The sequence below is a fragment of the Coregonus clupeaformis genome, chromosome 38 (genome assembly GCF_020615455.1).
Source record: "Coregonus clupeaformis isolate EN_2021a chromosome 38, ASM2061545v1, whole genome shotgun sequence".
Classification (NCBI taxonomy): domain Eukaryota; kingdom Metazoa; phylum Chordata; class Actinopteri; order Salmoniformes; family Salmonidae; genus Coregonus; species Coregonus clupeaformis.
In genome coordinates this window covers 3,960,166-4,082,328 of record NC_059229.1, presented here as the reverse complement: position 1 = coordinate 4,082,328, position 122,163 = coordinate 3,960,166, and the positions used below count along the sequence as shown (strand labels likewise).

The 122,163-nt window shown below is 43.3% G+C and overlaps 5 protein-coding genes across 8 annotated transcripts; all 5 read left to right on the top strand.

Annotated features, from left to right (window-relative positions):
* Nucleotides 1-9,740: 9,740 nt before the first annotated feature.
* Nucleotides 9,741-18,001, top strand: LOC121532884 (uromodulin). Its single transcript, XM_045211671.1, has 9 exons — nt 9,741-9,828; nt 13,859-14,668; nt 14,794-14,880; nt 15,024-15,211; nt 15,315-15,472; nt 15,664-15,906; nt 17,394-17,553; nt 17,721-17,796; nt 17,912-18,001. Exons 1-9 carry the CDS (start codon nt 9,741-9,743, stop codon nt 17,929-17,931), a joined length of 1,830 nt encoding a protein of 609 aa, XP_045067606.1. The 3' UTR covers nt 17,932-18,001.
* A 5,238-nt stretch (nt 18,002-23,239) lies between these two features.
* On the top strand, nt 23,240-53,701 carry LOC121533069 (pancreatic secretory granule membrane major glycoprotein GP2-like). The gene is made up of 9 exons (XM_045211670.1): nt 23,240-23,247; nt 23,372-23,805; nt 24,110-24,292; nt 24,437-24,642; nt 35,168-35,319; nt 51,806-52,051; nt 52,277-52,436; nt 53,102-53,177; nt 53,311-53,701. Exons 1-9 carry the CDS (start codon nt 23,240-23,242, stop codon nt 53,328-53,330), a joined length of 1,485 nt encoding a protein of 494 aa, XP_045067605.1. The 3' UTR covers nt 53,331-53,701.
* A 4,247-nt stretch (nt 53,702-57,948) lies between these two features.
* LOC121533068 (pancreatic secretory granule membrane major glycoprotein GP2-like) lies at nt 57,949-80,712 on the top strand. The gene is made up of 11 exons (XM_045211669.1): nt 57,949-57,972; nt 58,219-58,300; nt 69,819-69,960; nt 76,255-76,364; nt 76,747-77,403; nt 77,703-77,806; nt 78,454-78,469; nt 78,912-79,117; nt 79,318-79,469; nt 79,991-80,236; nt 80,466-80,712. The coding sequence occupies exons 1-11, from the start codon at nt 57,949-57,951 to the stop codon at nt 80,710-80,712; spliced, it is 1,986 nt and encodes a 661-aa protein (XP_045067604.1).
* Nucleotides 80,713-91,343: 10,631 nt separating this feature from the next.
* On the top strand, nt 91,344-104,671 carry LOC121534352. The gene is given in 9 exon segments (XM_045211668.1): nt 91,344-91,401; nt 91,580-91,676; nt 96,250-96,624; nt 97,162-97,248; nt 102,321-102,657; nt 102,659-102,735; nt 102,902-102,988; nt 103,205-103,320; nt 104,423-104,671. Coding segments are annotated over 8 exon segments (1,404 nt in total). The 5' UTR covers nt 91,344-91,401; nt 91,580-91,600.
* Nucleotides 104,672-115,231: 10,560 nt separating this feature from the next.
* Nucleotides 115,232-121,618, top strand: si:ch211-286b5.5 (uncharacterized protein LOC100003596 homolog). 4 transcript variants are annotated; one of them, XM_041841018.2, is made up of 3 exons: nt 115,232-115,602; nt 118,795-118,921; nt 120,174-121,618. In XM_041841018.2, the coding sequence occupies exons 1-2, from the start codon at nt 115,513-115,515 to the stop codon at nt 118,918-118,920; spliced, it is 216 nt and encodes a 71-aa protein (XP_041696952.1). In that variant the 5' UTR covers nt 115,232-115,512; the 3' UTR covers nt 118,921; nt 120,174-121,618. The 4 variants fall into 4 exon arrangements, with proteins under 4 accessions (XP_041696952.1, XP_041696951.1, XP_041696950.1 ...); XM_041841017.2 differs by having other exon boundaries at nt 115,234-115,602; nt 120,171-121,618; XM_041841016.2 differs by having other exon boundaries at nt 115,234-115,602; nt 120,144-121,618.
* Nucleotides 121,619-122,163: the final 545 nt, after the last annotated feature.

Sequence of the window (122,163 nt, the reverse complement as noted above, 5' to 3'; positions counted from 1 at the left end):
ACACCCCCAAAGCATAATGTTTCCACCTCCATGTTTGACGGTGGGGATGGTGTTCTTGGGGTCATAGGCAGCATTCCTCCTCCTCCAAACATGGCGAGTTGAGTTGATGCCAAAGATCTCCATTTTGGTCTCATCTGACCACAACACTTTCACCCAGTTCTCCTTTTAATCATTCAGATGTTCATTGGCAAACTTCAGACGGGCCTGTATATGTGCTTTCTTGAGCAGGGGACCTTGCAGGCACTGCAGGATTTCAGTCCTTCACGGCGTAGTGTATTACCAATTGTTTTCTTGGCGACTATGGTCCCAGCTGCCTTGAGATCATTGACAAGATCCTCCCATGTAGTTCTGAGCTGATTCCTCACCGTTCTCATGATCATTGCAACTCCACAAGGTGAGATCTTGCATGGAGCCCCAGGCCGAGGGAGATTGACAGTTATTTTGTGTTTCTTCCATTTGCGAATAATCGCACCAACTGTTGTCACCTTCTCACCAAGCTGCTTTGCGATGGTCTTGTAGCCCATTCCAGCCTTGTGTAGGTCTACAATCTTGTCCCTGACATCCTTGGAGAGCTCTTTGGTCTTGGCCATGGTGGAGAGTTTGGAATCTGATTGATTGATTGCTTCTGTGGACAGGTGTCTTTTCTACAGGTAACAAGCTGAGATTAGGAGCGCTCCCTTTAAGAGTGTGCTCCTAATCTCAGCTCGTTACCTGTATTAAAGACACCTGGGAGCCAGAAATCTTTCGGATTAAGAGGGGGTCAAATACTTATTTCCCTCATTAAAATGCAAATCAATTTATAATATTTTTTACATGCGTTTTTCTGGATTTTTTTGTTGTTATTCTGTCTCTCACTGTTCAAATAAACCTACCATTAAAATTACAGACTGATCATTTCTTTGTCAGTGGGCAAACGTACAAAATCAGCAGAGGATCAAATACTTTTTTCCCTCACTGTAGCAGACGCTCTTATCTCACAGTTAGTGAGTGCATACATTTTTATTTTTTTCATACTGGCCCCCCGTGGGAATCGAACCCACAACCCTGGCGTTGCAAACGCCATGCTCTACCAACTGAGCTACATCCCTGCCGGCCATTCCCTGCCCTACCCTGGACGATGCTGGGCCAATTGTGCGCCGCCCCATGGTCTCCCGGTCGCGGCCGGCTACGACAGAGCCTGGATTCGAACCAGGATCTCTAGTGACACAGCCTTAGACCACTGCGCGACTCGGGAGACTGGCAAAGATTAAAAAGACTACTGTGGCAGTATACAATGCATTCGGAATGTATTCAGACCCCTTTACTTTTTCCACATTTTGTTACGTTACAGCCTTTTTCTAAAATGGATTGCGTTTTTTTTTCTTTACTCATCAATCTACACACAATACCCCATAATGACAAAGCAAAAACAGGTTTTTACAAATGTATAAAAATAAAACAACTGAAATATCATATTTACATAAGTATTCGGACCCTTTACTCAGTACTTTGTTGAAGCACATTTGGCAACGATTACAGCCTCAAGTCTTCTTGGGTATGGCGGTACAAGCTTGGCACGCCTGTATTTGAGGAGTTTCTCCCATTCTTCTCTGCAGATCCTCTCAAGCTCTGTCAGGTTGGATGGGGAACGTCGCTTCACAGCTATTTTCAGGTCTCTCCAGAGATGTTCGATCGGGTTCAAGTCCGGGCTCTGGCTAGGCCACTAAAGGACATTCAGAGACTTGTCCCGAAGCCACTCCTGCGTTGTCTTGGCTGTGTGCTTAGGGTCGTTGTCGTGTTGGAAGGTGAACCTACGCCCCAGTCTGAGGTCCTGAGTGCTCTGGAGCAGGTTTTCATCAAGGATATCTCTGTACTTTGCTCCGTTCATCTTCCCTCGATCCTGACTAGTCTCCCAGTTCCTGCCGCTGAAAAACATCCCCACAGCATGATGCTGCCACCACCATGCTTCACCGTAGGGATGGTGCCAGGTTCCCTCCAGACGTGACGCTTGGCATTCAGGCCAAAGAGTTCAATCTTGGTTTCATCAGACCAGAGAATCTTGTTTCTCTGGTCTGAGTCCTTTAGGTACCTTTTGGCAAACTCCAAGTGGGCTGTCATGTGCCTTTTACTGAGAAGTGGCTTCCGTCTGGCAACTCTACCATAAAGGCCTGATTGGTGGAGTGCTGCAGAGATGGTTGTCCTTCTGGAAGGTTCTCCCATCTCCACAGAGGAACTCTGGAGCTCTGTCAGTGACCATCGGGTTCTTGGTCACCTCCCTGACCAAGGCCCTTCTCCCCTGATTGCTCAGTTTGGCCGGGCGGCCAGCTCTAGGAAGAGTCTTGGTTGATCCAAATTTCTTCCATTTAAGAATGATGATTGCCACTGTGTTCTTGGGAACCTTCAATGCTGCAGACATTTTTTGGTACCTTTCCCCAAATCTGTGCCTCACACAATCCTGGCTCGGAACTCTACGGACAATTCCTTCGATCTCATGGCTTGGTTTTTGCTCTGACATGCACTGTCAACTGTGGGACCTTATGTAGACAGGTGTGTGCCTTTCCAAATCATGTCCAATCAATTTAATTTATCACAGGTGGACTCCAATCAAATTGTAGAAACATCTCAAGGATGATCAATGGAAACAGGATGCATCAGAGCTCAATTTCGAGTCTCATAGCAAAGGGTCTGAATACTTATGTAAATAAGGTATTTATGTTTTTTATTTTTAATACATTTGCATCAAGGCAAAGGGTGGCTATTTGAAGAATCTCAAATAGAAAATATATTTTGATTTTTTTAACACTTTTTTGGTTACTACATGATTCCATATGTGTTATTTCATCGTTTTGATGTCTTCACTATTATTCTACAATGCATAACATTGTTTTTAAAAAAATTAAGAAAAACGCTTGAATGAGTAGATGTGTCCAAACTTCTGACGGGTAGTGTATATAAACTCAGCAAAAATGACAAACGTTTAAGGTGCATGCCATGACCTAGTGATGCTCCTCTGTCCTCCACTCGTTACCTGTATTAATGGCACCTGTTTGAACTTGTTATCAGTATAAAATACACCTGTCCACAACCTCAAACAGTCACACTCCAAACTCCACTATGGCCAAGACCAAATAGCTGTTAAAGGACACCAGAAACAAAATTGTAGACCTGCACCAGGCTGGGAAGACTGAATCTGCAATTGGTAAGCAGCTTGGTTTGAAGAAATCAACTGTGGGAGCAATTATTAGGAAATGGAAGACATACAAGACCACTGATACTCTCCCTCGATCTGGGGCTCCACGCAAGATCTCACCCCGTGTACCTATGATGAAAATTACAGGCCTCTCTCATCTTTTTAAGTGGGAGAACTTGCACAATTGGTGGCTGACTAAATACTTTTTTTCCCCACATGTATTGCCCTCAGAGCAGTTAAGAAGAAGACAAGGGCCGTGTCCGAATACCCATACTAGCGTGCACCATACTTAAACTGCATACTATGTACTCATCTTCGCATGCTATTTAGCATGTATGCAGTATAGAGCCCCACAGTGGAGGTGTCATAATATCCATAAAACCTTGTGGTCAAACAGGGAAATGGTTCTAATTGTTTTTACACTATTTATTTTTCCAATAGGGGATTTTAGAAACAATTCAAAAAGGGCTGTGTTTCGTGTAGGCTTACCCTGGCGTGACATTTTGATAACCATGTACAGTTGAAGTCGGAAGTTTACATACACCTTAGCCAAATACATTTAAACTAAGTTTTTCACAATTCCTGATATTTAAATTTGTAAAAATTCCCTGTCTTAGGTCAGTTAGGATCACCACTTTATTTTAAGAATGTGAAATGTCAGAATAATAGTAGAGAGAATTATATATTTCAGCTTTTATTTGTTTCATTACATTCCCAGTGGGTCAGAAGTTTACATACACTCAATTAATATTTGGTAGCATTGCCTTTAAATTGTTTAATTTAGGTCAAACGTTTCGGGTAGCCTTCCACAAGCTTCCCACAATAAGTTGGATGAATTTTGGCCCATTCCTCCTGACAGAGCTGGTGTAACTGAGTCAGGTTTGTAGGCCTCCTAGCTCGCACACGCTTTTTCAGTTCTGCCCACAAAGTTTCTATAGGATTGAGGTCAGGGCTTTGTGATGGCCACTCCAATACCTTGACTTTGTTGTCCTTAAGCCATTTTGCCACAACTTTGGAAGTATGCTTGGGGTCATTGTCCATTTGGAAGACCCATTTGCGACCAAGCTTTAACTTCCTGACTGATGTCTTGAGATGTTGCTTCAATATATCCACATAATTTCCGTTCCTCATGATGCCATCAATTTTGTGAAGTGCACCAGTCCCTCCTGCAGCAAAGCACCCCCACAGCATGATGCTGCCACCCCCGTGCTTCACGGTTGGGATGGTGTTCTTCAGCTTGCAAGCAACCCCCTTTTTCCTCCAAATATAACGATGGTCATTACGGCCAAACAGTTCTATTTTTGTTTCATCAGACCAGAGGACATTTCTCCAAAAAGTACGATCTTTGTCCCCATGTGCAGTTGCAAACCGTAGTCTGGCTTTTTTATGGCGGTTTTGGAGCAGTGGCTTCTTCCTTGCCGAGCGGCCTTTCAGGTTATGTCGATATAGGACTCGTTTTACTGTGGATATAGATAATTTTGTACCTGTTTCCTCCAGCATCTTCACAAGGTCCTTTGCTGTTGTTCTGGGATTGACTTGCACTTTTCACACCAAAGTACGTTCATCTCTAGGAGACAGAACGCGTCTCCTTCCTGAGCGGTATGATGGCTGTGTGGTCCCATGGTGTTTATACTTGCGTACTATTGTTTGTACAGATGAACGTGGTACCTTCAGGCGTTTGGAAATTGCTCCCAAGGATGAACCAGACTTGTGGAGGTCTACAATAATGTTTCTGAGGTCTTGGCTGATTTCTTTTGATTTCCCCATTATGTCAAGCAAAGAGGCACTGAGTTTGAAGGTAGGCCTTGAAATACAGTGACAGGTACATCTCCAATTGACTCAAATTATGTCTATCAGAAGCTTCTAAAGCCATGACATCATTTTCTGGAATTTTCCAAGCTGTTTAAAGGCACAGTCAACTTAGTGTATGTAAACCTCTGACCCACTGGAATTGTGATACAGTTAATTATAAGTGAAATAATCTGTCTGTTAACAATTGTTGGAAAAATTACTTGTGTAATGCACAAAGTAGATGTCCTAACCGACTTGCCAAAACTATAGTTTGTTAACAAGAAATTTGTGGAGTGGTTGAAAAACAAGTTTTATTGACTCCAACCTAAGTGTATGTAAACTTCCGACTTCAACTGTAAATCTCTCTCGAACAAGGTGACTTTTATCAATATACACTACCAGTCAAAAGTTTGGACACACCTACTCATTCAAGGGTTTTTATTTGTACTATTTTCTACATTGTAAAATAATAGTGAAGACATCAAAACTATGAAATAACACATATGGAATCAAAAAAGTGTTAAACAAATCAAAATATATTTTAGATTTTAGATTCTTCAAAGTAGCCTCCCTTTGCCTTGATGACAGCTTTGCACACTCTTGGCAGTATAAGGTTAAAGCTTAGCAAAGTTCCACCTCAATTTCTTCGAGCTATTATATAAAATCGATCAGAACCAATCAGAATTCTGAAGTCTGACTGAATTTTTTTTTAACAGAGCCTGCCTGTTGAAGCTGAACGTGCAGAATGCCCCACATATGGGGAATGCATGCTGATTGGTAATACGATAGCTAGTTTACATCACACTTCCTCGTGATTGGTGGATTGTAGGTCACCACTGCCAACCCTCTGTCTGGAATGCATGCCTAGTGGGTAACGTTAGCCAGCTCGAGCTAGCTAGTGAGCTAGCATACAAACTCGGTAGCAGAGTAGGTTCTCTTAATGACGGTGGCAATAGTGGATTGTGGGTAGTTCCGAAGTTATCAGAAAATAATATTTAAAAACTCCAAAACATACAGTGAGCTCCATAATTCACTGGACAGTGACCATTCTTTTGTTATTTTGGTTCTGTACTCTAGCACTTTGAGTTTGAAAGGATACAATGACAATGAGGGTGAAGTGCAGACTGTCAGCTTTAATTTGAGGGTATTTTCATACATATCGGATGAACCGTTTACGAATTATAGAAGCTTTTGTACATGGTCCCCCCATTTTCGGGCATCAAAAATCATTGGACAGTTTAACATAATGTAGAATAAAGTAATCATTGTTAATATTTGGTCGCATATCCTTTGCATGCAATGACTGCTTGAAGTCTGCGATGCATCGCCATCACCAGACGCTGGGTATCTTCCCTGGTGATGCTCTGCCAGGCCTGTACTGCAGCCATCTTCAGTTCCTGCTTGTTTCGGGGACTTATTGCCTTAAGTCTCCTCTTCAGCATGTAAAATGCATGTTCAATTGGATTCAGATCTGGTGATTGACTCGGCCAGTCAAGGTTTTTCCACTTTTTGGCCATCAAAAACCCCTTTGTTGCTCTAGCAGTATGTTTAGGGTCATTGTCTTGTTGCATGATGAAGTGCCGTCCAATGAGTTTGGAGGCATTTGGTTTTATCTGAGCAGATAAAATATTTCTGTAGACTTCAGAATTCATTGTTCAACTTCTGTCTGCAGTCACATCATCGATGAAGACAAGTGAGCCTGTTCCACTGGCAGCCATACAGGCCCAAGCCATAACACCCCCTCCACCATGTTTCACGGAGGAGGTGGTATGCTTTGGATCATGGGCATTTCTTTTTTTCTCCACACTTTCCTCTTTCCATCACTCTGGTACATGTTAATCTTTGTCTCATCTGTCCACAATACTTTTTCCAGAACTCTTGGGGCTCTTTTAGGTGCTTTTTAGCTAACTGTAATCTCGCCTTTCTGTTCTTCAGCCTTATCAGTGGTTTGCATCTTGTAGTGTACCCTCTGTAGTGCTGCTGGTGTAGTCTTCTACGTATGATAGACTTTGACACATCTACACCTGCATCCAGGAGAGTGTTTTTGATCTGTTGGGCTGTTGTCAGGGGGGTTTTCTTCTCCATAGAGAATATTCTCCGGTCATCCACTACAGTGGTCTTCCTCGGTCTACTGGGTCTTTTGACATAATTGAGTTCACCGGTTGTTTTTTTCTTGTTAATGATGAACCAAATTATTGACTTGGGCATGGCCAGGGTTTTTGCAATGTTCCTGATTGATTGATTTTTATTTCTGAGCCTTATGACGGCCAGCTTCATTTCCATCGACACTGCTGTCTTCCTCATGTTGTCACACCCCAACAACAATCTCCAAAGGCAATAGCAAAGTCTAGAATCAATACTATTCATCAACAGCTCTCCTGCATTCACTAACGACACAAATTAATACACCTGCCTAACGACACACATCTGTGAAGCCAATTTAACAAATACTTGTAGTACCTTAAAATGGGGGGACCATGTACAAAAGGTGCTGTAATCTCTAAACTGTTCATCCGATATTTATGAAAATACCCTCAAATTAAAGCTGACAGTCTGCACTTCACCCTCATTGTCATTGTATCCTTTCAAACTCAAAGTGCTAGAGTACAGAACCAAAATAACAAAAAAATGGTCACTGTCCAATGAATTATGGAGCTCACTGTATATATTTTTTGAGTTATAGGTAACCAGATTGTGACTACAACTAATTACTAAGTCTTTGACCACACTGTTACTTTGGTGAGTAACAATTCCTGCTTCTTACCCTCTGACCATCTAGGTCAGACAGTAGTTCAGAGTATATGACAGTTAGGGTCTGGGCTGGGGAAGCAGGGCTCCATCCGTTAGCGATCATGGGTGGAATTAGGGGAAGGGGGGACCAGGGCCGACAGGACAGGAAAGCCTGTGCAGATCCAGTGGAGGGCGGGTCACAGGAAGAGAGGTCACAGGTTGGGAGGACACAGGTAGAATGGGATCAGAGACAGGATGGTGCTTAAACCATAGAAGAAGTCAAGCACGTGGAGTAGGGTGGTCTAAGTGTCTGCCTCTGGAATACATTCATGCCGTTGCAGCATGGGTTCGAATCCGACCCACTGCTTTTTCAGCAATAAATCCTCCCATATTTCCTCTCTATCCTGTCCAAAGCATATCATGTCAGGGAAACAGAGAGATTGACAGTTCACATCATCAAACCACACACGCTTTGTGACATATCCCTCAGGCCAGGGTCGATCTTGGTTTATGGGAGGCAAGAGAAGGTGTGTTATGTGAATTATTTAACAAACTATTTCAGTGTCTCTGTGCGTCTCCCAAAAGGTTGTAAGTCTTTTGGATTTAAGAAACGGACAGAGTCCCGGTCTGCATAGTCAGAGATTTATTCATTGAGAATTCTGCCATCACAATTTCAGAGTCCATCTTTTATACTCATCCGTCATACAAAAATCCCTCCCCTCTTTAGGCAGGCTGTAGTTTTCCACTTTAAAACTGCTCTCCTGACCATCAGTTCACACACACACACACACACATACACACACACATGCATTCCTTAGTTATCGCCGTCCTCATACTCCTTAAAAAGCCTAACCGTTTCTCTCCTCCCTAAATTGGGAGGCCTCTTTATCTTGGTTTCTCAGTTGTCTGTAGCCAGCTCTCCTTGTCCTTTGTTGTCTGGTCTAACTCTTACTCACATTGCTAAATAGTAGCTCAATGTCATAGTCTTTACTGGTCCTACACTCACACATTTCTAACACATTTCGCACAGTTTCAGGGTGTAATAATTAGTCATTAATAATTATTCTGTCAAGGTGCTTTATCAATTCCAAGACACGTAAACAACTTTAGAGCTGTAATATCAAACACCAATACCACCTTACCCTGGCACACTGACTTTTATTGAAGAGAGATAACACAGAGATAACACAATGAAAGGCACAGTCAGTCTAACTTCCTAGTTTGAGGTCAGGTTAAATATTGCTTTGCTGTAATCTGATGACCCCAATTTATCGTTTCCCAGAAACGATATACAATAGTGATGATATCATACTCCACATCACTGTCTGGAACACCCCCATAGTGCTGGCAGGGTATATCATGTCAGAAAAACAGAGAGATTGACAGTTCACATCATCAAACCACACAAGGTAAGTTTACAAGTTTCTTACGCAATTGAGAGAAATCATGAAAGGTTTAGCGGTCTCGGTCACTTTAAAAGTAGCCATGCAACCAAATCTGGAGCTGCGTTAAATGCATCAGTTAGAAGTGAAGTGTGCATTCAAGTTATACACTATTGTTTAACCTTTTACTGCAGTGGGCTAAATCAGGGTCACACAGAGTGTTTCTTGGTAGTCTTAAACAAATCTACTTTGAAACCAAAGTATACACCTCACACACATGGTTATGGGCTTAAAACAAGAAGACACCTGTACCAGGTCAGGTATAGAGTTGAAATGTATTACATTTTGAGTTTGCATCCCAATATTACACTTTATATACATCACAGAAGACTGAAATATAACAAAACTGTTTGACATAGAAACACTGGATTTTCTTCGGGGTTTTTGAAATAATGTTTATTAATTATTAAATTATTTAAAAAAATATGAATAACATTCCACCCATGAGGCCACTAGGTCATTTGACAGCGGGAAAGGCTATTGTTACATAATAGGGAATGTTGTGCTTCAAGAAATCTGAGGGATGTATAGATTATTAGAGGAGTCATAAGATTATTTCCATGTTTTTCTTTTTTGTTATGAAATCTAGTTCTTTACAACCTCAAGGCATGACGAGCAGTAACATGGGTCATCCTCTGATAACGCCAGGCTTACTACTTCTAATGCTGATACCCTCCATCACAGCTGATAGCTCCGGTAAGGTTGAACAACGTGTAGTTGAGTAAAGTGCATCTAGACAAGATTATCTCTGTTTACATCTGCAAACCTTTTTTTATCACAGAATTAACATTTTATTTTATTATATTCGATTTGATAATTCATTCAAAATACATTAAATGTTACTCCAGGCAACAGATTGTCATGAGCCTCTCACTCCACCGGGTTACCACCTTAATTTTCTTCCACTCTGCTCACCACTCTCTCTACTCAGCCTAACTAGCTCCACCTGTCCCTGCTCTGCTCGGCTCTAATTACTCTGCCAGCTGCGCTGCATTACCCACTAACCTCTCCCAGTATTTATAGCCCTGTCTTTCAGCTCTCCTTTGTCAGATCGTCTGCAAAGCTCACACCCGGAACCTGTGTGCTCGCGCTTCTGGCTCACCCCTGTTTTGTGACCCCGGACCTGCCTGATTCCTGGATACTCTTCTGCCCCAGGAAAACCAGACCTGCTTTCTGCCATTACGACTCCTGACTACTCTTCGACCCCGGTAACTCTGACCAGCCTTCTGCCTTGCTACAACGTATTTGGATTTCCCTTGAACTGTACTTCTGCCTGTTTTCATCCGCCCCGTTGTGTCTGTGTTTCCTCCCCCCCCCAGGACTTCTGGACCACCAACCACCGGCGTCATCGGACGCATCGCTGCCACTGGGGGAGGCACAGACCCAGCACATCGGACGGGATAACCCCTGGAGCCTTCACTCACTCCCTACATCCCTTTCCCCTTAAGTTTAAATAAACTTTCTGGTGTGACGCAATTGTGGTCCTCTTGTCGTCTGTCTGAAACGTGACAGTACGATCTGACCATCATGGACTCAGCGCACACTTCCCCCGACATGGAAACCGAAGAACCTGAGCAACCCACCGCCATGCTACGCCTGGAACACACTGAGAGAGAGCTAGGCCGCATGAGCGGCGACATCACCTCTCTGCTTCAGGTCGGCCACCAACAGCATCAGCAGTTCCAGCAGCACCAGCAGCAGTCCCAGCAGCAGCAACAACAACTCGCCATGATCATTCAACTCCTCACCAACCTGACCCCAGCCAGTCTGCCCACCAGCCCTGCCCCCGAGTTACCTGCCCCGGTCATTGCAGCCGCTGCTCCGGAACCCAAGATTGGAAACCCCGAGCGGTTCAACGGCGATTCAACCCAGGTCCGGCCATTCCTGACTAGCTGCCGACTTCAGTTCTCCTTGCAGCCAAGGACCTTCGCCACGGAGGGGGCTAAAGTTGGGTATGCCATCACTCACCTGACGGGCCGAGCTCGACTCTGGGGAACAGCAGAGTTCGAACGTCAAACCCCCGCATGTGCAACCTTCGACCGGTTTGCCGAGGAGATGCTGAAGGTGTTTGACCTGGATTCACCCACCGCAGAGGCGTCTCGTGAACTGTTCAGTATTCGACAAGGCAGACGTACAGTCGCAGACCATTCCATCGACTTCCGAACCCTGGCTAGACGAAGTTCTTGGAACACACCATCGTTGGTGGACGCGTTCTTCCATAGTTTGGCTGACTATATCAAGGACGAGTTGGTCTCCCATGAACTGCCTTCCACTCTTGATGAAGCCATCGCACTGACTGTCAGGATCGACAGAAGGATACAGACCCGTCGTCGTGAGAGGGGGCGCCAAGGTCCACCTACTACCGGCATTCGGAGAGATCCGACTGGGCTCCTGTCATCTACTGCCACTCACCCAGGTCAGCTTGATCAGTCTGAGCCTATGGAGATTGGGCGAGCCTCTCTCACTCCTGCAGAGCGCCAGCGACGCTTCACCTCAAACCTCTGCCTCTATTGTGGAGGTGATGGACATCGTGTGGTAACCTGCCCTTTAAAGGGCCGAAGCTCACCGGGCATAGGGGGAGTCCGGTTGAGTTCAATGACCATCCAGTCCTCCGACCGCAAACCCCTGCTGCAAGTTCACCTCCGCCTCCCTGACTCAACTCACACCCTGGCTGCTCTGGTGGATTCTGGCGCCGAAGCCAACATAATGGACATCAAGCTGGCACGCCAACTGGGACTGGAGAACCTCCGTTTGACACCTCCTATTCCTGCCCGGGCACTGGACGGACACTTACTCGGATCGGTCACTCATGTCACGGCCCCGGTCTCGATGGGTCTGTCCGGAAACCATCAAGAAACTATCCAGTTTCACCTGCTCCCCTCTCCAGGCCAACCCCTCATCCTGGGTTACCCATGGCTCCGCCGGCACAACCCTCAGCTCGACTGGGTGACCGGGGTGATCAGGGAGTGGGGAGAGGACTGCCACCGAACCTGCCTGCTTGCCGCCGCACTACCCCCTCGGCCAGTACCTACTAACTCCGCTCCTGACCCCTCCAAGGACCCTGTGTCGATTCTGCCAAGTCCCTGCATCGTTGCAGCTCTGACCTGGGCTGTTGAGGAACAGGTGCTGGAGGCTCTCCGTAACCAGCCAGGTCCCAGCACTTGCCCAGCTGACCGCCTTTTTGTCCCCGAAGACCTGAGGTCCCAGGTCGTTCAGTGGGGACATGACTCCCGCCTAGCTTGTCACCCTGGCTCCACCCGCACTTACAACCTGCTCGCCCAGAGGTTCTGGTGGCCCTCTCTGAGGAAGGATGTACGGGAATTCGTCCAAGCCTGCCCCATCTGCAACCAACACAAGTCGTCCTGCCAGCCCCCAGCCGGATTGCTGCAGCCCCTGCCTGTGCCCAGGAGTCCGCTGGTCCCTGCTGCGCCTTGTCCTCCTCCTCCACGGCTCGTCGATGGTGGTCTGGTTTACACCGTCCGCCGCCTGCTTCGGTCCAGACGGAGGGGTAGGGGTCTCCAGTACCTCATTGACTGGGAGGGCTATGGACCTGAGGAAAGGACCTGGGTGCCAGCTAGTCGGATTGTGGATAGGACTCTCATCACCGCTTTCACCAACGGCATCCTGATCAACCTGCAATCCGTAGGGGCCGCCCCAGAGGGGTCTCTAACCGTCCTGCCCGCTCGGCTTCCTGTCCTGTGCCTGATCCGGTCTCGGGACCTGTCCCATCTCCCGACCACGGCCCTCCGGCTTCCTCCGAGGATGAGGACGTTCACTCGGACCGTTCGGAGGAGTTCTAGCCCTCCTCCGGCTCCCCTCCTCCCGCCCGGCGTGGTGTTGCTCTTGGGACTTCTGGGGCCGTCCCTTGGGGGGGGGGTTCTGTCATGAGCCTCTCACTCCACCGGGTTACCACCTTAATTTTCTTCCACTCTGCTCACCACTCTCTCTACTCAGCCTAACTAGCTCCACCTGTCCCTGCTCTGCTCGGCTCTAATTACTCTGCCAGCTGCGCTGCATTACCCACTAACCTCTCCCAGTATTTATAGCCCTGTCTTTCAGCTCTCCTTTGTCAGATCGTCTGCAAAGCTCACACCCGGAACCTGTGTGCTCGCGCTTCTGGCTCACCCCTGTTTTGTGACCCCCGGACCTGCCTGATTCCTGGATACTCTTCTGCCCCAGGAAAACCAGACCTGCTTTCTGCCATTACGACTCCTGACTACTCTTCGACCCCGGTAACTCTGACCAGCCTTCTGCCTTGCTACAACGTATTTGGATTTCCCTTGAACTGTACTTCTGCCTGTTTTCATCCGCCCCGTTGTGTCTGTGTTTCCTCCCCCCCCCAGGACTTCTGGACCACCAACCACCGGCGTCATCGGACGCATCGCTGCCACTGGGGGGAGGCACAGACCCAGCACATCGGACGGGATAACCCCTGGAGCCTTCACTCACTCCCTACATCCCTTTCCCCTTAAGTTTAAATAAACTTTCTGGTGTGACGCAATTGTGGTCCTCTTGTCGTCTGTCTGAAACGTGACACAGATACCCAAAATAGTTTAGGATACATACCCAAAAAAGTCAAGAGACTTGTTTCCATTGTGGTCTCTATATTATTATTATTATATTAATGTTTTCCTGTTGCTGTACTGTCCTGTAGTGGTCTCTAACTCCTTGATATTAGCCATGGCCATAACTCAAGGAAAATCAATAGTAGTTGTTTCCTTCACAGGTTCTGTTGTCACCGGCTGTGAGGCCTGCCACCTGCATGCCACCTGTCATGCCTCTCTGCTCACCAATGAGGTCGAGGTCGAGTCTTCCTCATCCAAGTTAGTCACCTGCAACTGTAAATCAGGCTTTGTCGGCGACGGCATCACCTGCTACGACCTCCAGCTCTGCGCTGCCGGCTCCTGCTGTCGTCAAGGTTACCGCTGGTCCTCGGAGCTGGGTTGTGTGGACGTTGATGAGTGTTCCCTCCCCGACCGACCCTGCACCCCTCCTCAGGTCTGTGAGAACACCCCCGGATCCTTCGACTGCCTCGTGCCTCCTGAAGACGACCTCCGCTCCAGTCCTCGTTCTGACTCCCGTTCAGTGCAGTTTCAGTGCGGGGGGAGACAGTGTCCAGTGGGAGAGGACTGTATCAGTGTTGGTGGAACATCCTTCTGTGCAGACCCCTGCCAGTTCTACACTGTACTGAATGATGCCTGGCGGTCCACCACCAACAACGGTGCAGTTAATGGCTACCACTGTGACAGGTCTGTCAACTGGCAGGGCTGGTATCGCCTGTTCCTGGGGAACACCAGTGTTCAGATGCCAGAGCGGTGTGTGGAGATGGACATGTGTGGAACCGTCGCCCCCATGTGGCTCACAGATCCCCATCCCCAGCTGTCAGACAGTGTGGTTCAGAGGGGTGTCTGTGGGAACTGGGCAAGTGACTGCTGCTCATTTAAACGAAATCCTATCCATGTCAAAGCCTGCTATGGAAACTACTATGTCTACAAGTTTATCGATCCAACAGTCTGCAACTTGGCCTACTGTGCAGGTATGTAGTACCATAATGTGCTCGTCTCTGATTCTTAAGGACATGAAGAATATTCAAGCTGTCTGGAATGCACTCCAATTAGTCACACACCAAATATATTACCCCTATCCCTCCTGTCCTCCCAGATGTCAACACCAAGGTGTGTTCTACCTGTATAAACGATGAGACCTGCATGAGTGAGGATAAGATCAAATGGAGGTGTGAGAGGAAAGGTGAATGTTAAAGAAAAACTAAAATAAAGAGGCGCAAACATTGTTCCAACAGAGACACTACCAACAGCAAAGATTAGGAGTTAATCAATATATCTTTAATTTGTGTGGGTTTTGTTATGTAAACTGCTGCGTTTATTTCATAGCTCTGGAGCTGGTCTGTGGGCGGAACTTCATACAGGTGGGCCTTCAAATGGTTAACCTGGAGGCCGGACGTCTGGATCCTTCCTCTGCTCACCTGGCCGACCCCAGGTGCTCCGCCCACCAGAAGGCCAACGGCACGGTGTGGTACCAGGTGGAGCGCAGGGAGGGACGCTGTGGAAACACTCTGGAGGTGAGAACACATTACCTCAATGTGTCCCAAGAGATGACGCAACACTGGAGGAGTAACTGACAATGTAATGGATCTATCTTATGCCCTTTTGTCTTTTCTCCAGACCAACGCCACCCATGCTGTCTACTCCAACAGCTTATTTGTTTACCCATTTAATGCAAGAAACGACTCTCTCTCCCGACCCGTGAGCCTTCCATTCTCCTGTGCCTATCCCCTGGAGACAGAGAGCAGCCTGGATGTAGCCATCAAACCCTACCTGCTGTGAGAAATAGGATTTTGTCTTTTTGTAGGCCTACTTCTCCCAAACTGTTTGTTTTTCATTTAATCTAACTTCATCATCAACACAAGCTGTCATTATAAACTACATTTAGTCTTAGCATTATATACTAAATCTGACTTCCAAAGGATGAGGCTGTCTAATCTCTGGTTGCTTCATGTTCACCTCTCAACAGAACGGAGGGTGGAGTTTCAGGTTTAGGTGCCAAGGCCAAATCATTCATGTCTCTGTATCGAAACTCCAACTTCACAAAGCCTTACCCACCTGGAGAAGTCCTCCTGCCAGTGGGCTCGGCCTTGCACGTGGGCGTGTCCGTAGACGAAACAGACGACCAGTTGGTGGTTATTCTGGAGAATTGCTACGCCACTCACACCCCCAACTTTGATGATCTTATGCGATACGTCCTTATTCAGAACAGGTCTGTCCATGCCTTCTTGAGTTGTGTGTGACCATTTACTAAAACAGTTTTTCTGCATGAATATTTACATTTAGTATTCAGAAAGTATTCATGCTTTGACTTATTCCACATTTTGTGTTACAGCCTGAATTCAAAATGGATTGAATGTAATTTTTTTCTTAACCATCTACACACAATAACCCATAATGATGAAGTGAAAACATGTTGTTGTTATTTTATGCACATTTATTGAAAATGTGCATAAAATGCATAATTTACATAAGTATCACACCCCTGAGTCAATACATGTTAGAATCACCTTTGGCAGTGATTACAGCTGTGAGTTTTTTGGGGTAAGTCTGTAAGAGCTTTGCACACCTGGATTGTACAATATTTGCACATTATTAGCTCTGTCAAGCTCTGTCAAGTTTGTTGCTGCCCATTGCTGGACAGCCGTTTTCAAGACTTGCCATAGATTTTCAAGCTGATTTAAGTCAAAACTGTAACTAGGACACTCAGGAACGTTCAATGTCATCTTGGTAAGCAACTCCTGTGCATATTTGGCTCTGTGTTTTATGTTATTGTCCTGCTGAAAGGTGAACTTGTCTCCCAGAGTTTGTTGGACAGCAGACTGAACCAGGTTTTCCTGTAGGATTTTGCCTGTGCTTAGCTCTATTCCGTTTCTTTTTATCCTAAAAAACTCCCTAGTCCTTGCCGATGACAAGCATACCCATAACATGATGCAGCCACCACCATGCTTGAAAATATGAAAAGTGGGTCTCAGTGATGTGTTGTGTTGGATTTGCCCCAAACACAACGCTTTTTATTCAGGACATAAAGTTAATTTCTTTGCCAAATGTTTTGCAGTTTTACTTTAGTGCCTTATTGCAAACAGAATGCATGTTTTGGAATATTTGTATTCTGTACAGGCTTCCTTCTTTTCACTCGGTCATTTAGGTTAGTATTGTGGAGTAACTACAATGTTGTTGATCCGTCCTTAGTTTTCTCCTATCACAGCCATTAAACTCTGTAACTGTTTTAAAGTCACCGTTGGCCTCATGGTGAAATCCCTGAGCAGTTTCCTTCCTCTCCGGCAACTGAATTAGGAAGGATGCCTGTATCTTTGTAGTGACTGTGTGTATTGATACATCATCCAAAGTGTAATTAATAACTTCACCATGCTCAAAGGGATATAACTTATTAAGCAAATTTTTACTCCTGAACTTATTTAGGCTTGCCATAACAAAGTGGCTGAATACTTATTGACTCAAGACATTTTAGCGTTTAATTTTTAATGAATTTGTATAAATTTCAAAAAACATAATTCCACTTTGACATTATGGGGTATGGTATGTAGGCCAGTGACACAACATCTCAGTTTAATCAATTTTACATTCAGGCTGTAACACAACAACATGTGGAAAAAGTCAAGGGGTGTGAATACTTTCTGAAGGCACTGTATTTAATAGAGTTTTTCTATGCACTGCGTGAAAATGATTCGGTCACAGGTGCCCTAGTAACCAACGTCAGGTGAGGGTGGAGGAGAGCGGCTTGTCCCTCAGGGCTCGCTTCTCTGCTCTGCTGTTCCTGTACCAGGGGGACTACCGGGACGTCTTCCTGCACTGCAGACTCAGCCTGTGTGACCAGAGGCGCTCCTCCTGCACTCCAGTGAGTCCTCAACTCCTCCACAGTCTCTCTCTCTCTCTAGTCCTGCTGAGTCTCTCCCTGGTGTTCCTGCTTCAGTGTCTGGTGTCTCTGCTGCAGTGTCTGGTGTCTCCCTGGTGTTTCTGCCTTAGGGTCTGTTCTCTCTGACTGTCTTTGGTCTCTCTCCTCAGAACTGTGGTAGAAGAATATCCCGCTCTGTCTCCACCTCGGCCTCCCAAGAGTCCCTTACCGTCGGACCAATCACCTGTGAGTATTTTTGATATCATCGCACTCACCTCAAAGTAACTTGTGCGCAGTCAGACACACACATACACACACACACCTCACTGGTAACCTTGTCTTTGCAATGTTTGTCTTCTAGGGACCAAAGGGCCCGAGTGAACCAAACAGCCCTGCAATGGGACAACAGAGAGTTTCTGTATCTTAACGATTATGAGATAATAAAGTGAACCTTTTTACTATTATATCAGTCTGTTGTGTCATTATATCAATGGCTGTTCTCTGTTGTCTCTTGGTCTGGTCTGTTGGCGAATCAGAGTTAGGGTTACAGATGTTAAATCTTAATTTGATCACCTTGTTGTTGCAGGAAATTCAAACTTGTAATGTATTCAAGGTATAAAAAGGCATGTAAAGTTTGTAATTACCAAATTTCAGATTTGATTTGCCCTAACAAAATGTATCAACCCCTACAAAAATGTCAATTAATTATAATCCACACAATAATTCACATTTCCTGTTGCTGCAGGATTATTTTCCTGCTGTTAGAAACCGGTCAAATTAAGATCCAACACCTGTGAATGGAGGTTCTGATAGAATTTAATCTCGTTCCTGGCTTTTATGTTCTTTATTTTTGTCTTCTACTTAATGTTTCACACCTAAACTTGACTAAACAGCAGGACCTGAATCATTTACAGAGAAGGTTGTTTCCTTCTTCAACTATTAGGCTACATGACCATATTTGGTCGTAGGCCCGTTGCTATGGTGTTGAGTATGTTATTTACTAAGGTTTTCTAATTGATTGATCAGGCTTAATATTATTTGTACTCCCTTATAAGGGTGCAGCCATTAAAAAAAATAACAAGTATGCGCTAACTTCATACATGAGTTTCATGGATTCACAGGGGCTCTAAACATTGAATACCTAGCTCTCAAATTGTTCAAGCATGTAGAAGTGACTTAACAAAACACTTCCTGTATCGTCTATAAGCCATAGAGAGGGACAATGCCTGTGGAACACTATGGCTCTGTCTCAAATGGCACCCTATTCCCTATATAGTGCACTACTTTTGACCATCTTAGTAAACAAAAGTAGTGCACCATATAGGGAATAGGGTGCCATTTGAGGCTGTTGTTAGATGAGTGAGAACAGTTCACCTTTCCCTCAGCGTGAGTAGTTTACATAATGTCATCATGATGACAACTGACTATTGTTGTTCATCTAAAGCAAAGAGAAAAGGGTTGGGAATATTAGGTATTAAGTCCGATCTTTTCTTGTTATTAATCTGCTGATTCAGCGTGACTAATTGGAGACGTATTACATGAGTGCGGCACAGTTGAAACAGGCATATCTATAGTACAAACAGAAGACAAAACACTGAAAGATAAAGGGAACAATCGCGAGAACACTTAGCGGTAGCCTGCCTGTCAGCACGGCACAGTTGAAACAGGCATATCTATAGCACAAACAAAGGACAAAAAACGGATTGAAAAACTGATTGAAGAAGGGTGGAAATAACAATAAAATAAGGGTGTAGCCCTATCCAAGAGCACCGACAACCCATTGCACATTGTCTTTATAGCAGAGCATGAGAGGTAAGAAGTCAGCCAAATGTTAAGTGGTTCTCTGGGTTATTGTGAGGCATTATTTACCTCATAAATCATATGGTGTTGACCTAATGCCACCAATCAGCCACCACACACACGCCCTGTCGCTTCATTAGTTTGAAAACCTCCAAATTATCCAACGCCACCCAACAGAGTATATAGACTTTACCTTAATCATAGCCCAGGTTTTTATGGTTATCAGGCGATTGTTGGATTCCATACATATGAACATTGATACAGATGTAGGATCGTAATTTGAGCCAGTTTGCTACAGCAGGAAAATAATCCTGCATCAACAGAAAATGTGAATTATTATGTGGATTATAATTAATGCACATTTTTGTAGGGGTTGACATTTCTAAGTGGAAATGACAAACTTTAGAAGCCTTTTTAAAACTCAAATACACTAAAAGTTTGAATTTCCTGCTGTGCAGGGAAATTCACAGCAACAAAAGAGTGATCAAATTAAGATCCTCCTGTAGTTGTGATCTGTAGTTGTGATTCAACCTCTTCCAGACCTATTGTTAGCCTGAAATCCAGTCAGTTTCTGCTGACATTTCACTCCTTGTACTCTGTGTCATTGCCAAACTGTTTGTCATGACAAGGAGTGGCAAGGAGTGGAATGACAGCTAAACAGACTGGTACCCAGGCTAGGGTATTGTCCCTGGGAATATTGCACAATGTGTCACGTTTCCCCACTCCCCTGTAACCAGTGTATAAATGCCCAGCTAACAGGTGGGTTCTAGCAGGCAGCATCCAGATTTGGTAAGTCAGAACTCCTCTCAGATCACTAGTCATACTGTATGGTTCAACAAAGTTAGATCTTTTTGGTTTGGTGAAATGAGTATATCTGAACTGACTGTATTTGAAATGTTATAATACCATGGAGAACATGTGTGTGTCCATGCTTAATATGATACTATTATTGTATTTTATGTTTTGTAACATGTGGTTTATTGCAGTCTTGTGACAGATCTCCTTAAGATATATATATATATATATATTATATATATATTTATCACAATATGAGGACCTGTATAGATACAGTCAAATTACATAAATTCAAACTTGCATTTAAAAGTGACTGCCTTTCCAGTATAGGTAAATTGTGGCTAAAGTGTGGATGAATAAAAGCAGTGTTTTTTCCTTCAGGTTGTGTTCCCCGTTTCTGCCCCTGTATAAGTAACTACTGTTGATGAGGATGATCTTGGTAGCTCTGCTGGGGCCTCTACTGGTTCTGTCCAGCACTGGACATACCTCAGGTACAGACAATTATACTATACAGTGCATTCGGAAAGTATTCAGACCCCTTGACTTTTACCACATTTTGTTACGTTACAGCCTCGTTCTAAAATTGATTAAATTCATTTTTTTCCTCATCAATCTACACACAATACCCCATAATGACGAAGCAAAAACAGGTTTTTAGACATTTTTGCAAATGTATTAAAAATAGAAAACAGAAATACCTTATTTACATAAGTATTCAGACCCTTTGCTATGAGACTCGAAATTGAGCTCAGGTGCATCCTGTTTCCATTGATCATCCTTGAGATATTTCTAAAACTTGATTGGAGTCCACCTGTGGTAAATTCAATTGATTGGACATGATTTGGAAAGGCACACATCTGTCTATATAAGGTCCCACAGTTGACAGTGCATGTCAGAGCAAAAACCAAGCCATGAGGTCGAAGGATTTGTCCATAGAGCTCCGAGACAGGATTGTGTCGAGGCACAGATCTGGGGTAGGGTACCAACATATTTCTGCAGCATTGAAGGTCCCCAAGAACACAGTGGCCTCCATCATTCTTTATTTTTTATTTATTTTTAGCCAGTTGAGAACAAGTTCTCATTTACAACTGCGACCTGGCCAAGATAAAGCAAAGCAGTGCGATAAAAACAACAACAACACAGAGTTACATATGGGATAAACAAATGTACAGTCAAAAACACAATAGAAAATCTATATTCTTAAATGGAAGAAGTTTGGAACCACCAAGACTCTTCCTAGAGTTGGCCGCCCAGCCAAACTGAGCAATCGGGGGAGAAGGGCCTTGGTCAGGGAGATGACCAAGAACCTAATGGTCTCTCTGACATAGTTCCAGAAGAACAACCATCTCTGCAGCACTCCACCAATCAGGCCTTTATGGTAGAGTGGCCAGACGGAAGCCACTCCTCAGTAAAAGGCATATGACAGCCCGCTTGGAGTTTGCCAAAAGGCACCTAAAGGACTCTCAGACCATGAGAAACAAGATTCTCTGGTCTGATGAAACCAAGATTGAACTCTTTGTCCTGAATGTCAAGCGTCACGTCTGGAGGAAACCTGGCACCATATCTACGGTGAAGCATGGTGGTGGCAGCATCATGCTGTGGGGATTATTTTCAGCGGCAGGGACTGAGAGACTAGTTATGATCGAGGGAAAGATGAATAGAGCAAAGTACAGAGATATCCTTGATGAAAACCTGCTCCAGAGCGCTCAGGACCTCAGACTGGGGCGAAGGTTCACCTTCCAACAGGACAATGACCCTAAGCACACAGCCAAGACAACGCAGGAGTGGCTTCGGGACAAGTCTCTGAATGTCCTTGAGTGGCCCAGCCAGAGCCCGGACTTGAACACGATCGAACATCTCTGGAGAGACCTGAAAATAGCTGTGCAGTGACGCTCCCCAACCAACCTGACAGAGCTTGAGAGGATCTGCAGAGAAGAATGGGATAAACTCTCCAAACACAGGTGTGCCAAGCTTGTAGTGTCATACCCAAGAAGATTCGAGGCTGTAATTGCTGCCAAAGGTGATTCAACATAGTACTGAGTAAAGGGCCTGAATACTTATGTCAATGTAATATTTCAGTATTTTTTATATACAGTACCAGTCAAAAGTGTGGACACACCTACTCATTCAAGGGTTTTTCTTTATTTTTACTATTTTCTACATTGTAGAATAATAGTGAAGACATCAAAACAATGAAATAACACATATGGAATCATGTAGTAACCAAAAAAGTGTTAAACAAATCAAAATATATGGTATTTTTTAGATTCTTCAAATAGCCACCCTTTGCCTTGATGACAGCTTTGCACACTCTTGGCTTTCTCTCAACCAGCTTCACCTTGAATGCTTTTCCAACAGTCTTGAAGGAGTTCACATATGCTGAGCACTTGTTGGCTGCTTTTCCTTCACTCTGCGGTCCGACTCATCACAAACCATCTCAATTTGGTTGAGGTCGGGGGATTGTGGAGGCCAGGTCATCTGATGCAGCACTCCATCACTCTGTCATCAAGGCAAAGGGTGGCTACTTTGAAGAATTTTGATTTGTTTAACACTTTTTTGCTTACCACATGATTCCACGTGTTATTTCATAGTTTTGATGTCTTCACTATTATTCTATATTGCAGAAAATGGTAAAAATAAAGAAAAACCCTTGAATGAGTAGGTGTTCTAAAACTATATATATATATTATATAATGAATACTATATATGATATAAACTATATATAATTTGTATATTTGATTTTCTTATTGAGTGTATTATTTTAGTTCTGCCATATTAAGAGATAAAATAGATTTGATTAGAGTTGACAGTATAGGGATGTATTGTGTATTAAGTATTGTATGTATTAAGTATTTTGATACAGTATAATATTATATAACCCACCACACAATTGACATCTGTATTTTCTCTGCTCTTTAGTCTCAGAACCTAAAAAGGGATGCATCAAAACAATTCAGGTGTATCATGATACCTTAACTTAAAAAGACAATAAACCCATATATACCCAAATTCCCACAGGTGTGATTGTCACCAGCTGTGAGGCGTGTCACGAACAGGCCGTCTGCCGCACCTCGCCCATGGCAGGTGACATTACATGCACCTGTAAGAAGGGCTTCTCCGGCGACGGCCTCGTCTGCTTACCTGGCCACAACACCGCCGCCGACGACCACCACGCCCCTCGCCGCGTCCGCCGCTCCAACACCAACCTTAATCATGTCCGGTTCAGCTGCGGCTTCAACGAGTGCGCCGACGGGGAGGACTGCATCACTGTCAACGGCATCCAGCAGTGCGCCAACCCCTGCAAGATCTACACGGTCCTGAACGACGCCTGGCGCTCCACCAACAACAATGCGGGCGACAAGCACTGCGACCGCAACGTCAACTGGGATGGCTATTACCGCATGTTCATCGGTAACCAGAGCGTGTCCATGCCGGACAAGTGCGTGGATTCGTTCAAGTGCGGCACCCAGGCTCCCTTGTGGCTGGCGTTCCCTCCCCCCCAGCAGGTGGATGCGATTGTCCAGAGTGCAGTCTGCGCCAGCTTCAATGGGGACTGCTGCTGGGTGCAGTCTCAGCCCATCCACGTCAAGGCCTGCCCCGGGAACTACTTTGTGTACAAGTTCGTCATGCCGCCCGGGTGCTACTTCGCCTATTGTGCATGTAAGGTTTCGCTGCCTGCTTTTCCAAGTTCTGGGGGGGGGCTTGGCTTGTTGTTGTTCTGCCTTTTGAATTTAAGTTATTGTAGCTTCTTTTTTTTTTACTGTTTACTGTTTAGTAAAGCTGGTTATATACACCATGATGTTCTTCTTATGGCCCTAGATATCAACAGTACTCAGCATATTCATCCAGTACATTCATATAGGCCTATTGTATGATTCTAGTAATATCAGCATACTAGTTCTTTCAAAACATGAGCGATGAATGTTCCCTCATAACTGTGTCTCCTGTTTAACTCTTGTTCCAGATGTGTCAGCTCTCACAACACCAAAACCAGTCACAACTACAGAAACACCAGTAGAGAACAATCGCACCACAACAACACAGTCACAGGTTGCCACGACGACGCCAAAAGCAATGTGTGGTACCTGCAGAGCGGGGGAGACCTGCATGAGCAATGATGGAGTCACTTGGCAGTGTGAGAGGCCAGGTGAGTCCTCAGAAAACACCTGATTGAGGGACCTATGCATATGAAAATGTGTCATTCCTTCTTTTCATTTGGGGTTCTTGAATAACATTATTTCCTGTTTTCTTTCTTTTCTTATCCCTCTCTCCCTCTCTTTTTCTCTTACAGATCAGCCTGTTTTGCTCCGCCCAGAGGTGGTGTGTGGGCGGAGCCTGATACAGGTGGGTCTCAACAGGACGAACCTGGAGGCCGCTGGTCTAGACGCCACCACTGCTAACCTGGCCGACCCCCGGTGCAACGTTCACGAAGAGCGTGACGGCATGGTATGGTACCAGGTGGAGCGCATGGAGGGCACCTGTGGAAACACTCTCGAGGTGAGAACCCCCCCCCCCCCGACCAGTTCACCCCGTTCCTCACTAAAACTTTAAAAAGAGAACACTTGCTGTGAGACATTAGCCTGGGTACCAGTCTCTTTAGCTAACATTTCACTCCTTGCCAATCCTTGTCATTGCCAAAGACACTGGCCTTTTGTCAATCTTCAAATATTAACATTCCATTTATTGTATTTTGATCATCAGTCAATGTGATCACATCACACCAGAGAAGCTCTCGCCATTCAAATTTCCCCGCCAGTTAATTGTGAATGCTGTAGCTAGCCTATTTTATATCCAGTAAGCAAGAGCAAGGTACTTCTTTCCTCCTGACAGAGCTGGTGTAACTGAGTCAGGTTTGTAGGCCTCCTTGCTCGCACACGCTTTTTTAGTTCTGCCCACAAATTGTCTATAGGATTGAGGTCAGGGCTTTGTCATGGTCACTCCAATACCTTGACTTTGTTGTCCTTAAGCCATTTTGCCACAACTTTGGAAGTATGCTTGGGGTCATTATCCATTTGGAAGACCCATTTGCGACCAAGCTTTAACTTCCTGACTGATCTCTTGAGATGTTGCTTCAATATATCCACATAATTTTCCTTCCTCATGATGCCATCTATTTTGTGATGTGCACCAGTCCCTCCTGCAGCAAAGCACCCCACAGCATGATGCTGCCACCCCCGTGCTTCACGGTTGGGATGGTGTTCTTTGGCTTGCAAGCATCCCCCTTTTTCCTCCAAACATAACGATGGTCATTATGGCCAAACAGTTATATTTTTGTTTCATCAGACCAGAGGACATTTCTCCAAAAAGTACGATCTTTGTCCTCATGTGCAGTTGCAAACTGTAGTCTGGCTTTTTTCTGGCGGTTTTGGAGCAGTGGCTTCTTCTTTGCTGAGTGGCCTTTCAGGTTATGTCGATATAGGACTCGTTTTACTGTGGATATAGATACTTTTGTACCTGTTTCCTCCAGCATCTTCACAAGGTCCTTTGCTGTGGTTCTGGGATTGATTTGCACTTTTCGCACCAAAGTACGTTCATCTCTAGGAGACAGAACGCTTCTCCTTCCTGAGCGGTAGTCCCATGGTGTTTATACTTGCATACTATTGTCTATACAGATGAACGTGGTACATTCAGGCGTTTGGAAATTGCTCCCAAGGATGAACCGGACTTGTGGAGGTAAAAAAAATCAATTCTGAGGTCTTGGCTGATTTCTTTGGATTTTCCAATTACAGTGGGGAGAACAAGTATTTGATACACTGCCGATTTTGCAGGTTTTCCTACTTACAAAGCATGTAGAGGTCTGTAATTTTTATCATAGGTACACTTCAACAATGAGAGACGGAATCTAAAACAAAAATCCAGAAAATCACATTGTATGATTTTTAAGTAATTAATTTGCATTTTATTGCATGACATAAGTATTTGATACATTAGAAAAGCAGAACTTAATATTTGGTACAGAAACCTTTGTTTGCAATTACAGAGATCATACGTTTCCTGTAGGTCTTGACCAGGTTTGCAGACACTGCAGCAGGGATTTTGGCCCACTCCTCCATACAGACCTTCTCCAGATCCTTCAGGTTTAGGGGCTGTCGCTTAGCAATACGGACTTTCAACTCCCTCCAAAGATTTTCTATTGGGTTCAGGTCTGGAGACTGGCTAGGCCACTCCAGGACCTTGAGATGCTTCTTACGGAGCCACTCCTTAGTTGCCCTGGCTGTGTGTTTCGGGTCGTTGTCATGCTGGAAGACCCAGCCACGACCCCATCTTCAATGCTCTTACTGAGGGAAGGAGGTTGTTGGCCAAGATCTCGCGATACATGGCCCATTCCATCCTCCCCTCAATACGGTGCAGTCGTCCTGTCCCCGCTGCAGAAAAGCATCCCCAAATAATGATGTTTCCACCTCCATGCTTCATGGTTGGGATGGTGTTCTTGGGTTTGTACTCATCCTTCTTCTTCCTCCAAACACGGCGAGTGGAGTTTAGACCAAAATGCTCTATTTTTGTCTCATCAGACCACATGACCTTCTCCCATTCCTCCTCTGGATCATCCAGATGGTCATTGGCAAACTTCAGACGGGCCTGGACATGCGCTGGCTTGAGCAGGGGGGACCTTGCGTGCGCTGCAGGATTTTAATCCATGACGGCGTAGTGTGTTACTAATGGTTTTCTTTGAGACTGTGGTCCCAGCTCTCTTCAGGTCATTGACCAGGTCCTGCCGTGTAGTTCTGGGCTGATCCCTCACCTTCCTCATGATCATTGATGCCCCACGAGGTGAGATCTTGCATGGAGCCCCAGACCAAGGGTGATTGACCGTCATCTTGAACTTCTTCCATTTTCTAATAATTGCATCAACAGTTGTTGCCTTCTCACCAAGCTGCTTGCCTATTGTCCTGTAGCCCATCCCAGCCTTGTGCAGGTCTACAATTGTATCCCCTGATGTCCTTACACAGCTCTCTGGTCTTGGCCATTGTGGAGAGGTTGGAGTCTGTTTGATTGAATGTGTGGACAGGTGTGTTTTATACAGGTAACGAGTTCAAACAGGTGCAGTTAATACAGGTAATGAGTGGAGAACAGGAGGGCTTCTTAAAGAAAAACTAACAGGTCTGTGAGAGCCGGAATTCTTACTGGTTGGTAGGTGATCAAATACTTATGTCATGCAATAAAATGTAAATGAATTACTTAAAAATCATACAATGTGATTTTTTGGATTTTTGTTTTAGATTCCGTCTCTCACAGTTGAAGTGTACCTATGATAAAGATTACAGACCTCTACATTTTTTGTAAGTAGGAAAACCTGCAAAATCGGCAGTGTATCAAATACTTGTTCTCCCCACTGTATGTCAAGCAAAGAGGCACTGAGTTTGAAGGTAGGGCTTGAAATACATCCACAGGTACACCTCCAACTGACTCAAATGATGTAAATTAGCCTATCAGAAGCTTCTAAAGCCATGACATCATTTTCTGGAATTTTCCAAGCTGTTTAGAAGCACAGTCAACTTAGTGTACAGTGGGGAAAAAAAGTATTTAGTCAGCCACCAATTGTGCAAGTTCTCCCACTTAAAAAGATGAGAGAGGCCTGTAATTTTCATCATAGGTACATGTCAACTATGACAGACAAATGGAGGAAAAAAAATCCAGAAAATCACATTGTAGGATTTTTAATGAATTTATTTGCAAATTATGGTGGAAAATAAGTATTTGGTCACCTACAAACAAGCAAGATTTCTGGCTCTCACAGACCTGTAACTTCTTCTTTAAGAGGCTCCTCTGTCCTCCACTCGTTACCTGTATTAATGGCACCTGTTTGAACTTGTTATCAGTATAAAAGACACCTGTCCACAACATCAAACAGTCACACTCCAAACTCCACTATGGCCAAGACCAAAGAGCTGTCAAAGGACACCAGAAACAAAATTGAAGACCTGCACCAGGCTGGGAAGACTGAATCTGCAATAGGTAAGCAGCTTGGTTTGAAGAAATCAACTGTGGGAGCAATTATTAGGAAATGGAAGACATACAAGAACACTGATAATCTCCCTCGATCTGGGGCTCCACACAAGATCTCACCCCGTGGGGTCAAAATGATCACAAGAACGGTGAGCAAAAATCCCAGAACCACACTGGGGGACCTAGTAAATGACCTGCAGAGAGCTGGGACCAAAGTAACAAAGCCTACCATCAGTAACACACTACGCCGCCAGGGACTCAAATCCTGCAGTGAAAGACGTGTCCCCCTGCTTAAGCCAGTACATGTCCAGGCCCGTCTGAAGTTTGCTAGAGTGCATTTGGATGCAGGATTGGGAGAATGTCATATGGTCAGATGAAACCAAAATATAACTTTTTGCTAAAAACTCAACTCGTCGTGTTTGGAGGACAAAGAATAATGAGTTGCATCCAAAGAACACCATACCTACTGTGAAGCATGGGGGTGGAAACATCATGCTTTGGGGCTGTTTTTCTGCAAAGGGACCAGGACGACTGATCCGTGTAAAGGAAAGAATGAATGGGGCCATGTATCGTGAGATTTTGAGTGAAAACCTCCTTCCATCAGCAAGGGCATTGAAGATGAAACGTGGCTGGGTCTTTCAGCATGACAATGATCTCAAACACACCGCCCGGGCAACGAAGGAGTGGCTTCGTAAGAAGCATTTCAAGGTCCTGGAGTGGCCTAGCCAGTCTCCAGATCTCAACCCCATAGAAAAGTTGAAAGTCCGTGTTGCCCAGCGACAGCCCCAAAACATCACTGCTCTAGAGGAGATCTGCATGGAGGAATGGGCCAAAATACCAGCAACAGTGTGTGAAAACCTTGTGAAGACTTACAGAAAACGTTTGACCTGTGTCATTGCCAACAAAGGGTATATAACAAAGTATTGAGAAACTTTTGTTATTGACCAAATACTTATTTTCCACCATAATTTGCAAATAAATTCAGAAAAAATCGTACAATGTGATTTTCTGGAAAAAAAATTCTCATTTTGTCTGTCATAGTTGACGTGTACCTATGATGAAAATTACAGGCCTCTCTCATCTTTTTAAGTGGGAGAACTTGTACAATTGGTGGCTGACTAAATACTTTTTTTCCCCACTGTATGTAAACTTCTGACCCACTGGAATTGTGATACAGTGAATTATAAGTGAAATAATCTGTCTATAAACAATTGTTGGAAAAATTACTTGTGCCATGCACAAAATAGATAGATAAAACTATAGATTGTTAAGAAGAAATCTGTGGAGTGGTTGAAAAATGAGTTGAAAAAGTGTATGTAAACTTTCGACTTCAACTGTATATACAGTCATTAAAACTCGTTTTTCAACCACTCCACAATATATAGTACGAGTCAAAAGTGTGGACACACCTACTCATTCAAGGGTTTTTCTGTCACGGTATACTACGCCAGAACCCAGAAGCAGACCAGGACAAGGTACTTAGAGGAAAAGGTGAGTGTTTATTAATTGACTCCCGAGTGAGGCTGAATAATCCAGGGACAGAGCGGGTGGCGTGGATGGGTTGTTGAGGGTGCAGTGGTAGGTCCAGACATGGCTCGGCAGCCGCCGACCATCAGGCAGAGGTTGGGTGAAGGTTCCGGGTGAGAGACTGCAGACAGAACAAAACGGAGGTGAGTACACAGCAATTCAACAAGGTGCAAAACAACAAAAACTAACGCTAGAACTCAAGGCTGATACGCTGACAAACATACTGTTCATGGCTAACGATCCGGCAGGAACTGGATGTTTGGCCAGAGCCTAAGAAGGGTGATGATCAGGACCAGGTGTGCAGATTGCTGATGGGATGCAGGTGCGGAAAACAAGAGAGCTCCCCGGAGCGTTCCCGAACCCTCGGGAAACTGGAGATCACGAACAGGAAAAACTAGTCACCAGACAGGACCCGACTCAGACTGCCGGGATCGTTACATTTTCTTTATTTTTACTATTTTCTACATTGTGGAATAATAGTGAAGACATCAAAACTATGAAATAACACATGGAATCATGTAGTAATTAAGAAATCAAAATATGTTTTATATTTGAGATTCTTCGAAGTAGCCACCCTTTGCCTTGATGACAGCTTTGCACACTCTTGGCATTCTCTCAACCAGCTTCACCTGGAATGCATTTCCAACAGTCTTGAAGGAGTTCCCACATATGCTGAGCACTTGTTGCATGCTTTTCCTTCACTCTGCCATCCGACTCATCCCAAACCATCTCAATTGGGTTGAGGTTGGGGGATTGTGGAGGCCAGGTCATCTGATGCAGCACTCCATCACCCTCCTTCTTGGTCAAATAGCCCTTACACAGCCTGGTGGTGCGTTGGATCATTGTCCTGTTGAAAAACAAATGATAGTCCCACTAAGCCCAAACCAGATGGGATGGCGTATCGCTGCAGAATGCTGTGATAGCCATGCTGGTTAAGTGTGCCTTGAAGTCTAAATAAATCACAGACAGTGTCACCAGCAAAGCACCCCCACACCATAACTACTCCTCCTCCATGCTTTACGGTGGGAACTACACATGCTGAGATCATCCGTTCACCCACACCGCATCTCACAGCGGTTTTAACCAAAAATCTCAAATTTGGACTCCAGACCAAAGGACAAATTTCCACCGGTCTAATGTCCATTGCTCGTGTTTCTTGGCCCAGGCAGTTCTCTTCTTCCTATTGGTGTCCTTTAGTAGTGGTTTCTTTGCAGCAATTCGACCATGAAGGCCTGATTCACACAGTCCCCTCTGAACAGTTGATGTTGAGATGTGTCTGTGACTTGAACTCTGTGAAGCATTTATTTGGGCTGCAATTTCTGAGGCTGGTAACTCTAATGAACTTATCCACTGCAGCAGAGGTAACTCTGGGTCTTCCTTTCCTGTGGCGGTCCTCATGAGAGCCAGTTTCATCATAGCGTTTGATGGTTTTTGCGACTGCACTTGAAGAAACTAAAAAAGTTATTGAAATGTTCCGTATTGACTGACCCTCATGTCTTAAAGTAATGATGGACTGTCATTTCTCTTTGCTTATTTGAGCTGTTCTTGCCATTATATGGACTTGGTCTTTTACCAAATAGGGCTATATTCTGTGTACCCCCCTACCTTGTCACAAAACAACTGATTGGCTCAAACGCATTAAGAAGGAAAGAAATTACACAAATTAACTTTTAAGAAGGCACACCTGTTAATTGAAATGCATTCCAGGTGACTACCTCTTGAAGCTGGTTGAGAGAATGCCAAGAGTGTGCAAAGCTGTCATCAAGGCAAAGAATATAAAATATAAAATATATTTTGATTTGTTTAACACACTTTTTGTTACTACATGATTCCATATGTGTTATTTCATAGTTTTGATGTCTTCACTATTATTCTACAATGTAAATAATAATAAGAATAAAGAAAAACACTTGAATGAGTAGGTGTGTCCAAACTTTTGACTGGTTTTGTATATATACACACAAAAACACAGTCATGAGAAGCACAAATAAAACATCACAAATCACCCAGAAAAACCTGTTACAAATAAGTCCCCAATCAATACTTTAAATTGCCAGAACAGATGTGTAAGTTAGAAGATAATTCATAGGCTGGGCTACTAATCCACCATTCGTATGCTAGCCTATATATTAGTCTACTTTAGGCGACCACCACCTGCCATGCTGACGCACGTGTTGTGCCAATGAATTGAAGTTGAACATCGCCAAATGCGTCAGTTTAATTAAATGTGCAATAAAATAAATACAAATATATCGTGTAGCTCAGTTGGTAGAGCCTGGCTTTTGCAACGCCAGGGTTGTGGGTTCGTTTCCCACGGGGGACCAGTATGAAAAAAAAAAAAAAAAATGAAATAAAATGTATGCACTCACTAACTGTAAGTCGCTCTGGATAAGAGCGTCTGCTAAATGACTAAAACGTAATGTAAATAAAAAAGTATAGTGCCTAGGCCTATTTAATGAAACATTTGCTGTTGATGTAGCCATCAGATTGCAAGCAGGGAATCCCCATTTCCCACTGAGCTCATTTTTGGAAATGGAAAGTTCACGTTCTCTTCCGTAAACGCATATCAAGTGCGTTGTCCAGCAGCTCACATCAGCAGGACGGGGGGGCTTCTAACATTTCCTACATTTAAATATTAGTCCTATGGGGACACTTACACATTAGAAGCACAAGTGATCATGGTAGCCTTTTTAAAAGGCCCTTCTATTGTCTAGACATGATGTTGAAATATCTTTACGCCTAAAATAAAAACCACCAGGCTTCCGTCATAGACTCAACTGAATGATTTTTTTTCCTTCGAATTACAAGGGGCAGTTTTTGTAAAAACGAATCCCGTGACAATCTTCCTCTGAAATAAAGCACATGCTGGGATAATAATTACATAACCGTCTCTAGCAATACTATAGCTGTACCTCTCTCCCCCCTTCAAACTTTCCTTGTCAATTAATTTGATAGGCAACATTATTTTAGCATTATGCTACAATGTAGCCTAGGCTACTTTCTGGTGGACTACAGCCAAGATTTGAAGGTGAGCCTAGGTTTTGAATACCTTTTTCGGAAAGGAGAAATGTAATTTGAGGGTGTCTGAGGTGCGCTGGTGGCTTTGATTGATGGTTCCTTTTAGGGTGTACACTGCCTTCAGAAAGTATTCATACCCCTCGACTTATTCCACATTTTGTTGTGTTACAGCCTGAATTCAAAATAGATTAAATATATTTTTTTCTCACCCCATCTACACAGAATACTCCATAATGACAAAGTGAAAATATGTTTTTAGAAATGTTTGAAAATGTTTTGAAAATGAAATACAGAAATAACTAATTTACATAAGTATTCACACTCCTGGGTCAATACTTTGTAGATGCACCTTTGGCAGCGATTACAGCTGTGAGTCTTTTTCGGTAAGTCTCTAAGAGCTTTCCACACCTGGATTGTGCAACATTTTCCCATTATTCTTTTCAACATTCTTCAAGTTCTGTCAAATTGGTTGTGGATCATTGCTAGAAAACCATTTTTAAGTCTTACCATAGATTTTCAAGCAGATTTAGGTCAAAACTGTAACTAGGCCACTCAGGAACATTCACGTTCTTCTTGGTAAGCAACTCTAGTGTAGATTTGGCCTTGTGTTTTAGGTTATTGTCCTGCTGAAAGGTGAATTAATCTCCCAGTGTCTGGTGGAAAGCAGACTTAACCAGGTTTTCCTCTAGGATTTTGCCTGTGCTTAGCTCCATTCCTTTTTGTCCTGAAAAACGCCCCAGTCCTTAACGATTACAAGCATGCCCATAACATGATGCAGCCACCACTATTCTTGAAAATATGGAGAGTGGTTCTCATTAATGTGTTGTATTGGATTTGCCCCAAACATAACATTTTCTATTCAGGACTAAAGTTAATTGCTTTGGCACATTGTTTTATAGTTTTACTTTAGTGCCTTGTTGTAAACAGGATGCATGTTTTGGAATATTTTTATTCTGTACAGGCTTCCTTCTTTTCACTCAACTAGGTTAGTATTGTGGAGTAACTATAGTATGTAGAATGTTGTGGAGTCATCCTCAGTTTTCTCCTATCACTTATTTAAAGTCACCATTGGCCTCATAGTGAAATCCCTGAGCGGTTTCCTTCCTCTCCGGCAACTGAGTTAGGAAGGACGCCTGTATCTTTGTAGTGACTGGGTGTATTGATACACCATCCAAAGTGTAATTAATAACTTCACCATGCTCAAAGGGCTATTCAATGTCTGCTTTTTTAAATGTTTACCCATCTACCAATAAGTGCCCTTCTTTGCGAGGCATTGGAAAACCTCCCTGGTCTTTGTGGTTGAATCTGTTTGAAATTCACTGCGCGACTGATGGACCTTACAGATAATTGTATGTGTGGGTTACAGAGATGAGTAAGTCATTCAAAAATCATGTTAAACACTATTATTGCACACACTGAGTCCATGTAACTTATTATGTGAATTTTTAAGCACATTTTTACTCCTGAACTTTATTTAGGCTTGCCATAACAAAGGGATTGAATACTTAAAGTATTGACTGAAGACATTTCAGCTTTTCATTTTTAATTAATTTGTTACAATTTCAAAAAACATAATTCCACTTTCACATTATGGGGTATTGTGTGTAGTCCAGTGACAAAACATCTCAATTTAATCCATTTTAAATTCAGGCTGCAACACCAAAAATGTTTTCAAAAGTCAGGGGTTGTGAATACTTTCTGAAGGCACTGTATAATAATAATAATATAATATGCCATTTAGCAGACGCTTTTATCCAATGCGACTTACAGTAATGTGCGAGTCCGCTAATTATCTCTATGTCCATTCAGAAAGTTTCCTAAAGTAGAATTTATGTAGTAATAAAAAAACACATAAATCACAAAGTCTTCATAATTCGTAAAGGTCATGTTAACTGACTGATATTATCTGATAGAATAAAACATATAAGATCTCCTAAGCCTGTGTCAACCTAAGACCCTATTTTCAGCGTTTATTCCAAAACCGTATTCTTTCCAAATTCCTTTTTTCCCATAGGGATGGCTGAACGAACCAGAGGTAAATCGTTAACGGGTTTTAGGACTACAAGCTGGCGAGCTCTATTGACTTGACTGGAGACACCCTTTCTATTCATATGATAGACACTGCCTTCTCACAAGGGAATTACTGCAGCAGGTCGTAACGGCATTGTTTGTTGTTGTTCTTAAGATTCTAATTCTATATTGCGCCAAATTTGCACGCACCCCATGTACCATTACTGTGTCATGGAAAATATTAGTTATTTTCCAACTACCAATCAGCAACTGCGTCATAAATACGACTGCACACTGAGCATTGAGATTGTCGAAAGGCCAGTCTCTTTGGCAATGACAAGGAGTGGCAACGAGTGGAATGTTCGCTAAAGAGACAGGTACTCAGGCTAGTGAGACATGATGCCATCAACAGAATATGATGAACTGAAATCCAATTGTCCAAGAATTGTGTTATTGTGAGAACTGGTGAGAGGTCCTCTCCTAGCTTCTAATCTTCTTCCCTTTTTGCCCCTTTTACCAGACAAACGGAACTGACGCCATCTTCTCCAACAGTTTGTTCATCTACCACATTCACAACGTGTCCTTCACCCGACCCGTGAGTGTGCCTTTCTCCTGTGCCTATCCTCTGGAATCAGAGACCAGCCTGGATGTGGCCATCAAACCCTACCTGTCGTAAGTGGAGACATTACAGTAAACAATGTAGAACATGGACAATGTAACACAATGTAACACATTGTAGAACATGGATAATGTAACACAATGTAACACAATGTAACACAATGTAACACAATGTAGAACATGGACAATGTAACACAATGTAGAACAATGTAAAACAATGTAGAACAATGTAAAACAATGTAGAACAATGTAAAACAATGTAGAACAATGTAGGCTAATGTCAAGTTGCGTCAATTCAAATCTGGTATAGGAACAAAAAGAGGTCAAATAGAATAGACTAAAATAGACTAGTATTTTAATTAATGTATACACTTGAATGGTAAATATGATGTTCGTATATACGGGCCCACTGAAACACCACGCAGGGCAGTCAGAGAACTAACTTTTTCAACCCAAGGTTCTTCTTTAATACTCTGACAGAGATAGGTCCTGCTCCAGGCTGGGCCTGTCATAGTAGAGGCTGGGTGTGGTTTAAACTTACCCAACCTATCGATGGCGCACAGGCTGGTCCCAGCCCCTTGGCGCTTCACTGTTGCCGGGCATTAGTTGTTATCTTTACAACTTGTCTCGAGTCAGCAACCTCAGACATAGTTTGTTCTTCTTCATTGTAGCAGTACACATGTCCTTGAGCAGTTTAACAAAGAGGCAGTGTGTGTGTGTGTGAGTCACAAGTCTATCTCAGCCTACCCCCTAACGGTTCCTCACATTAATCACAGCTTGTTATGTTAAACAATCTATATCAGTACAGCACAAACCTATTATGTTTAATCATTAATGTATTCTTTCTAAGCTAGGCATCACATCTAGTTGTAAGAGAATAGATCCCCACAATCCCCCTTTTCACACCCGCTGGGTGTGAACCCAAAATAAGAAATTTCAGGGAATTTTAGGATTCCTTCCATCTACACCTAACTTGTACCAGGTTGGCTACCAGCCACCCAGGAACTTCAAACCTTCACATAAGGAAAGTGTTGGTTTTCACATAATTAGGAGAGGGAGTACAAACCATCGACGATAGACAGAGAGGAATTTGCTTAATGCAAAAAGGCAGTTTATTAAAACAGAGAGATCTTGTCCTGCTCAAGCTACATGCATGGACCCCAATCAATTGCCTCTATATGGAGACAGTTGAGAAGGATCCTTAAACAGAGTTTACAGCATTACTTTATACAATGTAACACAAAAGGAGGGGTCCTTCTTCTAGTCCCTTGATTGGTTCCCGAGGCGTAGGAGGCGGGTCTGCTCTGTCCAGAGTAGAAGCCCCATTGGTGCACGGCAGAGTCCTCTGCCCTTGGCACCCGACCAGTAGACAGGGGAGTTGAGAATGAGTGTGCGTGCAGTGAAATGTCTGTGTGTGTCCAGGGAACTCGTTGAGGAGTATCTGTTGATCTATGGCCGGAGGTGGGGGTGTTGTCCTATTATCGCATTCCTAGGCCATCTGGTGAGAAGATAAGGTGTTCTCTGTCCTTTTGTTCTCTGACCTGGAACAGCATTTATTGAAAACAGGCTCCAAATGGGTCTTACAGAACATTTTAGTCAGACCAATCTATAACAAATTATATTTACTACGACAAATCCCCCTCTTCACGTCTCCCAGACGTGATCCATTATTTATGGTGGCATGAAGCATAGTTGAATCAGTCTTAAAAGAAAAACAATAATGCAGAAAGAAAACAACACATGATAACGCATAATGCAATTGTAAAAAATTTCAACCATCCCCCTCTAGCATACTAATTATATGGCCAGTTAATTAAACAATGTTAGTCCCCCTCTAGTGAGTGAACACAACAATCAGAGTTGGTCTTCGAAATCGCTAACCTCCAATTGTCGCTGTTCAGGTTTGTAATCATGACAGGCCCATCCACCTTTAATATTATATAAGGGAGGATAGTCACTTTCAAAATCGTCCAGTTCCAAATCCTTAGTTCCCAAAAGCGGATACATCTGGGCTTGGTCATTGTGAATTGGTTCAATAGCAGTGGTTATTATACGGTTAATCAAAATGCGGGCACAGGGAATACAACAACATCCACACAATGTAAGAATTGATACAAAAACAGCAATAGAAATTAATACAGATGAAATAAGGGTTTTATATTTACCAAAAACATCCATCCAGGAATCCCACATAGAGGTATCAACCCCAGAATGATTATTTCATTTTACCATTAAGAGTCCTCAAACCTTCCAAAGCAATTGTCAAACTTCCATCTGCAGCAGTATTGTTTGGAGATGAAAGTACAGCACATATATCCAAACAAGAACACAAACCCCATCATCCAATCAATTTTCATACCCATTACTGTCAATGCCAAATAAGGTTTCTCTGTTCCTGTTGAAGTGCTAAGTCAATAGTAGCCAATTCAAACACCTCACAATTTGGATCAAAGGGTTCCTTAGTCTTCCCCCCACTAGAGTCTACTATTTCTCCCTCAAGGACTAGTCACGCCTTATCTTCCTCTTTCTCACGCTCAAAGCTGGGGGATGGACTTCTCTCTCTCTCTCCTCTCTCCTGTCTGACTTTCTCTCATGATGGATTGCATGTCTCTCTGAGGCTATTACACAATTCAGTTATTTTCCCAACATACTCTCCGTAATCGGCCCATGGCAAAAGTGTCCTCTGGGCATCCCCTGAAACCCACTGCCCTCTAACGGCAGCCCAAACCTTACTATTCCTGTTCTGGGGTGGGTCATTCTTTCTACCGCTCTGGCCACGTCCTCTGTGTTCATGGCCTGTCTGCTAAATGGCATATTATTATTATTACTGTATACATCTAAGGTTGCTGGGGCCCCTTTCATTCCCCGCCAATAGATTAGGTAAGGCTATCAGTGGGTACTGGCCCCCTCCCTCATAAGGAGTGCCCAGCAGGAGTCCAATTCCTATCAGAAAACATACATACAAACATTCAGACACTCCCAATCTCTCCCAGGGGGAAAAAGTTCTCCTTCTCCCTGAGTGAGATTGTTGTTCCCATAAGGGTTTCTTCATTGTGTTGTCAGGATTGGTTCTCGCTGCTCAAATCAGCTCTTACTTCAGACAATGGTCTGGAAGGAGTGGGGGCTGGAGTGCAATGTTAGATGGTGCCAGGGTGCTCCTGATTTACCTCTGACCTGGACTGAGTGTGAAGTAACCTCCTTCACTTCGTACGGTCCAGTCCACCTGGGTTCCAGCCACTTTCTTTTGTGGACTTTCACCCTCACCCAGTCTCCCACTTTTACCTTCAGTGGTGGCGTGTTTCCCGACAGCTCCCCCTCTTGGGCCTTCCGCACCTGAGAAGAGAGTGCTGCAGAAAATTCCGTCAATTTCTTCACATAATCAGTCATTTCTATCTGTTGTACATCAAGGGCGGGCATATGACCTCCCTCCCTTGGTGTACCTGGCATTACTCTCCCTGTCATTCGTTGTTCTAAGTATTCATTGAATTTGGGTTTGGTTGGGTTTGGCCCTGCCATCTTGCTTTCTCTATCTTTATACACTTATCCCGTCCCTGGTGTTTTATCTCCAGGAATGTATTATCGGTATCAACTACAGACTTATCTCATGTATGACACCCTCGTATATAAAGGGTTCATTTATATAATTTGTAATGCAATCATTATCATAAAAATCAGAATTCCAGTCACATATACCAATGCAGAAATTAAACCACAGCACACAATACGCTTTAGTTATCTCACGCTTGTTCTAGAATCATGCACAAATTCAATACCAGTTTCCCCAGTCCCTGGTTCCTGAAAGCCTAGGTCAAATTCACTCAGTTCAACAGTTTGATATTCAATGTCATAGGTCTCACTATATCTTCCCATCATCCATTACACGTTACAATACATAAAAAACACACAAACCAAAAGCCAATTGGAATTACAATCAATCAATCAATTTTATTTTATATAGCCATTTTACATTTACATTTTAGTCATTTAGCAGACGCTCTTAACCAGAGCGACTTACAGGAGCAATTAGGGTTAAGTGCCTTGCTCAAGGGCACATTAACGTCATTTAGCAGACGCTCTTAGCCAGAGCGACTCACAAATTGGTGCGTTCACCCTATAGCCAGTGGGATAACCACTTTACAATTTGGGGGGGGGTTAGAAGGAATACTTTATCCTATCCCAGGTATTCCTTAAAGAGGTGGGGTTTCAAATGTCTCCGGAAGGTGGTGAGTGACTCCGCTGTCCTGGCGTCGTGAGGGAGCTTGTTCCACCATTGGGGTGCCAGAGCAGCGAACAGTTTTGACTGGGCTGAGCGGGAGCTATGCTTCCGCAGAGGAAGGGAGCCAGCAGGCCAGAGGTGGATGAACGCAATGTCCTCGTTTGGGTGTAGGGACTGATCAGAGCCTGAAGGTACAGAGGTGCCGTTCCCCTCACTGCTCCATAGGCAAGCACCATGGTCTTGTAGCGGATGCGAGCTTCAACTGGAAGCCAGTGGAGTGTGCGGAGGAGGGGGGTGACGTGAGAGAACTTGGGAAGGTTGAACACCAGACGGGCTGCGGCATTCTGGATGAGTTGTAGGGGTTTAATGGCACAGGCAGGGAGCCCAGCCAACAGCGAGTTGCAGTAGTCCAGACGGGAGATGACAAGTGCCTGGACCAGGACCTGCGCCGCTTCCTGTGTAAGGCAGGGTCGCACTCTCCGAATGTTGTAGAGCATGAACCTGCAGGAGCGGGTCACCGCCTTGATGTTGGCGGAGAACGACAGGGTGTTGTCCAGGGTCACGCCTAGGCTCTTCGCACTCTGGGAGGAGGACACAGCGGAGTTGTCAACCGTGATGGCGAGATCATGGAACGGGCAGTCCTTCCCCGGGAGGAAGAGCAGCTCCGTCTTGCCAGGGTTCAGCTTGAGGTGGTGATCCGTCATCCATACTGATATGTCTGCCAGACATGCAGAGATGCGATTCGCCACCTGGTTATCAGAAGGGGGAAAGGAGAAGATTAGTTGTGTATCGTCAGCGTAGCAATGATAGGAAAGGCCATGTGAGGATATGACAGAGCCAAGTGACTTGGTGTATAGGGAGAAAAGGAGAGGGCCCAGAACCGATCCCTGGGGGACACCAGTGGTGAGAGCACGTGGTGCGGAGACAGCTTCCCGCCACGCCACTTGGTAGGAGCGACCGGTCAGGTAGGACGCAATCCAGGAGTGAGCCGCGCCGGAGATGCCCATCTCGGAGAGGGTGGAGAGGAGGATCTGATGGTTCACAGTATCAAAGGCAGCAGACAGGTCTAGAAGGACAAGAGCAGAGGAGAGAGAGTTAGCTTTAGCAGTGCGGAGAGTCTCCGTGACACAGAGAAGAGCAGTCTCAGTTGAATGACCAGTCCTGAAACCTGATTGGTTTGGATCAAGAAGGTCATTCTGAGAGAGATAGCAAGAGAGTTGGCTAAAGACGGCACGCTCAATAGCTTTGGAAAGAAAAGAAAGAAGGGATACTGGTCTGTAGTTGTTGACATCAGTGGGGTCGAGTGTTGGTTTTTTGAGAAGGGGAGTAACTCTCGCTCTCTTGAAGACGGAAGGGACATGGCCAGCGGTCAAGGATGAGTTGATCAGCGAGGTGAGGTAGGGGAGAAGGTCACCGGAGATGGTCTGGAGAAGGGAGGAGGGGATGGGGTCAAGCGGGCAGGTTGTTGGGCGGCCTGCAGTCACAAGTCGCAGGATTTTATCTGGAGAGAGAGGGGAGAAAGAAGTCAAAGCATAGGGTAGGGCAGTGTGAGCAGGACCAGCAGTGTCATTAGACTTAACAAACGAGGATCGGATGTCGTCAGCCTTCTTTTCAAAGTGGTTGACGAAGTCATCCACAGAGAGAGAGGGGGGGGGAGGATTCAGGAGGGAGGAAAATGTGGCAAAGAGCTTCCTAGGGTTAGAGGCAGATGCTTGGAATTTAGAGTGGTAGAAGGTGGCCTTAGCAGCAGAAACAGATGAAGAAAATGTAGAGAGGAGGGAGTGAAAAGATGCCAGGTCGGCAGGGAGTTTAGTTTTCTTCCATTTCCGCTCCGCTGCCCGGAGCTCTGTTCTGTGAGCTCGCAATGAGTCATCAAGCCACGGAGCTGGAGGGGAGGACCGAGCCGGCCGGGAGGATAGGGGACACAGAGAGTCAAAGGATGCAGAAAGGGAGGAGAGGAGGGTTGAGGAGGCAGAATCAGGAGATTGGAGGGAGAAGGATTGAGCAGAGGGAAGAGATGATAGGATGGAAGAGGAGAGAGTAGTGGGAGAGAGAGAGCGAAGGTTGCGGCGGCGCATTACCATCTGTGTAGGGGCAGAGTGAGTAGTGTGGGAGGAGAGTGAGAGAGAAAAGGAAACAAAGTAGTGGTCGGAGACATGGAGGGGAGTTGCAGTGAGATTAGTAGAGGAGCAGCATCTAGTGAAGATGAGGTCAAGCGTATTGCCTGCCTTGTGAGTAGGGGGGACGGTGAGAGGGTGAGGTCAAAAGAGGAGAGGAGTGGAAAGAAGGAGGCAGAGAGAAATGAGTCAAATGTGGACATAGGGAGGTTGAAATCCCCCAAAACTGTGAGGGGTGAGCCATCCTCAGGGAAGGAACTTATCAAGGCGTCAAGCTCATTGATGAACTCTCCAAGGGAACCTGGAGGGCGATAGATGACAAGGATATTAAGCTTAAATGGGCTAGTGACTGTGACAGCATGGAATTCAAATGAGGAGATAGACAGATGGGTTAGGGGAAAAATTGAGAATGTCCACTTGGGAGAGATGAGGATTCCTGTACCACCACCCCTCTGACCAGATGCTCTCGGGGTATGCGAGAACACATGGTCAGACGAGGAGAGAGCAGTAGGAGTAGCGGTGTTTTCAGTGGTGATCCATGTTTCCGTCAGCGCCAGGAAGTCGAGGGACTGGAGGTTGGCATAGGCTGGGATGAAGTCAGCTTTGTTGGCAGCAGAACGGCAGTTCCAGAGGCTGCCTGCGACCTGGAACTCCACGTGGGTGGTGCGTGCAGGGACCACCAGGTTGGAGAGGCAGCAGCCACGCGGTGTGGTGCGTTTGTGTAGCCTGTGCAGAGAGGAGAGAACAGGGATAGGCAGAGGCATAGTTGACAGGCTGTAGCAAATGGCTACAAAAATGCAGAGGAGATCGGAATGAAATGGACTAAGCATCTGGGAGCGGAGAGAGCAGGGCCTCCCTCACCAAAAACTTCTACCTCAGAAACTAAAATTGTTTCACTGAACCACCCGAACAAAAAACTCTCCCAACTTCTGCCTTTGGAAATCAGAATTGTTGTGAACCACAGCGGTTCAATGTTTAAAGGAATAGACTCAACCCACTTTGTTCAGCTAGCCAACTATGACACCATAGCCAACTAGCAGACTAGCATCCAATAACAATAACACACCGTTTAGCACCAACACTTGGTCACAACAAACCACCAATAATGTGATAACACACTAAACAGATCATTCGTGTCTGTGTCAAGTTCCTTTCATGACGCAGCAATGATTAGACGTTGGCTAGCTAGGACAAGTATATTGTGGTTAGCTACTACAGTACAGCCAGCTGGTTATGTTGGGTAGCTAGCAATGGCCACTGTGTTGACTCTGTTTGAAGAACGGCTAGCTAGCTAGCTTCGTGCTACAGCCGGCACGGCCGAGGACACTGCCAAGACACAGTAACTACCCACAACAACCCACGAAGCCTAGCTATGACGCCGTAGCCAACCTGCAAGCTAGCATCCATTAACACACAACTTAGCATCAACACCTGGCCACAACAAACTGCCAAGAGTGTGTCAGCACACCAAACAGACAATTCAAGTCCGTGTCGAGTTCCCTTCACAACGCAGCAAAAAATAAAATAAAAAATTAAACGTTGGAACCAGCTCTCCAGCGTTGCTAATCGTTACCAGTAGCTACCCGCTAGCTAGCTAGCCTCGTGCCTCGATACTAACCTACAACTACCCACGGAAACCTACAATAACAACAACACCAACCTACAATAAATACAATACCTAACTACAGCTAACTACCTACCTACGATCTAATACATGGTTAAGCAAAAGTTAAACGTTGGCTAGGACTACATTACCATTGGAACCAGCTCTCCAGCGCTGCTAATCGTTACCTGTAGCTACCCGCTAGCTAGCTAGCCTCGTGCCTCGATACCAACCCACAATTACCCACGGAAACCTACAATAACAACAATACTAACCTACAGTAAATACAATACCTAACTACAGCTAACTACCTACCTACGATCTAATACATGGTTAAGCAAAAGTTAAACGTTGGCTAGGACTACATTACCATTGGAACCAGCTCTCCAGCGTTGCTAATCGTTACCAGTAGCTACCCGCTAGCTAGCTAGCCTCGTGCCTCGATACTAACCCACAATTACCCACGGAAACCTACAATAACAACAATACTAACCTACAATAAATACAATACTTAACTACAGCTAACTACCTACCTACGATCTAACACATGGTTAAGCTTTACTCAACACTACATGTAGCTTACCTCCTGCTTACCTCCAGCCAGAGAAAAACACGACCTCTCCCGACAACCTCTTTGAACTAGCCGGTGCCCCCGCACATTGGCCCTTCGTACATCAGCTAATATCTCGAAGTGCTGTACAGAAACCCAGCCTAAAACCCCAAACAGCTAGTAATGCAGGTGTAGAAGCACGGTGGCTAGGAAAAACTCCCTAGAAAGGCCAAAACCTAGGAAGAAACCTAGAGAGGAACCAGGCTATGAGGGGTGGCCAGTCCTCTTCTGGCTGTGCTGGGTGGAGATTATAACAGAACCATGCCAAGATGTTCAATGTTCATAAGTGACAAGCATGGTCAAATAATAATCAGGAATAAATCTCAGTTGGCTTTTCATAGCCGATCATTAAGAGTTTAAAACAGCAGGTCTGGGACAGGTAGGGGTTCCATAATCGCAGGCAGAACAGTTGAAACTGGAATAGCAGCAAGGCCAGGCGGACTGGGGACAGCAAGGAGTCACCACGGCCGGTAGTCCCGACGTATGGTCCTAGGGCTCAGGTCTCTCAGTTGGCTTTTCATAGCCGATCATTAGGAGTTGAAAACAGCAGGTCTGGGACAGGTAGAGGTTTCGTAACCGCAGGCAGAACAGTTGAAACTGGAATAGCAGCAAGGCCAGGCGGACTGGGGACAGCAAGGTGTCAGCAATTACAATGCTTAATACATTCCGGTTCTCAAAGCGTCCTAAAACATATTGTCAGTTCGACTGCCACCCTCCACACGTCCTTTTGTAAGGATCAATTTTACATGTGAAGTCACAGAAGCAACTAATGAATTTAGATTACCAGAGCGTCCTAAAACATAGTCTCAGTTCGACTGCACCCTTCACACAACCTTAAAAGGCACCTTCATTATGTGAAGTCACAGAAGCAACTGGATCCCTATCAAATGATTTTTTTTTTTTTTAGACAACTTGATCACTAGGAAGGACTTAGTCTCAGCTTAATTGTACCTTTCACACAACCATTTATATGGAACGTTTTAAGTGTGAAATCACAGAGATAACTGGCATCCCCGGGAATTTAGTACCTCTGGTCAATTTCGGTGATTCTCCCCCACCTAATGTCTAGAACTCTGCCACAGTTTAACTTCAACCTCCTCGCAACCTATAGGGTAGGACCTCCCCTAATAGGATTTATGCAAAAGGTCTCAGTTCAAACTGGGTCCCTTTAGGAATCTAGTTGTGGGTCAAATCTTATCCACATACTGTGTTAAATCGCAATTTAACCCATAAGATACAATCATCAGTATTCAGCCACTGGTAAGACTCTCATGAGCAGGACAATCATCTCATTCATGCCTTAATTCATTTTAGGATGGTAATTATTTAACAAGTATTCATACTCACACTCAGTACTTCTGATCAAAATTTGGTATAGTCTATAGTACAATATGCAAGATTTTGTTTTAACAGGCTCTGCTTACCTTTTTAGTAGCGCGCTGTGATCAGGTTCCTGAGGCAAAATGAATAGCTGATGTCTCCTGGATTTCAGGTCACTCTTCCGTCTGATTTTAGATCGATGATTTGCCTTTTCCTCTCGCACCAACTTTTTAGATCGAATTAGAAACCATCCTCTGCTACCAATTTGTTGGTTTTCACATAATTAGGAGAGGGAGTACAAACCATCGACGATAGACAGAGAGGAATTTGCTTAATGCAAAAAGGCAGTTTATTAAAACAGAGAGATCTTGTCCTGCTCAAGCTACATGCATGGACCCCAATCAATTGCCTCTATATGGAGACAGTTGAGAAGGATCCTTAAACAGAGTTTACAGCATTACTTTATACAATGTAACACAAAAGGAGGGGTCCTTCTTCTAGTCCCTTGATTGGTTCCCGAGGCGTAGGAGGCGGGTCTGCTCTGTCCAGAGTAGAAGCCCCATTGGTGCACGGCAGAGTCCTCTGCCCTTGGCACCCGACCAGTAGACAGGGGAGTTGAGAATGAGTGTGCGTGCAATGAAATGTCTGTGTGTGTCCAGGGAACTCATTGAGGAGTATCTGTTGATCTATGGCCGGAGGTGGGGGTGTTGTCCTATTATCGCATTCCTAGGCCATCTGGTGAGAAGATAAGGTGTTCTCTGTCCTTTTGTTCTCTGACCTGGAACAGCATTTATTGAAAACAGGCTCCAAATGGGTCTTACAGAACATTTTAGTCAGACCAATCTATAACAAATTATATTTACTACGACAAAAGACAAACATTCACAATAGTTAAAATGATTCATAAAACATAAAAAGACAAACAGGGAATTTTGATTCCCCCTTTAGACACCCACTAGGGTGTCACTCCACCACCTCACCAATAGCAAACCAAGGGTCATCCTCAGTCAGCTTCATCTCAGTGTCTGCATCTCCTTCTTGAGCCCCTAGGAGGGGCATCATACCACCCATATGCACGACATCTGTAACAGACTTTCTCAAACAAGGAATTACACAGGCAGCACAGCACATTAATATTAGAAACACAACTACTAGGGTCAGAAATCCAGTAACCACCAGTGCAGCATACTTACCAAACCACTCTCCCAACCAGGAGAACAGTCCGTTTCCCTCCATTCCAGCCATGCTCGTCATTTCAGCTGATAGTTTATCTAAACCAACTAGGGCTTTAGAGATACTCCCGTCAGGACTGGTATTGTTAGGGATAAACGTACAACAATGGCTTACCATTCTATAGACACCACCCCTTTCTGCCTGATCTAGAGCCAACCTCTTTTTACCAAGTCATAAGAGTGAGATGGTGGATAATTGTTCAAAGATCCCTTTTGTTGCATCCCTAGTCTAGCCAATAAATCGTTGTTGGTCGTAATAGATATAATTAATCCAATCCACAATTTTGTTTGTCACCCACCAAAAGAACGTGGTAGTAAACCCTTCCCCTAATTGTTTCATAGCTCGTTATCCATCCGATACCCCCCTTGGTATCCCAATCGCATCCATCTAAATAGGGCTATTCTCCTTCTTGTTAAAACTCCTCCTACATCTGTTTAATCCTTGGTTCCTGGTGACTAATTCTAACTAGCTGAACCAGTAGAACCAGGGCGCACGTATCTAGCCACCCTTTTGGAATTCTCTGCCTTACACTGCCTTTACTGGCACACGCCCACCACACATCGGTTACAGGGGCTGTAAGGTTCAAAATTCTCTCCTGCGCTTCCGAACTTAAGTCCGTCACATTACTACTATCTCCAATTGATAATTGGTGATGTCTTTGTTTCTCTTTACCTCCCATCTGGATGTTCCGCCCGGTCTCATATCCCCATCCCCAAGTGTGTTTAAACACCTGAGTCTAGGAACAATCCGCCGTGGGGGCCGAACACGAATATAATGGGATTTTATAATCCCAAGTTGCTTATTGACATGTACCCCACCCGTTGGCTACGTCCCTAACCCTTATTCTGAATCTGACAGTCTGCCCTTCTCTGACTATTACCACCTACCTAAACAATCACTTAGGTAATATTGGTAATTTATCATCCAATTGCCATCCCTTATTTTTTTTTATTTTTTTTAGACTGTCCCTTGCTTCTTTATTGCTCCTCCCACTTCCTAAATTCGACTTTCATTCAGTTCAGAATCAATAGTAATCCAATCAATCAATCCCTTATCTTGTAAAAACACTAATGTTTAGTTCAGACTCTGTTCTACCCCGGCTCTCCCGGGCTTGACCTAAAGACTGATGGTTGGACATGACAGGTCCATACTTAAATCTTTCAAACCTAACACAAACCCCCTAAATGTAACATAACAACCCTTTATAACCATCATACTAGGTGTGTTTTTTATTTGAAAAACCCAATTTGAAAAACAACAACCACAAATAGCCAGGCCCCACTTAATTTGGTAGCTCACTTTTACGACCTAAATACTGCCTAACTTCACTACTGCTCCCCCTAACCCTGGGCAACATTCCAATGAGATAAGCTCATCTCTTTCTCCTGGTTATACATTTTGTTAACCTTCAATTACCATCAGTAATCTAAAGATGGTAGTACACACAAAACATGATACAGATATCCCCAGTCCTAACCCATCAATAATTGTTTGTATCAATCTAATTCCTCATAACTAATCCATAAAACCACTCAAAATTCCTTGAGTATACAATTATTATTTAATTGATTACCCTAAATCTGCTACATGTGATCTCATCTCAAATTATCCATTATCAATTATTTGATCAACCCCCTAGGAAAATCTGTCTCCCCTTCTATTGTTCCTGTTGAAGTGCTAAGTCAGTAGTAGCCAATTCAAACACCTCACAATTTGGATCAAAGGGTTCTACTCTTTCTCCCTCAAGGACTAGTCACGCCTTATCTTCCTCTTCCTCACGCTCAAAGCTGGGAAATAGACGTCTGTTAGGCTTCTCTCTCTTTTCTTTCTTTCCTCCTCCCCTGGGTCTGCATTGAAAAGAGTTATGGCCTGTCTTACCACAGTATCTGCATGGGGCCTCACACTCTCTGGCGAAATGCCCTCCTTTGTTACAGTTCAAGCATCGACCTCCCCCGCTGTAGCCTTCACTTTTCCCTGCCTTTACCTGCTATTTCCCCAAGAGTGGCCATTAGGTACTCTGCTCCTTTCTGCTCTTTCTTTGCTCTGTCCTGTCTGTTATTCTGCTCATGATGGATTGCATGTCTCTCTGAGGCTATTACACAATTCAGTTATTTTCCCAACATACTCTCCGTGATTGGCCCATGGCAAAAGTGTCCTCTCGGCATCCCCTGAAACCCATTGCCCTCTAACGGCAGCCCAAACCTTACTATTCCTGTTTTGGGGTGGGTCATTCCTTCTACCGCTCTGGCCACGTCCTCTGTGTTCATGGCCTGTCTGCTAAATGGCATATTATTATTATTATTATTATTATTATTACTGTATACATCTAAGGTTGCTGGGGCCCCTTTCATTCCCTGCCAATAGATTAGGTAAGGCTATCAGTTGGTACTGGCCCCTTTCTACTCTCTCTCTCTCTCTCACTGCTTCTTCATGCTCTTCTCCCATATCTATATAGTGCCCTCTAGGATGGGAGTTTGCTCTACTTCCTTGTTTCCTTTCCTCGCTCAAGTCTCGTATGGTTCTCTCCATCTCCTGCAGCTGTTCCGCGCCTCTTCTTACTTCCTCTTCCAATATTTTCACTTCCTTATTTCTTTCTTCTCTCTCTCTGTCCTCCCTTTCCTGATTCTTCAGTTCTGTTTGGGTCAAACCCCCATCAAGCATCAGGCTTCCCCAGTCGCCGTCACCCGTCAGGCTCATACGACTTTCTTCTTCCTGTAATCTGGACATGTTCTCAACCCCGTCTCGTATAGCTCTTGCTGCTTCTAGCAGTGCCCCTACCTCCTGTCTCCGATCGCCCAAATCGCAAGCCCTCACCCATTTTTCTCCTTCTTCCTCTTCTGGTCGCTTATGATATTCGACTTTCCCCACAATGTCAAGCGTTGGAGCCATCAGTTTTGGTACCTCGTATGGGGGTGGTGACGTAGGCAGTTCTGGGTATAATCTGGGCGGGGGCGGAGCCGTAGGCAATCTGGATTCTTCTTTCTTGTCCTGCTTCTCCTTGTTGTTCTGTTTTTCTTCCCACATTTTCTTAAGTTTTCCCAACATTGACAGTCCTATTCTTTCCTTCAGCCTTGCTTTTTCCATTGCTTCCTTGATTTTACCTCTTCTGGGTTCTCCTTCTTTCTTCCATTCTTCCTCAGTTTTCTGGGTTTTCCGCTTCAACGTTTCCATTATTCTCCCTGGTTCGCTTCCTACAGGCACTCCATCGGGGGATAGTATACAACCATCTTCTATCCATTCCTTATAGAGTTTCTCTCCTCGCCTGCTCCATTCCTTCCCGTCCTTTCCTCCATTAGTTTCAAGTGTGGATTTTAGAACCTTCAATATTCTTTCCGCTTCTCCACTGGTAGTCATGTATTTCGTTTTAATTTGTAATATTCATCCGTTATTTAAATCAAATTATTCCCACCTAATTAGTTAAAGTCGGTGCATATTTATATTTCAACGATAAACCAAATGATTTCAGTCTAATTATTTAACCAGTATTTTGCAGGGTCAAACATCAAACGTTAAATCAAATACTAAACCAAATTGCTTCAACATAATTATTTAAAACCAGTATTATGCTATGTCAAACATCAAACGTTACAGTTCAGTTATATCAGTTCAAACGTTTCAGTTTAGTCATACTAGTTATTCATTATTTTACCTTTATGTTCCCAATTTACTATTACTCCTACCAACCTCGCCTCCTATTCCTCCTCCTATCTACCAAATACTCCGCCGAACCAAGCCGTACCCTTGTAGTTACGGACCTCGCCGGTCTCTAGTATTTTATCTAAAATTTCCTGAACCTAGCCGTACCCTCGTAGTTACGGACCTCGCCGATAGCTATTACTAATTCAATTATTCCCTATATCCTCGAACCTAGCCGTACCCTCGTAGTTACGGACCTCGCCGATAGCTATTACTAATTCAATTATTCCCTATATCCTCGAACCTAGCCGTACCCTCGTAGTTACGGACCTCGCCGGTGTAATTCTTTGAACCTAGCCATACCCTCGTAGTTACGGACCTCGCCGATAGCTATTACTAATTAAATTATTCCCTATATCCTCGAACCTAGCCGTACCCTCGTAGTTACGGACCTCGCCGGTAGAACAATACTCTATGGTACCATGGTTTAACATCACATTCACCACAGGTTTGCTTGTCACAATATGGTGCTTATCTACTCATAATAATTTGTATAATAATTCATAATTTAGTTCACTTACATCAAACAGGTGTTTCACAAAATTAATTTGGATAAAGCCAATGTGCAGAACTTTAGTTATATAACAATATGGGTCTGCTTACCTGTTTTTAGTTGTCCGGACTTTTTGTGAAACACACCGTCCAACGACAGTGATGTCCAATCGGCCGGACAATTCCCAGCGAAGTCCCTCTACCAGATCACGTCGTGGTCACCAATTATCAAGTTGCGTCAATTCAAATCTGGTATAGGAACAAAAAAAGGTCAATACACATCTTCTAAAATAGACTAGTATTTTAATTAATGCAAACACTTGAATGGTAAATATGATGTTCGTATATACGGGCCCACTGAAACACCACGCAGGGCAGTCAGAGAACTAACTTTTTCAACCCAAGGTTCTTCTTTAATACTCTGACAGAGATAGGTCCTGCTCCAGGCTGGGCCTGTCATAGTAGAGGCTGGGTGTGGTTTAAACTTACCCAACCTATCGATGGCGCACAGGCTGGTCCCAGCCCCTTGGCGCTTCACTGTTGCCGGGCATTAGTTGTTATCTTTACAACTTGTCTCGAGTCAGCAACCTCAGACATAGTTTGTCCTTCTTCATTGTAGCAGTACACATGTCCTTGAGCAGTTTAACAAAGAGGCAGTGTGTGTGTGTGTGTGTGAGTCACAAGTCTTATCTCAGCCTACCCCCTAACGGTTCCTCACATTAATCACAGCTTGTTATGTTAAACAATCTATATCAGTACAGCACAAACCTATTATGTTTAATCATTAATGTATTCTTTCTAAGCTAGGCATCACATCTAGTTGTAAGAGAATAGATCCCCACACTAACACATGTCGAACTGTCAGTATTCTGTTAATGCATAGACAGTTATTACTCTAAAACGGTGTTTCTTGATGATCCTTTAGATAATTAAGAGTTTTGCCCCTCTGTCCACTCATCACAGTACTGGTTGTTCTTGTTATTCCACGAAAATACTCAGTTGAAGCTGGCTGTGTAATAGTGTTAGCTTATAATATTAATAATAATTTAATATCTTGCCTATGTAAAGTGACTTTGGGTTTCTTGAAAAGCGCTTCAGAAATAGTGTATTTATTATTATTATTATTAATAAGAATAACAATTAATTGTATTTATCCTGTAAAGTGCATTTGTCGCACCCAAGGCACTGTTTGTCATTCATCATCTCTGACTGCATCTCTTATTAACAAAATCTCCTATTCACCCCTTTGACAGGCTGAAGGATGCCAAAGTCGGTAAGGGCTCCAAAGTGGCCTCCAACATGACTCTGTACCACAACGACAACTTCACAAAGGCTTACCCAGCGGGCGGAGTCACCTTGCCGGTGGGTTCCGTGCTGCACGTGGGTGTGTCCGTAGAGGAGTCAGAGACTGAGCGTTTTGTGGTCGTTCTGGAGGACTGCTATGCCACGCAATCCCCCGACCCAGAGGACATCATGCGATACTACATCATTCAGAACAAGTATGTGTGTGTGTGTGTCTTGGTTCATACTCAAGGAACATATGGAGGAGGTTTTCCCATTAAGCCTAGTCCTGGACTATAAAACACTTTAAATGGAGTTTCTCCATTGAGAATGCTTTTTAATCCAGGACCAGGTTTAATCTGTGTCTGGGAAACCGGCCCCTAATGTTTGTGTATTTTGTGTTGTGTTATCTAACTTAAACCCTGGCCCTCCCTGTTTCCTAGATGTCCGAATGAATTCCGTCAGGTGAGGGTGGAGGAGAGCGGCTCGTCCCTCAGGGCTCGCTTCTCTGCTCTGCTGTTCCTCTACCAGGGGGACTACCGGGATGTCTTCCTGCACTGCAGACTCAGCCTGTGTGACAAGAGGAGCTCCTCCTGCACTCCAGTGAGTCCTGCATCTTTCCCGCTGGCTCATCCAATCAGTTTGTGGTCTCCCTCTGGTCTCACTCAGTTTGTGGTCTCCCTCTGGTCTCACTCAGTTTGTGGTCTCTCTCTGGTCTCACTCAGTTTGTGGTCTCTCTCTGGTCTCACTCAGTTTGTGTGTAGTCTCTCCGACTCTCCTGAGGCTCTCTTGAGTCTTTCTGTATCCACAGCATCTCAGAGTAGGAGTGCTGATCTAGGATCAGGTCCCCACCTGTCCATATAGTCTTATTTATTATGACCTAAAAGGTGAAACTACTACTACAGCACTACTACTCTGAGAGGCTTCGTGGATACGGGCCCTGGTCTCTCTGTCTCAGTCTCTGGTCTCTCTGCCTCTCTCTGGTCTCTCTGTCTCAGTGTCTGGTCTCTCTGACTCAGTGTCTGGTCTCTCTGACTCTCCTGAGTCTCTCTGTCTCAGTCTCTGGTCTCTCTGACTCTCCTGAGTCTCTCTGTCTCAGTCTCTGGTCTCTCTGACTCTCTCTGGTCTCTCTGACTCAGTGTCTGGTCTCTCTGACTCAGTGTCTGGTCTCTCTGACTCTCTGTCTCAATGTCTGGTCTCTCTGTCTCAGTCTCTGGTCCCTCTGTCTCTCTCTGGTCTCTCTGACTCCTTCTCGTCTCTCTCCTCAGGTGTGCTTGAAAAGGAAATACCGCTCTGTCACCCCCTCCGTCCCCCTCGAACCCCTCACCATCGGACCAATCACCTGTGAGTATGACCTCCTTATAAGTTGTCAATCAAAATGAATGGTTTTGATCTCAGTGATGGACACTCAGGTAAATAACGAACTAACCAAATAAATAACTAAATAAATAACCGTATATTTGTTTTTGACTTTCAGGGTCCCAAAATGAAGATTGAACTTCCTGAATCCCTGTCATGCTTCCTGTATCCTAAATAAACAATGCATCCAATTATCTAAATGATTTATGTGAAGTTCATAAACCTATCTCACCTATACATCATTTATGATAAACAATGCTATTTCATATATTCATGACATACATCCAGTTATTAACATTTTTATTTTAATGATATTTTTATATTCCTCATAGGGCTAGAATGATTGGTAAAATATTTATTTTCAACAAAGACACATTTGTTGTTGAACCTTTAACTAAGGCTTGAGGACAGAAAGTGTATGTGCTGGCCACTAATGTTTGATATGTGAAAATAAATGGACAAATAGTTGGGATTATAGCAACACAAACATCTCCCTTTTCTAGTTTGGACTGCAGCAAGCACTTTTATTTTAAATAAAATTGTATTTAATCATATTGCTCTAAAATGCTTTGTATGTGCAATAATTTAATAGTCTTAACAAAGATGATAAATGTATTTATCAATGTGTTAATGTATTAATGTACGAATAATGTACTGGGCATGTACTTTACCATTGCTATAGCTTAGTTCTTTCTCATTTTGTATTTGTATTTATTATGGATCCCCATTAGCTTCTGCCAAGGCAGCAGCTACTCTTCCTAGGGTCCAGCAAAATTAAGGCAGTTATACAATTTTAAAAACATTACAATACATTCGCAACAGATTTCACAACACATTAAGTGTGTGCCCTCAGGCACCTACTCTACTACCACATATCTACAACACAAAATCCATGTGTACGTGTGTGTATAGTGCGTATGTTATCATGTGTTTGTATGCATGTGTCTGTGCCTATGTTTGTGTTGCTTCACAGTCCCCGCTGTTCCATAAGGTGTATTTTTGTTTTTTAAATCTAATTTTACTGCTTGCATGAATTCATTGATGTGGAATAGAGTTGTAGTCATGGCTCTATGTAGTACTGTGCGCCTCCCATAGTCTGTACTGGACTTGGGGACTGTGAAGAGACCTCTGGTGGCATATCTTGTGGGGTGTACGTGGGTGTCTGAGCTGTGTGCCAGTAGTTCAAACAGACAACTCGGTGCATTCAACATGTCAATACCTCTCACAAATACAAGTAGTGATGAAGTCAATCTCTCCTCCACTTTGAGCCAGGAGAGATTGACATGCATATTATTAATGTTAGCTCTCTGTGTACATCTAAGGCAATTTTCCTAAGTCCCTCTTTGTGGCACCTGACCACACGATTGAACAGTAGTCCAGGTGTGACAAAACTAGGGCCTGTAGGACCTGCCTTGTTTATAGTGCTAAGAAGGCAGAGCAGTGTTTTATTATGGACTTCTCCCCATCTAAGCTACTGTTGTATCAATATGTTTTGACCATGACAGTTTACAATCCAGGGTTACTCCAAGCAGTTTAGTCACCTCAATTTACTCAATTTCCACATTATGCATTACAAGATTTAGTTGAGGTTTAGGGTTTAGTGAATGATTTGTCTCAAATACAATGCTTTTAGTTTTAGAAATATTTAGGACTAAATTATTCCTTGCCACCCATTCTAAAACAAACTGCAGCTCTTTGTTAAGTGTTGCAGTCATTTCAGTCGCTGTAGTAACTGACGTGTGGCATGTCGTTGGTAAATATTGAAAAAAGTAAGGGGCCTATACAGCTGCCCTGGGGAATTCCTGATTCTACCAGGATTATGTTGGAGAGGCTTCCATTAAAGAACACCCTCTATAGCAGGGGGTGCATGGAGGAATGGGCCAAAATACCAGCAACAGTGTGTGAAAACCTTGTGAAGACTTACAGAAAACGTTTGACCTGTGTCATTGCCAACAAATGGTATATAACAAAGTATTGAGAAACTTTTGTTATTGACCAAAAACTTATTTTCCACCATAATTCGCAAATACATTCATTAAAAATCCTACAATGTGATTTTCTGGAAAAAAAATTCTCATTTTGTCTGTCGTAGTTGACGTGTACCTATGATGAAAATTACAGGCCTCTCTCATCTTTTTAAGTGGGAGAACTTGCACAATTGGTGGCTGACTAAATACTTTTTTTCCCCACTGTACATGGTTAGTTATAACAGAATAGCAGAGCTTTGCCTCTATCATCTCCCTCTCTCCAGAACAAAGATCCACTCTCTCTAATATATACACTCTGTTACAAGTCTCTCCACAAACATCTGGTAATCATCATGGGCACTCCCATTATTTGATGTTATTACTCTTTACCCCAAGTCAGTATATCCTGTCCATCCATCATGCTATCATAAACATCAGTAATCTCCTTTGACATAACGGAATGTAGACTCTGTGGCACCAAGCCAATTATCTAGTAACTCTAACCTGGTCCCCACGATATTATGACATGACATCATAACACTATAAAAACCTCATATCAGAGCCGAACTCGTACGACGAAGCTGCTGCTGGAGTCAGCCTAGTTGGAGTTAGCACCGCTGTCGCTGACACAGGCAGTCCCAGCGATGAAGGCGCAGGTAGATCAGGCACCAGTGCAGCGAAGCTATTCCTTATGTCAATCTGCTCCGAACGTCTTTCAGTCACTCCGGTCCGCTTAGCAGCATCCCACGACTTGTGACATGGGACCAGTGCTGATTGGAACGCCCTTCTTGCTGTTCTCCGTCTACTTCACTACAGGATGGAGGAGGAGATGCAGATGGAGACGACTTCCTTGGCAGGCAAGTTCCAGGTAGCACAGGCCATTCGGATAGGGACAGATGACAAGGCTGGGAAACATCCATCAGGCCCGAGCGGCGTCCTGCCATAGGAGTTGAGAACGAGGAAGTTCTCATTTGCATTTTCCCCATAATTCGTGCAAAATTGAGATTTGTTTGCTAAGCATAGCCACCTCATTCCTGTAGTCCTCCACTAGCAAACAATTTCCGCACTGGAACTCCGGATTGTCAATATTGTCCCGGACAAGAGCGTAAAATAAACACAGCTTCTACAGCGCTGGAAACGTTCATTAGCTATTCCAGGCGAAGTGGGCTCCATTGCAACCTAGCTAGCTAGCTGGCTAGTTGGTAGCAGGTGTTGACACAGGTATCTGAGTTCTTGAGTTCGGAAGTTTTAGGCGTTGAGTCGGTGTCTCCCGACAGCAGCTGGCGGGGAAACACTAGAAGCACAATGAGGGGCTATACTGATCACACTCACACACTGGAAATAAGTACTTTCCTTTAGCTAAAGCTATTGCGAGCGTTGTACGAGTTCCCTTCGGGTAGTCTATACGCTCGGCAGTAGTCTGGCTCGGCTGTAGTCATTGGGATCAGTCAAGACAATGATGAACCAGTAGGTGTCAGTATTACCACAAAAACTCTGGTAGAAGTCTGCATCGTCACGGCAAAACAACAGCAGACTTAGAACGAGGAAACAAATGTTATAATTCCAATGAATTACGTAATTAATTAATTAAAAGGAAAATTCCACTTCTTTTCAACCTCATTTTAATTATTTCCAGCACAATACCATTGTCTACATATGTGGAAACGGCGCATTTCTACATTTTGTAGAAACAAATACATGTATACATTTAAAACGTTCTACCTGATGACATCATCAAAAGTTAAAACATGTTAAAAACATTGGCTGTGTTCCAAAATGCGCACTTGCATTCTCCTGTTCTTGTCATGCTCCCTCCCTCCAGCACTCGATGTCGCAGGTCTACTAACCACCAGTCCTGGCATCCCACATTGCGCACACCTGGCAACCAACCAGAGAGTATACTGTCAAGTATCGGAGAACGCAGATCGCTTAAAATCTGTTACATTTTAAATGTACTTCGACGTGACCTCCAACCTAAACAGGAAACTGCATCATCACGCGGCCGGCATCAACAAAAGCTAGTTTTCATGCTAGCTAGGTACGTCTGTTTATATTGTAGCCAATGTAGCAGCATGAGCAACTAGTGCTAGCAATTCAGTGAACAACTATCCCAGAACCGTGTCCTCCGGTGGGATCGGACTGGAGGAGGAAGGGAGAGCTAGCTGGTTGGGAAAATGGCGGAAGCAGATGTTCTGTTTGAATCAGTGTTGCCAACTTAGCGACATTGTCGCTATATTTAGCAAGTATTCAGACCCTTCTAGCGACACATTTTCAAAAAAGCGACTAGCGACAAATCTAGCGACTTTTTCTGGTGTTATTGGAGACTTTTGGAGACTGACGTGAAAGCACGTATCGTTCTTACTCTTCTCAACGAGCAGCGGGTGCTGCAGTGGGTACTGCCGTGGGCCCCACCCCCGTCCCAAAGCACTCACAGGCAGCCCAGTCCTCGCGCAGCAGTCCCTCCCAACTGCAGTTAGAGCAGGAGATGTTCACCCCTCCACGTCCAGACTGCAAATGAATCGCGCATCCGCTGGCTGATCCCGCCCTGGCCGGATGTAAATGTAGGGATGTAAATTCAGGGCGGGATGTAAATGTAGGGTGTTTTTTACTCACTTTTTGTCTCTTCCACAACGTTTTTTCCTCTCTCCTACAGCGTCCATCACAATTACATGCACATGGCCAATTATGCAAATTAGGTTGATGATGTCATTTAGCGACTTCTAGCGACTTTTAGGACAGCCAATAGCTACTTTCCTTACTGAGGAGTTGGCAACATTGGTGTGAATCAGATGGCGTGTCGAGTGGACATGAGAGTGAGAAGAATTGGATGACAGTGGCGAATGCAACATAAAATAAGAGAAATAAAGTGGTAATGGAAACTAGGAAATCCAAGCCTAGTTCTGATTATTTTTTGGTTGGAATAAGGGTTTTGGATCGGTGTTGCTACCTGGGATATCCGTTTGTCTCTATTAAAATTGTGGATGTGTTGGATGAGGTGGCGTCGATGAGAGTGACGAGAAGTTGGCTTATTTCGGGTTTTTTGTGTTTCTATGGAACAGAAGGAGCGTGCTCTGCGCCTCAAGAAGATGTCGGATTGGAATGTGTCGTGTGTGGATCTTCGAAGCAGGGCGCCTATCAAGGGTGTGGCGCTAGAAGTAAATGCAAAGGATATACATCAATAATTGGATCAAGTGGTTGGAGCACAACAACTGACCTGCATGTGGAAGCCCACGCCATCCATTCTATTGTTTTTTGATGAAGAGTCTTCGTTATATGAGATTCCCTGTGAGAGTGTTGTGTCTGAAAACATGTTGCTAATCATGCTGTGGAGGACAAGGAGATCCGCTGACACTGTACTTTGATTATAAAGGTTTATTCATAACAAAGGATTTCAGCGTCGATTTACAGATACCTGCAGGCATCTGAAGAACAGTGGACCCAAAAGAATATGTTGTTCTGACCTCCTTTGTCTTCACCAAGTATTTATAATCTTTACCAAGATAGGGGTGGTTTCCCCTACAGACCAATCCCATCACTCCACACAACAGACTTCCTCTGTTTTTAGGGTACTCCTATAGAACTGCTCTCCAGATGTCTCCCTTGGCCAAATCAACATTCTCTAAGCTACCATTTGCAAACACTAACAACGTCATAAATTCCTTAGATACCACACTACCATTTGCAAACGCCCACAAAGTCATAAATTCCCTAGATACCACATTACCATTTGCAAAGCTAACAAAGTCATAAATTCCTTAGATACCACATTACCATTTGCAAAGCTAACAAAGTCATAAATTCCTTAGATACCACAAGAGCCTTCGTGCCCAAACTCATGCAGTGTGAGAAATGTAAATGATTTGGTCATGTGTCAAGTGTATGTAGACTGAACGAAGACTGAACGAGTATTATATGCCACCTGAGCCTAAATGCTGCAATTGTGGTGGTGAACTCGCACCCGAATTCCTAAAGTGTCCTGTTAGGGTGAAGGAGATGGAGGTGGCAAGAAGAAGGACTGTCCAGAATGTGTCCTATCCGGAGGCGGTGAGAAGAGTGGAAGAAAGGAGTGGAGTTGAAGAAGTAATGGTAGGAGTAGAGACAATGGATAATATCAACAGAGGGATCATGAAATGTTGCATGTTAAGAAGGTGGACTTTGTAGCGTTTATTACTTTGGTTATCGACTGCACAACGCAAACGGAGAGGAAATCTGAGAAAATGGGCATAATTGTGAGTGCGGCTGAGCGTTTTTTGGGACTCACTAATTTTTCGGAACAGGCATTGCAAGGAATCCTGTCGATGAATGCTCCGTCCTGTGTAGGAATGTAATTTGAACTGTGACTGAAGGAGTGGGATGGTTTGATTTATTTTTGTATTTTGTATTATGTCGGGTCCCCCCCCACGTCCTTCCCGCAATGGAATATATATATTTTTTTAATATTCCATACAGTAGGTGGTGGCAATACACCAATAGGTGTAGTCTGTCATAAACCTTTACAGAAGAAGAGGAACAACAACTATCCCAGAATGGGAATATTTAACACAAATAACAAGTAACATAATCGATTTTCTCTGTTAGTGAATTAAGCTGACACAAAAAAATATGAAATAAGATATTTTGCTACCTGTTTAAGAACGATAAATACCCACAATAGTAGTGTTTCACTGTGAAACTAATATTGCATTGCGATATTTTATTTTCAGGTTTGCATTGTGGTAAATTCATACAACTGTAACACTCGTGCATATTTATTAAATGACACTGATGTTTAAGATAGCTTTGTTTTACATTCACCTTACGCATTGCTTAATTTGAGCCAGTGTGGTGATTTAAGTAAAATATATTTGAGTAGTTAACAGGGAAACAAGGAGTCTCAAGACAGTTCGCAATAGAACATACCAGAGGGGGGCATCGTTTACTAGGCTACCTAAATTATTGGGCTCATCAGGTTACCACCAGTGTTTGGAATACATTGAGTTCGTTGACAAAACAGACAATGGGACGCCTTTTCACATGGAGATGTATTTGTCAAAGGTCCGCGGTGGGTCTGTATAAACTAAGTTGATATAATGGAGACAGGTTTGTAGCAGCGAATGTCATCTATTCATTTACTGTTATAGTATTTCTAAGTAGCAGCCATATCAGCCACGGAAACTAATTGTTTTCACTTTATGATAGAACATTTTGATAATTTTTTTTGCCTAACTGGGGCTCTACCTGAAATGTTAGGATTTTCTTGTGATCAAAACAACACTATTTTGTTTAAATAGAGATAGAATCTCCCTGTAGCTCAGTTGGTAGAGCACGGCGCTTGCAACGCCAGGGTTGTGGGTTCGTTTCCCACGGGGGGGCAGTATGAAAATGTATGCACTCACTAACTGTAAGTCGCTCTGGATAAGAGTGTCTGCTAAATGACTAAAATGTAAATCTAATTGTGTTTCTTTGAAAAATTGGGCCTGGTTGAGAATATAACATTCTGCCTGAGTGTGGTGCTGTTTACCGCAATTTACTGGATTATTTTGTGACCAGAACAAAACTACTTATTTTACTCAACTATAGATTTAAATAAATGGTGTTTCTTTAAAAAGATGGCCCTGGCTGACATGGACTGTTTCCTCACCTTATTCTCCTTGTGGTTATCCATGGTTGTTGGTTATTTACCTGGTAACAACAAGTGAAAACTTAACAAGGACTGAAGCGAGACACCTTATTTTACTCAACAAAGATTGAAATAAATGTTGTTTCTTTGAAAAGATGGGCCTGGCTGACATGAAAAATAAATTAAGGGGAAAGGATCCAGAGGCTGATTATCTTTCTGCACATGGTAAAAACAAACGTAGGACATTGAGCGCTACCTGAATTGACTCAGAACAGTAATATAAATTGGCCTAAAGCAGGGCTGCCCAACCCTCCACCTGGAGATCTACTGTCCTGTAGGTTTTCAGTCCAACCCTAATGTAGCATATCTGATTCAGCTAGTTAAGGTCTTGTTGAGCAGCTAATAAGTAGAATCAGGTGTGTTAAATAAGGGTTGGACTGAAAACCCACAGGACGGTAGATCTCCAGGAAGAGGGTTGGACTAAAAACCCACAGGATGGTAGATCTCCAGGAAGAGGGTTGGACTAAAAACCCACAGGATGGTAGATCTACAGGAAGAGGGTTGGAGTGAAAACCCACAGGATGGTAGATCTCCAGGAAGAGGGTTGGAATGAAAACCCACAGGATGGTAGATCTCCAGGAAGAGGGTTGGAATGAAAACCCACAGGATGGTAGATCTCCAGGAAGAGGGTTGGAGTGAAAACCTACAGGATGGTAGATCTACAGGAAGAGGGTTGGAGTGAAAACCTACAGGATGGTAGATCTACAGGAAGAGGGTTGGACTAAAAACCCACAGGACGGTAGATCTCCAGGAAGAGGGTTGGACTGAAAACCCACAGGACAGTAGATCTACAGGAAGAGGGTTGGGCAGCCCTGGCCTACACTATCACAGCGAGGTCAAACAGGGGTGTGTGTGTGTCATATTATCAAATGTCCACAGCAACACTATTGATGATTCTCTAGCCCCAGTGTATGTGGTGTACCATGGTCTTAGTCATAATCTCACTAACCCTCATCTTTTCTCTGTCTCTCCGTCCGGAGGGCCTGAGGCTCTTGGACCATGACTGAGGACACCCTGGCCTGACACCTGGATGTGCCTGCCCCCCCCACCCCCCCATAATTAACCTATACAGCTCTGGAGCCATTGTCTTACCTACTGTACTACTGAAATAACTTCTGTCAATTATTTGTCATTTTATAGAATACCCTTTCTTAATAATGACTCAAAGGTGTGTGACCATTAACATTGTCTGTCCTTCTCTCAAAGTGTGAACTTGCAAATTTTAACAATGGTGTAAAGTAGCTCAAGCCAATGCTTACACCTATCCAATGCTTGGATGTCCATGAGGAGAGGGGTGGACAATTGGTATTATAGAGTACTACAGTATGAGTCATAATACCCTTAAAACTTAGTGGTCAAACAGGGAAATGGTTCCAATCGTTTTTCCACCATTCTTTTTTCCCAAAAGGGATCTTAGAAACACTTCAAATAAGGGCTGTGTTTCATGAAGGTTTACCCTGGCGTGACGTTTTGATAACCGTGTAAATCTCTCTAGGACAAGGTTACTTTTTTATCAATATATTGGCTTGTATTTACCCCCAACAAATGAAATGCTAATTAGCTGCTAATGTGGCTATTATAAAAAAACTACAAATGACATGATCGGGACGAGACTACCGAATCGAGGTAAAGGTAAGAATCTCTGTATTAACTATCTGTTTGCTAAATGTAGTAATGAATAAATTGGCTACATTTCTTTAAATTGACAATTCTGTGAACTGTCTTGGGCAAGTTTTAAATTGTCACAATACCTGTTAGCAAACGTGTCAGCTAGAGATGACGTGCAGGAGCTTGCAGGGATTTGTAGTCTTGCATGATGTTTACTTTGATGCTAATTAGCATTTTCGATTCTGAGAGGGTAAGCCTACACGAAACACAGCCCTTATTTTAAGTATGGGAAAAATGATGGTTGAAAAACGATTGGAACCATTTTCCTGTTTGACAGCTAGGTTTTATGGGTATTATGACACCTCCACTGTGGGGTTCTATACAGAGAAAGGTTACAGGGAATGGGGTGCCCTTTGGGACGCATTCTGCCAGTTGAGCCCCACCCTGCCTATTGTAAATCATTTCTCCATCCCATTCCCCCAGTTAAGCAAATGAAGAGGAGAGCCTGTGACTATACTTGATGTAGTAAATTACTTTTCCTGTCAATTAATTTATTTTATAAACGTCCTTTATTGTGTATGTGTGTCCTTTTTGAAGGTTTAATAAAACCTTAATTCAGCCAAGAAATACATATTTTCATTGTTGGACTATTCAACACACTGAACAGTCATGTACCAATGAGGTTAATTGTTACATTGCAGTTGTGTGTGGTGTTGTTGCCATTCACACTCATCTAGCCTTGTTATGGAATAACTGATAACTGACTAAATGCCTCAGCATTAAGAAATCATTGGGGAAAGAAGTCACACTTCCAGTTTGCACTAATCTATATTTGACTTGCTGTTCTACAGCGATACAAACTGTATAAAAGTATACATTCAAGACCCTATGATCAGATGGCTTTTCATAAAGATGTCATGGTAAGTAATGGAATCCAAGTTTCTGGGTGAGTGACTTGAGGGAGAGAAAGAACCAGTGGAGGCAGCAACAGGCAGGTAGAGGGGGGCCAGATGGGATTGGGCCAGGTAGCAGGTAGAGGGGGGCCAGGTGAGATTGGGCCAGGTAGCAGGTAGAGGGGGGACAGGTGTGATTGGTCCAGGCAGGTAGCAGGTAGAGGGGGGACAGATGGGATTGGTCCAGGCAGGTAGCAGGTAGAGGGGGGCCAGGTGTGATTGGTCCAGGCAGGTAGCAGGTAGAGGGGGGCCAGATGGGATTGGGCCAGACAGGTAGCAGGTAGAGGGGGGCCAGGTGTGATTGGTCCAGGCAGGTAGCAGGTAGAGGGGGGCCAGATGGGATTGGGCCAGACAGGTAGCAGGTAGAGGGGGGCCAGGTGTGATTGGTCCAGGCAGGTAGCAGGTAGAGGGGGGGGCAGGTGGATTGGGCCAGGCAGGTAGCAGGTAGAGGGGGGCCAGGTGGATTGGGCCAGGCACGTCCAGGTGTCAGGCCAGGGTGTCCTCAGTTGCAGTCCAAGAGCCTCAGGCCCTCCGGAAGGAGAGATGGAGAAAATATGGGGGTTAGTGAAAGCGTGCACTTGGTGTAGAGAATAATAGTGTTGCTGTGGACACTGGACAATCTGACTGACTAATACACACACACCTGTTTGACCTCGCTGTGATACTGTAAGCCAATTTATGTTACTTTTCTGAGTCAATTCAGGTAGCATTCAATGTCCTGAGTTTGACAGGTTAAAGAGATGTGCAGAAAGATATTCAGCCTCTGTGGATCCTTTCCCCTTAATGTATTTTTCATCTCAGCCAAGCCCCTCTTTTCAAAGAAAACACAATTTAATTATATCTCTATTTGAGCAAAATAAGTAGTGTTGTGATCACAAGAAAATCCTAACAATTCAGGTAAAGAGCCACAGTTTCCATTTCATGTGGATGAATTACCTGACACATGAAAAAAGTCACGACCGGGCTGATGGAAGCATGAAATGCCGGTACAACTTTATAAATGCTGACAGACAATTTGTTAGTTCGACATGGTGGGATCTTTTTGTGTCTGTATTATACATTATGTGAGAAATGGCAGTGGAAACTCTTTTATGCGCAAATATTGATATAATAACCATCATATCTGAGTAAACTTGGAGTCACACGATGATATGTTGTGTGGTCCTCCGACTACAACTCGGGAAAGCATGCAGTTTATTAGGCTACAGATGAAATAAATGAAGATGAACTTCACAGGGTGGTGAATGTGCACGGTGATGAGCTTGATGCTCCTTTCTAATTAATATCCAGGGTCTTATTCTGGTGACATGATGATCGATGCTTGGCTGCCGTTTGACAAATACAAATAATATCGTTCTTGTTCATAATAATCTCATAATGTAGGAAGCCTACCCGCACTGTATCTGGGAGCTGTTGGCTACAGCACATCTGCCAAGACCAGAGTGGGCACATTCGCTATATTACGCAACAGTTTGTGACAAAACCATCAGTAGACTTGAAAATACGATGGAAACCCATTTAAGTTGTATTTTTTGTTCAGTACATGGGAATTCAACGGCAAAAGTTATTTTATGTGCACTATGTCATCACGCACAGCTTTTTATCTGCAAAAAGTATGTTTGATGGAAACATCTCTGGTGGGAAAATGTGCGTATTGTTTTATGCAGATTTTAAAATATTCGCATGAAAATCTGTCACAAATTGGATAGATACTTTTATTGAAATTCCAGCAAAAAGCAAACAAGATGGCTGTCTTTAAATGGGTTGCTATAGTTACTAACAGACAAAGCCTGTAGCTATGTATAATGACCGTTAGCTAGATACAGTAGAATAACATAGCTAGCTAGTTGCTGTTCATGTACACTGATTTTCATACACTTGACATTTACATTACATTAACTTACCATTTTCTACAGAGAATTCATCCTAGCACTGCCTTTTAATTGTATTGACATCTAATTAAACAGCTTTCAATAAACCGTACCTACCAAATTCTGCCCTGTCTCTTCCATTGAGGTTTAAAACAACAGTCTCTTCCAGAACAATACATTCAAAATTAAAAAATAACAATGTGCCATTTTCATTAGCTTCTTCTTCTATGGTATAAGTAGGTAATCAAAAACAACTGGCTACTCACGAGTGCCCAACTGTGTTCATATTAATAACTACATGTCAGTGAGACTCCTCAAGAGCGCCACCCTGTCACTATCCTCGTTCAACTGACAGCTATGGTAGCCAGCTCTAGCCAGGTAGTCAGCTCTCTAGCGCCCCTCTGACAGGAACATTTTCAGAACGAATTACAGTAGCCAGTGAAATATCCAGCCGTCAGTGATGGTATAATATAATATAATATGCCATTTAGCAGACGCTTTTATCCAAAGCGACTTACAGTCATGTGTGCATACATTTTTTACGTATGGGTGGTCCCGGGGATCGAACCCACTACCCTGGCGTTACAAGCGCCATGCTCTACCAATTGAGCTACAGAGGACCACAGTAGTCAGCTCTCTAGCGCCCCTCTGACAGGAAAAATGTCAGGAAGAATTTGCCAGTGAGATAGCCAGCCGTCTTAGGGGTATCTAAAAGTTAAAATTAAACTAACCACCCTCATATAGACACATTGACACACTGTGATCAATTTGCCATTGGTGGCAAAATAAATGAGAGCATAGAACTCAGAAATAGCCTATGGCCAATGCAGCAGTAGGCCTATAACTTCCATTGTCAACTAAGTAAACACATAAACAGTAGAAAATATCCTGATGAAAATTCTGGTTCTTTCAATCGCATTCATCTCTCTACTCCACCTGTCTTCCTCCCTTTCTAGCTGTCTTGACTTGAGCTAGTGAAGTGCAACATTGTATCATCAAATCATCACTGGGTCCGGCCCGAAGCTGTTGCTAGCGAACTTGCAACATTGTATCAACTAGCCTATTCCGGGCCCTCAGAGTTTCCTGTGCCATTGAGCTCGGGACAGACAGCTGTTTTTTATGACGTTTCCACTGGATATATGGGATCATCAGATCATATTTTGCTATTTCACACCGAGGCTTGGTGATTATCGAGACCGGGAGTGTTGGAAAGATTTTTCAAATACTGAGGGACTATCATGCGCAATGTTTACTTATTAGTGGTGTATGTGGTGAGTTAAGACAATCAGAAATGAGACATTGCCAAATGGGCAATTTCCTACATATTCATGCATTCTGGACAGAGACGCACCATATCTTCGCCACACCCCCCACCCCTTCTTCTTGATGCAACATTTTCAATTATGCTCAAGACACATTATCTTCACACATATTTTAGACGCTTTTCACTGACAGCCGCAACTCAATGAGCTAGACCTAATGCCACGTGCACTACCCAAATTCTCTTCCCAAATAAGCATAGGCCTACACACTTGTGATTTGAAACAATCCACAGCTATAAAAAAATATAAATAAACATATGATCCTCTGTGGCTAAGTCATAATGCCCTGGTGAAGTCTTTTGAATGATTTTATTTAGACCGAAGTAATTATATAATTTGTGCCAAACATCAATTTACTTTAGGGCAATCCAGCATCCTAACAGTGCACTGTGCACCCGCCAACTTTCCATTCCAATTCGCCAGACGCAGAAACCCGAGATAAACTCAGCAAAAAAAGAAACGTCCTCTCACTGTCAACTGCGTTTATTTTCAGCAAACTTAACATGTGTAAATATTTGTATGAACATAACAAGATTCAACAACTGAGACATAAACTGAACAAGTTCCACAGACATGTGACTAACAGAAATGGAATAACGTGTCCCTGAACAAAGGGGGGGGGGTTTGTAACAGTCAGTATCTGGTGTGGCCACCAGCTGCATTAAGTACTGCAGTGCATCTCCTCCTCATGGACTGCACCAGATCTGCCAGTTCTTGCTGTGAGATGTTACCCCACTCTTCCACCAAGGCACCTGCAAGTTCCCGGACATTTCTGGGGGGAATGGCCCTAGCCCTCACCCTCCAATCCAACAGGTCCCAGACGTGCTCAATGGGATTGAGATCCGGGCTCTTCACTGGCCATGGCAGAACACTGACATTCCTGTCTTGCAGGAAATCACGCACAGAACGAGCAGTATGGCTGGTGGCATTGTCATGCGGGAGGGTCATGTCAGGATGAGCCTGCAGGAAGGATGATAGATTAATTTGTGTATTAAGAATAATGACTAAAGGATTTCACCCCAAATACAGTAGAAATGTGTATACGATATTCGAATTATCATGTAGTGTCAACCCACTAACAGAGGGGGTACTAAACATTGAAGGGTGAAGGAGAAGGCGGAAACAGTTTAAGAAAGCCTCCTAAAGGTGGGAGGAGCATAGTGCCTTTATTTGTCAAGAGGTATAAAAACAGTATGTATGTGTTTTTGGCGCCAGAGCTCTCCATGAATAAAAATACAAAAAATCCTTCTTCGTGGTAATGGACCTTGAATCATTTATGATTAAAACCAGAGCCTTACAACCTCTGGTAATGATTCAAGCTTAGGTTGAATTAGAGATAGAAATTCACATAACAAAGGATATCTTTCCCGTAACGCACAGCGTTGAGATTGCCTGCAATGACAACAAGCTCAGTCTGATGATGCTATGACACACGCCCCAGACCATGACGGACCCTCCACCTCCAAATCGATCCCACTCCAGAGTACAGGCCTTGGTGTAACACTCATTCCTTTGACGATAAACGCAAATCCGACCATCACCCCTGACCGCGACTCGTCAGTGAAGAGCACTTTTTGCCAGTCCTGTCTGGTCCAGCGACGGTGGGTTTGTGCCCATAGGCGACGTTGTTGCCGGTGATGTCTGGTGAGGACCAGCCTTACAACAGGCCTACAAGCCCTCAGTCCAGCCTCTCTCAGCCTATTGTGGACAGTTTGAGCACTGATGGAGGGATTGTGCGTTCCTTTTTTTGTGTGGGTATTTTACCCCCTTTTCCCCCCAATTTTGTGGTATCCAATTGGTAGTTACAGTCTTGTCCCATCGCTGCAACTCCCATACGGACTTGGGAGAGGTGAAGGTCGAGAGTCGTGCATCCTCCGAAACACAACCCAGCTGAGCCGCACTGCCCGCTTAACCCGGAAGCCAGCCATACCAATGGCAACCGTGTCAGCATGCACTGCGCCCGGCCCGCCACTGGAGTCACTAGTGCGCGATGGGACAAGAACATAGCTGCCGGCCAAACCCTCCCCTACCCTGGACGACGCTGGACCAATTGTACGCCGCCCCATGGGTCTCCCGGTCGTGGCCGGCTGCGACAGAGCCTGGACTCGAACCAGGATCTCTTGTGGCACAGCTAGCACTGCGATGCAGTGCCTTAGACCACTGCGCCACTCGGGAGGTTGAGGATTGTGCGTTCCTGGTGTAACTCGGGCAGTTGTTGTTGCCATCCTGTACCTGTCCCGCAGGTGTGATGTTCGGATGTGCGTAGGCCAAACCGTTCAGATGCTACAGACGTTATCGTGAGAAGACCGATTTTCGGGATGTCTCATGGTCTGACAAACACCGCTCTAGCTTTGCCACCTTTCACCGCAGATGCGGAAGTGCGACATAGGCGGATGCGGTGGATTGAAAACTGATATCTCTAGTTTAAACCGACATATGTTGATGGAGATGTTGTTATTATGCTAATTATAAACGTGCATCTTTTGGTCAGCGCCCGTCTCTGTCAAATAAATTATCAATATTTAAATATTTTTGGGGGACAGGCAATGGCCGACCCTGCAGCAAGGTAGGCAGTAGGAACGGAATGATCTCAGCTAGACTGCTAGTTTGATTGTATTGACACTCCCAGAGTTACATTAGTCCGTTTTCGTCCAAAATATTGAGTAATTGAAACTGAAACAGTGCATCCCCAATGGCTGGGAGAAGCAAACAATGTAGCAGGCTAGCTGTGATTTGATTTGATTTGATATACAACAGCAATATTTGTTGGACTACCAATACATTTATTGGTGAATTATATTAACCATGCATTGAACTGCATCCATCTATTCTGCCAACAACATAATCGAATTTGGAGTCAAATAGAACCTATTTCAAAAACCTGTTATAAAGATGGTTTTGTAGCATAAACTATGAATTTGATATTTTTCACTGATATTATGATTGTCTGTTTGTTCCATATCTGCAAAGTAGCTAAAAAGCTGTCAGTTTCACTTTAAGCTGTTGATATAATTTTTGTATTTTGTAATATTTGATGTAACTATTATTATAATTTTTTTTTACTGTTGGTGTTTTTTACCTGCTGAGTTTATCGTTTAGCTCCAGAGATGGTGTGTGGGCAGAACTTCCTATGTGTGTTTTTGACAGTAGGCATGCTCACCTTGGCTGATAGTAACCTTCTCTCCATCTTTTTCTCTTTCCCTCTCTTTCAACTTTTCTCTCCACTCCCCTTCTGTCCCCTTAAAGGGCAACCTATCGCAGCCCCAGAGCTAGTGTGTAGGCGGAGCCTGGTACAGGTGGGTCTCAACAGGGCTAACCTGGAGGCTGCTGGTCTGAACGCTTCCTCTTCTTACCTGGCCGACCCAGAGGAGGCTAACGGCACGGTGTGGTACCAGGTTGGAACACTCTGGAAGTGTGAACAAATTACCTCAATTTGTGCCAAAAGATGATGCAACAATGGAGGAGTAACTGACTATGCAAAAGTTGATGCAACAATGGAGGAGTAACTGACTATGCAAATAATAAATCTATCTTATGGCCTTTTGTCTTTTCTCCAGACCAACGCCAGCCAAGCTGTCTACTGTGGAGGAAATTAATCAATTAGACATACGATGCTGTTTTTCTACTTAGAGAATTGTCCATTGATTGATGCTAGTGTTTTTTGGCAATACAAGCTTGTCTTGTGTGACTTAGTCATGAATCAGAGCGTTCAGATTTATGAGCCGTTTGGGTGCGACCGCAGTATGTGACCTCCTGTGTTTACAATCAGCAGGAATTTAGCTATGTGGGAAGTGCAGGGAGGAACAGAGAAATGGTGGCGATATCAGCTATATTGATCTACACAGACAAGTTAAATTACTTTTTACAACTCTGTTCCCAGGGCCTGTTTCTGCACATCTGCTAACAGCCACGTAGACAAAAGAGGTTGTACTTTTTCTATAAAAACTGAGACCCAGCTATGATTCATTGGGCCTTAACCATGCACTTCAACAGTGCATGGTTAACTGCTCAATTTTTGCAAATCTTATAATAAAGTTGTTGTTTGAAGAATTTGCAGTCTCTCTTCCCTTTGAGTAAGAGTTTCTACGACACTAATTCAACAGCTTATTTGTTTAATAAGCTTCTGACTCCCTCACTCGACCAGTGAGCCTTCCTTTCTCCTGTATCTATCCCCCTGGAGAGCAGCCTGGATGTAGCCGTCAGACCTACCTGTGAGAAATATGATATGTTTACACACTGTTTGCCAAATGTAATTTTTCATTTCTGTTTCCTGGTTTTCATTTACATTCAAATCGAACCCGTGATCCTTGATGTTGCTAATGCCATGCTCTATCAACTGGGCCACACTGGACCACAACTCAAGCTGTCATGATAAGCCACATTAACATTATATAATACATCTGACTTAAATTGATACTTTGGCTCCATTTCTTTTGCTAGATAGCGTTAGTAGCGCTAGTCGACTGTACCTCCACCAAAACGCCTCTATTTTTCATCCTATAGCTTTTTCTCCATCTTCTTTTTAAATAGTGAGCCAACATGTTTTCAACACTTTTATTTCCATGACTGATCATGGCTCTCTCTTGTCCCTCTGCAGCAGATATATAGTGAGCAATATGCTTGGAACATCAAATTGCAATAAAATCGCAGTATCGAAATCACAATACCTAGAGAATCGTGAAAATTTTGAGAATTGCAATACGTATCGTATCGTGAGGTCCCTGGCAGTTCCCAGCCCTGACACACACAGACACACACACACACCTCACTGGTAACCTTGTCTTTTCACTGTTTGTCTTCTAGGGACCAAATGGACAGAGTGAACCAAACAGCCCTGCAATGGGACACCAGAGAGCTTCTGTATCTTAACAATGATGAGATAATAAAGTGAACTGTACCTTTTACTATTATATCAGTCTGTTGTGTCATTATATCAATGTCTGTTGACTTAAGGTTAAGCAGAGCTAGGGTTAAGCTGAGGTTCTGATAGAATTTCATCTTGTTCATGTCTTTTATTTTCTACTTACTGTTTCACAGTTAACGTGACTAAACAGCAGGACTTAAGTCATTAAGAGGGTGATGCTTCCTTCTTCATCAATTAAAGGGTTCATGTATTTTTTGTTGGCCCTATTTTGAGAATGCCAGACCCATTTATTTTATGATGTACAGAAGGCCACATGACATGACCATATTTGGTCGTAGGCCCGTTGCTAAGGTGTTTAGTAAGTTATTTACTAAGGTTTTCTAATTGATTGATCAGGCTTAAATGTTATTTGACTCCCTTATAAGGGTGAACCCATTTTTTAAAAAGTATGTGCTAACTTCATCCATGAGCTCTTCTCATGGATTCACAGGCTCTAAACATTGAATACCTAGCTCTCAAATTCTTTATTCATGTAGAAGTGACATAACAATAAAACAAAACATAACAAATCACATTTTATTCGTCACGGAAACAACAGGTGTAGACTAACAGTGAAATGCTTAGTTACGAATCCTTCCCAACAACAGGTGTAGACTAACAGTGAAATGCTTAGTTACGGACCCTTCCCAACAACAGGTGTAGACTAACAGTGAAATGCTTAGTTACGGAACCTTCCCAACAACGCAGAGAGAAAGAAAATACAGAAATAATAGAAGAGTAAAACACGTAATAATGAAAGTAATAATAAATACACAACGAGTAACGATAACTTGGCTATATATACAGGTTACAGGTACTGAGTCGATGTGCAGGGGTACGAGGTAATAGAGGTAGATATTTACATATACAGTGCATTCGGAAAGTATTCAGACCCCTTTACTTTTTCCACATTTTGTTACGTTACAGCCTTATTCTAAAATGGATTAAATGTTGGGGGTTTTCTCATCAATCTACACACAATACCACATAATGACAAAGCAAAAACAGGTTTTTAGACATTTTAGCAAATGTATTAAAAAATAAAACACTGAAATATCACATTTCTCAGATCTGTGCCTCGACACAGTTGTCATACCAAGCGGTGATGCAGCCAGTCAAGATCCTCTGAATGGTGCAGCTGTAGAACATTTTGAGGATCAGAGGGCCCATACCAAATCTTTTCAGCCTCCTGGGGAGAGAAGAAGTGTTGTCAGGCCCTCTTCTCGACGGAAAATATAAGGGTGCAACCATTTTTTTTAAACGTATGTGCTAACTTCATACATGAGTTTCATGGATTCACAGGGGCTCTAAACATTGAATACCTAGCTCTCAAATTGTTCAAGCATGTAGAAGTGACTTAACAAAACACTTCCTGTATCGTCTAAAAGCCATAGAGAGAGGGACAATGCCTGTGGAACACTATGGTTCTGTCTCAAATGGCACCCTATTCCCTATATAGTGCACTACTTTTGACCATCTTAGTAAACAAAAGTAGTGCACCATATAGGGAATAGGGTGCCATTTGAGGCTGTTTTTAGATGAGTGGGAGCAGTTCACCTTTCCCTCAGCGTGAGTAGTTTACATAATGTCATCATGGTGACAACTGGCTATTGTTGTTCATCTAAAGCAAAGAGAAAAGGGTTGGGAACATTAGGTATTAAGTCAGATCTTTTCTTGTTATTAATCCGCTGATTCAGCGTGACCTAATTGGAGATGTATTACGTGCGCGCAGCACAGTTGAAACAGGCATATCTATAGTACAAACAGAAGACAAAACACTGAAAGATAAAGGGAACATGACAAGAACAATTACATTTGAAATCGGAAGTTTACATACACCTTAGCCAAATAAATTTAAACTCAGTTTTTCACAATTCCTGACATTTAATCCTAGTAGAAATGCCCTGTCTTAGGTCAGTTAGGATTACCAATTTATTTTAAGAATGTAAAATGTCAGAATAATGGTAGAGAGAATGATTTCTTTCAGCTTTTATTTATTTCATCACATTCCCAGTGGGTCAGAAGTTTACATACATTCAATTAGTATTTGGTAGCATTGCCTTTAAATTGTTTCACTTGGGTCAAACGTTTTGGGTAGCCTTCCACAAGCTTCACACAATAAGTTGGGTGAATTTTGGCCCATTCTTCCTGACAGAGCTGGTGTAACTGAGTCAGGTTTGTAGGCCTCCTTGCTCGCACACGCTTTTTCAGTTCTGGCCACAAATATTCTATAGGATTGAGGTCAGGGCTTTGTGTTGGCCACTCAAATACCTTGACTTTGTTGTCCTTAAGCCATTTTTCCACAACGTTGGAAGTATGCTTGGGGTCATTGTCCATTTGGAAGATCCATTTGCGACCAAGCTTTAACTTCCTGACTGATGTCTTGAGATGTTGCTTCAATATATCCACATAATTTTCCTTCCTCATGATGCCATCTATTTTGTGAAGTGCACCAGTCCCTCCTGCAGCAAAGCACCCCCACAGCATGATGCTGCCACCCCTGTGCTTCACGGTTGGGATGGTGTTCTTCTGCTTGCAAGCGTCCCCCTTTTTCCTCCAAACATAACAATGGTCATTATGGCCAAACAGTTCTATTTGTGTTTCATCAGACCAGAGGACATTTGTCCAAAAAGTACGATCTTTGTCCCCATGTGCAATCGCAAACCGTAGTCTGGCTTTTTTATGGCTGTTTTGGAGCATTGGCTTCTTCCTTGCTGAGCGGCCTTTCAGGTTATATCGATATAGGACTCGTTTTACTATGGATAAAGATACTTTTGTACCTGTTTCCTCCAGCATCTCCACAAGGTCCGTTGCTGTTGTTCTGGGATTGATTTGCACTTTTCGCACCAAAGTACGTTCATCTCTAGGAGACAGAACACGTCTCCTTCCTGAGCGGTATGACGGCTGCGTGGTCCCATGGTGTTTATACTTGCGTACTATTGTTTGTACAAATGAACATTGTACCTTCAGGCGTTTGGAAATTGCTCCCAAGGATGAACCAGACTTGTGGAGGTCTACAATTCTTTTTCTGAGGTCTTGGCTGATTTATTTTAATTTTCCCATGATGTCAAGCAAAGAGGCACTGAGTTTGAAGGTAGGCCTTGAAATACATCTACAGGTACACCTCCAATTGACTCAAATGATGTCAATTAGCCTATCAGAAGCTTCTAAAGCCATGACATCATTTTCTGGAATTTTCCAAGCAGTTTAAAGGCACAATCAACTTAGTGTATGTAAACTTCTGACCCACTGGAATTGTGATACAGTGAATTATAAGTGAAATAATCTGTCTGTAAACAATTGTTTGAAAGATTACTTGTGTTACGCACAAAGTAGAAGTCCTAACCGACTTGCCAAAACGATAGTTTGTTAAGAAAAAATGTGTGGAGTGGTTGAAAAACTAGATTTAATGACTCCAACCTAAGTGTATGTAAACTTCCGACTTCAACTGTAGATGTACAGTGAGCTCCAAAAGTATTGGGACAGTGACAATTGTTTTTGTTGTTCTGGCTCTATGCACATTGGATTTGAAATTATTCACTGGCTTTGAGGTTAAAGTGCAGACTGTCAGCCTTAAGTTGAGGGTATTTTGATCCATATCGGGTGAACCGTTTAGAAATTATAGCACCTTTTGTATATAGTCAACCGATTTTAGGGGATCAAAAGTATTGGGACAAATTCACTTATGGGTTAATGTGGATGCTACCATGGTTACAGATAATCCTGAATGAAATGTGAATAATGAGTAAGAAAGTTACAGAGGCATAAATATCATATCCACCCCCAAAAAAATGCTAACCTCCCCTGTTATTGTAATGGTGAGAGGTTAGCATGTCTTGGGGGTAAGAAGTCAGCCAAATGTTAAGTGGTTCTCTGGGTTATCGTGAGGCATTATTCACCTCATAAATCCTCTGGTGTTGCCCTTAATGCCACCAATCAGCCTCCACACCTGTCCTGTTGATTTAAGGTTTTGGAGATTTCTTTTAAGTTCGCTTAATCCATTTGAAAACATCCAATTTATCTGACACGCTACCCAACAAAGCATATAGACTTTAGCTTAATCACAGCCCAGGTTTGAATGGTTTGTTTGTTGCATTCCTTACGTATGAACGTTGATAGTTGTGATTCAACCTCTTCCAGACCTATTGTTAGCCTGAAATCCAGTCAGTTTCTGCTGACATTTCACTCCTTGTACTCTGTGTCATTGCCAAACTGTTTGTCATGACAAGGAGTGGCAAGGAGTGGAATGACAGCTAAACAGACTGGAACCCAGGCTAGGGTATTGTCCCTGGGAATATTGCACAATGTGTCACGTTTCCCCACTCCCCTGTAACCAGTGTATAAATGCCCAGCTAACAGGTGGGTTCTAGCAGGCAGCATCCAGATTTGGTAAGTCAGTACTCCTCTCAGATCACTAGTCATACTGTATGGTTCAACAAAGTTAGATCTTTTTGGTTTGGTGAAATGAGTATATCTGAACTGACTAAGTTTGAAATGTTATAATACCCTCCAGAGAATTTGTATGTTTATGCTTACTATGCAAAAATGTATATATTTGATGTTTCATAACATTTGTTTTTTAACGTGGTTTATTGCAGTCTTGTGACAGTTGTCCTTTAAAATATATATATATTTTTTAAATCACATAGATGACCTGTATAGATACAATTAAATCAAATCAAACGTTTATTTAGAGTGCATTTAAAAGTGACTGCCTTTCCAGTAGAGGTAAATAGTGGATACAGTGTGGAGGAATAAAAGCAGTGTTTTTTCCTTCAGGTTGTGTTCCCCGTTTCTGCCCCTGGATAAGGAACTACTGTTGATGAGGATGATCTTGGTAGCTCTGCTGGGGCCTCTACTGGTTCTGTCCAGCACTGGACATACCTCAGGTACAGACAATTATACTATATATTTAATACATCTAAATATGTATGTATATTACATAATGAATACTATATATGACAAACAATACATCATTTTCTAAATTTGATTTTCTTTTTGAGTGTGTTATTTTAGTTCTGCCATATTGAGATAAAATATATTTGGTTAGAGTTGACAGTATAGGGATACATGTATTATGTATTAAGTATTGTATTTACTAAGTATTTATATACAGTATAATAGTATATAACCCACCACACAATTTACTTCTGTATTTTCTCTGCTCTTTAGTCTCAGAACCTAAAAATGGTTGCATCAAAACAATTCAGGTGTATCATGATACCACAACCTAAAAAGAAGATGAACCCATATATTCCCAAATTCCCACAGGTACGATTGTCACCAGCTGCGAGGCGTGTCACGAACAAGCCGTCTGCCACCACACCTCACTCATGGCAGGTGATATCACATGCACCTGTAAGAAGGGCTTCTCCGGCGACGGCCTCATCTGCACACCTGGCCACAACGACGCCGGTGCCGACCACCACGCCCCTCACCGTGTCCGCCGCTCCTATCCCACCTCCAACAGCAACCTTGCCCATGTCCGGTTCAACTGCGGCTTTTATGAGTGCGCCGACGGGGAGGACTGCATCACGGTCGACGGCATCCAGCAGTGCGCCGACCCCTGCAAGAGACACACAGTGCTGAATGAAGCGTGGCGCTCCACTAACAACAATGAGGGCGAGAAGCACTGCGACCGCAACGTCCACTGGGACGGCTATTACCGCATGTTCATCGGTAACCAGAGTGTGTCCATGCCGGACAAGTGCGTGGAGTCGTTCATGTGCGGCACCCAGGCTCCCTTGTGGCTGGCGTTCCCTCACCCCCAGCAGGTGGATGCGATTGTCCGGAGTGCAGTGTGCGCCAGCTTCAGAGGAGTATGCTGCTGGGTGCAGTCTCAGCCCATCCACGTCAAGGCCTGCCCCGGGAACTACTTTGTGTACAAGTTCGTCATGCCGCCCGGGTGCTACTTCGCCTATTGTGCATGTAAGGTTTCGCCGCCTGCTTTTCCAAGTTCTGAGGGGGGCTTGGCTTGTTGTTGTTCTGCCTTTTGAATTGAAGTTATTGTAGCTTTTTTTTTTTACTGTTTACTGCTTAGTAAAGCTGGTTATATACACCATGATGTTCTTCTTATGGCCCTAGATATCAGTACTCAGCATATTCATCCAGTACATTCATATAGGCCTATTGTATGATTCTAGTAATACCAGCATACTAGTTATTTCAAAACATGAGCGATGAATGTTCCCTCATAACTGTGTCTCCTGTTTAACTCCTTGTTCCAGATGTGGCAGCTCTCACCACAACACCAAAACCAGTCACAACAACAACTGCAACAACCACAACAACAAAAGCACCTGTAAAGGTCACCACGACAACACAAACACCAGTAAAAGACACCACAACAACACAAACACCTGTTAAGATCACCACGACAACACAAACACCTGTTAAGATCACCACGACACCGCAAACACCTGTTAAGATCACCACGATAATGCAAACACCTGTAAAGGTCACCACGACAACACAAACACCAGTAAAATACACCACAACAACACAAACACCTGTTAAGATCACCACGACAACACAAACACCTGTTAAGATCACCACGACACCGCAAACACCTGTTAAGATCACCACGATAATGCAAACACCTGTAAAGGTCACCACGACAACACAAACACCAGTAAAAGACACCACAACAACACAAACACCTGTTAAGATCACCACGACAACACAAACACCTGTTAAGATCACCACGACACCGCAAACACCTGTTAAGATCACCACGATAATGCAAACACCTGTTAAGGTCACCACGACAACACAAACACCTGTAAAAGACACAATAACAACACAAACACCTGTTAAGATCACCACGGCAACACAAACACCCGTAAGAAACATCACTATGACAAAATCACCAGTAGATGTCACCTCGACAAAAACACCAGTAGACAACAATCGCACGACAACAACAACGCAGTCACAGGTTGCCATGACTACGCCAAAAGCCATGTGTGGTACCTGCAGAGCGGGGGAGACCTGCGTGAGCAATGATGGCGTCACCTGGTGGTGTGAGAGGCAAAGTGAGTCCTCAGAAAACACCTGATTGAGGTCCTATGTACACTCCTTGAAAAAAGGTGCTATCTAGAACCTAAAAGGGTTATTCGGCTGTCCCCATAGGAGAACCCTTTGAAGAACCCTTTTTTGGTTCCAGGTATAACCCTATTGGGTTCCAAGTAGAACCCCTTCCCTAGAGGGTTCTACCTGGAATCAAAAAGGGTTCTACCTGGAATCAAAAAGGGTTCTACCTGGAACCAAAAAGGGTTATCCTATGGGGACAGCCGAAGAACCCTTTTGGAACCCTTTTTTCTAAGAGTGTATATGAGAATGTGTAATTCCTTCTTTTCATTTGGGGTTCTTGAATAACATTCTTTCCTGTTTTCTGTCTTTTCTTAACCCTCTCTCCCTCTCTTTCTCTCTTACAGATCAGCCTGTTTTGCTCCGCCCAGAGGTGGTGTGTGGGCGGAGCCTGATACAGGTGGGTCTCAACAGGACGAACCTGGAGGCCGCTGGTCTAGACGCCACCACTGCTAACCTGGCCGACCCCCGGTGCAACGTTCACGAAGAGCGTGACGGCATGGTATGGTACCAGGTGGAGCGCATGGAGGGCACCTGTGGAAACACTCTCGAGGTGAGAACCCCCCCCCCGACCAGTTCACCCCGTTCCTCACCAAAACTTTCAACAGAGAACACTTGATGTGAGACATGTTGCCATCAACAGAAAATGATTAATTGATTAACTGAAATCCAATTGTCCAAGAATTGTATTGAGAACTGGTGAGAGGTCCTCTCCTAGCTTCTAATCTTCTTCCATTTTCCCCCTTTTCCCAGACAAACGGAACTGACGCCATCTTTTCCAACAGTTTATTTGTCTACCACATTCGCAATGTATCATTCACCCGACCCGTGAGCGTGCCTTTCTCCTGTGCCTATCCTCTGGAATCAGAGACCAGCCTGGATGTGGCCATCAAACCCTACCTGTCGTAAGTGGAGACGTTACAGTAAACAATGTAGAACATGGACAATGTAACACAATGTAACACAATGTAACACAATGTAGAACAATGTAGGCTAACACATGTTGAACTGTCAGTATTCTGTTAATGCATAGACAGTTATTACTCTAAAACTGTGTTTCTTGATGATCCTTTAGATAGTTAATAGTTTTGCCCCTCCGTCCACTCATCACAGTACTGGTTGTTCTTGTTATTCCAAGAAAATACTCAGTTGAAGCTGGCTGTGTAATTGTGTTAGCTTATAATATTAATAATAATAATCATTTATTATCTTGCCTATGTAAAGTGACTTTGGGTGTCTTGAAAAGCACTTCAAAAATAATGTGTATTTATTATTATTATTATTATTATTATTATTATTAATAAGAATAACAAATAATTGTATTTATCCTGTAAAGTGTATTTGTCAGACCCAAGGCACTGTTTGTCATTCATCATCTCTGACTGCATCTCTTATTAACTAAATCTCCTATTCACCCCTTTGACAGGCTGAAGAATGCCAAAGTCGGTAAGGGCTCCAAAGTGGGCTCCAACATGACTCTGTACCGCAACGACAACTTCACAGAGGCTTACCCAGCGGGCGGAGTCACCTTGCCGGTGGGTTCCGTGCTGCACGTGGGTGTGTCCGTAGAGGAGTCCGAGACGGAGCGTTTTGTGGTCGTTCTGGAGGACTGCTATGCCACGCAATCCCCCGACCCTGAGGACATCATGCGATACTACGTCATTCAGAACAAGTATGTGTGTGTGTGTCTTGGTTCATACTCAAGGAACATATGGAGGAGGTTTTCCCAGACACAGATTAAGCCTAGTCCTGGACTATAAAACACTTTAAATGGAGCTTCTACATTGAGAATGCTTTTTAATCCAGGACCAGGCTTAATCTGTGTCTGGGAAACCGGCCCCTAATGTTTGTGTATTTTGTGATGCGTTATCTAACTCTTAAACCCTGACCCTGTTTCCTAGATGTCCGACTGAATTCCGTCAGGTGAGGGTGGAGGAGAGCGGCTCGTCCCTCAGGGCTCGCTTCTCTGCTCTGCTGTTCCTCTACCAGGGGGACTACCGGGATGTCTTCCTGCACTGCAGACTCAGCCTGTGTGACCAGAGGAGTACCTCCTGCACTCCAGTGAGTCCTGCATCTTTCCCGCTGGCTCATCTACTCAGTTTGTGGTCTCTCTCTGGTCTCACTCATTTTGTGTGTGGTGGTTTCTGACACTTCTGAGTCTCTCTGTCTCAGTGTCTGGTCTCTCTGACTCTCCTGAGTCTCTCTGTCTCAGTGTCTGGTCTCTCTGACTCTCCTGAGTCTCTCTGTCTCAGTCTCTGGTCTCTCTGACTCTCCTGAGTCTCTCTGTCTCAGTCTCTGGTCTCTCTGACTCTCCTGAGTCTCTCTGTCTCAGTGACTGGTCTCTCTGACTCTCCTGAGTCTCTATGTCTCTCGAGTCTCTCTGTCTCTCTCTGGTCTCTCTGACTCCTTCTCGTCTCTCTCCTCAGGTGTGCGCCAAAAGGAAATACCGCTCTGTCACCTCCTCCGTCCCCCTCGAACCCCTCACCATCGGACCAATCACCTGTTAGTATGACCTCATAAGTTATTACTCAAAACCAATAAGTTAATAGATGTCAATCAAACAAATTATTTTGATGTCAGTGATGGACACTCAGGTAACTAACTAACTAACTAACCGTGTATTTGTTTTTGACTTTCAGGGTCCCAAAATGAAGATTGATCTTCCTGAATCCCTGTCATGCTTCCTGTATCCTAAATAAACAATGCATCCAATTATCTAAATTATTTATGTGAAGTTCATAAACCTATCTCACCTATACATAATTTATGTCATAAACCAAGCCATTTCATATCTTACATACATCCAGTTATAAAAATAAAATTTTTAAGGCTATTTTTATATTTCTGGCATGGCTAGAATAATTGGGAAAATATTTATTTTTGAACCAACACAAATTAATTGTTGAACCTTTAACTAAGGCTTGAGGACCGAAAGTCTATGTGCTGGCCACTAATGTTTGAAACGTGAAAATAACTGGAAATATAATTGGGATTATAGCAACACAAACATCTCCCTTTTCTAGTTTGCACTGCAGCAATAACTTTTATTTTAAAGAAAATATTATTTAATCCTATTACTCTAAAATGCTTTGTATGTGCAGCAATTTAATAGTGTTAATAAAGATGATAAATGTATGTATCAATGTATTCATGTTTGAATAATGTACTGGGCATGTACTGTACCATTGCTATAGCTTGGTTCTTTCTCATTGGGATCAGTCAAGACAATGATGAACCAGTAGGCGTCAGTATTACCACAAAAACACTGGGAGAAGTCTGCATCATCACGACACACAACAGCAGACTTAGAAAGAGGAAACAAATTGTCTACATATGTGAAAACTGCACATTTCTAAGTTTTGCAACAACAACAACAAAAAAGTTACAAAGTTCTACCCGATGACATCAACAAATGTACAACAAATATTTTAAAAACATTGATTTTCAAATACTATGAGATTTGTGTGTGGATGTGTGGGTGTGGAGCAAGAAAATACCCTCCCTCTGGCTACAAAAACCTGGCTACAAAAACCCCTGGGTTTTTAAAACTTTAGATCCTACTGTTTTTTAGGACCTTTCTTCTTATCTTTTTAACCACCGATCATAGAAACACGCCATTTTCACACTGGGGTCCGAAATGATTGACATCCTTGAGAAATATGAGCAATAATGATTGTTTAAAATACATATTTCAAATACTGAGCTGTATTTTATGCCAAAATAAAAGGGAAATTATATATTTTTTTTACTGATACAATTGCTCAGAGAAAGATATTTTGTTTAACAAGTAATACTTTTTTCTCTCAAAACGGTAGAGGTTAAAATTATTGACACCCCTAAAGATTCTTATAAATAATGTAGTCAAAAGTTTAGTATTTTGTCCCATACTCCCAAGACATGTTAACCTCCCCTGTTATTGGTAATGGTGAGAGGTTAGCATGTCTTGGGGGTATGTTCTTTGACCCTCTGTAACTTTCTCACTCATCATTATTCACGATTCATATAGGATTATCCGTAACCATGGTAGCATCCAAATTAATGTAGAAGTGTTTAGAAACATATTCTATTCTTATTTACAATAAAAGTGACTCCAAAATGACAATACATTATTTACCATTAATTTCTATTGGGCACAAAATAATCTGAAACACAACCAAAACGAACTGCAAATGCATCCAACAAGTTTGTAGTCACAACCTTGATGTAGTCATTGCGTACTAGGAATATGGGACCAAATACTACATTTTTGACTACTTTATTGATAAGAATCTTTAGGGGTGTCACTAATTACCTTTTTGAGAGAAAAAGTATGACTTGTTAAAATATTTTTTTGTATCTGAGCAATTGTATAAGTATAAAATTATTTATACCACAGCATTGTTGAATATTAGTTTCTGATTGGCTAGAAGGGCATTCTAGAATGGACATTAAAACCAGATAATGAGACAGTTGAAAAAAATTAGATTTAAAAAATAAGATATCGGGACACCTTGCAATCAAACTCGGCTCTGTCTCGTCCCGCTGTGTCATCCATTATTTCCAAGGCAATGTACAGAACGTCTGCGTTTATCCCTTACATCATTCCACAATTTTTTTAGCATACAATATAGCTCAGTATTTGAATTATTTATTTTATACAGTCATAATTGATCATCTTTTTTCAAGGGTGTCAATAATCTCGGACCACACTGTACATAGATACTGACATCGTGCTGGAGATAATTAATATGAGGTTGAAAAGTGGGGGAATTCTCCTTTTAATATTCTTTCTTCATGTTTTCAATCTCTTCATCTCTTTAAAAGTCATTATATTCTCCCGAGTGGTGCAGCGGTCTATTTTGTAAATAAATAAGGTATTTTGTTTTTTATTTTTAATAAATGTGCAAACATTTCTAAAAACGTCTTTTCACTTTGTCGTCATGGGGTATTGTGTGTAGATTGATAAGGAAAACAATTAATTTAATCAATTTTAGAATAAGGCTGTAACGTAACAAAATGTGGAAAAGGGGAAGGGGTCTGAATACTTTCCAAATGCAATGTAAGTATTCAACCCCCTGAGCCAATACATGTTAGGATCACCTTTGGCAGCGATTACAGCTGTGAGCCTTTCTTTGTAAGTCTCTAAGAGATTTGCATACTTGGATTGTACAATATTTACAAATTATTATTTTAAGAAGTCTTCAAGCTTTGTCAAGTTGGTTGTTGATCATTGCTAGACAGCCATTTTCAAGTGTTGCCATAGATTTTCAAGCCAATTTAAGTCAAAACTCTACCTAGGCCCCTCAGGAACATTCAATGTCATCTTGGTAAGCAACTTCGGTGTAGATTTGGCCTTGTGTTTTAGGTTATTGTCCTGCTGAAAGGTGAATTCGTTACCCAGTGTCTGTTAGAAAGCAGACTGAACCAGGTTTTCTTCTAGGATTTTGCCTGTGCTTATAGCTGTATTCCGTTTCTTTTTATCCTTAAAAAAAAAACCTCCCTAATTCTTGCCGATGACAAGCATACCCATAACATGATGCAACCACCACCTTGCTTGAAAATATGAAGAGTGGTACTCAGTGATGTGTTGTGTTGGATTTTCCCCAGACATAAAGCTTTGTATTCAGATATATAAAGTTAATTTATTTGCTAACATTTTTAGCAGTTTTACTTTAGTGCCTTTACTTTAGTGCCTCGGGAATGTATATCCTTATTTTCACACTGAGTATACGAAACATTAAGAACACCCGCTCTTTCCAAGACAGACTGACCAGGTGAATTCAGGTGAAAGCTATGATCCCTTATTGATGTCACTTGTTAAATCCACTTCAAATCAGTGTAGGTGAAGGGGAGGAGACAGGTTAATTCCTAAGAGTCTAAGCCGTTTGGCGGTTCAAAGCTAACATATGGAATTGTTTTAAGATGTTCATACCATGGATCCTTTAGCTATTTGATTTTGAATTTTGAACTTTAGGTATCCCGAAAAAATAAATAAATGATTTGATAAAATATTGAATTTGGACTTTGACTACTAAAGCCCATAGAAACACATTGAATAACACATTCATAAATGGAAAAAAAAGACAGTTTAAAAAAAATCATTATGAATATGTTTTTGAATTGTCTGTCCTTTATCTAGGAGATATAAAAAAGCTCAGGAAATATATATATGTATATTCTTTACATGTATTTAACCCGATTTTTTGGGGTAGGCACAAAACTACCTCCATACTTCCATTCATTTAAAAACTTTTACCGGTTACCTTCAGAGGAGTCCCATGAAACTTGTGGGACATAGAGCAAAATGGAGACCAATTTCACATGACTGGGCAGGGGCGCAGCCATGGGTGGGCCCGGTAGTGCATAGGCCCACCCACTTGGGAGCCAGGCCCAGCCAATGGGGAGCCAGGCCCAGCTTCCAGTATCTATGCTGCAATAGTCTATGTGCCAGGGGGCTAGGGTCCGTCTGTTATATCTGGTGTAATTCTCCTGTCTTATCTGGTGTCCTGGGTGAATTGAAGTATGCTCCCTCTAATTATCTCTCTCTCCCTCTCTCCCTCCCCTCTCCCTAGGACCATGCCTCAGGACTACCTGGCCTGATGACTCCTGGCTGTCCCCAGTCCACTTGGTCGTGCTGCTGATCGAGTTTCAACTGTTCTGCCTGCGGCTATGGAATCCTGACCTGTTCACCGGACGTGCTACCTTGTCCCGGAACCTGCTATTTTGACTCTCTCTCTCTCTCTCTCTCTCTCTTTCTATCGCACCTGCTGTCTCGACCTCTGAATGCTCGGCTATGAAAAGCCAAATTACATTTACTCCTGAGGTACTGACCTGTTGCACCCTCTACAACCACTGTGATTATTATTTGACCCTGCTGGTCATCTATGAACGTTTGAACATCTTGAAGAACAATCTGGCCTTAATGGCCATGTACTCTTATAATCTCCTCCGGCACAGCCAGAAGAGGATTGGCCACCCCTCAGAGCCTGGTTCCTCTCCAGGTTTCTTCCTAGGTTCCTGCCTTTCTAGGGAGTTTTTCCTAGCCACCGTGCTTCTACATCTGCATTGCTTGCTGTTTGGGGTTTTAGGCTGGGTTTCTGTATAGCACTTTGTGACATCTGCTGATGTAAAAAGGGCTTTATAAATAAATGTGATTTGATTTGAATCAGAAATAGTTTTTCCCCACAAAAGGGCTTTATTATAGGCATAAATACTCCTCAGTTTCATCAGTTGTCCGGGTGGCTGGTCTCAGACAATCCCTCAGGTGAAGAAGCCAGAAGTGGCGGTCCTGGGCTGGCGTAGTTATACGTGGTCTGCGGTTGTGAGGCCGGTTGGACGTACTCCCAAATTCTCTACAACGACGTTGGAGGTGGCTTATGGTAGAGAAATTAAGATTCAATTCTCTGGTAACAGCTGTGGTGGACATTCCTGTAGTCAGCATGCCAATTGCACGCTCCCTCAAAACTTGAGACATCTGTGGCATTGTGTTGTGTGACAAAACTGCACATTTTAGAGTGGTATAATAATAATAATATAATATGCCATTTAGCAGACTCTTTTATCCAAAGCGATTTACAGTCATGTGTGCATACATTTTTATGTATGGGTGGTCCCGGGGATCGAACCCACTAACCTGGCGTTACAAGCACCATGCTCTACCAATTGAGCTACAGAGGACCAGCTACAAATACCACTACTGGTATTTTATTATCCCCAGCACAAGGTGCACATGTGTAATGATCATGCTGTTTAATCAGCTTCTTGATATGCCACACCTGTCAAGTGGATGGATTATCTTGGCAAAGGAGAAATGTTCACTAACAGAGAGTGAGAAATACGATTTTTGTGCGTATGGAACATTTCTGCGATCTTTTTATTTCAGCTCACGAAACATGGGGCCAACACTTTACATATTGCGCTTACATTTTTGTTCAGCATACTTCCATTCATGGTCTGACACACACCGCTGTAGCTCTGCCACCTTTCACCTTTCAGATGCGGAAGGCCGACATCGGCGGATGCGATGGATTGAGAAGCAGCCCATGCAAAAAAACAGATATCTCTAGCTTAAACAGACAGATTTTTATGGTGATTTTTTTATGATGCTACTTACATTTCCGCAGGGGCGTGGACATCGACTCTAAGGGGTTTTAACACAGTGTACACAGTCTCCATCACAGGTAAAGACGCCACAGGGGCAAACATGAACAGGGTATTACCATAGTCGATTACAGGCAAGAAGATGGTGGAAACAAGTCCCTTTCTCGCTTCAAAAGAAAGACTATAAAATAAAATAAACCCCCAACTTGAGCCTAAGCTTTTTCCTCAAGACCTTCTATGTGGGTTTCAAGGTGAGACACTCATCTAACAAGAAACCCAAGTACTTGTAAGTTGATACCCTTTCTATCTGCATGTCCTGCATAGCGACTATACATAGAAGAGTCTGAGGTTTCATCTTAGATTTTCTGAAAACCATAAACTTTGTCTTATTTGAATTGAAAAGCAACTTCAGCTGACAGAGCTGAGCCTGGACAACAGTAACGGCACATTGCAGTTCATCAAAGGCCTTTATTCAGTGTTGCTGCACAATTAATAACCGTGTCATCAGCATAAACATGAACTAGCGTTTGACACATTTTTACCAACTTTATTAATATAGACAGTAAACAGGGGTCCAAGAACAGAGCCCTGTGGCACCCCCTTCTGGAGAGTTGCCATCAAACTGGACACACTGAGTTCTATCTGACAGGTAGCTCTTGAACCATGAGGCTGCCTGATCAGATAATCCTATGTTGACAAGTCTTTGCAACATGATGTCATGATCAATGGTGTCAAAAGCCTTTGACAGATCAATGAAAAGGGAGACATAGTGCTGTTTCTTGTCCATGGCATCAATTCTATCATTAATATAGAGGCGAAAGAAACGCACACCTATTTAGGCAAGGTGCTGGCTAACGGAGTAGAACACTTGATAAAGAAAAGGAAAGCAGTACACTCTAGGAGCTCAGATGCAATAATTTAATATCTTAATAACCAATGTTTCGACAGACAAGCTGTCTTCATCAGGGTATAATGACAAACACTAGTTTATATAGTGTCAAAGGACACACGCAGGTGTCTGTAATCATGGCCGGGTGTGGCCTAATAGCATTGGTTCATTCACAGATAAACAGAACATACAAAAAACTGTTCTCTGGAATAAAATAACACGATTTTTGGGCTATTCAACACCCTAAAATTACCACTTTCTATACTTTGCCGAAATTACACAAGAATGTTACAAAACCTCCAGGGCGCCATATTGTAGCGGGCATTGATGCAGTAACAGCCCCTTTACCAACCTTTGTTGACTTTTTTATTAGACCTCTCGCAGAACAGCTCCCCTCCTTTGTAAAGGACACCAGCAGTGTGATCTCTATGATTGAATCTCTTGATCCTCTCCCTGTGTGTGGCCTTTGACACTATATAAACTAGTGACCCGCAGTGTTTGTCATTATACCCTGATGAAGACAGCTTGTCTGTCGAAACGTTGGTTATTAGGATATTAAATTATTGCATCTGAGCTCCTAGAGTGTGCGGCTTTCCTTTTCTTTATCAATTCTATCATTAACTACTTTTGTTGCTGCAGTAGTAGCGCCATGCTGTTTTCTGAAGCCTGATTGAAATGTAGATCAAATGGAATTGACACAGAAAAACTCATTTAATTGCCTGCCTTTCAACTACACATAGGGGAAGAATCAGAAAGACCAGTGCTGGAATTCTTTGGAATGTTGGTTGTTATCAGGAGAAGATTCTCAGAGCAGGCTCAACTTGAGCAACTGCCATTTTCAGTTTTTTTACCTAAACAGGAACCAGAAAGATCAGTTTTAGGGTACTGGAATTCTTTGCAGTTTGGTTGTTTTCAGTTTTTGAAAAGGCAGAGGCTGCACGACCGTTGCAATATCCTTATTCTAAATGTGGGGTGAAACCAAACGCATTTAGCCTACATGACAACATCACATGTAACATGTAGCCTAGCCCTGTCTACACATTGCATTGGTGCAATCATTCTGCATTTTAACCACATACAACTGTTATTTTGCTTCTCAATGATTATGCAACACCTAACAATTTGAAATTCACCAGAGTAGCCTGTTCCACCTCTGGGCAGCCCAACTAGCACATGTGCAGAAGGTGCGGTTGTTTAGCTATTGGGAAAAGAATCCGGTCACACAGTGGCGTGCTAAATAGTAGGCCGTATGAACATGCAGATTTTTTAAATGTATATATAGTATGTGACATTTCTAAAATCAAGTATACTTTGAATACCTGGATGTCATACTCATTTTGGCTTTGACAACAGCTGATAATTACATTTTAGTCATTCAGCAGACGCTCTTATCCAGAGTGCATACATTTTCTTTCTTTTTCGTACTGGTCCCCCAAGGGAATCGAACCCACAACCCTGGAAGTGCCATGCTCTTAGATATGGGGATGTGCTACCGAAATGAACGAATAGCGGGAAAACAACACATTCGTGCATGACACATTCTCAGTATGTGAAAATAAGTGTGATAGTATATGAATTTTCAAAAATCGAGTATGCTTTAAATGCCAGGATGTTATACTCATTTCTGCTTTTCATGTAGTAAAATTTGCTGCACACTTTTCGGAAATTTCACAGCTAGGGCTTTTTTGATAGCTAGAGCTCTTCAAGTAAACAACTTGGAAGATGGCGAATAGCGAAGCTTCTGAGGTGGTGTTCAAATGTAAGTTGTTTTTGTTCTACTTAAAATTATCACAACTATTTAATTGTACATCTTTGAAAACAGATTTGCAGCCTGCTGCCTGCTGTGCCTTTATCTAGCTTTGTGCTTTAGTAGGACTAGAAGTTATACAGTGAGGGAAAAAAGTATTTGATCCCCTGCTGATTTTGTACGTTTGCCCACTGACAAAGACGTGATCAGTCTATAATTTTAATGGTAGGTTTATTTGAACAGTGAGAGACAGAATAACAACAACAAAATCCAGAAAAACGCATGTCAAAAATGTTATAAATTGATTTGCATTTTAATGAGGGAAATAAGTATTTGACCCCCTCTCAATCAGAAAGATTTCTGGCTACCAGGTGTCTTTTATACAGGTAACGAGCTGAGATTAGGAGCACACACTTAAAGGGAGTGCTCCTAATCTCAGTTTGTTACCTGTATAAAAGACACCTGTCCACAGAAGCAATCAATCAATCAGATTCCAAACTCTCCACCATAGCCAAGACCAAAGAGCTCTCCAAGAATGTCAGGGACAAGATTGTAGACCTACACAAGACTGGAATGGGCTACAAGACCATCACCAAGCAGCTTGGTGAGAGGGTGACAGTTGGTGCGATTATTTGCAAATGGAAGAAACACAAAATAACTGTCAATCTCCCTCGGCCTGGGGCTCCATGCAAGATCTCACCTCGTGGAATTGCAATGATCATGAGAACGGTGAGGAATCAGCCCAGAACTACACTGGAGGATCTTGTCAATGATCTCAAGGCAGCTGGGACCATAGTCACCAAGAAAACAATTGGTATCACACTACGCCGTGAAGGACTGAAATCCTGCAGCGCCCGCAAGGTCCCCCTGCTCAAGAAAGCACTTATACATGCCCGTCTGAAGTTTGCCAATGAACATCTGAATGATTCAGAGGAGAACTGGGTGAAAGTGTTGTGGTCAGATGAGATCAAAATCGAGGTCTTTGGCATCAACTCAACTCGCCGTGTTTGGAGGAGGAGGAATGCTGCCTATGACCACAAGAACACCATCCCCACCGTCAAACATGGAGGTGGAAACATTATGCTTTGGGGGTGTTTTTCTGCTAAGGGGACAGGACAACTTCACTGCATCAAAGGGACGATGGACAGGGCCATGTACCGTCAAATCTTGGGTGAGAACCTCCTTCCCTCAGCCAGGGCATTGAAAATGGGTTGTGGATGGGTATTCCAGCATGACAATGACCCAAAACACACGGCCAAGGCAACAAAGGAGTGGCTCAAGAAGAAGCACATTAAGGTCCTGGAGTGGCCTAGCCAGTCTCCAGACCTTAATCCCATAGAAAATCTGTGGAGGGAGCTGAAGGTTCGAGCTGCCAAACGTCAGCCTCGAAACCTTAATGACTTGGAGAAGATCTGCAAAGAGGAGTGGGACAAAATCCCTCCTGAGATGTGTGCAAACCTGGTGGCCAACTACAAGAAACGTCTGACCTCTGTGATTGCCAACAAGGGTTTTGCCACCACTAAATCATGTCTAAATCATGTTTTGCAGAGGGGTCAAATACTTATTTCCCTCATTGAAATGCAAATCAATTTATAACATTTTTGACATGCGTTTTTCTGGATTTTGTTCTTGTTATTCTGTCTCTCACTGTTCAAATAAACCTACCATTAAAATTATAGACTGATCATGTCTTTGTCAGTGGGCAAACGTACAAAATCAGCAGGGGATCAAATACTTTTTTTCCCTCACTGTAGTTTAAATAAGTAGTAGGATTAGTACACAGTATGTATATTAAGTAAGTAGTAGGATTAGTACACAGTATGTAGTTTAAGTAAGTGGTAGGCAAGACAGATTTCAGACACGGCCAGCTACTGTTTTGTTTAAGTCACCTGCCCAATGGGTCAACCTCGGAGCAGGCTCAACTTGCGTGACTGCTCAGTTCACTTGCCCAAGGCAATAGGGCAACCTTTAATGTCAGTCACTGGCCATTTGAAATGATCACTCCCCTCTTCGGCATTTGTATATAAATCAAGCAGGTTTGGTACATTCTACCATACTCTAGGAGACAGAGGCCATAACGTAAGCATCAAGACAATACCACAAACAGGCTCACTCCAGACTGGTAAGACCTTTGACAAGCTTTGAGTTGCTGTTAATCAAATTTCTCATCTTGTTTTTGGTATATTCAGCAATATTTTGGGGGGGTTTAGTTTCCACTGCCCTCCAAGAGTTGTTGAATTTCCTCTTCACTTCAGTTTGCTCCTCACAATTTTACACTTCTTGGTAATTTTTTTTCTCAGTCCTGTGTCTGATCTGAAGAGATGCTGAATGGAATGATGTCACTGGGTGTTCTGCTGGTGCTCCTGTTCTTTAAGCATGTTACTGCAGACAGCTCAGGTAAAGGGTTGATTGTCTTATTCACGTTTAGGTAAAGGAATGAGAGCTCCACTCAGAATATTGCTGCTTGCTTTATTCCTGCACCCAAAACAGCCATGTTCCGTGTGCGGACGTCTCGTTCCTTTATCTCACTGTATTATTTATTTATTGCCCAGCACTTTTATTCTCAAGTTTAGGATGATTTATTGCCAATGTTTCAATTCTGGAGAGAGAGATTAGCTTTTATCCCAAATGGCTTCCTAATCCCTATATAGTGCACTACTTTTGACCACAGCCTATGGTTATCACAAGGGACGGTTCTACATTTACAGAACGGGGACCTGGAGGAAAATGGGGGAGGGCCATGCTTTTAAAATTTCAGTGAGGGGGATGTTTTTTGTGTGTTTGTTTTTTTACATCTAGTCCAGAGGAGGATCATGTAATTTTTAATTGATGACATTTCAACATTTGTCAGTGTTTTAGAATTAGTTGCTTATTAGGCTATATCGCGATGTGTGCCCGATGCCACCCCTCAGTTCTGATTCTCCACTGGCCGCAAAACATGAAGTTCGCCTACAGGCTTTTTAGTGTGGTCTCAATCAAATGATCCATAGTTTATAGACTTATAGGCCTAGGCTATACGAGGTGCATGCTCTGAGAGGCACAGAGCAAAGTTATATTTCTAAGAAAATGTACTTCCTTCCCAAGTCTTTTGCGCTGCTGGGATGGTGTAAATAAAACTAGGCTGCATTACACTGTAATCAATGGAGGCTGCTGAGGGGAGGACGGCTCATAATAATGGCTGGAATGGAGTAAATGGTTGGAATGGAGTGAATGGAATGGTATCAAACTCATGAGAAAAAAAAAAACATTTTAGATACCATTACATTTACTCCATTCCGGCCATTTTTATGAGCTGTCCTCCCCTCATCAGGCTCCACTGGCTGTAAGGTTTTTTTTTGTGGTGCCTAACCAATGTCTGTGCTGTGTACGGTGGCAGTAATTCATTTCAGCCGTCTTCATTTTAATTAGACTTAACTAACAACAAGAGGGCTTTTTGATGGAGCCTATTTCTTCCTATTTAAAATATCTGTCCAGTGTTCCAGATTTCTATGAAATATTCCCCTAAAATGAATTACAATATGAAATAAATAGCTAAATGTCCTTACAAAAAAATATAATTAATGATGTTAAAAAGCAGCTTTTTTTTTTTGTTTCTCCTGCTTGGCCTGTTAGGAAACAACAGAGTGGTTTGGGTGTATACTGGTCAAAATCAGCTGATTTGACAGCTGTGATTGGCTGGCTGCCTTTAGAACTATAGAGAGAGCCACTGCAGGGAGGGAACACTGAACAGCTATGAAATTATTGTTATTTTCAAATACAAATCTCTTTTTGTGGTCAATTTGCCCACGGCTGAATCTAGTTGCCTAACCCTGCTGCATGCGTTTGTCCCAGAATGTTATTTATGTCCCTTATCAACTGAGGTGAATGAAGTGACAGTAACCAAGGTGATAATGGCTGGAGTAATTCTTGCTTGTTTTTGCTGTTCTCCAAATATAATTTCAAAGCTTTTTTTTTTATTGTGTAGAAATGCAGTAAATCAGCTTCAAAAACTTCCTTTGAGGTAAAAAAATAATTCCTTGGAGGGGGGAGTTACCACTGAACTTGTATCTAACTTGAATATTTTCTCTATTTTAATGGATTTATTTGAATAAATTAGGGCAGATACAAATGAACAGTTGAAACTTATTCAATACAATGCATTGTAGTTTAAGCCAATTTTCATCGCTATTCATGACACAATTTGGTGATTTCCCATGGACACCCTTGACTGGTTCTTGGTCCCACCCTTGGCCTCCCCATTTAAAAGAGTATAGAAACACCCCTGACAAGAGAACACCCCTTTTTGACAGACTGCTGCTGGGCAATTCCACGGTTTACGTTAAAATGTATGCCAAAAAATATATATATATTTCAAAGTTGAACAAACCATACAACTCTATGCACAATGACTACTTAAAACAATTTACACAGACATTTTTACAAAAACACATTTACTGGAAGAACTGTGCAGATGCAAAGTTTGGTAACAGAATTTCAGTCAAATCTACCTCCGTTTTTTATGTGACCACGTTTTTCACAAACTCTGTGAAATATCAGCTCCGAATAAAGATTCAAAGATTTGTAAAGAATGAATAGGGTGTCAGCTATTATATGACTCCTTGGGTTTGAAAAAATATATTTTGGTTATTGAACTACAGTGAGTGAAGTGAATTTACACCCGGTAACAGAATTGAGGTAACGGAATTTCATCATGGGTCCCTGATCTGTACTACACAGAAATACATAATTATGGATATGAATGTCATTCTCTTCATGGTGATGTATCAGGTACACAAAGGTGGAAATATGATATCCTCATTTGCATATTGGGTATTATTCTACACACTGGTTATTATTTTAATGAGCTCCGCCCCCAAACAAGACCAAATTTGGACCGGACCAAATCTGAACCAATCATAGACGTCAATGTTAGACAAGTTTGGATGTCAGTGGACAGCACAGTAGAGCTCAGTAGAGTACAGTACTGTACAGTACAATACATTATGGCAACCATGTTCTGTGTATGTTTGATGTGACGTTGATGGAATATTCTCCTAACCCTCAGAAAACTAATGTTGTACAGTGCATTGGGAAAGTATTCAGACCCCTTGACTTTTTCCACATTTTGTTACGTTACAGCCTTATTCTAAAATGGATTTGCTATGAGACTCGAAATTGAGCTCAGGTGCATCCTGTTTCCATTCACCATGCTTGAGATGTTTCTACAACTTGATTGGAGTCCACCTGTGGTAAATTCAATTGATTGGACATTAATTGTAAAGGCACACAACTGTCTATATAAGGTCCCACAATTGATAGCGCATGTCAGAGCAAAAATCAAGCCATGAGGTCAAAGGAATTGTCCGTAGAGCTTTGAGACAGGATTGTGTCGAGGCACAGATCTGGGGAAGGGTACCAAAGCATTTCTGCAGCATTGAAGGTCCCCAAGAACACAGTGGCCTCCATCATTCTGAAATGGAAGAAGTTTAGAACCACCAAGACTCTTCCTAGAGCTGGCCGCCCAGCCAAACTGAGCAATCGGCGGAGAAGGGCCTTGGTCAGGGAGGTGACCAAGAACCCGATGGTCACTCTGACAGAGCTCTAGAGTTCCTCTGTGGAGATGGGAGAACCTTCCAGAAGGACAACCATCTCTGCAGCACTCCACCAATCAGGCCTTTATGGTAGAGTGGCCAAACGGAAGCCACTCCTCAGTAAAAGGCACATGACAGACTGCTTGGAATTTGCCAAAAGGCACGTAAAGGACTCTCAGACCATGAGAAACAAGATTCTCTGGTCTGATGAAACCAAGATTGAACTCTTTGGCCTGAATGCCAAGCGTCACGTCTGGAGGAAACCTGGCACCATCCCTACGGTGAAGCATGATGGTGGCAGCATCATGCTGTGGGGATGTTTTTCAGCGGCAGGGACTTGGAGACTAGTCAGGATTGAGGGAAAGATGAACGGAGCAAAGTACAGAAAGCTCCTTGATGAAAACCTGCTCCAGACCGCTCAGGAACTCAGACTGGGGTGAAGGTTCACCTTCCAACAGGACTACGACCCTAAGCACACAGCCAAGACAATGCAGGAGTGGCTTCGGAACAAGTCTCTGAATGTTCTTGAATGGCCCAGCCAGAGGCCGGACTTGAACCCGATAGAACATCTCTGGAGATACCTGAAAATAGCTGTGCAGCGATGCTCCCCATCCAACCTCAAAGAGCTTGAGAGCATCTGCAGAGAAAAATGGGAGAAACTCCCCAAATACAGGTGTGCCAAGCTTGTAGCGTCATACCCAAGAAGACTTGAGGCTGTAATCGCTGCCAAAGGTGCTTCAACAAAGTACTGAGTAAAGGGTCTGAATACTTATGTAAATGTGATATTTCAGTATTTCTAAAAACCTATTTTTGCTTTGTCATTATGGGGTATTGTGTGTAGATTGATGAGGGGGGAAAACAATTTAATCAATTTTTGAATAAGGCTGTAATGTAACAAAATGTGGAAAAAAGTCAAGGGGTCTGAATACTTTCCAAATGCACTGTATATTATGAGAAAATGGCAACCATGTTCTGTGTATGTTTGGTGGAACGTTGATGGAATATTCTCCTAACCCACAGAAAACTGGTCACATTAATGTTCTCGAAACGTCCACTAAAATGCATCTAGAACATTAATGTTGTAACATTAATGTCTAGAACATTAATGTAGTAAGGTTTTTGTTAACATAGATAGAATGTTCCACTAACTAACGGAAAACTGGAAACTCAAACATTACGGGAACATTACAGGTAATATTACAAAAACGTTCTCTCTCCCTAGAATTGATAGCTGGGATGGTGGAAGGCAAAGGTGTGCAATACCTTGTAGTTTAGTTTCTTTTTAATGACTGTGTTTCTGACAGTAGGGAGTATCCATTCTCACCTTGGCTGACAGTAATTGTACCTTCCCTTGTTTCTCTCTCTTTCATTCTTTCATTCAACTACAACTCCCTTAATAGCTGATCCCTGCCAGCACTACACCGTACTGAATGATGGCTGGCGTGCCACCAACAACAATGTCAACGTTAATGGCTACCACTGCGACAAGTATGTCAACTGGCAGGGCTGGTATCGCCTTTTCCTGGGGAACACCAGTGTTCAGATGCCAGAGAGGTGTGTGGAGAGGAACATGTGTGGGACTGCCTTCCCCATGTGGCTCACAGATCCCCATCCCCAGCTGTCAGACGGGGTGGTTCAGAGGGGGGTCTGTGGGAGCTTTGCTGGTAACTGTTGCATGTTAAGAGAAAATCCTATCCTTGTCAAAGCCTGCTATGGAAACTACTATGTCTACAAGTTTGTCCATCCAACAGCGTGCAGCTTGGCCTACTGTGCAGGTATGTACCATCGTAATGTTCTTGTCACTGACTTTTAAAGACATCAAGAATGTGTAGTGTATTAAGATTATGACTTTGTTAATGTTTTAAGTGGAATCTGAGAGGATGTTTATTTAGTGTCAGAGGGAATTGTTTTAGTGTGACGCCACATAGGACAGAGAAGTCTGTGTGTTGTAGACAGGGGATTGGACAGTAGAGGGAGCCACCCATATTTGATGGAAGATTATATATACTGGGTTTAAACAAAGAAGACCAGAGCAGACATTGTAATTTGGAGGACACTGCTCTCCGGGTGATCATGACATCCGTAAACTTATGCTGAAATCTTGTGATATGAATAAAACTTATGATCAAAGTTCAGTATAAGCGGACTCCTTTGTTTAGCAGCAATAATTAGCAACATTGACTCGACACTACAAATGTTTAAGACAATAGTGTGTGGAATTCTCTATCAAGAATGTTTAAGACAATAGTGTGTGGAATTCTCTAACTAGACACACCAAATCCATGAACCCCCCTTCCCCTCTGCTGTTCCAGACGTCAACACCAAGGTGTGTTCTACCTGTAGAAACGATGAGACCTGTATGAGTGACAACAAGATCAACTGGAGGTGTGAGAGGAAAGGTGAGTGTTAAGAAAAACACATCTTACTCCTCAGTGTATATACAGTATGTTGTGTCAGGACCATGGTGGAAGGCAAAGGTGTGCAATGTCTTGTAGTTGAGTTTCTTAATGTCTGTGTTCTTGACAGTAGGGAGTACTCATGCTCTCTCCACTCTCCCTCTCAGACACCCTTCTCTCATTTTACTCTCTCAAAGAGCAATCTTCTACAACTATCCCTAAACCCACAACTACACGTGGTCCTCTGTAGCTCAATTGGTAGAGCATGGCGCTTGTAACGCCAGGGTAGTGGGTTCAATCCCCGGGACCACCCATACGTAAAAATGTATGCACACATGACTGTAAGTCGCTTAGGATAAAAGCGTCTGCTAAATGGCTTATTATTATTATTATTATTATTATTATTATTATTATTATTATTATTGTTATTACTACTACTACTACATCTACAACTACACCTGTACCTCAAACCACCACCACAACTAGAATTTCTGAAACCACCACGACAACAACTCGAGTACCATTTTTAAATGGATTTATTTGAATAAATTAGGGCAGATCTGAATTAACAGTTGAAACAGTTATTTAATACAATGCATTGTAGTTTAAGCCGATTTTCAACGCAATTTTGATACAATTTGGTGATTTCCCATGACCACCATTGACTGGTTCTTGGTCCCCCAAGGGAATGTTCACCTAACTTTAAACACAAAACATGCTAAAAAGGTTCTCCGAAGGTTTTCAAATCAAATCAAATTTTATTGGCCACATGCGACAAATACAACAGGTGCAGACATTACAGTGAAATGCTTACTTACAGCCCTTAACCAACAGTGCATTTATTTTTAATAAAAAAGTAAAATAAAACAACAACTAAAAAGTGTTGAGAAAAAAAGAGCAGAAGTAAAATAAAATAACAGAAGGGGGGCTATATATACAGGGGGGTACCGTTGCAGAGTCAATGTGCGGGGGCACCGGCTAGTTGAGGTAGTTGAAGTAATATGTACATGTGGGTAGAGTTAAAGTGACTATGCATAAATAATTAACAGAGTAGCAGCAGCGTAAAAAGATGGGGTGGGGGGTGGAGGTGGAGGGGCAGTGCAAATAGTCTGGGTAGCCTTGATTAGCTGTTCATGAGTCTTATGGCTTGGGGGTAGAAGCTGTTGAGAAGTCTTTTGGACCTAGACTTGGCACTCCGGTACCGCTTGCCGTGCGGTAGCAGAGAGAACAGTCTATGACTAGGGTGGCTGGAGTCTTTGACAATTTTGAGGGCCTTCCTCTGACACCGCCTGGTATAGAGGTCCTGGATGGCAGGAAGCTTGGCCCCAGTGATGTACTGGGCCGTACGCACTACCCTCTGTAGTGCCTTGCGGTCGGAGGCCAAGCAGTTGCCATACCAGGCGGTGATTCAACCAGTCAGGATGCTCTCGATGGTGCAGCTGTATAATTTTTTGAGGATCTGAGGACCCATGCCAAATGTTTTCAGTCTCCTGAGGGGGAATAGGCTTTGTCGTGCCCTCTTCACAACTGTCTTGGTGTGTTTGGACCATGATAGTTCGTTGGTGATGTGGACACCAAGGAACTTGAAGCTCTCAACCTGTTCCACTACAGCCCCGTCGATGAGAATGGGGGCGTGCTCAGTCCTCTTTTTTTTCCTGTAGTCCACAATCATCTCCTTTGCCTTGGTCACGTTGAGAGAGAGGTTGTTCTCCTGGCACCACACGGCCAGGTCTCTGACCTCCTCCCTATAGGCTGTCTCATCGTTGTCAGTGATCAGGCCTACCACTGTTGTGTCGTCGGCAAACTTAACGATGGTGTTGGAGTCGTGCCTGGCCATGCAGTCATGGGTGAACAGGGAGTACAGGAGGGGACTGAGCACGCACCCCTGAGGGGCCCCCGTGTTGAGGATCAGTGTGGCAGATGTGTTGTTACCTACCCTTACCACCTGGGGGCCCGTCAGGAAGTCCAGGATCCAGTTGCAGAGGGAGGTGTTTAGGATCCTTAGCTTAGTGATGAGCTTTGAGGGCACTATGGTGTTGAATGCTGAGCTGTAGTCAATGAATAGCATTCTCACGTAGGTGTTCCTCTTGTCCAGGTGGGAAAGGGCAGTGTGGAGTGCAATAGAGATTGCATCATCTGTGGATCTGTTGGGGCGGTATGCAAATTGGAGTGGGTCTAGGGTTTCTGGGATAATGGTGTTGATGTGAGCCATGACCAGCCTTTCAAAGCACTTCATGGCTACAGACATTGGTGCTACGGGTCGGTAGTCATTTAGGCAGGTTATCTTAGTGTCCTTGGGCACGGGGACTATGGCGGTCTGCTTGAAACATGTTGATATTACAGACTCAGTCAGGGACATGTTGAAAATGTCAGTGAAGACACTTGCCAGTTGGTCAGCACATGCTCGGAGTACACGTCCTGGTAATCCGTCTAGCCCTGCGGCCTTGTGAATGTTGACCTGCTTAAAAGTCTTACTCACATCGGCTACAGAGAGCGTGATCACATAGTCATCCGGAACAGCTGGTGCTCTCATGCATGCTTCAGTGTTGCTTGCCTCGAAGCGAGCATAGATGTGGTTTAGCTCGTCTGGAAGTCTTGTGTCACTGGGCAGCTCGCGGCTGTGCTTCCCTTTGTAGTCTGTAATAGTTTTCAAGCCCTGCCACATCCGACGAGTGTCAGAGCCGGTGTAGTACGATTCAATCTTAGTCCTGTATTGACTCTTTGCCTGTTTGATGGTTCGTCGGAGGGCATAGCGGGATTTCTTATAAGCGTCCGGGTTAGAGTCCCGCTCCTTGAAAGCGGCAGCTCTACCCTTTAGCTCAGTGCGGATGTTTCCTGTAATCCATGGCTTCTGTTTGGGGTATGTACGTACGGTCACTGTGGGGACGATATCATCGATGCACTTATTGATGAAGCCAGTGACTGATGTGGTGTACTCCTCAATGCTATCTGAAGAATCCCGGAACATGTTCCAGTCTCTGCTAGCAAAACAGTCCTGTAGTTTAGCATCTGCGTCATCTGACCACTTTTTTATTAACCGAGTCACTGGTGCTTCCTGCTTTAGTTTTTGCTTATAAGCAGGAATCAGGAGGATAGAGTTATGGTCAGATTTTCCAAATGGAGGGCGAGGGAGAGCTTTGTATGCGTCTCTGTGTGTGGAGTAAAGGTGGTCTAGAGTTTTCTTAACTCTGGTTGCACATTTAACATGCTGGTAGAAGTTAGGTAGAACGGATTTAAGTTTCCCTGCATTAAAGTCCCCGGCCACTAGGAGCGCTGCCTCTGGATGAGCGTTTTCCTGTTTACTTATGGCCTTATACAGCTTATTGAGTGCAATCTTAATGCCAGCATTGGTTTGTGGTGGTAAATAGACAGCTATGAAAAATATAGATGAAAACTATTTTGGTAAATAGTGTGGTCTACAGCTTATCATAAGATACTCTACCTCAGGCGAGCAAAACCTCGAGACTTCCTTAGTGTTTGATTTCGTGCACCAGTTTACAAATATACACAGACCGCCACCCCTTGTCTTACCGGAGTCAGCCGTTCTATCCTGCCGATGTAGCGTATAGCCCGCTAGCTGTATGTTGTCCATGTCGTCGTTCAGCCACGACTCGGTGAAACATAAGATATTACAGTTTTTAATGTTGGTAGGATAACCGTAATCTTAGGTCATCCAATTTATTCTCAAATGATTGAAGATTGGCTAATAGGATTGATGGGAGAGGCAGTTTACTCGCTCGCCGTCGGATCCTTACAAGGCACCCCGACCTACGTCCACGATATCTCCGTCTCTTTCTCATGCGAATGACGGGGATTTGGGCCTTGTCGGGTGTCTGTAGGATATCCTTTGCGGCCGCCTCGTTGAAGAAAAAATCTTCGTCCAATACGTGGTGATTAATCGCTGTCCTGATATCCAGAAGCTATTTTTGGTTATAAGAGACGATGGCAGAAACATTATGTCCAAAATAAATTACAAATAAAGCGGAAAAACACACATAATAGTACAATTGGTTAGAGGACTGTAAAACGGCAGCCATCTTCTCCGGCACCATTTATTTTGCTAACATAGATAGAATGTTCCCCTAACTAACGGAAAACTGGAAACTCCCCCCCACTTGGCCACCACATTTTTTAAAAATCTTAGAAACGCCCCTGATAAGAGAATGCCCTGTTTGACAGACAAAATAATAGGCTGCTGGGCAATTCCACGGTTTACATTAAAATGTATGCCAAAAAACAACAACATTTATTTCAAAGTTTAACAAACCATACAACTCTATGCACAATGACTACTTAAAACAATTTACACAGACATTTTTACAAAAACAAATTTACTGGAAGAACTGTGCAGATGCAAAGTTTGGTAACAGAATTTCTGTAAAACCTCCCTTCGTTTTTTATGTAACCACGTTTACCAAAACCTCTGTGAAATATCTGCTCCAAATTAAGATTAAAAGATTTCTAAAGAAATAATGGCATGTCAGCTATTATATGACTCCTTGGGTTTGAAAATCCATTTTGGTTATTGAACTACAGTAAGTGAAGTGAATTTACACCAGGTAAATTGGTTATTAGAAAATTCACAAACATAACATTTTCCATCACAGAATATTCTCCTAACCCACAGAAAACTGGACACATGAATGTTCTCGCAACATCCACTAAAACACGTCTAGAACATTAATGGTGTATATTCTGAGAACATGGTAACCACGTTCTAGATAGGTTCTGCTTGACATTAAGGGAATGTTCACCTAACTTTAAACACCAAAACATGCTAAAAGGGTTCCCCCAAAGGTTTTTGCTAACATAGATAGAATGTTCCCCTAACTAATGGAAAACTGGAAACTGAAACATTACTGGAACATTACGGGTAATATTACAAAATCTTTCTCTCTCCCTAGAATTGATAGCTGGGATGGTGGAAGGCAAAGGTGTGCAATGCCTTGTAGTTTAGTTTATTTTGAATGACTGTGTTTTTGACAGTAGGGAGTATCCATGCTCACCTTGGCTGATAGTAATTTACCTTGTCTTGTTTCTCTCTTTGATTCTTTCATTCATTTTCTCTCTTAAAGAGCAACTTTCTCCAACAGCCCCCAAACCCACAATTCCCTTAATAGCTGATCCCTGCCAGCACTACACCGTACTGAATGATGGCTGGCGTGCCACCAACAACAATGCTAACGTTAATGGCGAGCACTGCGACCGGAGCATCAACTGGCAGGGCTGGTATCGCCTTTTCCTGGGGAACACCAGTGTTCAGATGCCAGAGAGGTGTGTGGAGAGGAACATGTGTGGGACTGCCTTCCCCATGTGGCTCACAGATCCCCATCCCCAGCTGTCAGACGGGGTGGTTCAGAGGGGGGTCTGTGGGAGCTGGTATGGTGACTGCTGCATGTTAAGAGAAAATCCTTGTCAAAGCCTGCTATGGAAACTACTATGTCTACAAGTTTGTCCATCCAACAGCGTGCAGCTTGGCCTACTGTGCAGGTATGTACCATTGTAATGTTCTTGTCACTGACTTTTAAAGACATCAAGAATGTTTAAGACAATAGTGTGTGGAATTCTCTATCAATAATGTTTAAGACAATAGTGTGTGGAATTCTCTAACTAGACTCACCAAATCCATGAACCCCCCTCCCCTCTGCTGTTCCAGACGTCAACACCAAGGTGTGTTCTACCTGTAGAAACGATGAGACCTGTATGAGTGACAACAAGATCAACTGGAGGTGCAAGAGGAAAGGTGAGTGTTAAGAAAAACACATCTTACTCCTCAGTGTATATACAGTATGTTGTGTCAGGACCATGGTGGAAGGCAAAGGTGTACAATGTCTTGTAGTTGAGTTTCTTAATGTCTGTGTTTTTGACGGCAGGGAGTACTCATGCTCATATTGACTGATAGTAACTCTATACCTTGTTTTTTCTGTCTCTTTCATTCTCTCTCCATTCTCCCTCTCAGTCACCCTCCTCTCATTTTACTCTCTCAAAGAGCAATCTTCTACAGCTATCCCTAAACCCACAACTACATCTACAACTACAGCTGTACCAAAAACCACCACCACCACCACAACTCCAGTAACCAAAACCACCACAACAACTCCTGTACCTGGAACCCCCACCACAACTAGAGTACTTGAAACTACCACTACAACTCGAGTACCTAAAACCACTACAACAACTCGAGTACCTAAAACCACCACAACTAGAGTACTTGAAACTACCACTACAACTCGAGTACCTAAAACCACTACAACAACTCGAGTACCTGAAACCACCACAACTAGAGTACTTGAAACTACCACTACAACTCGAGTACCTAAAACCACTACAACAACTCGAGTACCTGAAACCACCACAACTAGAGTACTTGAAACTACCACTACAACTCGAGTACCTAAAACAACTACAACAACTCGAGTACCTAAAACCACCACAACTAGAGTACTTGAAACTACCACTACAACTCGAGTACCTAAAACCACTACAACAACTCGAGTACCTGAAACCACCAAAACTAGAGTATTTGAAACTACCACTACAACTCAAGTACCTAAAACCACTACAACAACTCGAGTACCTGAAACCACCACAACTAGAGTACTTGAAACTACCACTACAACTCGAGTACCTAACACAACTACAACAACTCGAGTACCTGAAACCACCACAACTAGAGTACTTGAAACTACCACTACAACTCGAGTACCTAAAACAACTACAACAACTCGAGTACCTGAAACCACCACCACAACTCGAGTACCTGAAATGAACACAACAATTCGAGTACCTGAAATCATCACGACAACTCGAGTACCTGAAACTACCACTACAACAACTCAGGTACCTGAAACCACCACTACAACAACTGGAGTACCTGAAACCATCACCACAACTCAAGTACCTGAAACCACCACCATAACTCCAGTACCTGAAACCATCACCACAACTCTAGTACCTGAAAACACCACCACAACTCATGTACCTGAAACTACCACTACAACAACTCAAGTACCTAAAACCTCCAGCATAACTCCAGTACCTGAAACCACCACCACAACTCCAGTACCTGAAACTACCACTACAACAACTCGGGTACCTGAAACCACCACTACAACAACTGGAGTACCTGAAACTGTCACCACAACTCAAGTACCTGAAACCACCACTATAACTCCAGTACCTGAAACTACCACTACAACAACTCCAGTACCTGAAACCAACACTACAACAACTGGAGTACCTGAAACCACCACCACAACTCCAGTTACTGAAATTACCACAACAACGCGAGTACCTGAAACCATCACCACAACTCGAGTACCTGAAACTACCACTACAACAACTCGGGTACCTGAAACCACCACTACAACAACTGGAGTACCTGAAACTGTCACCACAACTCAAGTACCTGAAACCACCACCATAACTCAAGTACCTGAAACCATCACAACAACTCTAGTACCTGAAACCACCTCCACAACTCCAGTACCTGAAACTACAACTACAACAACTCCAGTACCTGAAACCAACACTAAAACAACTGGAGTACCTGAAACCACCACCACAACTTGTGTACCTGAAACTACCACTACAACAACTCCAGTACCTGAAACCATCACAACAACTCTAGTACCTGAAACCACCACCACAACTCCAGTACCTGAAACTACCACTACAACAACTCCAGTACCTGAAACCAACACTAAAACAACTGGAGTACCTGAAACCACCACCACAACTCCAGTACCTGAAACCACCACCACAACTTGTGTACCTGAAACTACCACTACAACAACTCCAGTACCTGAAACCAACACTACAACAACTGGAGTACCTGAGACCACCACCACAACTCGTGTACCTGAAACGACCACTACAACAACTCAAGTACCTAAAACCATCAACATAACTCAAGTACCTGAAACCACCACCATAACTCCAGTACCTGAAACCATCACAACAACTCTAGTACCTGAAACCACCACCACAACTCCAGTACCTGACACTACCACTACAACAACTCCAGTACCTGAAACCAACACTAAAACAACTGGAGTACCTGAAACCACCACCACAACTCCAGTACCTGAAACCACCACCACAACTTGTGTACCTGAAACTACCACTACAACAACTCCAGTACCTGAAACGAACACTACAACAACTGGAGTACCTGAAACCACCACCACAACTTGAGTACCTGAAACTACCACTACAACAACTCAGGTACCTGAAACCACCACTACAACAACTGGAGTACCTGAAACCATCACCATAACTCCAGTACCTGAAACCATCACAACAATTCTAGTACCTGAAAACACCACCACAACTCCAGTACCTGAAACCACCACCAAAACTCATGTACCTGAAACTACCACTACAACAACTCAAGTACCTAAAACAACCACCATAACTCAAGTACCTGAAACCACCACCATAACTCCAGTACCTGAAACCATCACAACAACTCTAGTACCTGAAACCACCACCACAACTCCAGTACCTGAAACTACCACTACAACAACTCAAGTACCTAAAACCACCACCATAACTCAAGTACCTGAAACCACCACCATAACTCCAGTACCTGAAACCATCACAACAACTCTAGTACCTGAAACCACCACCACAACTCCAGTACCTGAAACTACCACTACAACAACTCCAGTACCTGAAACCAACACTAAAACAACTGGAGTACCTGAAACCACCACCACAACTCCAGTACCTGAAACCACCACCACAACTTGTGTACCTGAAACGACCACTACAACAACTCCAGTACCTGAAACCAACACTACAACAACTGGAGTACCTGAAACCACCACCACAACTTGTGTACCTGAAACTACCACTACAACAACTCAGGTACCTGAAACCACCACTACAACAACTGGAGTACCTGAAACCATCACCACAACTCAAGTACCTGAAACCACCACCATAACTCCAGTACCTGAAACCATCACCACAACTCTAGTACCTGAAAACACCACCACAACTCCAGTACCTTAAACCACCACCAAAGCTCATGTACCTGAAACTACCACTACAACAACTGGAGTACCTGAAACCACCACCACAACTCCAGTACCTGAAACCACCACAACAACTTGTGTACCTGAAAGCAACACTACAACAACTGGAGTACCTTAAACTACCACTACAACAACTCCAGTACCTGAAACTACCACTACAACAACTCCAGTACCTGAAACCACCACTACAACAACTCCAGTACCTGAAACCACCACTACAACAACTCCAGTACCTGAAACCACCACTACAACAACTCCAGTACCTAAAACCAACACTAAAACAACTGGAGTACCTGAAACCACCACCACAACTCCAGTACCTGAAACCACCAGCACAACTTGTGTACCTGAAACTACCACTACAACAACTCAAGTAGCTAAAACCACCACCATAACTCCAGTACCAGAAACCACCAACACAACTCCAGTACCTGAAAGCAACACTACAACAACTGGAGTACCTTAAACTACCACTACAACAACTCGTGTACCTGAAACTACAACAACTCCAGTACCTGAAACTACCACTACAACAACTCCAGTACCTGAAACCACCACTACAACAACTCCAGTACCTGAAACCACCACTACAACAACTCCAGTACCTGAAACCACCACTACAACAACTCCAGTACCTGAAACCACCACTACAACAACTCCAGTACCTGAAACCACCACTACAACAACTCAAGTACCTGAAACCACTACAACAACTCCAGTAACTGAAACCACCACCACAACTCCAGTCCCTGAAACTACCACCACAACGAGTACCTAAAACTACTACAACAATTCGAGTACCTGAAACCACCACCACAACTCGAGTACCTGAAATGACCACAACAACTAGAGTACATGAAAGCATCACCACAACTCGGGTACCTGAAACTACCACTACAACAACTCAAGTACCTAAAACCACCACCATAACTCCAGTACCTGAAACCACCAACACAACTCCAGTAACTGAAACCACCACCACAACTCCAGTACCTGAAACTACCACCACAACTTGAGTACCTAAAACCACTACAACAATTTGAGTAACTGAAACCACCACCACAACTAGAGTACTTGAAACCACCACCACAACTGGAGTACCTGAAATGACCACAACAACTGGAGTACCGTGTGGCTCAGTTGGTAGAGCATGGCACTTGCAAAGCCAGGGTTGTGCGTTCGATTCCCACGGGGGACCAGTGTGAAAATGTATGAACTCACTACTGTACGTCGCTCTGGATAAGAGCGTCTGCTAAATGACGTAAATGTAAATGAGTACCTGAAACCATCACCACAACTCGAGTACCTAAAACTACAACTACAACAACTGGAGTACCTGAAACCATCACCACAACTCAAGTACCTGAAACCACCACCATAACTCCAGTACCTGAAACCACCACCACAACTCCAGTACCTGAAACTACTACAACTCCAGTACCGGAAACCACCACCACAACTCCAGTACCTGAAACCAACACTACAACAACTCCAGTACTTGAAACCACCACTACAACAACTCCAGTACCTGAAACCACCACTAAAACAACTCCAGTACCTGAAACCACCACTACAACAACTCCAGTACCTGAAACCACCACTACAACAACTCCAGTAACTGAAACCACCACCACAACTCCAGTACCTGAAACTACCACCACAACGAGTACCTAAAACTACTACAACAATTCGAGTACCTGAAACCACCACTACAACTCGAGTACCTGAAATGACCACAACAACTAGAGTACATGAAACCATCACCACAACTCGGGTACCTGAAACTACCACTACAACAACTCAAGTACCTAAAACCACCACCATAACTCCAGTACCTGAAACCACCACCACAACTCCAGTAACTGAAACCACCACCACAACTCCAGTACCTGAAACTACCACCACAACTCGAGTACCTAAAACCACTACAACAATTTGAGTAACTGAAGCCACCACCACAACTAGAGTACTTGAAACCACCACCACAACTGGAGTATCTGAAATGACCACAACAACTGGAGTACCGTGTGGCTAAGTTGGTAGAGCATGGCACTTGCAAAGCCAGGGTTGTGCGTTCGATTCCCACGGGGGACCAGTGTGAAAATGTATGAACTCACTACTGTACGTCGCTATGGATAAGAGCGTCTGCTAAATGACGTAAATGTAAATGAGTACCTGAAACCATCACCACAACTCGAGTACCTAAAACTACAACTACAACAACTGGAGTACCTGAAACCATCACCACAACTCAAGTACCTGAAACCACCACCATAACTCCAGTGCCTGAAACCACCACCACAACTCCAGTACCTGAAACTACTACAACTCCAGTACCGGAAACCACCACCACAACTCCAGTACCTGAAACCAACACTACAACAACTCCAGTACTTGAAACCACCACTACAACAACTCCAGTACCTGAAACCACCACTAAAACAACTCCAGTACCTGAAACCACCACTACAACAACTCCAGTAACTGAAACCACAACGAGTACCTAAAACCACTACAACAATTCGAGTAACTAAAACCACCACCACAACTAGAGTACCTGAAACCACCACAACAACTTGAGTACCTGAAACTACCACTACAACAACGTGGGTATCTGAAACCACCACTAAAACAACTGGAGTACCTGAAACCATCACCACAACTCAAGTACCTGAAACCATCACAACAACTCTAGTACCTGAAACCACCAACACAACTCCAGTACCTGAAACTACCACTACAACATCTCCAGTACCTGAAACCAACACTACAACAACTTGAGTACATGAAACCATCTCCACAACTAGAGTACATGAAACCATCACTACAACTCCAGTACCTGAAACTACCACTACAACAACTCCAGTACCTGAAACCACCACTACAACAACTCCAGTACCTGAAACCACCACTACAACAACTCCAGTACCTGAAACCACCACTACAACAACTCCAGTACCTGAAACCACCACTACAACAACTCAAGTACCTGAAACCACTACAACAACTCCAGTAACTGAAACCACCACCACAACTCCAGTCCCTAAAACTACCACCACAACGAGTACCTAAAATTACTACAACAATTCGAGTACCTGAAACCACCACCACAACTCGAGTACCTGAAATGACCACAACAACTAGAGTACATGAAAGCATCACCACAACTCGGGTACCTGAAACTACCACTACAACAACTCAAGTACCTAAAACCACCACCATAACTCCAGTACCTGAAACCACCAACACAACTCCAGTAACTGAAACCACCACCACAACTCCAGTACCTGAAACTACCACCACAACTCGAGTACCTAAAACCACTACAACAATTTGAGTAACTGAAACCACCACCACAACTAGAGTACTTGAAACCACCACCACAACTGGAGTACCTGAAATGACCACAACAACTGGAGTACCGTGTGGCTCAGTTGGTAGAGCATGGCACTTGCAAAGCCAGGGTTGTGCGTTCGATTCCCCACGGGGACCAGTGTGAAAATGTATGAACTCACTACTGTACGTCGCTCTGGATAAGAGTGTCTGCTAAATGACGTAAATGTAAATGAGTACCTGAAACCATCACCACAACTCGAGTACCTAAAACTACAACTACAACAACTGGAGTACCTGAAACCATCACCACAACTCAAGTACCTGAAACCACCACCATAACTCCAGTACCAGAAACCACCACCACAACTCCAGTACCTGAAACTACTACAACTCCAGTACCGGAAACCACCACCACAACTCCAGTACCTGAAACCAACACTACAACAACTCCAGTACTTGAAACCACCACTACAACAACTCCAGTACCTGAAACCACCACTAAAACAACTCCAGTACCTGAAACCACCACTACAACAACTCCAGTACCTGAAACCACCACTACAACAACTCCAGTAACTGAAACCACCACCACAACTCCAGTACCTGAAACTACCACCACAACGAGTACCTAAAACTACTACAACAATTCGAGTACCTGAAACCACCACTACAACTCGAGTACCTGAAATGACCACAACAACTAGAGTACATGAAACCATCACCACAACTCGGGTACCTGAAACTACCACTACAACAACTCAAGTACCTAAAACCACCACCATAACTCCAGTACCTGAAACCACCACCACAACTCCAGTAACTGAAACCACCACCACAACTCCAGTACCTGAAACTACCACCACAACTCGAGTACCTAAAACCACTACAACAATTTGAGTAACTGAAGCCACCACCACAACTAGAGTACTTGAAACCACCACCACAACTGGAGTACCTGAAATGACCACAACAACTGGAGTACCGTGTGGCTCAGTTGGTAGAGCATGGCACTTGCAAAGCCAGGGTTGTGCGTTCGATTCCCACGGGGGACCAGTGTGAAAATGTATGAACTCACTACTGTACGTCGCTCTGGATAAGAGCGTCTGCTAAATGACGTAAATGTAAATGAGTACCTGAAACCATCACCACAACTCGAGTACCTAAAACTACAACTACAACAACTGGAGTACCTGAAACCATCACCACAACTCAAGTACCTGAAACCACCACCATAACTCCAGTGCCTGAAACCACCACCACAACTCCAGTACCTGAAACTACTACAACTCCAGTACCGGAAACCACCACCACAACTCCAGTACCTGAAACCAACACTACAACAACTCCAGTACTTGAAACCACCACTACAACAACTCCAGTACCTGAAACCACCACTAAAACAACTCCAGTAACTGAAACCACAACGAGTACCTAAAACCACTACAACAATTCGAGTAACTAAAACCACCACCACAACTAGAGTACCTGAAACCACCACAACAACTTGAGTACCTGAAACTACCACTACAACAACTTGGGTACCTGAAACCACCACTAAAACAACTGGAGTACCTGAAACCATCACCACAACTCAAGTACCTGAAACCATCACAACAACTCTAGTACCTGAAACCACCAACACAACTCCAGTACCTGAAACTACCACTACAACAACTCCAGTACCTGAAACCAACACTACAACAACTTGAGTACATGAAACCATCTCTACAACTCGAGTACCTGAAACCACCACTAAAACAACTTGAGTATCTGAAACAACAACCACAACAGCACCTGTAGCTGACACAACAACGACGACTAAGACCACTACCACAGCAGCCCCTAAACCTGCAACAAATACATCAACTCACACAATACCCGTCACCACCACCAAGGCAACACTATCACAGCTCCAGAGCTGGTGTGTGGGCGGAGCCTGGTACAGGTGGGTCTCAACAGGGTTTACCTGGAGGCTGCTGGTCTGAACGCTTCCACAGCTCACCTGGCCGACTCCAGTTGCTCCGCCCACCAGGAGGCTCACGGCACGGTGTGGTACCAGATGGCGTGCAGGGAGGTACGCTGTGGAAACACTTGGGAGATTAGAACAAATTACCTCAATGTCTGACTGGAGGTTGTTCAATACTGGAAGAGTTTTGATGATTATTAGCTTGGTTTCCATCCAATTGGTGACAGATTTTCATGCGAATATTCTAAAACCTGCGAAAGAAAATATGCGTATTTTCCCACCAGTGGTGTGTTTCTACCAAACGGACTTGTTTCAGATAAAAAATCAGTGGGTGACGATGTAGTGCTCACAAAATGTACTTTTTCACTTAAGTTTTCATGTACCAAATAAAATCTAAAGTTCAATGTGTTTCCATCTAATTTCCAACTCTACCAATAGTTTTGTCACAAAAACTGTTGCGTTAAATAGCAAATGTGCCTACTCTGGTCTTGGCACATGCGTTCTAGCCAACAGCTCGCAGATAGCTGGTAGGCTAGTCTACATGATGAGATTATTATGGATCATAGCAATAATATTTTATTTGTCAAACAGCAGTCGAGCATTGATCATCATGTCACCGGAATAAGACCCTTGATATTTATTGGAAAGGAGCGTCAAGATCACAGTGCACTTTCACCACCCTGTGAAGTTCATCATAAAATTATTTCATCTGGAGCCTAATAAACTGCCCAGCACAACCAATAACTCTCAAGGGTACAGAATTACTTTTATTGAATATTGTAAAGAATTTATGCAATACAGTGTGATTTCATTGTACTGTATATGTTGTTTATACATAGACTTGCATTGTTTTTGAGGACTGATCATTTCCTCAAATCATTGTGTAAGTGCCAACCAAACCTGAGTTGCTGTGTGTGTTGCTGTGATCTGATGAAGACAATTAATAACTCTGATGATGATGATGCTCATTGTCTAATGATAGTCTATTTAGGTGTCTATTTGCCCTGCAGTAAACAGTTTACGCCAGCAGGGGGTAATGTAGACTAATAAATAGACTAGCCGTGTCAAATGGACACCATGCGAGTTTCCCGTCCCTTTGTCATTTGACTTCGAACTGTTGCCTACTTATTTAGTTGTTTCTTAATGTAGGCTATAAAGGGGCCATCTGCAGTTGCTACATCGATTTTTGAACTTAATGATAAACCCATTGATTAAATTTTTTTCACATCAATGTTTTATTATTTCAAATCATAGGATTCATACAATACATACATTCACACACACATATATAATTATTATTTGCGGGGTGGCCATTCCCACCCCGCAATCTGATAGCATGTGTATCGTACAATCAATCATAAGATAAAAACAAATAAATACTAATAAATGACATGGTATATCTACTGAATAATACATGAAATAACCATTGATTCTTGAAGAATATATATTATAAATGCCTCATAACATGAGCTTAGTTCAACTGTTGTACCCCATCCCCATGTTTGTAAACAATGTAAATGTAAACAAACACTACTGCCCCAAAACATGGTTAAAATTATAATTTTGATATCATGGACGGTCAGTCCTTGCATCCATAGCTCTTTCTATGAATCAGAGTGGTTCTCTCTCTCCATCCCCATCCTTCACCTTAAACAGTGGTGGGGTGTACACTTTGTTATTGTTTCAACCGCAGATTACCCCTTTAAAACCGTGAGGCAAAATGCATTCAGGTGTTTTCTGTCTCTGGACTAATTAGGGGCGTCTGTTGTGGGTAAACGTGTGCACTTTTTCTATTTTGTTGGAGCCATATATATTGTTTGTTACAAATATAATGCTTTCTCTGACCACATAGGGAACTTGCCTGCCCGCCCATTTGTTCAATGCCAAATAATAAATTTTTTATTTAACTAGGCAAGTCAGTTAAGAACAAATTCTTATTTACAATGACGGCCTACACCGGCCAAACCCGGACGCCGCTCTATGGGACTCCCCATCACGGCCGGTTGTGATACAGTGGGTCTGTAATGACGCCGTGGTCTGTAATGATACAGTGGGTCTGTAATGACGCCGTGGTCTGTAATGATACAGTGGGTCTGTAATGACGCCGTGGTCTGTAATGATACAGTGGGTCTGTAATGACGCCGTGGTCTGTAATGATACAGTGGGTCTGTAATGACGCCTCAAGCGCTGAGATGCAGTGCCTTAGACCGCTGCGCCACTCGGGAGCCCAATTAACATTGCATTTAGGGACACTTAAATTGAAATACATCTCTAACAAGAAGTGAGTGACTTGAAGTGTAAAACGAAGTAGAAGAATGGCTTCTTCCGAAAAGTCCTCACTCACTCCTAATCCAATAATGGACTCTTTCCTACTGATCAACCTTTTGGCCTCAATCACTCTGCCACATTTTCTTTAATATCATCTGTGGACATAGATATTGGGACCCCAGTGATAACTCCCCTTAATCTAGCATAAACACCAGGGACATGGCTTTTAATCTTCTTCCCATTAAGCTTTTCCATTTTCAAAATATTATCTTGCTGAACCTGGCTACCACAAAATATTAACATATCTACCATTTCCAATGAACCGAGCATATTTCACTTCACCTACCTCTTTCTCTACGGCATTAGTTAGTCGGTGAGGGTGTAAGTGAGGCCCTGTGGTCTCATCAAACACAATCACTCACCACTTTCCACCACATCACTACTCTTGCTTCCTACCTTGGCCCTCTTAATGCTTTCTTTACTAGACGCTCCACTGCTTTCTGTATCATGATCTCCCTTCTTCCTATGTCTTTCCACTACCGCCCATTCTGGTGCAAAACACGCTACACGGGCGCCTGGGCAAGATTCATCCAACCTACTCATTGTAGCTAAACCTAACCCTTTTCCTAACCTCATTCTCCTAGCCTGCTATATAAACAAATCATTTGTGTCGAGAAACGGTCAGTCTAATATAATCGGAACTGACCAAAGACAGGCACCAATGAGCGTTTCCTGATGTCAAGAAACGACCACATCAAGCACGTTTTGCAAGAAGAACGAGTTCCCTAATAAACCGGTTTATATGGCCACATCTGAAATTAGGCTACTGATGGGCCTTTTGATAAATGCAGAAAATCGCCAATCAAAATAAACCTTCTACCGCAGTGACCACGTTATTTTTGCGAAGACTGATTCTGAGTTAGGAGATATAAAGTGTATATTTTTTTACATTTACATTTTAGTCATTTAGCAGACGCTCTTATCCAGAGCGATTTACAGGAGCAATTAGGGTTAAGTGCCTTGCTCAAGGGCACATTTACGTCATTTAGCAGACGCTCTTATCCAGAGCGACTTACAAATTGGTGCATTCACCCTATAGCCAGTGGGATAACCACTTTACACTTTTTTTTGGGGGGGGGTGGAAGGATTACTTTATCCTATCCCAGGTATTCTTTAAAGAGGTGGGCCTTCAAATGTCAATGTATATGTTAATTCTTTCTAAAACGCATACTTTCAGTGTTTCCGAACGAACTCCACTCGCGTGTAATAGCGAGGCTTGCACATGCGCATATCAAATACACCGCAGAAACGCAGATTAAACTGTTTTCATGTCCTAATCATTCGGAAGACTGCTCAGAAACCCAGGTGTTTTAATCAGCATATGCTTACTTCGATAGTGACCTTACGCCGAGTAAGGTACTTACATTACTAATGCCATACTCGGCCTTCACCCATAATCAGTTTAATATCAAATTATTAGTGCGCATGTAAACGTACTTAGTGATCGATTGACCGACAACCAATTACAATGTTGTTGAGGGAACATTGTGTCGAGTGGGCGGAGACAGAGCGACAGACAGACTGCTTCACAAACTCTGCTACTTTCTCACGGTCGCCCTAGTAGGATAACCTATTGTCACACTTCTGACCCTCGACATGTCAAACAACAACGCCAGCAGCAACTTGGTCATCGCGCAGAGAGTCGTGAAACAGCTGCGGTTGGAAGCCAGTGTCCGGAGGATCAAGGTAAAAAAATGATCATATTAGCAACACTAGCACCAAACAAACACGGAAGAGCTGTAAACGACATTCCTGTCGCTGGGACAGCATAGCCGCCTTGAGCAGGCTAGGCTAGTGACGTGAAACAAAGTAGCAAACGCGAAGTTACAATGTTGCAAAGTTTGCTTAATGAAGTTGTCATGTTAGGTATAATGCAGTTATAAATGTTGCTGCCTTGTATCAATGTTGTCATGTTACAAATGTCTATTGAACAGTAGGCTAACCTACATCGTCGCCTCCTGTCAGTAGGCTAATATTGTTGACAAAGTAGGCAAAAGTTGATGGAATTATGAATTACTATCCTATTTGATAGCCTTTATTATTTTGGTTATCGAGACAGTCCTAGGACCCTGGTCCTGTATCGGTGGCCTGCAGGGTAGAAAGCGTGAAATAGATTGAAAGTCAGAGTGTAGGCCTATCTTGGATGGGTCAGTTCTCAGTTCACTAACATTCCCACGGGCTAGTAATATTCCGAAGCCGGTTTTTCCTTCTCCTAGTAAACTTGTCATATAACTGCCTCTGCCTAGTGTTGCTAGGCTGCTTCTAGCTCCCGAAAACCCTTCTCCGTATGTAGGGTTTTCAGCCATTATATTCGCCCACATTTGGCTCTGTGTATGTAAGCTACAATTCTGATGCTGTGTTTTAACGTCTGTTAAACAGTTTTCGAAACCTATGCTGATATGCCCCTTATCTTTTCTCAGGTAGAATCTTTGAAGAAAATAATATACAGTTACTGTAGCCATTATATTTTTGATTTGAAAGATTATTTCTAGCTGACATTAAAGATAAAGGGCATATCAGCATACATTTCGAAAACCGTTTCGAAATCGACGATTATTGACGTATATCTCGATTTGGCCTCCACAATTGCGTCACAGCCTCTGTATACGGAGCCTCCAGACCTCATTTCGGAGTAAGTATGAATCGGCTTTTACACACAGGTGTTCTGAGCAGCTAGATACATTTTAGTCATTTAGCAGACGCTCTTATCCAGAGTGACTTACAGGAGCAATTAGGGTTAAGTGCCTTGCCTAAGGACACATCAACAGATTTTTCACCTAGTCGGCTCAGGGATTAGAACCAGCGACCTTTCGGTTACTGGCACAACGCTCTTACCCACTAAACTACCTGCCGCCACATGTGCTAATTAGCTCCGTCTTCCGTCTGTCTTCCGTAAACAAGTGCTGTAACATGGACATATGGCCGTGTGGGAACACTAACCATAACTCTATAAAGTTGTGTAGTAATAAACATTGTGTTTTTATTTTATTTCTCGCTGATATGAAAGATGCGCTCCTTATGTTTCCAAAACAGTACTGCAAGCGATGCGTGTTAATGTTTAGAGCAAGCGTCGGGACTCCTAACAAACCTCCCCTGGTCAGAAGACATTTATCGTCAATAAGCGCTAAAGTAGTTAGCGTCTATGAGTGGGGCAGGCTACTTCCTGTACAGGGCATGAAGTACTCTCTTCTTTGCATTGGAAATCCAGCTGTAGCCCAACTGTAGTTTAGTCACTAGCAAATGTATTCAAAACTTCTGTGTTGAGATCTGTTACTATGGAAATGAGGCTGTGTAGTAGCAGCAGTGCAGTACAGGAGGCTACAGTACAGTGCGCTATAGGTTTCAAGTTTTAATGTCACAGGCACAAGTACAGTGAAATTATTTTATTGCTAACTCAAAACCCAACAATGCAATAATCAATAACAATGTATTACTAGAAAGAAAGAAAAAAACACAAGAAATAAGAATAGGAAATATGAAATACACGATTAAGGAAGTAGGTCAGCATACTATATACAGGAAATATTTAAAGAGTCAGTTCCGATACCATATTTACAATGTGCAGGGATACTGGAGTGATGGAGGTAGATATGTATAGGGGTAAGGTGACTAGGCAACAGGATATAATATAAACAGAGTAGCAGCAGCTTGTATGTGAGTTGGTGTGCGGGGGTGTAGAGTCAGTATAAATGTATGTGCATATTATGTGCGAGTGTTTGTGTGTGTGTTGGAGTGACAGTGTGAGTGTGTATGGCCCTGTGAGTGTTTGTGTGTGTTGGAGTGACAGTGTGAGTGTGTACGGCCCTGTGAGTGTGTGTAGACAGTGCAGAGTTTGAATTAAAAGGTTAATAAAGATACAAGGTTAACTCAGTCCATGTAGCTTTTTTGTTAGCTATTTCTCAGTCGTATTGCTTGGGAATAGAAGATGTTCAAGAGCCTGTTGGTGCCAGACTTGGTGCACCGGTACCTCTTGCTGTGCGGCAGCAGAGAAAATAGTCTATGGCTTGGGTGGTTGGGGTCTTTGATGATTTTTCCAGGCCTTCTTTTCACACCGCCTGGTATAGAGGTCCTGGATGGCAGGGAGCTCGGCCCCAGTGATGTACTGGGCTGTCCGCACAACCCTCTGTAGCGCCATGCGATCCAGGGCGGTGCTATTGCCATACCAAGCAGTGATGCAGCCAGTCAATATGCAGTATGGACCCCTTGTTTACTCCATGTCACCTCACCAACTGTGTCTACACCTGGAATGTATTAGTAGCATACAGGCCCAGTTTCCCAGATTAAGCCTAGTCCCCGGACTAAAAGCATGCTCAATGGAGATTCTCTATTGAAAGCTCATTTTAATCCAGGACTAGGCTTGAGATGTGTCTGGAAAACCGGTCCATAGTGCATATAGCTCCTGTAGGTTTTCGCTCCAACCCCAGTTGTAACTAACCTGATTCAACGTATCAACCAGCTAATTATTAGAATCAGGTGCTCTAGATTAGGGTTGGAGCAAAAACCTACAGGAGGGTATCTCTCCAGGAACAGGGTTGGAATGAAAACCTACAGGACGGTATCTCTCCAGGAACAGGGTTGGAGTGAACCTACAGGACGGTATCTCTCCAGGAACAGGGTTGGAGTGAACCTACAGGACGGTTTCTCTCCAAGAATGGGGTTGGAGAGCCCTGGTATATAGTATCTAGGGGCAGTTTCCCGGACACAGATTAAACCTAGTCCTGGACTAAAAACAGCTTTTAATAGACATTCTTCATTGAGATCACTGTCTGGTCCAGGACTAGGTTTAATCTGTGTCTGGGAAGCCGCCCCATAATACATCAGTCCCAGTCATATTTCTTCTTCGACTCTGTAATTAATTATTATTATAATTAACCCCAGGTGTCTCAGGCTGCAGTCGACCTGAAGAACTTCTGTCTGCAGAACGCTCACAAGGACCCTCTCCTGATGGGGGTACCCTCCAGTGACAACCCCTTCAGACCCCCCAAGTCCTGCAGCCTGTTCTGAGGTAGCCTACGACACCTTCATCCACTCTCCTCCTCTTCTTCCTCCTCTTCTCGGCAGGTCGCCTCGAGGTTAGAGCATTGGGCCAGTAACTGAAAGGTTGCTGGTTCAGATACCGGAGCCGACAAGGTGAAATATCTGTCGCTGTGCCCTTGAGCAAGGCTCTTAACCCTAATGACTCTGGCCATGACCCCACTCCCTGCGGGTGTCACATTTACATTACACACTTGTGTGTGTCACAGGACAAATATTAGCACCCCCCCCAAATAATAATAATAATTATTATTATTATTACTACCTCTCTCTCTCTCTCCAGAGTCCTTGCTGCCTGTTCTAATGATGTACACCTTCGTCTCCTCTTCCTCTCCTCCTCTTTTCCCTCCCTTTCTCTTCTCTCCTCTCACACCTGTTCCAGTCTCCTCTCCTGTCTGTGTTCCAGTCTCCTCTCACACCTGTTCCTGTCTCCTCTCCTGTCTGTGTTCCAGTCTCCTCTCCTGTCTGTGTTCCAGTCTCCTCTCCTGTCTGTGTTCCAGTCTCCTCTCCTGTCTGTGTTCCTGTCTCCTCTCCTGTCTGTGTTCCTGTCTCCTCTCCTGTCTGTGTTCCAGTCTCCTCTCACACATGTTCCAGTCTCCTCTCCTGTCTGTGTTCCAGTCTCCTCTCCTGTCTGTGTTCCTGTCTCCTCTCCTGTCTGTGTTCCAGTCTCCTCTCCTGTCTGTGTTCCAGTCTCCTCTCCTGTCTGTGTTCCAGTCTCCTCTCCTGTCTGTGTTCCTGTCTCCTCTCCTGTCTGTGTTCCAGTCTCCTCTCCTGTCTGTGTTCCAGTCTCCTCTCCTGTCTGTGTTCCTGTCTCCTCTCCTGTCTGTGTTCCAGTCTCCTCTCCTGTCTGTGTTCCAGTCTCCTCTCCTGTCTGTGTTCCAGTCTCCTCTCCTGTCTGTGTTCCAGTCTCCTCTCCTGTCTGTGTTCCAGTCTCCTCTCCTGTCTGTGTTCCAGTCTCCTCTCCTGTCTGTGTTTTAGGATGGGATAGATGCTGGTAAATTGGCAATATGTCAGATGCTCCTAATTATAATAATTATGTGTGGTTGATGATAGTGTTTTGTTTATTTACCATATCTCTCTCTCTGTGTCTCTCTCCCACCCCCCTCTCTCCTCCCTCCTCTCTCTCTGTCTCTCTCTCCCCTCTCTCTGTCTGTCTCTCTCCCCCTCTCTCTCTGTCTGTCTCTCTCCCTCTGTCTCTCTCTCTGTCTCTCTCGTTGCAGTAGCAGTCACAGTGTGTGGAGGAGGAGTTCTTGCTGTATGTCCTATGGAAGCCCCCTTTCCTCTCCTCAATGTTATCCTCAAGCCTGATCCCAGATCTGGCATGCTAAGGCACAACAATGACCATATAGGAGTTGGCAAGACAGCAAAAACAGATCTGGGACCAGGCTAGACAGTCCATGTATTAAGATAAAGCCTAGTTGTGCCATTATACATGTATGTTCAGGATGTTGATGTGATATCCTATTTGTTATGATGATGACATTGTATTAGGGTTGCAAAATTCCGCTAACATTCAGAAAATTCCCCAGTTTTCCAGAAATTCCTTTTAGAAGATTCCTGTAATCAGGAGGGGATAAGCAGAAAATCCAGGAATCCTCCACAGGAATTTCTGGAAAATCTGGCAAGCTTTGGAAAGTTAGTGTAGTTTTGCAACCCTACATTGTATCTATGCACTGTACGTTCCACCAGTATGATTGCCTCTGACAGGCAGACAGCCAGTGAATGTGCCTTTGATGTTGTCTCTGGCTGTGTCCCTGGTTGTGTCCCAAATAGCACCCTATTCCATATATAGTGCACTACTTTTGACCAGTGCCCTATGAGCCCTGGTCAAAAGTAGTGCACTAAATAGAGTATAGGGTGCCATTTGGGATGCAAACGTATGTGTACAACGTATACAGCACAATAAGGAAGTGACCAACAATTGAATGTTTGTTTTAACCAGGGTATGTATTGATATTTAGCCTACAGTTCTAGCCTATTGGCCTACATGCTGTCAGTTCTATTGCTTGTGTTCCACATGCAGTATACTTCCTGGTACAAACTAACACATGGTACAGGTTGATATTATCAACCCAGGGATACAGAACCATATAATTAGAATATAGAATTCATGCAAAACACTACCCACATATCCCAAAATTGTAGTCTATACAAGAGAATAGACTTTCGTCTACCTATTTTATTTAAGTTTTTATGAAATACTCAACCTTTTTATCAAAGGTTTCGTTCCATTATGATGATGATACTGAAGTGAACTTAAATGTTAACTTGTTGTGCTCTCCTGTACCTTTTTAGGAAGATACTCCTGTCCTGGCCTTTCTCCCTAGAAATACCCCCCCCCAGTAGCCTACATTCAGTCACCAATAACATTACAGCAAATGGGAAAGTATTTAAATAAGATAAACAACACTAACTTATTTCCAAATGCCACAGCTGGTCCTTCAGCTTGTTTCAGGTTACTGATAAGCCACATCATCACCATGGTGGCCATTTTATGATTCCATCAGCCTATGTTTCCTTTTTATCATTGAACAGTAACTGTCGAGTCTAGCTGCCTGCCTTAAATGATGAGTTTTAATTTGATACCTGATACACTGTCAATCCTCTGTTGTGCCTTAACTAACTTTGTAACTGAGTTTCCAGACCTAGTAAATCACATTTACAACTACGTGTGTGTGACTATTTTATGTCTGTGGGTGGTTCTTTGGATAGATTGTTGATGCCTAAACGTTTTTGAAAGGCCTACTTCCAATGTGCCATCAAAACAAACATGTTTTTTAGGTTAGAGGCCACTGCAAATGGGTGTACTTTTTGTTCTAGCCCAGACCTGTTTGATTCAACCAAATCCAAAAGGGCTTGATGATGATGATGATGATGATGATTGGCTGATCAGGTATGTTGTTGGTGCTGGGCTAGAACAAAACTGTCCTTGTGTCCAGTTTACCCCAATGGTGTATATAAACCCTGGATTGCTGATGCTATGTATTTGGCAATGATAGGTTTGAAGCCACCGGTCGGCCATATTGGCACTCCCCAGAAGGAGCAGTCCTCCATAGGAACAACTGAAATTCTACAGTATTTCAATTAAATGTTTCAAGGACAATATTACATGTAAGTATTTTTGTTGTTGTAGTGGGAACAGTAACATCAATACTTTCTACAAATTATACTTTTAAGGAAAATGTTTTTGTTGTTGTTTTGTTTAGCTCACAG

What these genes read in the sequence shown, in the direction of transcription:
- LOC121532884 (XM_045211671.1), top strand. Translation starts at nt 9,741, where the DNA reads ATGACGAGCAGTAACATGGGTCATCCTCTGATAACGCCAGGCTTACTA. An exon ending in ATGGAGGTGTGAGAGGAAAG is followed by an intron (nt 14,881 to 15,023) that starts GTGAATGTTAAA and finishes TTTATTTCATAG; the next exon opens with CTCTGGAGCTGGTCTGTGGG. An exon ending in TACCGTCGGACCAATCACCT is followed by an intron (nt 17,797 to 17,911) that starts GTGAGTATTTTT and finishes TTTGTCTTCTAG; the next exon opens with GGACCAAAGGGCCCGAGTGA.
- LOC121533069 (XM_045211670.1), top strand. An exon ending in GCCATCAAACCCTACCTGTC is followed by an intron (nt 35,320 to 51,805) that starts GTAAGTGGAGAC and finishes CCCCTTTGACAG; the next exon opens with GCTGAAGGATGCCAAAGTCG. An exon ending in TACTACATCATTCAGAACAA is followed by an intron (nt 52,052 to 52,276) that starts GTATGTGTGTGT and finishes CCTGTTTCCTAG; the next exon opens with ATGTCCGAATGAATTCCGTC.
- LOC121533068 (XM_045211669.1), top strand. Translation starts at nt 57,949, where the DNA reads ATGGCGTGTCGAGTGGACATGAGA. An exon ending in AAGCAGGGCGCCTATCAAGG is followed by an intron (nt 58,301 to 69,818) that starts GTGTGGCGCTAG and finishes GTCCCCTTAAAG; the next exon opens with GGCAACCTATCGCAGCCCCA. An exon ending in GCCATCAAACCCTACCTGTC is followed by an intron (nt 79,470 to 79,990) that starts GTAAGTGGAGAC and finishes CCCCTTTGACAG; the next exon opens with GCTGAAGAATGCCAAAGTCG.
- si:ch211-286b5.5 (XM_041841018.2), top strand. Translation starts at nt 115,513, where the DNA reads ATGTCAAACAACAACGCCAGCAGCAACTTGGTCATCGCGCAGAGAGTC. An exon ending in CCAGTGTCCGGAGGATCAAG is followed by an intron (nt 115,603 to 118,794) that starts GTAAAAAAATGA and finishes AATTAACCCCAG; the next exon opens with GTGTCTCAGGCTGCAGTCGA.